Source organism: Sapajus apella, unplaced genomic scaffold (genome assembly GCF_009761245.1).
Source record: "Sapajus apella isolate SASKATOON/1434 unplaced genomic scaffold, GSC_monkey_1.0 scaffold35, whole genome shotgun sequence".
Classification (NCBI taxonomy): domain Eukaryota; kingdom Metazoa; phylum Chordata; class Mammalia; order Primates; family Cebidae; genus Sapajus; species Sapajus apella.
In genome coordinates, this window is record NW_022436975.1 from 11,869,253 (window position 1) to 12,013,431 (window position 144,179).

Consider the following 144,179-nt stretch of genomic DNA (forward strand, 5'->3'; position numbering starts at 1 on the left):
TTGTTGTTCCATTCCAGAACATAAGTCCTTGTACCTTGGAAATAACCAGTGATATGACTTAAACAATGTTCATAGTTTTATTAGTCCATTCTCACAGTGCTATAAAGAACTACCAGCATCTGGGTAATTTATAAAGAAAAGAGGCTTAATTGACTCACAGTTCCATAGGCCATACAGGAAGCATGGCTGGAGAGGTCTCAGGAAACTTACAATAATGGTGGAAGGCAAAAAGGAAGCAGGCACATCTTCATGTGGTGGGCAGGAAGAAGAGAGTGAAGGGAGAAGTACTACATACACACTTTTAAACAACCAGATATCATGAGAACTCACTCACTATCACTAGAACAGCAAGGAGAATATCTACCCCATGATCTAATCACTTCCCACCAGATCCCCCATCCCCTCTCTGCAACATTGGGAATTGCAATTTGACATGAGATTTGTGTGGGGACATGGAGCCAAACCATATCGATAGTCTGTTTCTTTTCTTTTCTTATTTTTTTTTTAAACTGAGTGAGTGTTTCAAATTTACATCCCTTTTTAAGTATATTTTCAGGGACGACTACCAGCTTGTTTTTACTATAGAATATCATGTCTGTATACTTTGTGAGAAAGGATCCAACTGTAGTATTTCTTAATAGGAATGAGTGCTGTGGATCATGAATTGGCTGATTGAGATGTTCATTTCTTAACTACAAACGTGCAATTATGATAAGGTATAATTATGGCAAAGTATAATTAATAGAAATATGCAAACCATGTCTGTGCTTCTTATAGCTGAGTGACCTGGAAGTCACTAAATGCAGGTCACACAGTAAGTATTTTTTAAATGTTCACATAAATCATTCTTGTTCACATAGCCAATCAGCCTTCTTACAGCTCTTGAACAGAATTTTTGTGTTATATGACCTAGGTCATCCTGGAAATGTGCAGGATGCCATGAATGTGGGCAGAGTCAAATGGAAGCAGGTCACTCCTAGGTCAACAACACAAGGAAGATCTTGACACCTTCAAGTTTTGTCTCTAAAAAGCACAAAGCCTGCTCAGATGCTGTCAACAGATATTGTAAAGGTTCTTCGCTATGTGGGTCAGAAGACAAGAGAAACTGTCTTTAGAGATCTGGGAGATCATTAGTCTAAAGGTAGTGATTGGCGTCATATGAGTGGTTATGATTTTGAGCGTAAATGAGTAATGAGAGAGAAAAGGGAAGGGGATGTTTAAGTAGTGAAGGAAATCACAGATTTGAAGATCAATGAATAGTCTGAGATAAAAGAAAAATAAGGCCACATAAAGTCATTATCATTTGTGGTGAACATTGTCAAATGCCAAAAAGAACATGAAGCAGATTAAATATGAACATAAATTATCTGATATTCTTCCATCAAGAAGTGGGGTTCTATGTCCCATCCCCTTAAGTCTGAGTAGGTTTTGTGACTGTTTTACCCAATAGCCTGCCAGGAAGTAAAGCTGTGTTCATTTTCAGGACTGGTTCTCGAAAGAATAGCAGCTTCAACTTCCTATCTCTTGGAACACTCAATCATGGAGAAGTCAGCCACCATACAAGAAGTCTGACTGTACTAAGATCACCCTGCTGTGAGAAAGACCAGGTTTACTATGAAGAGACAAGATGCCCAGCCATCCCAGGCTGCTCCAGCCAACCCAGCCCAGGCACCGTTTGCCCAGGCCTCACCTGCTATCTCACCACATCTGCAAAGCAGAGCTCAAAGTGAGGGGCAATCACCGGAGCCCAAGCGACCTACAGAACTGTAAGAAATCAATTTTGTGGCCGGGTGCAGTGGCTCACGCCTGTAATCCAAGCACTTTGGAGACCAAGGCGGGCAGATCGCCTGAGGTCAGGAGTTCAAGACCAATTTTTAAATTATTTTAAACAACTAAGTATTTGGATGGCTAATTATACAGTGTTTCATTTCAACGCCAACTGAGGCAACACCAACAGAGTGTACTGCAATTCATTTCAGACACTAACCATCCAGAATTGGCACAGACTCCACAAGTTAAGGACAAAGTCCTCCGCAAGACAGCTCTCACTTCAGACACCAGCTGTAAGCTTCAGGGGATCCCAGGCCACTCATACTCTGACTGGCTGCAAATTGAGAGCTCCCACAACCATTTCAGGTTTGATAACTCGCCAGAATGACTCACGGAGCTCAGAAACATGCTATATATGAAATAATAGTTTTATTGTTAAGAATACACATAGGTATCAAGACATTAAAAAACAGTAAAAAATTTAAAAAATAAAAGATTACATAGGGCAAGGTCTGGGAGGGAACACAGAGCTTCAGTGCCCTTCCCTGGAGGAGTCAGGGAGCATCACCCTCCCAGCACTTCACTGTATTCACCAACCGGGAAGCTCCTCCAAGCCTAGGTGTCCAGAGCTTTTACTGAGGTCTCATTATGAAGGCATGATTGATTAAACCCTTGGCCATATGACTGACCCCAACCTCTGGTTCTTCTCCCTGGATAGTGTCCCCAAATCCAAGAGCCATATGTTAAGTTTTCCCAGTCATTTTTAAATCCTCTTACTTGACTTGAGGTGAGAGAGAAGTGCTCTGGTCCCCCCTCCCATCCTGGGAGAGGGAGCACAGCATACTTGCAACTCTCTCCAAAACAGCGTGAATCAGCCAACACTGGGCAGACCAGTTTTGAAGAATTCCAATTGCAAGCCCTGCATGATGGTGTCTATTGCTAGTTTCTCAGCCACTTGGGCCTCTTCAGAACTTTTAAATTGCATTTTAGGTTCCATTTCACAATGCTTAACAAAATACAAAAAGGTCTCTGTTTTCATGGATTTTAGTGCCTATTAAGAGATAGAGATAGTAAATAACACAAACAAATACATAATTGGAAACATTGCTGAGTCTTATAAAGGAAAGATTCACTAGATGTGAGAGACTTTGGCGGCCTCAGTGAACCATGCCTTCAGGAATTTTGCCCTTGAGTAATCCCCTTTCACGTTGACACTAGGTTTGGCCTTACAATTAACTTTCACCACTGGGACATTCCAAACATAGTGTAAGCAGGAGTTTGATGAACTTGCACATAGGATTAGGCCTCTTGGAATGCACTTTCTTAGAATCCAGTTACCAGTCTGTGGAGGAAGCCGAAGCAGCCACATAAAGAGGTCCACATAAGAGTTAACCAAGGAGCCTGGCCAAAAACCCCCACTGGGCTCCCAGTAGGTGGCCAGCATGATATACCAGACTTGTGACCATGTAGCTATCTCAGCACCCCAACTGACACAACACCCGATGAACCAGAACCACCTGATTAACTGATATGGTTTGACACTGTGTCCCCACCCAAATCTGCCAATCTGAGATCCCCAATGTTGGGGAAGGGACCTGGTGGGGTATGATTGGATCACAAGGGCGAATTTCCCCCTTGCTGTTCTCGTAATAGTGAGTCCTCACGAGATCCAGTTGTTACACTCTCTCTATCCTGCTCCACAATGTGAAGATTGTTCCTGCTTCCCCTTCACCTCTGCCATGACTGTAAGTTTCCTGGCGCCTCCCCATCCATGCTTCCTGTACAGTTTGTGGAATTGTGAGCCAATTAAACCTCTTTTCTTGAAAAATTACCCAGTATCAGGTAGTTCTTTTAAGCAGTGTGAGACGGACTAATACATCAACCAACCAAAAGAATTATGAGAAATGATACCCTGTTAATATTTAAACCACTGGATTTTGGAGTGATTTGTAATGTAGCAATAAACAACAAAAACATAAGACTATGAGAACAAAAACAAAAGACCTACCTAATTTGGAAAATTGAAGAGGCTTTTCCAGAGGAATCAATAGTTTACATATAATCTGGAAGAAAAAAATATATGTTAACTTCCAAACAGATACCAGTGTCCATAATGGCCGTGTTTGAAGGGAAGGTGATGCAGTAAAAAAACAGAATGGATATTATTCATTTTCTTTTTGTTTGTTTGAGACGGAGTCTCGCTCTGTTACCCAGGTTGGAGTGCCATGGCACGATCTTGGCTCACTAAAACCTCCGCCCCCTGGATTCAAGTGATTCTCCTGCCTCAGCCTCTTGAGTAGCTGAGATTACAGACACCAACCACCATGCCCAGCTAATTTTTGTATTTTTAGTAGAGACAGGGTTTCACCATGTTAGTCAGGCTGGTCTTGAACTCCTGACCTCAAGCAATCCACCCACCTTGGCCTCCCAAAGTGATGGGATTACAGGTGTGGGCCACCACACTCGGCCTGAAAAACAGAATGGAGATTATTTTCTTGTGCATATTTGCCTAATTATAAAACAAGTTGAACACGATGGCTTATACCTGTAAGCACTTTAGGAAGGAGGCCAAGGCAAGAGGATCACTTGAGCCCAGGAGTTTGAGACCAGCAAGATAATGAGTCTCCATCTATATAAGAAAAAAGAATATTTTTTTTGTTAATATATATATTAAAAATATATCTATTACATATACATACATTAAAATATATTAAATATATATTAAAATATATAAGGAGAGAGAGGGAGAGAAGCGAATGTGTGCATACATTTATTTTATACAGCAACAGTATAGTTAAGAAGGAAATAAAAACCCAGAGCTAAAACTGATATGTCTATTCTTGCTTATTAATACAGACTTGCCATTAGAGCCATCTGTGACATATACACATTGTGCTGGGACCATCTGTAATGTTCCTAATCTAATGGCTTAAATGATGGCTCACACCCTCATTAGAAGATATTAGCACCTCAAAACACATTTGTTGGAAATAACAAGGTACTGAACCCTTCAGATGCTATCAAGTGGCTACACTGTAAACTAATGCACATTCTAGCAAGAACAAAGGGAACCAGACATTGAGCCCCTTCTGTGGATGAGAATATTTGACAGACTCATACATTCTCTCATTAATCTCAGTAATCTTAAGAGCAGGTATTATTTTTCCTTTTCTACTTATTAAAGAAAGTAAGGCTTTTAAAGCTTCATTAGCTTGCTTGATCACACAGCTCGAAAGTAGTAGAGCCAAGTTTTAAATCCCAGGCTCTCTGCCTCCAAAATCTGCATCTATAATAGCTGTTGTTGGTTGCCTTCCCTGCTGCAGCTTCCTTCTTTCTTCCAGACGTTTTTCAACACCCATATCCTCCCATCCAGCCAGTGAGCTACAAGGGTGGGTCTCTTGCCTACACAGTATTGTTTTTTTTTTTTTTTTTTTTGAGACACTCCTCTCTCTGTTGCCCAGGTTGGAGTGCAGTAGCATGATCTAAGCCTCCCAGGCTCAAGCAATTCTTGTGCCTCAGCCTCCCAAACAGCTCAGCTACAGGCGCATGCCACTATGCTCAGCTAACTTTGGAATTTTTTTGTAGAGACGGGGTTTAACCATGTTGCCCAGGCTGATGTCAAACTCCTGAGCTCAAGCAATCTGCCTGCCTCAGCCTCCCAAAGTGCTGGGATTACAGGTGTGAGCCACCACGTCTGGCCCTCCAGTAGTATTTTTTTCGCAGCAGGTGCAATTGGCACTTGGGGCTGACTAGTTCTTCCCTCTACAGGGCTTTCAGATGCATCTTAGGATGTTTAGCATCCCTGACCTCCACTTGCCATCATTCTAACAACTCAAAATGCCCAGCACACACTTGTACAGCAGTGCTCAGCCTAAGAAGGGCCAGTTCACACCAAATACTGCACCTCCTGTCAATGATGGGTTCAGCAAACTACTCAGCAACTGGTGAGCTGTCCCTTCAAGGGGATTTCCCTGTGATGTAGAAAGATTCATGAACAGGAAAGCAGTTTGGGCCAATGAGATGTAAGGGGAGGTCTGCTGGGCTGTTTTGCACCAGAAGCTTACATACTCTGAAGAAACAGCTTCTTGGCCCTGCAGGTTTTCACGTATGGTGATAAGACCCAGAACTCTTCTACCATGTCACTGCCACCTTTATAATGAAGCCACAACCTGGAGGCAAACAGATCTGAACAACTCTGAGAAAGGCAGCTAATACAACTGATCACGATGAATCTCCGGACTTTTCAGTTGAATGAACAAATTAAGTCACCTTTATTCTTTAAGCCAGTACAGTTAAACAATAAATCCTTAATGCTGGGCTTTCAGTTATTTGTGGAGGCAAATATCCTACCTGATATAACAACTTTTTTAAGTCATTAGGCACTACTGTCTTTACCTAGAGCACAGGACATGCCCATTTGGGCTAGTGGCTATGAAGGGGACAAAGGAATAGATTTCAATTTTGGAATTTGCCCAACTTTCTGCTCTCTTCAGTTTTTGTCTGTCTACCATGTTGCTCCCTACTCTAAGCAGAAGACATGTTCTTTTTCCAGTTGAGTGGATTCCTTTGCTTGTCCTCTCAGTCCCACCTTTGCCTATCCCCTCAGAGGTCTCTCTCCATAATGTATTCACCCTCTGTCTAGACTCTCCAGCCTTTCCCTTTCTACAACTCTTTCCCCAAAGCATGTGTACATCTCCGGACCTGCCCCTTGGTAACCAGCCCTCCCTCAGGCCATGCACTTCTTATCTGTGGCCCTTTGCTTTCACCCGAGATAGCCAAGCTCCTTAGAGGTGACCTTTTCATCTACTTCTCCACTTCCTCATGTTTGCATTCTCCTCTGCCAATTAATCATCAAACTACTGCTATCTGATTGATGCCACTAACTTCTCTAATGAAACTGCACTGGTAATATTCACTGATTAGTTCCTACATAATAAATCCAATAAGCATTTATCTTTATAATGTCTAACCTTTCTCCTAAATGTGTTAACCAATTCCTCCTTCAAAAATTCTCTATTGGGGCCAGGTGCAGTGGCTCATGACTATAATCACAGCACTTTGAGAGGCTGAGGCAGGCAGACTGCTTGGGCTCAGGGGTTTGAGACCAGCCTGGGCAACATAGTGAAAGCCCACCTCTACATAAAAATACAAAAATTAGATGGTACGGTGGCATGCGCCTGTAGTCTCAGCTACTTGGGAGGCTGAGGCAGGAGGATTACTTGAGTCCAGGGGACAGAGGTTGCAGTGAGCCAAGATCACACCACTGCACTCCAGCCTGGGCCACAGAGTGAGATTCTGTCTCAAAAAACAAACAAAAAAAATTCTCTTTTGGGGCACATATACTAAAATTGGAATGATACAGAGAAGGTTGCCATGGCCCCTATGCAAGGATGACATGTAAATTTGTGAATCATTCTATACTTTTGTAATAAATAATAAAAAGAGAAAAAAATTCTGTCTTTTTTGTGTTTGTGCTACCATCCTCTAATGCATGAGCTCTTAATCTGGGGTCCATAGACCACAGGAATATAAATAGAAAAAAATATATATTATTATTCACTGTGAAATTCAACATTTTCTGCAGTTATGACAGCTGGCAACCAACCATGGTAGTGTAGGCATGCCCATGTCTTTGTCATTAATAGAAATACAGATGTTTTTTATCATACAATACCACTGATGAGAATATCTTGTGATATTTATACTCATCCCTACTATTATAGTTATTAGACATCTTGTTAGATCTCCTTATTTAATTTGTTAATAAAGAAACATATAAAATATTCTAAAACAAATTTGTTTTTGTGCAATCACCTGATGGGCTCTTCCCGCCTATTGCACAGACAAAATCAATTCACCAAGACGGTGACACTGCAGTAGAGAAACAGTTTAATTTTCTACAAAGGAGAACTGAAGTTATCACTAAATCTGTCTCCCTAAAGTTTGGGAGGCTAGGGATTTTTATGGACAATTTGGTGGGCAGAGGGTTAGGGACTGGGTGCTGCTGAATGGTTGAGAATAAAATCATAGGCATGTGAAAACAGTCCTCATGCTCTGAGTCCTTCTCTGGGTGGGGCCACAGGACAAGCTTAGTCATGAGTCACGAGTCTGGGTGGGGTCAGTCTGAAGAACATTTCAAAAAAATCAATTTTCAAAGTTGGTCAAGGTGACTCATGCCTGTAATCCCAGCACTGTGGAAAGCCAAGGCATCTCTTGAACCCTAGAGTTTGAGACCAGCCTGGGCAAGATGGTGAGACCCTGTGCCGACAAAATAAAAAATATTAAAGTGTGGTGATGTGCACCTGTGGTCCCAGCTACTGAGGCAGGAGGATCTTTTGAGCCCGGGAGTTCAAGGCTGCAGTGAGCTGTGATCATACCACTGCACTCCAGCTTGGGTGATAGAGCTAGACCCTGTCTTTAAAAAAAAAAGTTAGGTTCTACAATAATGATAATCTTCTTCCTTCCTTCCATCCTTCCTTCCTTCTTTCTCTGTTTCTTTTCTTCCTTCTTTCTCTCTCTTTCCCTCCCTCTTCCCTCCCTCCCTCTCTCCTTCCCTCCCTCTCTCTCTCCCTTCCTTTTTTCCTTCCTTCCTTCTGTTTCCTTTCTTCCTTCTCTTTCTTTCCCTCCCTCTTTCTTCCCTCCCTCTTTCTTCCCTCCTCCCTCCCTCTCCTTCCCTCCTTCTCTCCCACCCTTCCTTCCTTCCTTCTGTTTCCTTTCTTTCTTCTCTCTTCCTTCCTTCCTTCTCTCTTTTTTCCTCCCTCCTTCCCTCCCTTCCTCCCTCCCTCCTTCCTTCTTTCCTTTTTTTCAAGAGATGAGGTCACACTATGTTGCCCAGGCTGGTCTCAAACTCCTGGGCTCAAGCAATCCTCCTGACTCAGCCTCCCAAAGTACTGGCATTACAGGTGTGAGCCACTGTGCCCTGCCAATGGTGATATAATCTATAGGAAATATTGGGACTAGTGACCTCTGGCCACATGACCCCTGAGCTGTAAGGGATTATGGAACTACACCTACATTTTAGCAGAGTTCAGGCCCTTCCCATAATCCTATTCTTATGGCTTTCCATTAGACTTACAAAGATGGTTTTTGGGTCCTGAGGAAGGAAAGGGTTCATTTTATGGAGGGACTATAATCATCCTTGCTTTTAAGTTAAACTATATACTTAAACTCTTCCCAAAGTTAGTTTGGCCTATGCCTAGGAATGACCAAGGACAGTGTGGAGGTTAGAAGCAAAATGGAGTCAACTATGTTAGATTTCTCTTACTGTCATAATCTTTGCAAAGGTGGTTTCATTTGCAACATTTGGATAAAAATTTCAATATAATTTAATTTCTCTGTAATCTTCTGTATTTTATTTTGTACCTTTAAAACCATTGTTCTGAGAAGGCACCAATGAGTTTCACCAGGCTAAAGAGTCTACAGCTGCAAGAAGCCTGTAATAAAACAAAACACTGCCTAAAGTTTCTGCTGTTCCCACTTTAATATATATATATATATTGAATTACTGCTTCTCAGTCCAGGTTTGAAGCTCATGCTACAAGGTCCACTACCCCTCTTTTTTTTTTTCAGTTTTTTTGGCTTCAAAACCACCTGTGATTGGTATTATAGTCATTGGGTTTTACGACTCACCTAAGAACTCGGAGATAAGTTTGTACTCTGAGCATTAATGTTAAATGTCAACATGTCATGATGCCAGACATCTTGTGAAGATAACATATCCCGAGTGCTTCCCATAATCTCAGCACTGCACAGTAATCCTATCACTTTGATATTCTTTTTCCCATTTTACAGATTAAGAAACTGAAACACAGATGGAATCAATGGCATGGCTAGGTCATATGGTCAGTAACTAATGAAGCTGGAGGCTTAATATACTACAAAATAAAATTATGGGAGTGACCTAAAGATCCAGCTTGGATCCCAGGGCCAGAACTCGATAGTAATTTAATTGAATTTGTTAAGGTATCTAAAGCGACTGTCATCACAAATGGGGTTGGCCAGCCTTAAACCCTCAAAAGAAGAAGGTCTCAGAGATAAAAAGCAGTATTCTCTATTAAAACATGATTCATGATTTAGATCTCAAGAACTTCAACCACAAAAATAATTTGTTTTAAACATGATTCATGGGAGTTTTTCATTCATCAAAATATTTGGTTCTTGGGCAAAGCCATTAGGCCAGGGTTATAAATGCCTGCAGAGGCCAAAAAGATTAATGGTGCTGTTCAGAGTGAGACAACAGGGTGTGGTTAGGGCTGATGAAGTAAGAGAGCGAATGAGCTGAATAAAGGCATTGGGATTGACGCTTTTCCCTAGAAAGGTCATCCCAAAAGTGAGATGGGTGACTCGTGTTCTCTTAGCTTAAGGTCACTAAACATTCCATATGCATTATCTTTACCCAGGAAAACAAAAAGCTAGTTGCACAAATTTTAAAATATCCCTGTCTCTGGGACAATGATTTCTCATTGCAATTTGACCTTCTGCTTTTAAAAATCAGACTCATAAACTAGGTTAATATAAGTCCATTCCTGAAAGATGGATTCACTCTTGATATACAGAGAAATCAGGTACCTAAGCCTGATTTACTATACATACCAGCTTGTGAGCTCTCTTGGGAGACACAATGTATCCTTGCTTTGTGAACACAAAGCCTACATCATTTTCTTGTGGAGGACAAATATGTTTTTCTTATTTGTTATATGCTGACGATTTTTAAATTTGTCTGTGGAGGTCACAACTCTTTGTTAGTCCCATAGAATCCAGCATCTATCACTACCACTTACTAATGTAATGACATAAGAAATTATTTGACCGGGCACAGTGGCTCACACCTGTAACCCAAGCACTTTGGAGGCCAAGGCGGGCGGATCACCTGAGGTCGGGAGTTCAAGACCAGCCTGACCAACATGGTGAAATCCCATCTTTAAAAAAAAAAAAAAGAAATTATTTAATCTCTTTAAACATCAGTCTGTCTATAAAATATTCAAAAATTTAAAAACCTGTATCAGGTTTGCTGTGAAAATTAGATGATTTAGTATTTTATTAAACATTTTTGATTGCATTAAATTTCTAGGAAATTTTAAGAATAACTAAGAGATTCAATAGATATACAGGTAAAGGACACAAGCATGTAATCTACAATAGAGGAACTACAAATATCTAGCAGACACTTGAAAAAACATTTGGCCCCCACAGTTATACCAGTTTATATAGTATTTCTATCTCGAGCCCAGGCCACTCCCCCAAGATTCAAATGTCCAATTGCTCATCTGACATCCCTTGGAAGTCTACTGGCATCTCAGTTCAACATGTCTGAAACAGAATCTTTGATTCACTCTCCTTTTTCCTACATACCTGGTCTACTGCTACCTCAATTAATTGCATTACTTTGTTCATCAGGCAAAATATGCAGGAATCATGCTTATATTTTTTCTCTTTCCAGTTCTTCCATACACAGTCTGTCAATGAGCTGAAACTAGTGAGGTCCTGGACTCTTGGGTGCTGCCCGGACCCACTCGAATGCCAGAACAGGAGTGACTTAAGCTCCTCAGGGAGCTAGGGTAAACAGATACCCTTTGTCTTGTTTCACATGCACACAAAAATCTTGCCCTTCTAGAAGTTCACCTCTCAAAACAATACCAGCCAAGTAGAAGAGGAAAAGAAGAGCAAGTATCTAGGGACCCCGATTTGCCTGGATACCCATCTGGGTGATTTGGGGTGGCCAACTTGAAACAGCTTTTTTTCCCCCAAGCCATTCTCTCCTGTTCTCAGCCAGCTTCCTGCAACCATGAGGTCAAAAAGTAAACCAAATATCTTTGTGCTTTGGCATTTGTGATGGGCAATGTACTCTAAAATGCAGGGTTCAGGGCAGGATCCCTTTCCTCTGAGTTTAAGAAAGGCATTGAGTGTTTTTTTTTTTTTTTTTTTGAGACAAGGTCTCGCTCTGTCACCCAGGCTAAAGTGAAGGGCAGGAACATGGCTCACTGCAGCCAGCCTCAATCTCCTGGGCTCAAGCAATCCTCCCACCTCAGCTTCCCATGTTGCTGGGACTATAAGCACATGCCATAGTGGCCTGCTAACTTTCTGTTTTTATAGAGACAAGGTCTCACTTTGTTGCCTAGGCTGATCTCAAACTCCTGGGCTTAAGCAATCCTCCCACCTCAGCTTCCCAAAGTCCTGGGATTACAGGCATGATGCACCACTGTACCTAGCTTTTATTAACTTTATCATTCATCTCTATTGCTTTTATTGCACATTCTGTTAACTCTTTTATGAACTCTTTGTTCTAATAAATAAACACATGAAGGTTTTTCATAAATAAATCAGGAGTCTACTAAAATAGTATATTCTAGCTGTGTGAGATTTTGGAAAATGTTTTCATTTATGTTTGAATGTTCTTTCCAAATCTTTGAAAATATGCATTCTGAGTTGAAAAGTTTTATAATAGGTAAAACTCACCCACATGTTTCCAATGCTGGGCACAGCAGGTGTAGTAGACAGAAATATAAGATGACTCCCAAGATTTTTGCACCCTGGCATACACATATCTTTTTCCAGTTGTTCAAACACTAAACTTAGGTGCTCTTGTGAAGGGATTTTGTAGATGTGAATAATGTCCCAAATCAGTTCACCTTAAGATAGAAAGATGATCCTGCGTGGGCCAGATGTTATCAGTTGAGTCCTTAAAGGGAATAGCACCCTTCCTGACAAAGAGATTCAAAGCATGAAGAATTAAAAATGAGGGAGATTCTCTATTGCCAGCTCTGGAAATGGAGTAGGTCATGTGTTAAGGCATGCAAGTGGCCTCTAGTTGCTAAGAGCAGCTCCCAGCTAACAGCCAACGAGGAAATAACAACTGAAAGGAGATAAATCTGGCCACACCATGTGAGTTTGGTAAGGAACTCAGAGTAGCAGATGAGGATGCAACCAAGCCAACACCTTGAGTTTAGCTTTATGAGATCCTGAGTAGAATATCCAGTGACTCTATGCCCAGGTTTACCACAACGCTAGAGGCTAAAGACAATAGCCCCTTATTGTCTCACAATGCTGTATTGCTTTTAGCCTCTAAGGTTATTTAGCAATTTAGTAATAAAAAGCTAATCCAGTAGGACATGCTAATATTAAGATACTACTCTACATCATATGATGCAGTGTGAATCAGCACAGCAGAGATTGCAGTATCTCTGGAAGCCATTTCTATACTGGACAACTCTTGGCAATAATTCAACTACACATGCAATGACCAAATTAATATATCTTACAAAACTAAATGCATCTTCAACAATACTCTTCCTTAACCAGTACCAAAAAAAAAAAAAGATCTGTGGATATTCTGTAACACCTCCCAACACAAGAGGAAGTGTAGATGGGAGTGAAGACTAAAGAGAGACAATAGAATTCACTGATTAAGATTTAAATATCTTACTTTTGCGACTTTTTATTTGCAAAAAAAAAAAGGAAAGAAAATTGATCATGTGAACACATTTGCATTAAAAGATGTTTTTGCAAATTGGGGGCCCTCAACTTAAGCTCGATTAGGTTCACAGTAAGCCTACCTCTCTCTTTACCCATAGCACTTGGCAGAGTGCCTGGCATCTGAATGACAGGTCTCAAATATTCTTTCTCATATAATTGCATTCAATAAATCCTTAAATTGTTATTTACTTAAATGACTTTAAAATTTTCTTGAGTGGGCCAGGCGCATTGGTTCATGCCTGTAATCCCAGCACTTTGGGAGGCCAAGCCAGGTGGATCATTTGAGGCCGGGAGTTCGAGACTAGCCTGGCCAACATGGTGAAAGCCTGTCTCTACTAAAAACACAAAAATTAGCCAGGCATGGTGGCACATGCCTGTAATCCCAGATACTCAGGAGGCTGAGGCAGGAGAATTGCCTGAGCCTGGGAGACGAGGTTGCGATGAGCCGAGATCGCACCCCTGCACTCCAGCCCAGGCAACAGTGCAAGACTCCACCCCCCAAAAAAAAAAAAAAAAAAAATTATTGAGTGAATTAACACTACTTGAAGGATCCCTGTAAACTGAGTCTACTTTCTATTTCTTATCTACTGGGTCACTTATAATAAAACATGTTACATGTTTACTTCCTCATTTCTGCGAGGTCAAGAGATCGAGACCATCCTGTCAACATGGTGAAACCCCGTCTCTACTAAAAATACAAAAAAAAAAATTAGCTGGGCATGGTGGCACGTGCCTGTAATCCCAGCGACTCAGGAGGCTGGGGCAGGAGAATTGCCTGAACCCGGGAGGTGGAGGTTGCGGTGAGCTGAGATCGCGCCATTGCACTCCAGCCTGGGTAACAAGAGCGAAACTCCGTCTCAAAAAAAAAAAAGAAAAAGAAAGAAAGAAAAGGTAAGCAAGTTTTTGTATTTCAATTAGTAATTCAATAACCTATCTGTTTTTTTAAAGCAAAATAGCTTATCTCAGAGTTCAAATCAGACAATCTCACCATTGGTATTTGGATTTAGTGTCTTTTGAGGTGAAGTGAAAGAAGAACCTTTCAGAAATGCATGCAGTTAATTCAAAGAGAGGAAGAAGGATCTCATTCTAAAGAGGCTTTGTCTATAATTGACTTTTCTAAAGGAAAAATCAACAAAAAGTATAGTGTATCGATGCCGAATACTCTGCTCTTTCAAACAAATGTTTTCATATTATAACTTGTATCAGCCATAGTATCAGGAAAATTAAAATATCCATTTACTAAGAGCAAAAAATGCTCTTCAGTAACTCTGGTAATAAAAACTTCGAGATAATATTCCAAAATTACATAAGCCTGCAGTTCTTCTAATACAGATACTAAACTGTAGTATCAGAAAAGATAAAATGATAGTGAAGCTTCCCTACTGGTTTGCACCGTAAACTTGCTTATCTACAGGCAGTGCTTCCACCACCACCATTTAGTGTAAATTTTGTTAACCTGAAACTTAAAATGCAAAATGATGCATAATATACAATGCTATCTGTAATGTTGATAGCTGCTATAATATTTGAATATAAGAGTTTTCACAGGCAGGAAAATATGCAGTTTCTAAAAAATGATTCAAAGTTCATGAAAAAGTGGAAATAAATGGTTTACTCTGTTGTCCACATAAATCCACAAGGACTTGGAATGGAAACAGACAGCAATTATTATCTTTAAAAATCCTTTCTTTAATACTTTGGCATTGCAGTCTAGCTTCAAAACAATTGCTTTGAATATAACTTTTTTTAAAACTGAAAAAATAGACTTTATCTTCCTTTTCTGACTACACAATTATTTTTTTCTTTTTTAAATCAGAAACTCATTGCTTGCTAATGACTATACAATTATTATTGTTGTTGTTGTTGTTGTTTAGAGACAGGGTCTCACTCTGTCACCCCAGCTACAATGCAGTGGCACAATCATAGCTCACTGTACCCTAAAACCCCTGGGCTCAAGTGATCCTTCCAAGTGGATAAGGCTGCATGCCACCATGCCTGGCTAATTTGTTTTTATTTTTTTTAGAGATGGGGTCTTACTATGTTGCTCAGGCTGGTCTGGGATTCCTGGTCTCCAGCAGTCCTCCTGTGTAGCTGGGATTACAGGTGTGAGCCACAGCACCAGCCTAAAATAATTATTTTTCAGTTCCTTATTTAAAACATTCTTAGCAGGACAGGCATAGTGGCTGACTCCTATAATCCCAGCACTTTGGGAGTCTCAGCCAGGCAGATCACTTGAGGTCAGGAGTTCAAGACCAGGCTGGCCAACATGGTGACACTCCATCTCTCCTAAAAACACAAAAAGATTAGCCAGGCGTGATGGCACTTGCCCATAATCCCAGCTACTTGGGAGGCTGAGGCAGGAGAATCACTTGAACCTGGGAGGCAGAGGTTGCAGTGAGCCAAGATCATGCTACTGCACTCCAGCCTGAGTGACAGAGCAAGACTCCATCTCAAAAAATAAAATATTTTAGCAGTATATAAAATCAAAACAACCACAAACTTCTTTGTAGGCAAATCCATTTATAATAAACTTGTATGTAGATAGATTACATGAATGTGATTTGACTCAAAATGTATCTGACTTCATATGATATTTATTAGATACTTGTTTTTATTTCTTTATCTATTCAGGTTTGTGGCAGCCAGCTACCAAGATGGCCCCCAATGACCTTTGCCTCTGGCATAAATGCCCATGTGTAGTTCCTTCCTACATTTTATCATGGCTGGTCTGTGGGACCAACAAAATACAGACATGATGATATGTAACTTCTGAGGCTAGGTCATACAAAGACTTTGAGGTTTTTGCCTTGTTCTGTGTCAGATCACCCTCAGCTGCACTGTCATGAGGATACTCACACAGTCTTACAAAGAAGTCCATGTGACAAAGAACCGAGGTCTCCTGCCAACAGCAGGATGTGAGCTATCTTGGATGAAAAATCCTCTAGCCCCAGTCAATCCTTCAAATGACTGCAGCCCTGGCTAAAAAATTAAGTGCAACATATAATACCCTAAGGCGGAATCACCCAGCTAAGCTGCTCCTAGATTTCTGATGCACAAAAATTGTGTGAGAGATCAAATGTTTATTGTTGTTTCAAGGTTGTGCAGTATTTTCTCCTAATCTGAACATTTGTAGAGGTTCCTGAGAATTGATCTCCATATTCTTTAAATTGGGAAATTTAAAAGAGCACTGGAAGTGGAGAGATTATTCTTCCCACAAACCTGAATTAACCTTACAGATTTTTTAAATGAGTCCTGAGACATAATTTTGCTTTTTGGAGAACAGACTCATTCTTTTAATAGCTTAACTTTTTTTTTTTCTTTTTTTTTGAGATGAAGTCTCACTCTGTCACCAGGGCTGGAGTGCACTAGTGCGATCTGGGCTCACTGCAACCTCCCCCTCCCAGAGACAAGCAATTCTCCTGCCTCAGTCTCCCTAGTAGCTGGGATTACAGGTGACCACCATTACACCAAGCTAAGTTTTTATATTTTTAGTAAAGACAGGGTTTCACCAGGTTGGCCGGGCTGGCCTCAAACTACTGACCTCATGATTAGTCCGCCTCAGCCTCCCAAAGTGCTGGATTACAGGCGTTAGCCACCTCACCCAGTCCAACTTTTTTTTTTTTAAATAGAAATGTTTGGAAAACTAGACTCCTATTTTCTCCAGATTACAAGTGAAATTTGATCCTGTGGTGGCGATTTTTCTCTCTCACCATTACATTATGTTGGAAATTCTGATAATGGGATTGTTAGAAGCAGAGATAAAGGCTATATAAAAGAGAGAGGAGACAGAAAAAGGGGTGAAATGTAATCTCACAATTCCCTGCACCACTTATTTCCTAAGATCTTGTCTCATGCAAAAGACATCAGAGACAGAAAGCTTTCTCTGTCCACATCTCCGATAGAGATGAAGACAAACTATCATTTCTCGTAAAAAAAAAAAAAAATGATTTTTTCTTTATCAAAATTCTGCTTTTTTTTTTTTTTTTGAGATGAAGTTTCGCTCTCGTTACCCAGGCTGGAGTGCAATGGTGCAATCTCTGCTCACGGCAACCTCCGCCTCCTGGGCTCAGGCAATTCTCCTGCCTCAGTCTCCTGAGTAGTTGGGATTACAGGCACGCGCCACCATGCCCAGCTAATCTTTTGTATTTTTAGTAGAGACGGGGTTTCACCATGTTGACCAGGATGGTCTCGATCTCTTGACCTCGTGATCCACCCGCCTCGGCCTCCCAAAGTGCTGGGGTTACAGGCTTGAGCCACCACGCCCGGCCTTCTTTATCAAAATTTAAACATCATTAGGGATAGAGGTTAAAATTAATTGAGACATCTATCTGTAGAGTAACAAGTACTGCTGTTCTGGGCACATTGCCCGTGGGGTAGCCCTGCTCCACAAGAAGCAGTAAAGCCAAACAGCAACAACAACAAAAGAATAACAAGTAGTTCTCTCTTTAGCACACCGTGAAGTATACTTTTCATGATCCCAGTCCCATTCCAATCCCAAATTATCCAAAGCAAGGAATACCTATTATTTAACATCAAACATAGGACATATTAAAGACAAATAAAGAGTAAAAAATATTAACAATACAGACTATAAAATACTACTGATGTTATTACCGAGATCTGTAGGAGTTGATCTCTTAATATACTTGGATACATTGCAATTTGGTATATTCTCTCCTAGTCTTCACATCTATCGCTAGAAATGCTATTATGTCAGTAACCAGAATTATTATCTCTTTTCGACAGATGATGAAAGTTTGAAGACGATTTTCTCAAAGTCAGCTCGTTAGTGGCAAGGAAGAGACTATAAATTCAGACCTCGTAGAATCCAAAAAGGGGCCTTTCTCCAGATCATTTTCTTGTTGAATGCACTAAGCAAATCTTTAGGACTTAGAAAAAAATAATTAATTTAAGAGCATTATTCTTATTTTTAATTCACTTTTAGGTTCTATGTTAATTATTAATTTAATATACTTACATAGTAGGTTTTTTAAAGATGAAGTCTCACTCTGTTGCCCAGGCTGGAGTGCAATGGGGGTGCAGGGGCACAATCATCACTCACTGCAGCCTCAAACTCCTGAGCTCAAGGGATCTTTCCACCTTAGCCTCCCTAGTAGTTGGGAATGTAGGTATGAGCCACTGTGTCCAGCTTATATAATAATTTTTCTTAATAGTTAACAATTTTGAAGGCCAGGCACAGTGGTTTACACCTGTAATCCCAGCACTTTGGGAGGCCAAGGTGGGATCACTTGAGCTCAGAAGTTTGAGACTAGCCTGAGCAACATAGCAAAACTCCACCTCTACAAATAGTTTTTTTCTTTTTGAGACAGAGTCTTGCCCTGTTGCCCAGGCTGGAGTGCAGTGGCATGATCTCGGCTCACTACAACCTCCATCTCCTGGGTCAAGTGATTCTCCTACTTCAGCCTCCCTAGTAGCTGGGATTACAGGTGTGCACCACCACACCCAGCTAATTTTTGTATTTTTAGTAGAGACAGGGTTCACCATGTTGGCTAGGCTGGTCTTGAACTCCTGACCTTAAGTGATCCACTGGCCTCAGCCTCCCAAAGTGCTGGGATTCCAGGTGTGGGCCACCGTGCCTGGCTCTACAAACAAATTTTTAAAAGTCAGCCAGTTGTGGTGGTACATGCCTGTGGTCCCAGCTACTCAGGAGGCTGAGGTGGGAGGAGCACTTAAGCCCAGGAGGCTGAGGTTGCAGTAAGCATGATTGGACCACTGCACTTCAGCCTGAGTGACAGAAACCTCATCTCAATAATAATTTTTTTATACAGACAGGATCTCACTATGTTGCCCAGGCTGGTCTTGGATTCCTGGATTCAAGTGATCCTCCCACCTCAGCCTCCCAAAGTGCTGGGATTACAGGTGTGAGCCAGCATGCCTGGCCATATAGTTATAATTTTAATGCACTATTTTATAAAATTAGCTTATTATTATCCCAATATTCATTGTTTCTGCTCCATGCACTTATGTCAGTCCTTTCTATTACTTTATACCAATGATCAGCCCATTGGTATAAAGAATAGCCTACCTATAAAAGAAACTTTTTTCTCCCACCTATACAGACTTTGACTGAGGATGTGAATTTGCTGTCACTAATTGTTGACTTTTCAAATAGCTTTTTGAAGGATGAGCAGAATGGAAAAGAGAAAACAGTCACTTCTGACTTCAACATGGAACCAGAAATAGGACATGAATAGAAAAGCAAAACAAACAATACTACTAAGAATGTGACCTAACTAGAACAGAAATGGCATATCAAGTAGATGATATAACAAAGAATAAGGATGAAAACAAAGAATAAGGAGGTTGTTGAAGCACCTGGAATGACTAGGTTAACGCAATACCTATAAAAGATAATGCCCTTGAAGACCCACTTAAAAGACTCTCCCTCTGCAAAACCTACCCTCATTTCCCTAAAAGAAATTAGAAGAAATTGTACTCTCTAAAACAATAGAGCACCTCTCCCATAGCCTTCATCAGGCCAAAGCTATTTATGATTTAGCACAAGAAGACTTGAATCTCCTTTAAGGCAGGGTCCTTGTTGGGCTGATTTAACTCCTACGTTTGTTTGTTTGTTTTTCTGGAGACAGAGTCTTGTTCTGTCTCCCAGGCTAGAGCGCAGTGGTACAGTCTTGGCTCACCGCAACTGCCCCTCTTCCAGCCCCCGAATTCAATTGATTCTCCTGCCTCAGCCTCTCAAGTAGCTGGACTACTTGAGGTGCGTGCCATCATGCCTGCCTAATTCTTGTATTTTTAGTAGAGACAGAGTTTCACCACGCTGGTCAGGCTGGTCTCGAACTCCTGATGATCCACCCACCTCGGCCTCCCAAATTGCTGGGATTACAGGTGTGAGCCACTGTGCCCAACCTCCTGTGGTTTTTTTTGTTGTTGTTGTTATTGCCAGGAGTTGGGTGAGATGGGGTAGAGAAAGATATTTATTTGCTTCGGAGTTCTTATTAACAGGTTGAAGGTGGAGGAGGACAGGGAGGAGAGGAAAGGAAGGGGAAAATGACCTCACTGTTTATGAAGTGTCCTCTGTGTGCTTGACATAGTGCTAGACATTTATATATGTCATCTAAGAGGGGAAACTAAGGCTTAGAGCATTTAGTAATCTATCCAAGATCACTCAGCTGATGTTGAGTGGTGAAGTCAGGATTTGAGTCTAATTATTTCTTCTTCCAAAACTCGTGCTGAGGTCAGGTGTGGTGGCTCATGCCTGTAATCCCAGCACTTTGGGAGGCCAAGGCAGGTGGATTACTTGATGCCAAAAGTTCAAAGCCAGTCTGGTCAACATGGCAAAACTCCGTGTCTACTAAAAATTCAGAAATTGGTTGGGTATGGTGGTATGTGCCTATAGCCCCAGCTACATGGGGGACTAAGGCCCAAAAATCGCTTGATCCCAGGAGGTAGAGGTTGGCAGTGAGTTGAAATTGCACCACTGCACTTTAGCCTGGGTGACAGAGCAAGACTCTTTCTTAAAAAAACAAAAAACAAACAAAAAAAACTGATACTGAGTTTTAAGTATTTGCTGGAAAACTGGTTCTGTTATAGTATTTGGAGGCGGCTGAAGGAAGGCATTTCACAGTTGTTCTTAATATTTCTGGGTCATGGAAGAATCTCTCCCATAAAAGTGTACATGTGCAAATATATACATCATTATGAGTTTTGCATACCGTTTCAGAAGGATTGGCTAAGGAACCACAGAACCAAACGCAAGAACCTCAAGATTACAGTATTCCCAACCACCTTCTCCCATTCCACTCCACCCTAAACCTCTTCCCAAAGCCTGAGAGTAATTAAAACCAAAGAAAATATAAACACGAAGTTTGGTTGGGAGAAGCAAATGCAAACTTCTTATATAGTATTGTACTCGAAAATGTCATGGAGAACTTGATTAGGAGACACTGAAGAATGTAGTGACAATCTTTAAATTTCAGTTATGACCTTCAGACCATATATGATGTAAGGTTAAGAGACAGGGTTATCACAATACATTCTAAGAGAGTGAAAATAGCTGAAAATCAAACTGAATGGAAAATCCCAGGAAGTATACTATATTTAATGGAAGAGAGGTTTATTTCTGTTATTCTGTCTGGGGAACTTTTCTTGAAAAATATGTTTGGATTTTATGGGCTAAAGAAAATGTTTTAAATGAGGTTTATGTGATTTTTTTTATACCCTGTATTTTTTCCAAGAGGATTTAAAAGAGATTATAGGTTTATAGAAAATACAACAAAATATTATGAGTCACACATAGGAAAAAAAGGTAGAGACATAAAATAGAGCCAGGAATGAAGCTGACATTAAACCATGAATTTATATAGTGATTAGGCCTTTACTTCCTCAAGGTAATTTCTTTTTTTTCTTTTTAATTTTCTGTAGGGACAGGATCTCACCATGTTATCCATGTTGGTCTTGAACTCCTAGGCTCAAGGGATCCTCCAGCCTTTGCCTCCCAAAGTGATGGAATTACCTGCGTGAGCCGCTGCACTCAGCCTCTCAAGGTAATTTCTAAATATTATGCAGCACTGAAAGTTTTATGTATTAGATATATATTTTCCATAATTTACACAATATTTTCACATACATTATTTGATCCTAAAAGGACTTTGTGAGGCAGTTATTATCCACATTTTCCATAAAAAAAAACTGAAACTCAGAAAAGAACTTGAAAAATCCTGTCCTTCATGGTGGAGAATTGCTTGAGGCCAGTAGTTCAAGACCAGCCTGGGTAAAACAGGGAGTTTCTATCTCTCCAAATAATAATAATAAATAATCTGGGCATGGTGGCACGTGCCTGTGGTCCCAGCTACTCGGGAGGCTGAGGCAGGACAATCACTGGAGCCCAGGAGGTCAAGACCGGCAGTAAGCCGTGATCAGGTCACTGTACTCCAGCCTAGATGACAGAGCAAGACCTCGTCTCAATCAATCAATCAATCAGAACAATAGGCATTTGACATCTATGGTCCTGGCATTTTCACAAGAGAAGGATTACGACCTTCTTTACAGATGGCATTACATTTGGAGGCTGGCTAAACATAAAATTAAAGGACTTCATGCTTGGAATGCCCTTTTAAGAAATACGTAACTCATTTACTTTATAGACGAGCATACTAAAGCCTTCAGATTTTTAAAAATAATTATTTCTCTTAATAATTATTTTATTTATTAAGACACAGAGTCTCAATCTACAGCCCAAACTGGAGTCTAGTGGCACCATCCTAGCTCACTGAAGCCTCTAAATCCTTGGCTCAAGGTAGCCTCCCTCTTCAGCCTCCCAAGTAGCTGGAACTGCAGGCACAAGCCATCGCAACCTGCACTCTGAAGCTTTAAGAGGCCAAATGATTCCTCACATTCATTCGATCAATTACAGGTAGAGCCAAGACCAAAAGCCAGGTTTCCTAAGTTATTTTCTTTATAACACATTGCCTCTATAGCTTTATATCCATGTATATGATTTTTGTTACATATCCAGTTCTGATTTTTGTTACATATCCAGTTCTCATCCTTTTTCCTGTCACAATTCCCCTTGTGTCTACTGGGTAAAGTTTTAAATGCAGGTTGACATAGCATACAAGGCCCTGCATAACCTGGCATAAGAGATCTCTCCAGGTACTCTCCTACTCTAATAATACAGGAATACTCCTGACTCCTAGGAGGCTAGACGTTTGTGTAACATCCTGATAGAGATGTCCTGTTTAGGCTGTGTTGCTGAAGGAAGGCCACATCCCTCTATCCTGTGAAAGTGAGTACTTGAGTTCCTCCTCTATCACCCCAGAAGATTAGGTGAAGGCACTCAAGTGGGAGGGACAAAATGATGTCTAAAACCTGGAGGCCTTGGGCAGGGACCTCCCCTTCCTTAAACTCAAGGTAAATGAGCCAAATTTTGCGATTCCAGGTAACTTTTCATGTCAAATTCTTCTGTGCCATCCCTAACCCTTTAGTAAAATCCCCTCCAAATATTTCAGAAAAACTTTGTGAGTTCATATTTGGCAAGGCCATCCAAAGCATGTAGCAACCCTCCATATCTAGCCAGCATGATGGTGTCGGTACTAATTACAACACGATAGATTCCAAAGAGGAGAGGAGAGTATCACACAACAGGAACCAGGGCCACTAAATCCCAATCACTTTTCCCCAGCAATGATTCTCCTTCTATATGGGGTTATAGGTTATGAGGATATGGGTTAGTCAATTAGATTCCTTATGCAATTTCAAATTCCCTGAGCAGATCCAGGAATTTTGCACATTCTGTTCCTTGTCCATAAACCTTGGTTCCCTTCCCCAAACTGTTGTTCTTTTGACAAAGTCTTTTTTTTTTTCTTTTGAGATGGAGTCTCGCTCTGTCGCCCAGGCTGGAGTGCAGTGGCGCAATCTCAGCTTACTGCAACCTCCACCTCCCAGGTTCAAGCAATTCTCTGCCTCGGCCTCCCGAGTAGCTAGGATTACAGGCACCCACCACCATGCCTGGCTAATTTTTTTTGTATTTTTTGTAGAGACGGGGTTTCATCATCTTGGTCAGGCTGGTCTTGAACTCCTGACCTTGTGATCCACCTGCCCCGGCCTCCCAAAGTGCTGGGATTCTTTTGATAAACTCTTACTCATCATTCATATTCCTGGCTCAGACATCATCATCTCTAGGTAACCTTTCCTGACACTTAGACTAAGTATTCTCTACCTCCTCTTCCATAACCTGTGCTCCTTTTGAACAGAGTGATGATATTTTGGGCTTGATAATTAAAAAAGAAAAGTAGAAAAACAGAACATAGAACATATAGGGCCTCTAGTTGCTATGCCTGGCAGTGCATGAAACATAGTATTCAATAACTATTATTTAAATGCATAGTCATTTTGTTTTTTTCCTTTAACAGTATTTCTTAATAGGTAACTCAAGAACACTCCAAAAAAATGTCAAATTGCACAAAAAATTTCAGGGAAAAGTACATTTTCCCCCCAATCCCATTTCCTCCTTTCTCTTAATACCAGTTACCCTTCCTTTCAGATTGATTATGCATATACGGGTATGTAAATGTTTTCCCACTATTTGTTATACATGATAAAAATTATATAGGATTCATATATTAAATGTTGCATATGTTATATTACACGTAAAAAACATGTTATATAACATGTAAAAATATGTTTTATATATATATATATGTACATGTACAGATTGTCTCCTTTTTGCATAACCAAAGTCAAGTTTTTTTTTTTTAAGAGCAACCCTCAGAACCAGGACAGGTCCAGAGGCTTTATTTATATTTATTTTTATTTTTATTTATTTTGAAACGGAGTCTCACTCTTTCACCCAGGCTGGAGTGCAGTGGTGCAATCTCGGGCCCCTACAACCTCCACCTCCCAGGTTCAAGTGATTCTCCTGCTTCAGCTTCCTGAGTAGCTGGGAATACAGGCGAGCGCCACCACGCCCGGCTAATTTTTGTATTTTTAATAGAGACGGGGTTTCGCCATGTTGGCCAGGCTGGTCTTGAACTCCTGACCTCAGGTGAGAGCAGCATAGTATTTCACTGTATGGGCATACCATAATTTACTTCGCACTCCCGGATTTAAGGTTTCCAATTTATAAATACTGCCATTTTCACCGTCAAGCCCCGATGCCAAACACAGAAATACCGCCCCCCCAACCCCCTCGCCGCGTGCTTTCCACATTTTCACACAAATTTTTAGGAGCCCAGGGCGGGGCCCTGCACCGAACGCTGCCTCTGCCTTTCCCCCACGAGCCCCGCGCCCCCACCACAGGGTGGAAGGCGACGGAACCGAGTCCTTCGCACCCCCACCTGCCCGGTTCCCCAGCGTCTCCCGGCGGCCGGGCTCCCCTGCTCAAACGTGGCGGAACGACCAGACCCCGGCCTCGCCCCGCTAGGAACAGGGCTGATTGGGCCCTGCCAGCTCTGCGCGGGGCGGGACTTCGACGGGGCGGGGCGGGACTCCGGCCCGCGAGGCGCGGCCAGCGTGCGGGGCTCCTCCCCTTTCCTCCGGCGGCGCCGGCGGCCGCAGCACTTCCGGGTCGGCGTGGAGGCGGGGCGGAGGCGCCGCGGAGGCTGTTATTGTTCGCCTGGGCTCGGTCGGGCGCTGTCTCTCATAGCTCGGCGGGTGTCAGTTTGTCCGGCTTCCTCACAGCCCCTTACTCCCGGCCGCTGACAGCAGTAGCAGCGGCGGCGGCGGCGGGCGGGGCCTGGCGTTTCGAGGCTGAGCGGCGCCGGGGTGAGGGGCGCGGAGGAGGAGCAGTAGCGGGAGGAGGAGCCGTGTGCCCTGGCACTGAGCGGCCGCGGCCATGGCGTACGCCTATCTTTTCAAGTACATCATCATCGGCGACACAGGTGAGGGCCCCGGGCGCGGCCGTGCGGGTGTCGGCGGTCTCCGCGCCGGGGCTGAGGGGCAAACGGCGTCTGGCGGTGGCGGGGACGCGGACCCCACCCGGCGCCTCCCTCCCGGCCGCGCCGCTCCATTTCCGCAGTGCTGGAGCTGGTGACGTGGGCACTGCGAGCGGCCGCGGCCTGGCCAGGCCCGCTCTGCGGCCCCCGACCCGGCCAGCCCAGCAGCTGAGGGCCGCGGCAGCCGTTTGCGACGCCCGATTCAGGAAGTGTGTGACAGAAGGGGAGGCCCAGCCCGGGGCCGCTGGGGCCCGATTCACATGACTGCACCCCACCCCCAGAACCCCTCGCCTTCGGTCTCTTGGAGGCCCCGGAAAAAAGAAAGAGGGAAACCTAGGAGAGCAGAAGGTGTTGGGGTCCGTGTCTTAGTTCCTGATCAGTCCAACCTTCCTCCACCTGCACGCATCTGTTAAGGCCTGGGCAACGCGCTTTTTGGTGTGGGACAGGCAGCTGAGAAGAAAAGGAAAGCTTTAAAATATATAACATATACATAATGTATTATATATGCTTTTTTAACACCTTCACTCTCAAGTCAGAGTAAGTCGCATCTCATGACTTGACGGCTAGAGCATCCCTTTCGGGGTTAGGAAAGCGTGAACGAGTTGTGTGGACTTTTGCCACGTGTGAACCGGGGTTATTTGATAGTAATGCACAGTCGTTCAGTGCCCTGGGTGTGTACTTATGTATCTATATGTTGGGGACGCTGATGTTTTAAATAAGTCAGGTCCAGTGTCACAACTGATAATTTTCAGGTGAGCTCATGTCCATTTGAAGCAGAAGGAAAGTCAGTTATTCTCACTTAAAATGACATCCTAGTATATTTCACAGAAAGTAAACAAACTTCGTAGATATTTTTAATACCTGTAATTTTGGTATTACTTTGAATCTAATAATAAACCTAAAGATTGTTTAGGTGTTGCAACTATTAATATACCAGAGTCTGATTTCAGTGGTTACTCTTGCACAACTTTGGACCCTTTGCACAACTTTGGTAATGTAAGCCTCTGTTTGTAGTTGAACTAATGATGTAGCAGGTCATGTAAGTAACTAAAGAAGTATGTTGGCCAGGCGCGGTGGCTCATGCCTGTGATCCCAGCACTTTCCGAGGCAGAGGCTGGTAGATCACCTGAAGTCAGGAGTTCGAGACCAGCGTGGCCAACATGGTGAAACCCTGTCTCTACCAAAAATACAAAAATTAGCCAGGCGTTGTGGTGGGCGTCTGTAATCCAACCACTTGGGAGGCTGAGGCGGGAGGATCACTTGAGCCCTGGAGGTGGAGGTTGCAGTGACCCGAGATCATGCACTGCACTGCACTCCGCTCCACTCCAGGCTGGGCAACACAGGGAGATTCCGTCTCAAAAAAAAAAAAAAAAAAAAAAAATGTTGATTACTGCCTGAAAGAAAAACTTTCTGCTAGAAACATGAATTTTCAGCAAGGGTTTTTGTTGTGTGTTTATGTATGTAAATTGGATTTATAAACTTTAAAAAAAAAATACTGTGGTGTATTTGGAAGAAGGAAGGAGAATTCTAAAGCCTTCTGGCAAAATTTGATTTAGACTGTAAAAACAAGATTGGAGAGGAATGCCACATTAACTGTAATATGAGTGGGTTTGAGAAATAGAAGCTTGTGGCTGTGGCCATTTGGCTGTCTCATTAGTGGTAAAGATTCAAATCAGACTTTGCTGGCTGCCTTTTTCCAGTTTTTTATTTGAGACTCTACTGTAGGTAAATAAAGTATTGTGCAGGCAGTAGTGGGGCTACAAATCCTAATAAGTTAGCTCTGTTCTCTTGGAATTTGCCCTTATCCAAAAGCAGTCCCCACACAGTTCAAAGAAAGGGAAGACACTCCTTTCTTGTCATTACTGTTGATACCACCTAGTTCAGGAACAGAATTCTTGACACTATTATTGTATGGAGCAATACTGCTCCCCACTTAAGTTCAGCCAGTGTGGTTTACTGTCAATGTAATCTTCCTGAAGCATGAATGTCAAAAAGCTACTCATGTTTGCTCACAATTTTTAGTTTGACCTTGAACGAACTCTATATTTTAGCTCCTATGTACATTTCTAGCCTTCTTTCCCACTATTCCCCACCTTGCTTCAACCAGTGAGACCCAGTGGCTGATTTTTGTGTTTTTTCCTGGACTCTGCTACTCTCTATTCTTAGAGGGTTTTCTGGCACAACCTCTCCCTGTGGAAAATCCATCAGTCCTTCAAAGTGTTACATGAGTTTTCCGTAATGCCTTCACAGTCAACGTATATTAAGCCTTTATCGTGTGAAGATTTTCACAATATCCTGGCTTAAAATGACTACCTCTTTTCTGGATTTATGTTTTTCACTTTGTGTCATCCTTCTGATACTGATCCCAGACTGTTTTGTTCTGTAGATACTTGTGTAGGCTCAATATTATGTAGGCATCTATTATATACTTCTTGAAGGCAGAAAAGATATTTTCTATGGCTTTGTGTTTCTTTCAGGAAGATCCTAGTAAAAGATAGACCTTGTATATTTAATGAAAAAGAGACGAGCCAACAGGCTACTATATTCCTGTTTGTATATATTAATAGCTTAACAGAGGTGTTGGTGGTGTTGGTTGTTGTTGTTTTGCCCAGTTCTGTCCCTCTTTTGCTTATTAACTTGGGCAAAATCCTTGACCATATTTCTTTAATTCAGAGTGTACCCATAGTTGTAAGAGAAACAGTGTAGCCCTAGAAAAGATGACTTTAAAATTAGTAATTTGAGAGCCACCTTGATTTTCTAAAAAGTCAATGTCAGAAACATGCATCATAGACTGAAGGAAATCACCTAATTTTTCTGTTTCTGTTTCCCTAACCTATAATCTTCTCTCATTGTGTGAGATAAAATGAGGATAAATGTGAAAGTACTTTGATTTCTCAAGGGAAAGGAACAATGCACATTTTTCCCTTTCCCAGTTCCCTCTTTAATAGAAGAGGTTTTAATACTGTTGAGCTGTTTTCTTACTGTAAGGCTAAATGCAGTTAAAATATAGCTTTACATTTTTTCCTTGTTCTTGTTTCTGAATCATTTAGTAAAATTTGTCATTTAAATGTAGATGTAAAGTGGAAAGTGGTTTTTAACAAGCAGTAAATTATTATTAAGCAGTTAATTATCAAGCATAGAGGGAGAGAAAAAATACAAACCTATAGTAATTTTTGCTCCTAAAATTCTAGCATCTGTCTACTATTATAACCTTATCACTAACCCTCCCTGCCCCTCAACTCTCAGCCAGGCACACAAAGGCAAAAATTTGGTTGTGTTCTTATTTCTGTTAATATCTGAAGCTCCCCTTCTTGTCCGTTCCCTATCAAAAAAAGTTATGTCAAAAATTTTTGTCACCTGGCCAACTCCTTTTTATCCATTCTTTTAAGATTATAACAAATTCTACCACTCCCTGTTGCATTTAATACAGGTCACCTCCTCTCTTCCCTCATTCTGTTTACCTTCTCTTCAGTCCCAGTCCCACTTACTTTTTATTTTTTATTTATTTTTATTATTATTTTTTTGAGATGGAGTTTTGTTCTTATTGCCCACACTGGCATGCAAGTGGGCATGGTCTCAGCTCACTGCAACCTCCGCCTCCCAGGTTCAAATGATTCTCCTGCCTCCCTCTCAAGGAGCTGGGATTATAGGTGCCTGCCACTACACACGGCTAATTTTTGTATTTTTAGTAGAGACAGAGTTTCAGTATGTTAGCCAGGCTGGTCACGAACTCCTGACCTCAGGTGATCCACCTACCTCAGCCTCCCAAAGTGCTAGGATTACAGGCGTGAGCCACCATGCCCCGCCTACATTTTATTTTTTATTTATTTTTCACTCTTATGTATATACCTGTCACTTACATTTTATTTTACTTTGTATTATTTGTAAAGTAAATAATTTATTATTTATTTATCTATTGAGACATGATCTCTGTCGCCCAGGTAGGAGTGCAGTGGCTCTATCATGGCTCACTCACTACAGCTTCAGACTCCTGAGCCCATGCGACCCTCCCACCTAAGTCTTCCAAGTAATTGGGAACACAGACACATGCCACCATGCCTGGCTAATGGGCTTTCACTGTGTTGCTCAGGCTGGTCCTAAACTCCTGGGCTCAAGCCGTCCTCCCACTTCAGCCTCCCAACTTACCAGATTACAAGCATGAGCTGCTGCTCTCAGCCTCACTTATATTTTAAATAATCTTTTTAGTTAGGAAAGTATTTGGCTTTGTCTTAGATGTAAGGGTACACTATTCAGTATCAGATTTATTTAATAGACAAGTGCATGGATCCTTGAAGGGAGGCGCTAGTAATGTTTGAGCTGAAATTAGAATGATGAGTAGGGACTGCCAGAGTGGGCATGGGGGAATGTCTGGTATGTAGCTGAAAGTTCATATTCCCGGCTCAGGAAAGAGTAATCTGGGGTGGAGATTTGGGAGCTAATAACATAAAATGGAGTCCTTATTATCTGAGAGTTCATTTTCTGAGCTTTCGAAATTACAAGATTATGTAGGGAAGAAAAATCATGACATGAAAATAATTATCACTTTAAAAAGTTAACTTCTCAAACTTTCTTCTAATTCTCATCTTCTTGCTTTGGCATAGGGGCTTGCTGATCATAATATAGTTTGAATTAGTTGCAAAGTAAAATTACATATGATGCCAAAATTGCAAGCATTTGTTTTTGTTTGTTTTTTGAGACAGAGTTTCGCTTGTGTTACTCAAGCTGTAGTGCAGTGGAGTGATCTTGGTTCACTGCAACCTCTACTTCCTGGGTTCAAGTGATTCTCCTGCCTCAGCCTCCCCAGTAGCTAGGATTACAGGCGCCTGCCACCACACCCAGCTATTTTTTGTATTTTTAGCAGAGATGGGGTTTTGCCATGTTGGCCTGACTGGTCTTGAACTCCTGACCTCAGGTGATCCACCTTCCTTGGCCTCCCAAAGTTCTGGGATTACAGGCGTGAGCCACTGCATGCGGCAGCATTTTTTTCTTTGATGCAAATGATTTTGGAGCATCAGTTCACTTGCAAAACCATTGACAAATGGGAATCTGACACAGTTGTCCTCCTGGAATGAAGTAGGTGGTGATTGTTCGTTGAATGAATTGACAAATGAAAGTGTGGATGTAATGGTGGGAAATACTGGTGTTCATGGAGCATATGGGGAAAGTTATCAGCATAGGAGACTAAAAAGGAATAAGCAAAAGAGCAAGAGAGACCTGGGCAGTACAGTGTCATGGAATCTGCAGAGGAGGCAGATCCGAGAGAGAGAGTGTTCACCATTGTCTAGGGCAGTAGAGGTTAGAGACTATTGGTTGAAATGGTAGGAAGACATTAATGCTTTGCCACAGTGTTTGATTCGGAAGTCAATGGGGGAGAACTGTAAGGTATACTTTCATTTATGTTTTAAAAATACCGTGAATTTTTATATATGTCTAAATATACAGAAAAAGACCCAAAGACTACACACTTAACCTGTTACTTCTGGGACGGAGAGTAACATTATATGCTTATATTGATTACATTGAAAGAGTTGGTGTTGGTAAAACGGGGCTTTTTATATTTTAGAGGCCTCCTACTTTCTTTTTTAAAAAAATAATTTAAACAGTATCACACATAGTATTGGTGCTTATACAAAAAGAGTCACTGGGACGTTAAAAGTAGAACCATGTGTGGGGTATTTTATTGAATAAATGTGAATGTGTGTTTGTATTTTAAGATGGGAGATACTTGAGTTTGGAAGGTTGAAAATACAAGAGAGGGAAGAGGGAAGGAGCAAAGTTCTAGAGGATTTGGGGAAAGAATGGGATTAGATTCTCAAGAGCTTTAAGAGTTTTAACAGAAAGAAGACCTCTTGCTGTAGGAGACTCAAATTTGAGTTTATTTTGATTTTTGTGAATCACCTGGGGTGTTTGTTAGAAAAAAAATATTCGGCAGCCCAACCCCTAGAGATTTTGATTCACTAGATTTGAGGTGGAGCTGAATGTTGCAAAACCTGTGGCCAGAAATACTAGTCATTCTATTATATAAGCAGATTTGTTAGAGTTATCTTCAGAAAACAAACTGGGAAGTTCAGAGGTGGAAAAATTCTATTAAAACCTTTTTATTATGAGATATAACATTCATATAAAAGAGTATGTGTAATATGTATACACAGTTTAATAGTTTTAAAGAATAATAATAAACACCCATAAAAAAGGACTTTACATTCTTGCCTACATTGTTTTCTCAACCAGTTTTCCACTAGCCTGAATTTTATATTACTCCTCCCCTGCTTTTCTTCATAGTTGTATCTCTTATGGATTCCTAAGCTATATTATTTAGTTTTGCTCATTTTTAGATGTGCTTAGCTGTTTTATTTATCAAATGAGAGCTGAAACATATATTTTAACATCATCTACAATTTAGATTATATACTTTTGTTATCCTTAAATTTTTGCTTTATGTATGTTATTGGTGATCTTTCAAGATTTTATGCTCTGCCTTAGACTTTATAATGAATCATAGAGGCTATTGGCCCTGTTGTTCTCATTCCTTTTTTCCTTTCTGAAACCTCTGGTGACTCTCCCTCCTCATCTTCTCAAATAATGTCACTCTCCTTGGTGTTCTGTCCATTCAGTCCCATGCCATTGCTGTCCAGCATGAAATTTTCTCTTTTATCTCCCCAACTGCTCCCCTTCCTTGATTTTAACTCCAGCTCTCCTCCTTTTGCAGTAGCCAGTCAGTTTGATGTTTTATTTGAGCAGACCCTAATTTTGCCATCTCAGCTGTTTTTTCCTTCCCTTCTGGCCCAGCTGTGCTTACTTCATTTGTTATTCTCTGCTCATCCTCAGTCTGTGAGGCTGTGTCCTTTGCTATAAAAGATACAGCCATATATTCAGACCTCTCTAGTCCCCCTCCTAGCTTTACATTTTCTACAAGAAACTGTCCCATTTGATGTAGGTAGCCTTAATTATTTGCAAGTTTATAAATACTCTAGTTTTAGCTGTTACTCTTCACTTGTAAGTAAGAGATGCCTGGCAAAAAGGTGCTAGATTCTCTCTGCTGTCATGCACAGATAGTAGCCCCTTTTTAATTTATGCAGTGTTTCTCAACTCAAACTATTAAGACTTGGTTCTTATCCATGGAATTGCTGTTTTAGTCACTCTCCAGGGAGTCCCAGACATCAGTATTTTTAAAAAGTATTGTTTGTAGTGATGATAGTACTGTAACATTCCACTGCTGGTCAGCCGTGGGCTGCTTTTGCACATTTTTTCTAAAATTGATACTTCTTTTTCTGTTGTCAAATTTTCTGCTTTGGGGGATTTTATTTAATCCCTAAGGTGTAGCCAGACTGAATTTGTATGGAATTCTTCATCACATTAGCTTTTGGCACTGTGGTCTGTATAGCCGATTCTCATGAGTAATTCTCCACACTTTTTATAGTTCCTATACCGTATCAAAAGCTTATTACTGTTAATCCTTCAACAGATATGTGAGATTATCATTTTACAGATGAAGAAACTGAGTTGTGTCATTTGGGGCAAATTATCTTAGTAGATGGTTTACATGGTTTGGCTCTGTGTCCCACTCAAATCTCATCTCAAATTGTAATCCCTGTAGTCCCCTCGTGTTGAGGGAGGGACCTGGTGGGAGGTGATTTGATCTGATGATAATGAGTGAGTTCTCATGAGATCTGATGGTTTTATAAGTGTTTGACAGTTCCTCTTTGATAGTCTGGTTTTCTCCTGCTGCCATGTAATAATGTGCCTGCTTCCCCTTCTGCCATGATGATAAGTTTTCTGAGGCCTCCCCAGCCATGAAGAACTGTGAGTCAATTAAACCTCTTTCCTTTATAAATTACCCAGTCTCAGGTAGTATCTTTATAGCAGTATGAAAAGGAACGAATATAGTGGTAGAACAAAGACCTAGGGCTGTCTGACTCCACAGGCAATTCTCTTGATTATAGGGTGATCTGGCTCCATTTTCCTTTGCTGTTTCCTTCCCCACATCTTCTGAGTTTTTACTTTTCATAGCCATAATGTAGCTTTAGGTTTCTCCCAATTTTCATTTTAAAGTTTAAAGTTCTCATTTTCAGGTATAGCTGAGAATCACTGTGATTTTGGCCAAATCTGAGGGAGAAAGGAAGAAAATGAATATTGATAGCTGCATGCTGATACAACTCCTTGAAGGAAGGATGGTGCCTGGTGCAGAGTTAAGAGTTAGTGCTTCAGTAAATGATGAATGTGTGCTAGATAAATTCTGCTGGGTGGGCTGCATGCATTGACCAGTTTATTCCTCCTTGTTTCAAAACAGGATTTAAGGGCACTTATATAAATTTTTTTAAAGTTTTTTTAAATGTAAATGAGATATTAAGGATATATATATATATATATCTCAGTATTTTATTGCTAGCATTCCAAGCTACCAGAAACTTAGCAACTGAAACAACATAAATTTATCCTACAGTTCTATAGTCCAGAAGTCTAACATGTCTCACTGGGCTAAAATCCAGGCTTCAACAGGACTGGGTTACCTTCTAGAGTGTCTTGACTCATTCAGGTTGTTGGCAGAATATAATTCCATGCAGCTGTAGGGCTGAAATCCCCATTTCCTTCCTGGCTATCACCTGAGAGCTTTTCCCAGCTTCTAGAGACCACCCACTTGCCCACATTGCTTGGCCTATGGCCCCCTTCCTCCATCTTCACAGCTAACAACAGTGGGTCACATCCTTTTTTTTTTTTTTGAGACAGAGTTTCGCTCTTGATACCCAGGCTGGAGTGCAATGGCGCAATCTCAGCTCACTGCAACCTCTGCCTCCTGGGTTCAAGCAATTCTTCTGCCTCAGCCTCCCAAGTAGCTGGGACTACAGGCACGCGCCACCATGCCCAGCTAATTTTTTGTATTTTTTTAGTAGAGACGGGGTTTCACCATGTTGACCAGGATGGTCTCTATCTCTTGACCTCGTGATCTGCCCGCCTCGGGAGTCACATCCTTCTTGTGTCTTATCTTTCTGATTCTTGTTGGGCCATCCCACATCTCTCTGTTGTAAAAGTTCTCCACTTTTAAGGACTCATATGTTTAGATTGGGCTAACCTGGATAATCCATGCTAGTCTCCCCATCTCAAGATCTAATCATAATCAAATCTGCAAAGTCCCCTTTGCCATGTAGGGTAAAATATTCACAGGTTCTGGGGATTAGGATGTTAATATCTTTTGGAGGGCATTATTCTGCCTACCGTAAAGGGCTGCATTAGTCCATTCTCACACTGCTATAAAGAACTACCTGAAGCCAGGCGTGGCGGCTCACACCTGTAATCCTAGCACTTTGGAGGCTAGGCGTGATGGCTCATGCCTGTATTCTTAACATTTTGGAGGCTGAGGCAGGTGGATTGTCTGAGCACAGGAATTTAAGACCAGCCTGGGCAACACGGTGAAACCCTGTCTCTACTAAAATACAAAAAATTAGCCGGGTATAGCGGCATGCACCTACAATCCCAGCTACTTAGGAGACTGAGACAGAATTGCTTGAACCCGACAGGCAGAGGTTGCAGTGAGCCTCGGTGGTGCCATTGCATTCCAGCCTGGGCGACAGCATGAGACTCTATCACAAAAAAAAAAAAAAAAAAAAAGTCCAGGTGCTGTGGCTCACACCTGTAATCCCAGCACTTTGGGAGGCTGAGGTGGGCAGATCACCTGAGGCCTGGCGTTCGAGACCAGCCTGACCAACGTGGAGAAACCCCGTCTTTATTAAAAAAAAAAAAAAAAAAAAAAGAGCTACCTGAGAATGGGAAATTTATGAAGAAAAGAGGTTTAATTGACTCACAGTTCCACAGGCTATACAGGAACCATGGCTGTGAGTCCTCAGGAAACTTGCAGTCATAGCAGAAGGTGAAGGGGAAAGCAAGCACATCTTACCACGTCAGAGCAGGAAAGAGAATGTGAAGGGGGAAATGCTACACACTTTTAAACAACCAGATCTCATGAGAACTCACTCACTGTCGCTGAGAACAGCAAGGGGGAAATCCGCTTCGATGATCCAGTCAACTCCCACCAGGTCCCTCCCCCAACATAGGAAATTACAATTTGATGTGAGATTTGGGTGGGGACACAGACCTAGAAATTTCAAGAGCTAAGGAACAAATGGTAGAAACAGTAAAATAAAATCAGAAAGGAAATGTATTAGTCCATTTTCACACTGCTATAAAGATACTGCACGAGACTGGATAATTTATAAACAAAAGAGGTTTAAGTGACTCACAGTTCCGGATAGCTGTGGGGAGGCCTTAGGAAAATTACAATCATGGCAGAAGGCAAAGGAGAGGGAGGTACCTTCTTCACAAGGTGGCAGGAGAGAGAGAGAGGGAGAGAGGGAGGGAGGGAGGGAGGGGAGAAAAAGAGAGCACGCGCACAATGGAGAAAGGGCCATGACTTATCAGACAACCAAATCAGCCACTCCCTCAGCACATGGTGATTACAATTCCAGATGAGACTTTCGTAGGACACAGAGCCAAACCATATCAGGACATTTATACTCAAAGTCTGTGATAATGAAGTTGTGTAAACTTCTTTGAAGTGGACAGTGTATATTTAGCACTAGCCAGTGCAAGAAGACAACCCTGCTCATTTACCCAAATTGTAGTATCCATTATTTTTTTTAAAAAGTAAGTTCATGTATGTAGTTAGTAACTGCTGACATTGGGTCTTGAAAGAAGCTTTGCTTCTGATTCCTCTTAAAAATAATACAGTTCAGCAGGTCATGAACTAAAAATAATAATAATACAGTATAATGTAGTGAGTATAAATATACAACTGGTTTTATAGGGCATTTTCTCTACAGACACAGCTCATTGAATTTATGAGGAAAACACCATTTTATAGGTAAGGAAAGAGACAGTAGTTGTCACATACAGTTTTCTCTTATACAGCTTGTAACTAACCAATAAGTTTTCCAACTCCAAAGTTCATGCTGTCTTCTCCATATTACAGTTCTTGATTCCCATAAATTTCACATCAGACCTCTTCTGTTGGCTTACTGTTTGGTCTGTTGAGTTGCTGTGGGGAATACATAACCTTCAATTCCCTTTACTTAAATAGGTAGGACCTCCATTCATGCGTAATAGTGCAGAACTATCCTGTATAAAAGTAGGATAAAGTACTTTATCTGCTATTTATCAGCCATGTGACTGGGGGCAAACCATTTGATCTTTCTGCGTCTTGGTGTCCTCATCTATAAAATTGGAATGAATAAATGATATTGTATGTGTAACAGTGACTTGAATAGGAAATGGTTATATCTTTACTTTTTATTCTGCTTCTTTGAATGTTTCTGTAATTTTCCCGTATGCATTTGAAAAATTCACCCAAACCTGACCAGTGCTGTATAGTGTCTAAGTAATGCTAATAATAGCAAAAACATAATTTTTTTTGCCCTCTGTGTGTTCTAATATGTTGATCCCCTCACCACTCTTTTCTTAGCTTGCTTGTTTTTGGCCAGCTGATACTTGAAGGAGTATGTTATCCTTGACTCTGTTTTTTTTTTCCCTAGCCTGTGTTGGTGTTTTATTTGTTTGCATCAAGTTGTTTTATGACAGGTTTCTTACGTTATCAAGATTCCTTTTATTTCAGATATCTATATTTTTGGCAGCTCTGCTTACAGTGAATGACCATCCAGGTCCACTTATGATTCATGTTAAGAGATGAGAGGTCTCACTATGTTGCCTAGGCTGGTCTCAGACTGCTGGCCTCAAGTGATTCTCCTGCCTCAGCCTGCGAAAGTGCTGGGATTACAGGTGTGAGTCATTGTGCCTGGCCCCTGGTAGTGATTTAAAAGACTCAGTAGGATTTTGTTCTAAGAAGAAACAGAAACGCACTCCAGCTAGCTTTTAAGAAAAGAAATTCATGATAAGAATTTAAAGAGGTCTTATAGGAATCCAAGTAAAATAGTTTAACAGGTCTTGGGCAGTTGGCTACTCTGAAGTTTTTGTTTTCTTATGGCTTCTCTCTTGACCCATTAAGCATGTTTCTTTTTTTTTCTTTGTCTTCTTTTTTTTAAACAATCTTTTCATTATTGATTTCTGACTTTATTACACTTAAACTAGAGACTGTAGACCATATGTACTGAATTTTCAGTGTGTGAGACTAATTTTGTAGCCAAGTACTTGGTTGATTTTTGTACATGTTCCATATGTGCTTACAAAGTATATTCTTGTGTATATAGTGAGTTCAGGTTTCCGTACATGTCTGTTAAATCAGACTTGATATTAGTGTGGATCGTATCTTCTATATAGTCTTCTGTCTGCTTCTTTTTTGACCTTTGGGTAGAGATGTTAAAGATCTCATATTATGACCATGAATTTTTCTTGTTCTTCTGTCAGATTATTTTCCCCCACCTCCCATGAATTTGGGTGCTACTTTGTAAGTTATTTATGACCCATACATCTTACTGAGGAGTTATTCATTTGTCATTAGAGTTCCCTTCACTTGTTTCTTAGTATGATTTTTTTGAATTCAGGTATTTGATATTAGTTTTGCATATTTAGTTCATATTTACTTTGCTTAGATTGTAAACATTACACTTGACTGGAATTTTTTTGCTCATTATTTTGAGGGGTTTATCTATATTAATATATTTTATTCTATTTTGTTGATATTAATTGCTTGATTATGTTCTGTTTATACTGCACTTTTCTCTGTTCTTTCACTTATGGACATTTTGGAGTTGTTTGTTTTGTTGTAAAAGATGATACTGCATAGATAATTCTTATGCCTGCCTCCTTGAGCTGGATACTAGAGTTTTGGAAATATATCTTACAGCAGATTTGTGGGTGGAAGGTATATACATCTTCGGCTTTACCAGCATATCTAGATCTCTCTCCAAAATAATCAGTTGACTTATTTTGGTTCTGTGTTACCTTTTTTTTTTTTTTTTTTGAGACAAGTTCTTCCTCTGTCACCCAGGGTGGAGTGCAATAGCACTGTCCTGGCTCACTTTAGCCTCTGCCTCTTAGGCTCAAGGGATCCTCCCATCTTAGCCTCTGGATTAGCTGAGGTCACAGGCACAGGCTACCACACCCAGCTAATTTTTTTTTTTTTTTTTTTTTAAGAGAGGGAGTCTCGCTCTGTCACCCAGGCTGGAGTGCAGTGGCATAGTGTTGGCTCACTGCAGCCTCTTGCCTTCTGGGTTCAAGCAGTTCTGCCTCAGCCTCTCAAGTAGCTGGGATTACAGGCACACGCCAACATACCTGTCTACTTTTTGTATTTTTAGTAGAGAAAGGGTTTCACCGCATTGGCCAGGCTGGTCTCAAACTCCTGACTTTATGTGATCTGCCTGCCTCAGCCTCCCAAAGTGCTGGGATTACCGATGTGAGCCACCATGGCTGGCCTTGCCTGGCTAATTTTTAAATTTTCTATAGAAATGAGTCTTGCCGTGTTTTCCAGGCTGGTCTCCAACTCCTGGGCTCAAGTGATCCTCCCATTTCAGCCTCCCAAAGGGATGGGATTACAGTAGTATGAGCCACCATGCCCAGCCCTGTATCACCTTTTTAAAAAAGGCCTATTTTTTAATGTAGCCCATTTTTATATTTTTAAAAATTTGAATCTGAGAGTCTGTATTTTAACAGGAGAATTTAATGTTTTTGTATGTATTGTAATCACTGATGAATTTGGGTTTATTTCTGCTATCAAGTACCACTCTGGTTCAGTCATACAGATAAAGATCAAGGTGTAGATCACAGGCATACCCACTTGCCATGGGCTTTTGAGTTTAGACGGGCACATGTCCTGCACAGGAAGCAATGTGGTAGATTTTCCAATCATGTATAGGTCACCTATTCCTTGTAGGCCAGTAGAGAGTTTCATGAAGAGAAGATACCTGCCATTAACTTATTAATGTACATGAACAATTAATTTAAATTCCCAAGTTTTCTATTTGTAAAACAGACCTACCAAGGTCTCACTGTGTTGCCCAGGTTGGTCCCAAATTCCTAGGCTCAAGCAATCTGCCCACCTTGGCCTCCCCAAGTGCTGGGATTACAGACATGAGCCACTGCACCCAGCCAGTTGGATTTTAGTTGGGTTTAAGAACTGTATCCATAAAGGACTGCTATGTAGTAAGCTGGAAGGAGCATGCTGCTATGTGCAGTCCTGGATTTTTAACTTCTGATATTAGCAACAACTTGGACACAGTCCAATTTGGTTGAAGGAGTTAATATATAATTTAGATTTTAACTGACAGAATCCAAAATGACCTTGGTAGGCAGAATGATTGGCTAAATTTTAGCAAAATTGATTTAAATAAAAATGAAGTTAAAACCCAATATTTGCTAGTAAAATAACCATACAAATATAAAATGGAGGTCAGCTGGTTCAATATCCACGTCTAAAAACTTAGTTTTACAATACTTGATTCATATGAGTCAAATAAGTAATAAAGCAAACAAAAGAATAAATGTGATGCTAGATCAGTAAAAATATAATGTACAGATAAGGCAGGTTCTACCCTGTCAGGCCTCAACTGCAATTTAGTTCTGAAACTCTCATTTTAAAGGGATATCTACAAACTGGAGTCTGTGCTCAGGAGACCAATAACATTGGTATGAAGGCTGTAACATTCATGACATTTTAGGAATGGTTGGGTAACTGAACCGTTTTAACCTAAAAAAAGAAGACTTAAAGGAGAATATAATAATGACTTTCAGATACTTAGGTGACTGACATATGAAAGAGGGACTCATACCAGGACCATGAGTAGAAGACCTACAATTGGACTCTTCATAAAATGGAAAGAGCTTGTTCACTGGTAAGTTAATTTGCACTGGAGTAGGAGTTTGATTGGCACATATGAAGGCTTGGAAGATGGAGTTTATTCAAAGGATAGAGATTTGCACTTGATTTTTTTTTTTTCTTCTTAAGGACATTTAAGATACTATTGTGGGCTTGGCATGGTGGCTCACACCTGTAATCCCAGCACTTTGGGAGGCCAAGGTGGGTGGATTGCTTGAGATCAGGAGTTCAAGGCCAGCCTGACCAACATAGTGAAACCCTGTCTCTACTAAAATACAAAAATTAGCTGGATGTGTTGGTGGGTGCCTGTAATTCCAGCTACTCGGGAGGCTGAGGCAGGAGAATCGCTTGAACCCAAGAGGCAGAGGTTGCAGTGAGCCAGGATCACACCACTACCCTCCAGTTTGTGCTTTTGCCCCATCTTTATATTAATTATCTGAGAAGTACTGAGCTGAGCTCCTCACACTTATTTTGCCAAGAAGGTTTAATGACTTTATAGACCAGGAGTGCTGTACAAAATGTGGCAGTAAAGGGTTTTTGTCACTGGGGGAAAGGGATGTGATAATTAAGAGTAAGGAACCTTGGGACCATATTGTGAAGAACATTGTGTGACATAGTTTAAGGAGTTGCTTAACCCTCTGGACATCTTCAAAGAGGGAGTCGTATTCCTTTCCCTATTCTCTAAGTGGGGCAAATTTCTACCCTAAACTTAGATATTTGTACAATAATAAGCCTCATTCACCATTTCACCTATTTTTTTTTTCTTGGTAGGCCTTTACCCCCATCCTTTCTGGCTTAAAGTTTCATTCTTGGAGAATTTTTTTTTTTTTTTTTTTTTTAGAGGAAGAAAGAGAGAAAGAAAAAGAAAATTTAAAAAAAAGAAAAAAAAAAAAGAATAAAGGAAAGGGAGGAAGAGGAAGAGGGAGAGAGAACAGGGGTGTTGCTTTATTGCCCGGGCTAAAATGCAGTCTAAAAATGGGTATGCCTGTAATTATGTTTAATAATAGAGACTTAAAAAAAAAATGAGGGAAGAAAATAATTAACAAGCAGCCAACCAATATTTCATTTAAACCTGTAAATATGTGTGATGTAGTACTGATAAGAGTGTATATTTTGTGTATTTAAAGTGGAGAGTTCTATGAATGTTAATTAAGTCTACTTGTTCTGGATCTGAGTTCAAGTCCTGAATTCTTGGAGAATTTGTAGGAGAAATAGAAAAATCATGTTGGATTTAAGTGTGAATATGTAAATTTTCAGCCTTAGCCATGAATAAGCCTTTCTCAAAAGTACTGCTGAATATTAGTCTTCAGAGACTTTCAAGGGCAGGGAGAAGGAAGTCAAAATTTTCTATTTCACAGTGCATTATTTTACTTGCAGGCTTTCTTGTAATTTTCTTATCAGATCAACATTTAAAGTAGTTATATTGGTCACACTGGAAGTTTTACTGGTTATTTAAATGCAGTGTCACTATGGAGGTAGTTGGATGAGGCCAGTTAATTTACTGCTTATATAGCGTTGATATAAGTTCCTCTTTACACCTTACGTATGTAAGCAAGCATGGTATAAACAGTGGCTTACATCCTTCTAGAAATTTTCTGTACCTCTATAAGCCTGTGTATGTGTACATGTGTCCCAGTTCTACCAGTAGGATTACACAATCACTGCTGTTCTACAACTTTATTTTTTTTCACTTGAGGGTAAATCCTGAGTGTCTTTCCATATCACCACATATAAATCTCTCTCGTTTTTTAAAAACCCTCATATAGCTGAACCACAATTTATCAGTTTCTGATTCTGTTAGTCTAGGTCTGTGGTAGCAAATAACAGAAGCCAACTCTGGTTAATGTAAACAGAAGATTTCATTGGAAAGATTGGACAGTTCACAGACAGGAAAGCAATAAAATCAAGTTTGAAAATGGGCAAAATGAAGGAAGGCAAGCACAGCCAAATTCCTGAGCCTGCTGGAGAAGATGCTGGATGCATACCACTGGCCTCCACTGCTCTCTCATCTCTGCTGTAGCCACCACATATTGTCCCTTGATGGTCCTTGATATTGCAGTACTTTTTCAAGATTCTAAGTTCTAGATAGGAGTATCTGATTGGCTCAGTCTAGGACACATGTCTCCCTGCCTTAGCTGCTAGGGAGCTCAGAGAAGAGTGCTGTGATGCTAGGTAGCCAGAAATAGCAAATGTCCACCTACACCTGCTTTGATGAATATCATTATAGACAGTGTTGCTCTTAGCCTTCTTGTGCATTTGTGCAAGAAGTGAAATTTCTGGGTCAACTGGTATTTACATTTTGCATTTTGGTAGGTATTGCCAAATTACCTTCCATTGAAAGTATCAATTTAGAAAGAATATTTAATTTTGACCTTGGTATATATTTCAGATACTTACAATTCAACAGGCTAACTCCAACATTGTGTATCTTAACTGATGCCTAGTGTTTGAGAATTTAGCAGTTTGATTTTGTTACTGTTAACACATTATTTCTTTGGTTATTACTGATCTGTCAATTGCATGAAATAGTTTTTCTGCTTACAACCTTTGATACAAACCATTTATATTATACAACTTAGAGATCATGTATGGTAAATTTATTACATAATTGTATTTTACATTTACATCCAGTTTGATCTATACCATCATGAAAAAGTTTTCAAATGACTTTATTGAAATATATTTCTGAAATACTGCAGTTCTCATTTGGAATTTTTAATTACGAAAGGATTAGGAAAATAGATTAAAGTATGTTAAGATACCTGATTTATCTATGTGACTTAATTGGAGCACTTTATTATTTGGGATAAAGTCAGCATAGTGGAAATAATATTCTTTTAAAAAAATTTCTGTTTGTTAAATTTCTGCAGTGTCAGAGTCATTTCCCTTATAGAATGTTCCTTTGATCCCTAGTATTGGTATCTGGAAATTGAGATGGCATTCTTTCTAGTTAGCAAAGATATTGATTACAAATAGCAGTATGTATCTGAGAAAGAACAAATTCAAGAGGTTGAGTAGCACAGTGGGGAAAGAAAATATGACTTAGAATCAAAAAACTTGATTTTGAGTTTCATTATGCCTCTTATTAAATTGCCAACAAATGATTCAATCAGATTTTTCCTTTGATCTCTGTCCTTGTAAATATTGATTAAAAGAGAATAGAAGCATTCCAGATTCTTCCCAGTTTATTTATTTTACCATCAGTATTAGCAGAAATGGGGATGAGATCTTTTGTTGTATATGAGTCGGATTAGATGCTACACAGTAATTTTTAGGTTTGTTTTTTATAAGCCACAGTATAAGGTATATTTTACATTGTAATCTAGGGTTCATGTGTATAAATGCATATATATCTCTAAAACAAAAATTTCCAAGTGTGCTTATTCTAATCCTGTAACATATTTGCTATTTTGTTCTAATTATTATTATTATTTTTTGGAAAAGGAATTTTGCTGTTGTTGCCCGGGCCTGAGTGCAGTGGTGCAAGCTCAGCTCACAGCAACCTCTGCCCCCCCCCGGGTTCAAGTGATTCTTGTGCCTCAGCCTCCCAGGTAACTGGGATTACAGGCATGTGCCATAACGCCCAGCTAATTTTGTATTTTTAATAGAGTGGGGGTTTTTCGCTATGTTGGTCAGACTGGTCTTGAACTCCTAACTTCAGATGATTCACTTGCCTTGGCCTCCCAAAGTACTGGGATTACAGGCATGAGCCACTGTGCCTGGCCATCTAATTTTTTTTTTTTTTTTTTTTTTTTTCTTTTTTTTTGAGACAGAGTTTCACTCTCTTGCCCATACTGGAGTGCAGTGACACAATCTCGGCTCACTGCAACCTCTGCCCCCCGGATTTAAGCAATTCTTCTGTCTTTGCCTTCCCAGCAGCTGGGACTACAGGTGCATGCTACAATGCCCGGCTAAGTTTTGTATTTTTAGTAGAGATAGAGTTTCACCCTATTGGTCAAGCTGGTCTCGTACTCCTGACCTCAGGTGATTCACCCACCTTGGCTTTCCAAAGTGCTGGGATTACAGGCGTGATCTACTGTGCCCGGCCCATCTAATTCTTTTTTAATGCTAGTTCCAATCTACTAAATTGGTTTTGTGACTTAACTAGTTACGGCTTACTATCTAAAAAACATCAGAGAACGTCTCTAGTTCCAACAAAACTGACATCATACAATTCTAAGAGACATTTATAACTGTTTTCTTTTTATTTTACTTATTTTGAGACAGGGTCTCACTCTGTTGCCCAGTGGGAGTACAGTGGCATGATCATGACTCACTGTAGCCTTGACCTCCCTGGCTCAAGCAGTTCTCCTGCCTCAGCCTCCTGAGTAATTGGGACTGTACACACCACCACAGCTGGCTAATTTTTTGTTTTTTCTAGAGACAGGATCTCACTGTGTTGCCCAGAGTGGTCCCAAACTCCTGGCCTCAAGCAATCCTCCTGCCTCAGCCTCCCAGTACTGGGATTACAAGTGTGAGCCACCGTGCCAGGCCATATAGCTCAGTTTTATTCTTCCTGATTTTTCTGAAACATTCCAGCCATTTTCCACTGTTAAGACAAACATGAGTTGAAAGGAAGAAAGGAATAGGAATGCCATTTTTGCCACATTCTTACTTGCTATTAGATTTAATACTGTGTAACTTATTCCCTAATAAAATCAAATACTCTATTTTATTTTTCAATTTTTAAAGATTTAAATCATATCTAGCTTTGTATTTGTAAAAATACTGCACTTAAAGACAAACTGTCTTTCTAAGAAAATTTAAATTCTACCTATATTCAAATACCCTCAACATTACCAAATTAAATTTGGCTTATCTAATGAAGGATATATTATTCATGTAAGTTGTATCATTTGGAGTTCAATTAGGAAATAGAAACTACACAGGAATTTGAACAGAGAAAGTCTAATATAAAGAATCCTTAACTGTAACATAGAATTAGAGTGATGGAGGAATTAGCCAAGAGGTAGAGAGAACTCTGAAGACCATAGTAACAACAGATAAGGTAATAGTCACTAACTCTAAGGCTATGCAGAGCATGGAAGAAAGGAACAGATCTGACATCCAGACCTCACTGCGGGGGGGCATGGCTGAGGCCTACTGAATGTCAGGCAAGTTAACTACGGAGCTGAGATGGGCTGGAAAGCTGCCCTCTTTGTGTTCGGGGAAGCCTTCCATGGTGTGTGTGTGGCCTGAAAACTCCATGAGAGGCAACCTGAAGGAGTGCTGGGAGCAGATGGCCGTAGAGGGGTGCTGAGTGCTGATGAAGCTGTCATGCCCTGTGCCCTACCAAGGTAGAAAGGTTTCAGTCTCACTTGAAGGACAGTGAAGGGTAGATTTGGAGCTAGGAGGAGTCAGTTGATAACTGGCACATGAGTATACTCACTACCTTTTCAAAGAAAAACAACACTTAAATTAGGGGCAGATAATGCAGATAGAATTCTAATTTAATGCAGTCACATTTTCATTTTCTAGCATCTTTTTCCATCTGAAAAATCCACTTTTAAATAAAAAGTTTTTTAGAAATTTTTAGTTTTTTTTCCTTGAAATGTAGACTAGAGTTGTTTGATAGAATAGTCTATCACTTTGTGATCTTTCCAGTGAGCATGAGATGCGTTAATTTATTCACTGAGCGTCTGCTTTTAAGCCAGTCCCCTGTGCAAGGTTGTTTTCAAAATACAAAAAGGCGAATATTACTGCTCCTGAGGAGGGAAGCTAGATGTATAAACTGATAATAAAAGTACCATGTGATAAGTGCTTAATCAAGTATATATGTATATTTTGGCCTTAGCAGATAAACTGAGCTTGTCTAGGTATTGGGAAAGAAAAAAGAAGTGTAGATGGGTTATCTCTTTTATTTCTTACACTAGCCAATGAATAAGATGTAGTATAATTATCATTACACAAATAACCAAACATGGCCTAGAAACGTGAAACAACTTTTTCTGTCAGTGTCAAACACAGGATTCAAAGCTAGTCCAGTAAATATTTATTATCTCTTAAATTGGTCATATACTTTTAAATGAAGAAGGCATGAGTTCATCAAATATAAAACACAGGACTAAATACAATTGTGAAAGATTTAAAAAGTAGATTTGGCTGGACATAGTGGCTCACACCTGTAATCCAAGCACTTTGGAGGCCAAGGCGAGCGGATCACCTGAGGTCGGGAGTTCAAGACCAGCCTAACCAACATGGTGAAACCCCGTCTATTTTAAAAAAAAAAAAAAAAAAAAGTAGATTTGATGTGTCCTTGCCCTTAAGGGGTTTACAGTCTAGCTGTGCTCATAGAATATGATAAAGGCTTCGATTGAGGAACTGGAAGAAAGTATGCCATTGTGTAAGAGAGGGAATGCCTTTTTCCTCCTTCTTGGAAAATCATAGAGTACTATAACATTTGAGTTGATTCTGACAAGTAGAAATGGTAAAAAATCAAAATATAAAAATAGGAGTAAACAGGAAGGTAGTTCTCACTGTACATCTGCTAAGTTTCACACCTTGTACATACTGTCCTTGACATGAACAGCCCAGTTTAACTTTAGTATGGACCCTGTGTCAGGCTATTATGAGAAATAAGGCTGGAAAGATAAATCTGTTAAACATGATGGACCTAGGGAAGTACATGTGACAGGTTAAGGTAGTTTGAACTCTATTCTGTGGACAGTGGAATGCATTGAAGTTTTTAAAAGGAAGATTACACAACTAGAATTATAATTAATTTTAAAACCAAATACAGCATATATTCATATTATAATATAGTGACATAGACATACTAGATGTTAAATGTAATCCTTCTGTCTCATCCATTCTGTTCTTTTCATTCATTTCTGGTGTGGTCATATGTAGGATCAGTTAGAAGGGTGTGGATATATAGTTAGATGGTAATTAAAATGGTCCAGAGAAGAGGTTCCTAAAGGCCTTATCTAAGGCAGTGGTAATGAAAATAAAAAGGGGGTTACAGATGAGAGCTGGAATTATCAGGAGTTAGTGAAGGATATAGTAGGATGTGAAAAGTCTTAAAAATGGAGATAATTTTCAGGTACCTTTCCATTTCTAAAAGTGTATACTCCAAATGCAGGCTCGCTTTCTTGCTTTCTTTTTCTTTTTCCCTTTTTTTTTTGAGACAGAGTCTTGCTGTGTTGCTCAGGCTGAAGTGCAGTGGCGTGATCTTGGCTCACTGCAACTTCTGCCTCCCAGGTTCAAGCGATTCCTGTGCCTCAGCCTCCTAGTTAGGTGGGATTACAGGTGCATGCCACCACGCCTAGCTCATTTTTTTGTATTTTTAGTAGAGATGGGGTTTCACCATGTTGGCCAGGCTGGTCTGGAACTTCTGACCTCAAGTGATCTGCCTGTCTCAGCCTCCCAAGGTCCTGGGATTACAGGCGTGAGCCATTGGGTCCAGCCCATTTTTTTTTGTTAAGTATAAAAGTAATGTATACACACGATAATATTAAAACAATATGGAAAAGCAGAAGATTGGATATGGTGCTGAGAGATGACATTATATAACACACAATGGGGAAAATAACTTTTCCCTATGTGAAAACTTTGGGGCAGAAGTCAGCTTTTCTAGTGTGGGCTATGCATAGTAACTTCATTCCCAAGAATACGGTATGGAAAAGAGGGGGAAAGATTCTTTGCAGTGGAGAAGCCTGACAAACTACCTCAGCCAGGTTATGAAGGTTAAGGTCAACAGTAATCAGTCACATTGATAGTATGTACCCTTGATATGATGGAATGAAAATGGTATTCTTTCTCTGTCATCTTCCTCCCAAACACTTATAATCCCAGTCTAATCATGAAAAAAAAAAAAAAAAAAAAGACATATTTCAACACAGGGCATGTTACAAAATACCTGATCAGTACTCCTCAAACTGTCAAGAGCATCAAAAAAAGGAAAGCATGAGAAACTGTTAGAGCCAAGAGGAATCTAAAGAAGGCCTGACACCTACTCATAGTTCTTGTGGAGAAGGACTCCTTGCCTTAAAATGACCAAAGGACTTAATTAGATTCTTGGGCCCCACCAAAGACATAGTTAATCTCTGGGGTGGGGCTTCAGGAATCTGCTTTTTTTTTTTTTTTTTGGAGAGAGGGTTTCACACTGTCACCCGGGCTGTAGTGCAGTGGGACAGTAATGCCTCAGCCTCCTCAGGTGATACTCCCACACCACCTTCCAAGTAGCTGAGACTACTGCCATGCACCACCAACCGGCTTATTTTTTGTAGAGGCTGGTCACAAACTCCTGGGCTGAAGCAATCAGTCCTCCTGTCTTGGGGTCCCAAAATACTGGGGTTATAGGTGTGAGCCATCACACCTGGCCAGGAATCTGCATTTTTAATGAGTACTACTTGTAATTGTTATACCATTGACTTGGTATTTAAATATTCAGCTCTCACAATGCTATCCTACTGAGGGACATTGACTCCACCCTTGAGTAAAGGAAGAAGGTAAGGTGACTTTATGGTAGCAACTCTAATAGCAGTATTAATAAGTGTAGTGATTTGTATTAATTACAGGTAATGATCTGTGTATATCCAAGATATCCACACAAGGCCTTAAAAGACAATATTTTGCACATGTGCTTTTTATTCATTAAACAAATATTTCATGAATTCTAGCAGAATGGATCATTCTAGGTGCTTTGGAGGATGAAAAGATGAATAGGAATACAGATCTTGCCCTGAAGGAACTTTGTTATAAATGTTAAAACAGGCATTTAAATAATTGTAAGATAAAAATTAGTACATAATAACTGTCATTTCAGAGGTAAAGTCTTCTGGAAGTCCATTAAGGGAAAGATCACATCCAGAAAAATATTAGAAGAGGCTGGATGGTGCCCATGGCTTTCTGTTTGTTGAGGAAAACAAATAAAAAACCTTTGTCATGTGGACAGGTGCTCTCCAAAGTCTCAGGGTAATTCTTTGTGTTGGACTTTTTCTTTTTTCTTAAGCCTCTCAAACCTTCTATCAGGTTTAGGATTCCAGTTAGTGATATTTGCTACTTGTGATAGCTGAGAGAATTTGGTGTACAGGACTTGACCAACCTTCTCTTGAGTGTGTTCGGAGATGGGAGACTTGAACGCATGTGTCAAAAGATTTCCAGGGAGAAGCAGGCAATAAAGATGCAAGAAAAAGGAGTTGCGAGATCTCCAAACCAGGAGAAAAGGATGAGATCTCATTTTTAATTGTAAAGGAATATAGTACTGTCTAGGATGTAAAGAAAGGATAAACTACATGGACATCTAGAGGAAGTGTCAAGTGAAGAAGTGATCCATGTTGGATTTTTGTCTTTGTTTGTTTGTTTGTTTAATTCAGTGATAATACCGATAAGTTATTACATAGTGCTTCCTCTGTGTTTTCAGTGCTTTATATACATTAACTGGTTTAATTCTCACAACTCTTGTTGTGAAGTACATATTGTTCTTATCCTCATTTTGATGATGCACGCAAAGACCAAGTAGTTTATCCAAGATCACCCAGGTGGTGCTTTTAACCACTACACAGTGCTGACACTTCAGTCAAAATCTCTGGAGGCGTGAGGCCTCAGTATCAGTTTTGGTTGCTTTTTGTTTTTGTTTTTGTTTTTTGGGTTTTGGATTTTTTTGGCGTAGATTGAAAACTACTAATGGATAGAAAATGATTGGAAATTGGAGCTACTTCATGTGGAATGGCAAAGGACAGCATCGGTAATGTGGAGTGTCTGTCTACATGGAGAGAAAGGGAGAGGTTGTGCACAGGCCTTGTTCTTGGTCCAGAATGAAAGTCATTGGCAGGAGATAGTTTTTCTCCCCATTTCAAATTGGGTTTTTATCAGAGATCCCAGCATAAATTTTTTTAAAAGACTAGATAGTTGCTTTTTGTTTGATTTTCCATTTCTATTGGAAAAGTAGCAACAATAACAAAAAAGGTTTTGGAATTTGTCAGCCCCTTTACTCAAAATTCTTTTTTGTTCTCATTCTATTTAATTCTGTGATTAAAAAACAAACATGGGCTGTGTCTCTGTCTTCTTTTTGCTGATTCCTCTTTGCGTGTGGCTTGTCTCCACCCTGAACGTCTTTCCTGAAATCTTTACTCACATATCCCGTTGCCTACTCACATTTGTCTCTTAGACGAGTAATAGACATGTCAACTCAAAGTAACCAAACTAGAACTGATGATCTGTCCACTCTCAGTCTGCTTTACCTACATCTCCCATCTCACTGAATGTTCTGTTTGATCAGGCAAAAACATTGGAGTCATTTTTAACATACTTCTGTTTCTCAAAAAATTCATATTCATATTGTCAACACATTCTCTTGGCTCTGCCTTAGTCACTTTGAACTATCCTGAGTACAACCACCTTGTCCAAGTCACCATTTCTTGCTTCATTGAGAAAGCTCCTTACTGGTCAATGCCTTTTTTTTTTTTTTTTTTTTTTTTTTTTTTTTTGAGACAGGGTCTCACTCCATCATCCAGGCTGGAATACAGTGGTGTGATCTTGGCTCACTGCAACCTCCACCTCCCAAGTTCAAGCGATCCTCCCACCTCAGCTCCCCAAGTAGCTGGAAATAAGGTGCTTACCACCATGCCTGGCTAAGGTTTTTGTATTTTTTTTGTAGAAACAGGGTTTCACCATGTAGTCCAGGCTGGTCTCAAAGTCCTGGGCTCAAGCAGTCCACCTGCCTTGGCCTCCCCAAGTGCTAGGGAGGGCATGAGCCACCATACCTGGCTCTTTGCTTCTACTCTCACCTGCTTCTACATATAAGTTTATTCTCATTGTAGCAGCCAGTAGGCCTTTTAGAATTTAAGTAAAGTTATATTACTCCTCTGCTGAAAACTCTCCAGTGAATCCCCTATTTTATCTCAATAAACGTATAAAGTTCTTTAGGTTCTGTGTGATTAGGCTGCTGCCATTCTTATATCCTAGTTCCTAGGGACATGGCTCTCCCTGCCTCCTGTGCTTTAGCCACATTGGCCTCATTGCAGTTTCTCCAAAATGTGCCACCTCAGAATTTTTCTTCTTAACTAATACTCTTCTCTCTGTGATCCACTGGCCTATTTCCTCACCTCCTTTAAACCTGTACTTAAATCTCACCTTCTCAGTGAGAGACTACCTGGTTTAATAACACTCCTTCCTCCTTCCCCCACCCAGGATTTCAGGTCCTACATCGTTGTCTTGCTCTGCGTTTTCTTTTTACCATACCATTTAACACCCTGCAACTGATCTCTCTGTTTCTCTCTCTCCCTCTCCTGTATCCACGTACACATTTGTGCATACATGTTGGGAAAAAAAACAAGTTTATAGTCTCTTTCTTCCCATTCCACAAGTTTGTGAGGCTTTGTCTTTGCACTGGAGATCCATGTGGCTAATGCTGAAAATGAATAGATAATAAACCACTATTGCTATATCTGTTTAAACTCCCTAAAAGCATGAAGCATGATTTTAGGGAGTTTGAAGTATAAATAGAACATAGCAATAGTGTTTTATTATTGATGGCAGTAACAAACATTTGTTGAATTCTTTTTTGAAACTTTACTATGTGCCAGACACTGTTTTAAGACTCAGAATGGATTAGCTTATTTAATGTTCTCAATTATCCTATGAGATAGGTATTTTTAACCTACTTCTTATTGATTAGGAAACTAAGGCACTAAAAAGGTAACTACAGATGGTTTCCGTCTTTTGATGGTTTGACTTAGCAATTTTTCAACTTTACAGTGGTGCAGAGTAACATTCATTTAGTAGAAACTTCAGATTTTGATCTTTTACTATTTTTATTTTATTTTAGAGACAGGGTCTTGCTTGTCACTCAGGCTCAATCACAGTTCACTGCAACCTCAAACTCCTGAGCTCAAGCAATCCTCCCTCCTTAGCCTCCTGAGTAGCTAGAACCACAGGCATGTGCCACCACACCTTGCTAATTTATTTATTTATTTATTTATTTTTTGATACGGAGTCTCACCGTGTCGCACAGGCCGGAGTACAGTGGTGCTATCTTGGCTCACTGCAGCCTCTACTTCCCAGGTTTAAGTGATTCTCATGCCTCAGCCTCCCGAGTAGCTGGGATTACAGGTGCGTGCCACTGTGCCCAGCTAATTTTTGTATTTTTAGTGGAGATGGGGTTTCGCTGTGTTGGCCAGGCTGGTCTCAGACTCTTGACCTCAGGTAATCTACCCACCTTTTGGCCTCCCGAAGTGCTGGGATTACAGGCATGAGCCACCGCACCTGGGCTGATTTAAAAAAAAATTTTTATACCAATGGGGTCTCACTATGTTGCCTAAGCTGGTAAAGAACTCCTGGCCTCAAGTGATCCTCCTGCCTCAGCCTCCCAAGTTGTGGGAAAATAAATCCTCTATGTTATCTTCATATTACTATACTTTGTGACATGATAGATTTATTGTTTTCCATTTCAGTTTAGACAGATACTCAGATGTTAACTTTAAATTTATCTGTGAAAAGAAAACATTATTAAAACTTTAAAGCTCTAAGTAATAAATCACCAGGGCCAATTAATAGTGTTAGAAAGAAACTTGATGATTGTCTGGCTCAATTATCTGATTCTCTGTACATATAGTAAAATTACGTCCAAAAAGATGAAATGATAAATGCAAAGTTACACAGTTGGTTAAAGCCCTCCCGTCTTCTAGAGGTAGTGAGGACAATTCAGCATTAGCTGTATGTGCAAATTTTCTTTCTGTTATTAATCAACAACTTAGACAAGTTTTATAGTAAGAAAGGTATGAGGACAGACAGAGGCTTGCTTTGTACCTGCTGTATGCTAGGGATATACTCCTGAATGTGATATCTGTCATAATAGAGCTCATGTACTATGTGACTTGAGGGTCACATTCTGTAATGGGAGAGCCTATAAAGCATGATACAATTAATAAAAATAATAGCTTTATTTGAGGGTTTTCTTGTTCTACACACTGTGCTTTTTAAGTGGTGATGGTTGTCTGTAAGAGTCAGTATGTGGGATGGTAAGATGGGGTTGAAAAAAGAAAAAGGGGAAAAACAGTCAGTGTCCAACTAGAGAAGCAGCACAAGTAGGATATATGTGTACATGTGATTATGCAAATAGAGATGGGGGTTGAGATTGAAATTGATTGGTTTATTTGGTTTATGTGATTGTGGGGGCTGAACAAGGAAGTCTGAAATCATCAGGACAGGCTATAACCCAGAGGTATGGCTAAAATTGCTGTCCACAGGTGGAATTATTTCTCCTCTCTGGGAAGTCCTTGTTGCACTTTTAGAAAGTCAGTCGACTGTGGATTTTTATTACATGTATGATGCCTTCACAGCAACACATAGGTTAGTGTTTGACTGAATAACTAGGGTAGGGCCTAGCCAACTGATGCATCAAAGACCGTCGTTTTGTTGTTTTCATTTTTATTGAAATATATTATGCACGCAGAAAAATGCATATGTCCTGGTTTACAGCTCAAATAATTGTTATAAACTAGACATACTCAGGTAACCAGTACTATACGGGGTCCCTTTTATATCTGTATATTTCATTTGCTGCTTATAACAATTCATTGAGATGTAGAGATTTCCTCCATTTTATTGATGAGGATTCTGAAGCTCAAAAAGGTCAAGTACCCTGTGTTACAGCTAATAAGTGATAGAGCTGGGATTCTAATCAGGGTTTTGAGGTATATATAAAGTATTATGGGAGCCCAAGGCTAAAATTGATTGATTCATTGGCATATGTGATTGTGGGGGTAAACTATTAGTTCCGCTTGAGGAGTGGTAGATTTTTGGAACAGGAATTTTCTACCAAAGCAGGTGTACAAAGCCTTGGGTTGAGTCTTAAAGCATGAATTTAAATTTGCCACTAAAATTGATTGATTCATTGGCATATGTGATTGTGGGGGCTAAACTATTAGTTCCGCTTGAGGAGTGGTAGATTTTTGGAACAGGAATTTTCTACCAAAGCAGGTATACAAAGCCTTGGGTTGAGTCTTAAAGCGTGAATTTAAATTTGCCAGGGAGTGAAAAGTTCCTTGGTAAAAGGTACCAGCAAACAATATGATACCATTTCAAGGGAGAAGAGATGGTTTGTTGTTGATAAATATAGAGTCTTTAGACTATGCTGTCATAGTATTAATCTGTTAGAGTAATAATTTTCAGCTCAGAAAGGACCTTGTGTACTATTTTGAAGAGCTTGAATTTTTATATTTTAGTTAATATGAGAGTGAGTTAATTGTGTCTGCACTTTAGCAAGTATTTCCACAGTGGTTTGTAAAATAGATTAGAAAGGCTGAAGGCAGAAAGATTTGGTTCTTAGTGAGAACTAGAACCAGAGCACTAATGATTCAGAGGAAGGTAGAGCATGGAATTTATGAAGACTTTCAGAGAGAATTGATGAGAGTGACGAACCATTAGAGCTGGATGATGAAACAAGAGGAGTAATTAAGGATGATTCCAAGTTTCTTTGAAGTGTGAACCATTGCGAAACAATTCCGGAGATTAGAAAATACTGAAGGAGAGCTGAGTTTTGGTCTGTTGTATTATGGGTAGGGTGAATCACAGGTTGATTGGAAGGATGATGAACAAGAGAATGAAAAAGAATGGATTTGGCTCTGGAAGTTTGAGTTTCAGAGCTGAAGGTATTGAAGTGTGAATGTTTAGTTGGCAGTTGGAAATAATTGGACTGAAGTTAAGGTGGTGGCTAGAGATGGATTTGATAATCACTGGCTAATTTATAGAAGTAGGTTGAGGCCACGGGACTGGATTAGTCCTCTCAAGTGAAAAGTAATGAAAGTTAGAGTGGAGAGTGGTAGGGAAGACCCTCCAGTATTTTCAGGGTTACATGGAAGAAGAGGAATTGGTTGTCATAGAATTAACACATCAAGGAGATAATAATTGTAGTCTGACAAAGCCAGAAGAGATTATTTTTAAGGAAGTTGTAGGCTGATATATAGATATAGTTTATGGGCACAAATGTATTTATCTTCAATAAATTATGCTGGGAAAACTGGACAGCCATACACAGAAATAAATTAGACCCCTGTCTCTCACCATATACAAAAATCAACTCAAAGTGGCTGAAAGATTTTAGTCTTTCAAAACTAGACCCAAAACTATAAAACCACTAGAAGAAAATATTGGGAAAATGCTTCAGGACATTGGTGTAGGCAAAGATATTATGAATAATACTTCAAAAATGCAAAAAGCAAACAAAAAGGCAACAAAAGCAAAAATAGACAATAGAATATCAAACTAAAATCCTTCACAGCAAAGGAAACAATGGAGTGAAGATACAACTTTTAGAATGGGATAAAATATTTGCAAACTATCTTACCAGGGATTCATATCCAGAATATATAAGGAACTCAACAGTAAAAACAAAAATAATGTGATTTAAAAATGATCAAAGGATCTGAACAGACGTTTCTCAAAACAAGATGCACAAATGACCATCAAGTATATGAAAATATGTTCAGCATCACTAATCACCAGGGAAATGCAAACCAAAACCACAGTAAGATGACATCTCGTCTTAGTTAGAATGGCTGTTACCAGAAAGACAAAAAAATAACATGCTGGTGAGGATTCAGAGGAAAGAGAATTCTTATAAACTGTTGGTGGGAATTTAAATTATAGTCACCAGGAGAAACAGTATCAAGGTTCCTCCAAGAACTAAAAACAAAACTATCACATGATCCAGCAATCCCACTACTGGGTATTTATCTAAAGGAAAATAAATCATTATATCAAAGTAGTGTTAATATCTGCACTCCCATGTTTGTTGCAGAACCATTCATAATAGCCAAGATATAGCATCAACCTAAGTGTCCACCAGTAGATGAATGGATAATGAAAATGAAAATGTGGTAAATATACACAATGGATACTGCTTCAGCCATAAAACACGATGAAATCCTGTCATTTGTGGCAACATGGATGAGACTGAAGGACATTATGTAAAGTGAAATAAGTCAGGTACAGAAAAGTAAATACTGCATGTTCTCATATCCACAATAAGTAATAGCTTAAAAAGTTGAGCTCATAAAGGTAGAGAGTAGAATTGTGGGTATTTAGGCTGGGAAAGGTAGGGGAAAGGTGAGGATAGGGAGTGGTTGGGTAACAGGTACAAAATTATAGCAGGAATAAGTTATCCTGTTCTATAGTACTATAGGGTGGCTATAATTAATAACTTACTGTATATTTTCAATTAGCTATAAGAGAGGATTTTTGAATGTTACCAACAGACATAAAATGATAAATGTTTGAGGTGAACAGATATGCTAATTACCCTGATTTGATCATTACACCTTGTATACATGTATGGAAATATCACTGTCCCATAAATAAGCACAATTGTATGTCAATTAAAAATTTAAAAATTTTTAAGAACATGGAAACTAGGTGTAGTGACATATGCCTATAGTCCCAGCTACTTGAGAGGCCAAGGTGGTAGGATCTCTTGAGCTCAAGAGTTTGTGGCCAACCTGGGCAACATAATGAGACCCTATCTCTTTCAAAAAGAAGAAGAATATGGAATCCTGAAAGTATTTAACCAGCACTTAGAATGAGATTAGTATAACTAGAGTGATACATATTCTCCTGTGAGGTGGGAAAGGGTTTTCTGGTTCTTCTATTATTTAAATGATTACCAAACTCTTAGATGATTCTTGAAGTCCCACAAGAAAACTTATGATTTCTAACTATATATATTTTTTTCTATACCATGTGGAAAAATTGGGGATGTTAAATAACTGAAGATGTGTATCTCAATTACCTATTTTCAACTTTTGCACCTTTTAAAAGATAATTTTTCTTTCATGCTAGGTTTTGGACATAGAGTAAATTCCTTTGGTATGCTTGGTAACCAATTCTTTTAACTTAGAAAAACTGTACTTTTGTCTTCTGTCCTACACCTCTGAAAATCTATTCAAAATAGTTAAAAATTAGATAAAATGAGTTTGACTTTGGGCCTTTTGTAATATAACAAAGAAGAAAATTATAAGATCACCTGTTTTGAAATTCTAGTTTCTTTTCACTGTCACTTCTTCAGAAAAATTGTCTCCATCCTCGCAGGCATGGTGGCTCACACCTGTAATCCCAGTACTTTGGTAGGCTGAGGGGGATAGTTCACCTGAGGTCAAGAGTTTGAGACCAGCCTGGCTAACATAGCGAAACCCCGTCTCTACTAAAAATACAAAAATTAACCAGGTCTGCTGGTGTGCGCCTGTAATCTCAGCTACTTGGGAGGCTGAGGCAGGAGAATTGCTTGAACCTGGGAGGCGGAGGTTGCAATGAGCCGAAATCATGCCATTGCACTTCAGCCTGGGTGACAGAGCAAAACTCTTTCTCAAAACAAAAACAGAGATTTTCTTCATCCCTTTTGTCTAAATTAAGTCTCATTTGTTTGTTTTTTGAGACAGAGTCTCACTCTGTTAGGCTGGCTGGAGGGCAGTGGTGTAATCATAGTATCCTTGAACTCCTGGACTCAGACTATCCTCCCACCTCCGCTTCTCAAGTAGACTGGAACTGCAGATGCGTACCACCACACCCATCTTTTTGAGTGTTGTTTTGGTCTTTTTGTTTTAAAAGACAGTGCCTCTCTATTGTTGCCCATGGTGATCTTGAACTCCTGGGCTCAAGGCCTATCTTGGCCTCCCAAAGTGCTGGGATTACAAGCATGAGCCACAACACTAAGTTTGTTACCCTTTCTCATAGCACTTTATTTTCTTTCAAATGAGTCATAATTATTTCAGATTATTCATATATAGTATATTATTTCAGTATTCATTTTGTTTAATTTCTCCGCTTGTACTAGACTGTGAGCCCCATACACAGGAACCATGTTGGTTTTCAGCACTACTGTATTTTCATGTCCTAGTGCAGTGAGTACTTAGCATTCAGTAAAGACTGAGTGAATGATTGAATGAATGAATGGTGACTGTCTTTAGTATTTTGTAGAAGTGCAGGATACTATCAATTAAGCAGCCGTTGTCTAGTGTGAGGATGAGGAAATGTTTCTTAGAGGGCTTGAAATTGAAAATGAGTAAGAAGTGGGTATGGTGTTCAGTATCAGGTTTTCCTTAGAGGGCAAGTAGGATGAATATAGAAAATTTTCCTTTGAATTTGGAAATGTGGAAATTATTCATGACCTTAATGGGGTCAGTTTTAGTAGAGTGAAGGAATGCAATTCAGATTCCATTTGCTTATGAAATGAATTAGCAAGAAAACAGAGTAAGGAGTTTTTCCCAGAAACGTAGATCTTAGACACGAGATCTACAGTTAGACAAAAAGCAAAAGTGCACAAAAATAGTACACTTTAACACAAAGTGTTAAAAATAGTACTGTAGTAGAGGCTACCAGGAGGACCTTGTTAGTTGTCTTCTACAAGTTTAGCTGCCCCCTTTATCTTTCGCATGGAAATATTAAATGAGTAAGAAAGGGTGAAAAGGTACTTTAGATTGGTTTACAACTTCCACCTAAATCATCAGTCCTCTTATTTTGCAAGAAATTAGAGTACTGAGAAAATCATGGTAGATTATTCACAGTGTGCCAGAAACCCTGCCTGCCTCCTTTCCATGTGCTTTTTGTAAAGTATCTTAATTTCTGTGAATTTTGTCACTTACTTGTATTTTTTTAACTTTCAGGTGTTGGTAAATCATGCTTATTGCTACAGTTTACAGACAAGAGGTTTCAGCCAGTGCATGACCTTACTATTGGTAAGTTTTATAAAAAGGTTGAGAAGCATTAAAAGTTTTGGATAGTTTAAGTGGAAAATGCTAGAAAGTCCATTCTGTTAGTGATGATGCTAAAATCAGTGAAACTGGATTTATTGTTATGTAGTTTAGTCTGTCACTTTTTTGGGGGGAGAGGAGGGGAGTCGGAGTCTTGCTCTGTCACACAGACTAGAGTGCAGTGGCACAATCTCTCACTGCAACCTCCGCCTCTCAGGTTCAAGTGATTATCCTGCCTCAGCTTCCCAAGTAGCTGGGATTACAGGGACCCGCCACCACATGCCCAGCAATTTTTGTATTTTTAGTAGAGGTGGGGTTTCACCATGTTGGCCAGGCTGGTCTCAAACTCCTGACCTTGCGATCCGCTTCCCAAAGTGCTGGGATTACAGGCGTGAGCCACCGTGCCTGGCCGTCTCTGTCACTTTATAAAACATAATGTGTAGTAAAAATAAATATTACCCAACTTTGTAAAATGGGTAGCATGCTGAAAGACCTTAGTTTTTACTATTTCAGTTGTAATTAACAATGAAACAATCAAGAGACAGTATCCCATCCCTGCAAGAGCAGAAACTTTGAATCAGCTTTGGAAGTTGAATCAAGTCTCTGCTACTAACTTGCTGTGCAAGCCACTTCCCCATTTCATGTCTCAGTTTCTCTTTCTGTTTAGTGAGAATAGTAGTAGTACCAATCACATGAAGTTATTGTGAGCAGTAAGTGAGTTAATAAATGTAAAGCGTTAAAGTGCCTGGCAATGTGGAAAGTGCTCTAGACTTTCATAATTATTAACTGAGAAAAAGTACCACTGGGAATTTTATATTTTCTTCAGTTGTAAAGAGTAAATGAAATAGTTACTGGTAAGAAATAGTCAAGAAATATTATCTGCTGTTATTTAAAATGGTGATACTGTGACATGTTAAAAGCCCCATAAACTGCATACCTCTGTAACCCTAAGGTGAGCAAGCAGTCCAAACCCACGCCATCTTGGCCCCTGCAACTTGTAGTAAGTAACTTAAGGTCTGTAATTTCCACCCTCCCCAGGCAATGTGTAAACTAACGCTTATCTTGACTTCTGTGAACCACTTAAATAACAATCGGAATGTCCAAAGTCCCCTGGCCCTCGGAAATACCTGAAGCCCTTCACCCTCACCCCCTGCCCAGGAGGTGGTTTACAGAATGTCCGGAGTCCACTGGCCCTTGGAATGTCCAAAGCCCCTCACCCCACCCCTACCCAGGAGGTGGTTTACGAGGTCTTTACACCCTCCTTTCGGGGCCACCAGTTGGAGAGACGTGAGTCCTCCGCGGCCGCCGGCAATAAAGACCCTGCAATTTGGTATACTTTTGTCCTGGTGTTGATTTTCTATGCTCGCTCTGGTACAACAATATGTCCATTTTATTAATATGCAGAGGAAAAAATTAAGATGACTGAAAAGCTAAAAACTTTAGGTAATCTTACTATTTAGGGTTCTTGTTTAAAAATTATATTTATATTCTGAAAGCTGAAGAATCTAGCCAGATTATTCTTCTGTGGCTATAGCTGATAAACAACTAGAAATTAGTCCAATATAAAGAAAAAAAGATAATTGGAAATCTAGTCATTCTTTACAACAAATTGTTTAATGAATCTTTTTAGACACTAACTGCTTATTTTCTGTTGACATTATTAACTTACCATTTGTAGCATGTTGATCCTTATGCCCTGTGTGTTTTTAAAATACCAAATCAAAGATAGAGCTCATGAATCAAATTATTAATAGTTTTCAACCAAGCTATAGGTATAATACTTTGTGGATATATTGAAATCTTTTGTTAGCAACTACTGTCATTAAGACTATCCATTTTCTGTTCTAATTTTGATAGTTTTAAGGTATACAATAATTATGGGTAAAACAGGTAATATCGTTTAATGCTGGTCCTGATAACTTTAACATTTTCTTTTGTTTTTTGAGATAGGGTCTCATTTTGTAGACTAGGATAGAGTGCAGTGCTACAATCCCTGCTCACTGTAGCCACAAAATCTGTCCCACGTGATCTTCCCACCTCAGCCTCCCAGGTAGCTGGGTCTACAGGCGTGCGCTACCACACCTGGCTAATTTTTTGTATTTTTGGTAGAGACAGGGTTTTGCCATGTTGCCCAGGCTGGTCTCAAACTCCTGGGCTCAGGCAATCTACCGGCCTTGGCCTCCCAAAGTGCTGGGATTACAGGTGTTAGCCACTGTGCGCGCCTGTTTAACTTTAATGAGCTCTCTTCCCTGCCCCTCCATCGGATTTGCTCTTTGCTTAATAGGTTTGAAATTAGTCAACTTTTTAGGCATGACTCAGTTCTAAGACAACTAGCAAAACAGTTGTTTTCAGTATAGAATACTAAACAACAGTGTTCTTCCTTTTCCTTGAGTCTTGCGTGTAAATAAGTTAGTATGGCACACCAAGTGGAGAGGATGGACCTGAGCCTGCTGTCGGAAGCTGGCATAGGCCAAGCTTGTCCAACCCACGGCCTGCATGCAGCCCAGGACAGTTTAGAATGAGGCCCAACACAAATTTGTAAATTTTCTTAAAACATTATGAGATTTTGTTTTCTTTCTTTTTTAAAAAAAAATCTCATCAACTGTCAGTGTTAGTGTATTTTATGTGTTGCCCAAGACAGTTCCACTTCTTCCAATGTTGCCCAGAGAAGCCAAAAGATCAGACACCTCTGCTATAGGCTATACTTGTGGGGAGAGATGAAGGAGTAGACCTGAGAGTTGTTTGGAAAACTGTAACTCATGTAAACTACCAGCTGGCTTCACACTAGGTTTGCTAATGGTGGGCACCGGCAAATAAGGAGGCTGAAAGAGAAGAAAAGCCAAGGATCTTTTTCTCTTCGGGTTTACTGTGTGTTCTCCATTCCTCTGGCTCCAGCCCTTGCCTGGCAGGCCCAAGTGGTCTGGTTCCTGAGCTCTGATAACCTGTTTCTCTCTTGTCTTTCCAGCCTAGGGGTGGTAGCAGCTTCCTGCTATTTGTAATCTCTGGGTTTATTCCCCATCTCCTTTGGGTTTTGGGGGGCTCTTTCTTTACTGTAACCAAGTCCCTACATTTAATTCCCTATGTGCTGTGTACTTAAGTGTGGCTTCTCTTTTTCTGATTACACTGACTGGCATACCATTTTTTTTCTTTCTAACTTTTACAGTTGGTTGTAAATGACAAAAATCTACCGAGATGAGTTTAAATAAAAGGACAATTTATTATTTTAATATTCAGGTGTGTCTCAGAACCTGAGGGCAGGGAGCCAGCTGGGTCAGCCTGGAACCAGAGCTTAGAGCTCTTAAGGAGGGCACACAGGAAGTTCTGTTTCTCAGTCTCCCATTCTTCGCTCATTGTCTCCCATTCTCTTCTAATGCCTGTTTCATTTTTCTCTCTGCCTGTTGACCATTGTTTTTTATTTCCATATCTCCATGATGGGAAATGGCCATTGTCAATAGTTCCAAAGTTCATTACCATTCAGGAGAGCAGAGATTCTCTTTAACTCAATTCAGAGTTTCCTACGCAGGAGAGTTTATGGGCTCAGCTTGGTTCAGGCCCACTTATCTCTTGTTCTGTCCACACTGTTCATGGGCCCCAAATCACTTTTGTACAACATGGTTTCCAAATTGGTAGTTGTAGGGAGCACTCTGGGTGAGTACTCTATGTAGCCATCACCAGAATTTCCTCACACCTAGGTATTTTAGCCAGTCATCATGTCCTTATCTTCTGTCTCCTGTAATGATGCATTCTCTACTGTTTATAAACCACTGACTCCTGAGCTCATAATTCTTCTCAGCCTGCCTCTCTTGCTTTCTCTTCTACTTTTCCCTAACACTTATGGACTCTACATGCCATCAGGTCTTTGCTGTGTGCTGCTCCCGGAACACTTAGTACCTTTTCACATCCTCAGTCTTTCTTTTCTCAGAGGATGTTATTGCTTGATACCTCTGCTTATTACAGTTCTTTTCTGAACAACTATCCATATCCCAAACTTATAGCCCCCATTTAAAAGAAGTGAGATTTGATACCCACACTTGTGGAGAAATGTTGTTAACAAGAAAGGAACAACAATAAAAAATGCTGAAAAACAGCCAGGTGTGGTGGCTCATGCCTGTAATCCCAACACTTTGGGAGGCCGACGCAGGCAGATCACGAGGTCAAGAGATCAAGACCATTCTGGCCAACACGGTGAAACCCTGTCTCTACTAAAAATACAAAAATTAGCTGGGCATGGTGGCGCGCACCTGTAGTCCCAGCTACTCGGGAGGCTGAGGCTGGAGAATCACCTGAACCCGGGAGTTAGAGGTTGCAGTAAGCCGAGATCGCACCACTGCACTCCAGGCTTGGTGACAGCATGAGACTCCGTCTCAAAAACAAAACAAAACTGAAAAACAGACAATGTGGAGTATCTGTATAGGCACAGAGTTTCAACATAATGCTCAGCACCAGTATGGATTCCTAGTAGCTCATGCATTAGAACTTCATTCCTCATAATCAGGATCAGTCCTAAAAAGACAAAGTAAATTTTATGGAGGATAAATGTAGGAAGCCCTGCCTTTTTACCTGCTGTGTGTTAAGGGAAACTATATAAATAGTTTTTATTTATATAGTTTCCCATTTATATAGTTTCCAGTGTACATTTATAAATAGATTGTTTTTTGTTGGGGTCATAGTCCAACCATGGCTTATGGTTGGACTATGTATGTCCAACAGCCTGTTATTGTAGAATAAAGATGGTAGCTATCATAAACTATTTTTTTAATTGAAATTTTATTTTAGATCTAGAAAATGAATGTAAATGTACTCTGTACATTAACTATGCAGAGTCAATATTTAAGATTGTTCAGGATATTTGAGTTAATGAAACTTTAAAAAAAAATACATTTATCTGAAGCAAACAGTGATTACCTGCTTCTGACAGGTGGCCCTTTCTCACAGGGGCTGTCATCGTTAAGTCATGTGGGTAGTTTAGACATTCTAGTGCATAATAGGGAATAATAATTATACCTGACATATTAAATACTGAGTGCCAGCTACTATTCTATTTTATATGTATTCATCCTTTTAATCTTAAAAGAAAATCTCATGAGATAGGTATTATGAATACCATTTTACAGATGAGAAAAGATAGGTATTATGAATACCATTTTACAGATGAGAAAACTAAGACAAAGAAGGGGCTTAACTTGCCCAGGATCACAGAACCTAGTAAATGTCGATTATGAATGCTCAGTAAGGGCCGGGCGCGGTGGCTCAAGCCTGTAATCCCAGCACTGTGGGAGGCCGAGGCGGGTGGATCACGAGGTCAAGAGAGCGGGACCACCCTGGTCAACATGGTGAAACCCCGTCTCTACTAAAAATACAAAAAATTAGCTGGGCATGGTGGCGCATGCCTGTAATCCCAGCGACTCAGGAGGCTGAGGCGGGAGAATTGCCTGAACCCGGAAGGCAGAGGTTGCGGTGAGCCGAGATCGCGCCATTACACTCCAGTCTGGGTAACAAGAGCGAAACTCCGTCTCAAAAAAAAAAAAAGAATGCTTAGTAAATGACACAAGGATGATAATGATCTAGAGACAATTGGAATGTGTACCTATTCAGAGTATTTGATTCTGGAAGGCTGGAAGTGAATAACATCTCTGAAAAAATAAGCATCACTCTCTGAAAATGGCAGGTAAATGACATCTTGACTTTGACTCCACAGAAATTTATCTGGCAGCCAAATTGGCTGTTAATTGAAAATGGGTCTGGGAAGAGAGCCTCAAAGGCAGGGAGTAACAATTTATCACATATAAAAAAGAGAAGGAAACCTTTCTAAATGGGCTTAAGCATGTATACATCTAAGGAAAAGGATTTTAAAATGTTAATATTCCAGAAGAGAAATCAAGTTTTTGGTTTCTGTGTTTGTTTCTGAAGCTTCCAAGAGACTAGGACTCAGTATTTTCATCCATATAGAATTAAAGGGTAAAACCTACATTGGACCCATATGTGAGAAGGTAATTGGGAAAGAGTTATATTTCTGAAGCTGAAATTAAAGTGTGTTTGTTTTTGTTTCATTGGATAGGAAAACAAAAATCATAGTTTTTCAGTAATCAACAACACTTGTCAATTTTTCCTTTTAAGAAGTGTATTTCTTTTCCTACCACCATTTTTTAATCTCATGCCTAAATATAGTACAATAGGCTTTTAACTGGTCTCTATGCTTCTTGTTTTTTTCTTTTTTTAAATTATTCATCCTGACCTGGTTGATAAGTTAAAATGTCTATTCTGTTATGACACTTCCCTGGTTTAGAAACATTCTTGATTTTCACTTAACAGATTTATTTCAAATTGGATGTATTTTTAGAGACAAAATTTTTGTTTAAAGATTTTAAGCTTCACGATCTCTATCTGCTTACTTCATTTATTGTTTTGTTTTTTGAGACAAGGTCTCACGCCACCCGATCATGGCTCACTGCAGCCTCAAGTTCCCGGGCTCAAGTGATCCTTCCCCTCTTCAGCCTCTCAAGCATCTGGGTCCACAGGCACATGCCACTATGCCTGGCTGATTTTTTAATTTTTCATAGAGATTGGATCTCCCTATGTTGCCCAGGCTAGCCTCAAACTCCTGGGCTCAAGCAATCCTCCTATCTCAGCCTCTCAAAGTGTGGGATTATAGACAACACTGCACCACTGGGCCCAGCTGATCTGCTTAATTTGAATAAAGAGATGAACATACTAAAACCCAATTCTAGCTAAATTAAAGCAAAGGGAATATTCTGTATCTGTAGTTGTATATGGAACCTACAGGAGGTTGGAGACTTGGAATTGGGCAGGAACAAAGCATCTTGGAGGCCAGAAAGCAGAAACTGTTAAGGGTCACCTTGCAGCAGGGGCAGTGTGCTAGCTTCACATCTGCTCAGATGGAGTGGTCACAGGTCAATTTCTGTATCTTTAGCCCTCTGCTCAAGATATCAGTTCCAGAGAGGCAGCATCTGCTTACTGTTGCTAGTCTTGCCTTCCTTACTTGCCCACCATTGGTGTCAGGAGCATTCATGGATCTGTTTCTAGTTAGGAGTTGTTTTTTGTTAATTTTGACATTATGAGCAAAGTAGATAGTTTAGGATTGTGCTTAAAAGCCAGCCCATCCTTGACAATGGAAGGAAAAATAATTTTTTTTCTCTCTCGTTTCTAGGTAGAAACAATAGATTCATGAGAAGGCCTCTAGTCTGTCAGATACCTTGTTGACATGTAGAATTTTGTGCTTCAGTACACTCCTTTTCAGTACTGAGTATTTCAAAGAACATCTGTACCATACTTAGCAACTGGTTTCTTCCCTCAACTAATTTCATTTTTCATGTCATTAATGGATTTTCTGTGTATCCCCACCCTATGGCACAGAACAGATATGAATATATATACATATAGCTATGTTATAAATCTGTATGCATATGTAGATGAATATATATGTAAACACTGTAATGGTTTTATGTGGCATAATGTTACAATTTTTCATTTTTCAGTCTGATACATCATGACTCCTGGTTCTCTTTTCTCTAGCTTTCCTGTATTTCTAAGCCTGAGAAACGTGAACATCATCTTAGTTTCTTGGTATTCATTAGGCCTGTGGGACGGAATAAGTAGCATAAAACCCCATCAGGTTTTATATCATAGGACAAATTACCTTTGTTTTTCACCCTCCTAATCACAGTTGGGGAGTTATGGGAGATGCTAAACTGGAATTCTAACATCGGGCAGTGTGCTCTTCCCTGGAAAACTAGAAGTTGTTTTTCTGCCAGGATGACATTTGGTTTTTGGTGACCATATGTGTCTTTCCTTCACCCTGACTCTGGTCTAAATACTGATTGAACACACTCTAGGCAGTAATTATTTGTTATAAGAGATACACTACTTTCAGAGTTGTCTTTAGAGCTGTTTGCTCTTCTAAAATTATTCCCTATTTTTCTACTACTGTTTTGATGATTGAATGAGTACTTTCCAAAGATGACAAGTGCAAATTAAAAGCCAAAGTAGTAAACTTGTAAGTGTAAAGTCTGTATTCCCTTTGCAATCCTATTTCCCCTTGCAATCCTATTTCCCCTTGCAATCCTATTTCCCCTTGCAATCCTATTTCTTGTAAATTGCCTAAAATCATAGTAAGTTGAAAAATGTGTGCAGAAAGTTCATTTCAGCATTCACTATTTAGTGAAAATGTGAGAACAACCTAAATCTGTAGGAATAAAATAACAATTTAGTAAATTATCTATACACAAAAGGATATTATGCAAACATCAAAAATAATGGTGTATTTTTATGTTTATTGATTTACAAGGATGTTTGTGATACGGAATAATGTCTGTGATATATTATTAAATCAAAAGCAACTGTGGCCTGGTACGGCGGCTCTCACCTGTAATCCCAGCACTTTGGGAGGCCAAGGCAGGTGGATCACCTGAGGTCAGGAGTTCAAGACCAGCCTGGTCAATATCTCTACTAAAAATAGAGAAATAGTGAAACCCTATCTCTACTAAAAATACAAAAATTAGCTGGATGTGGTGGTGGGCACCTGTAATCCCAGCTACTGGGGAGACTGAGACAGGAGAATCGCTTGAACCTGGAGGCGAAAGTTGCAGTGAGCCAAGATCACACCATTGCACTCCAGCCTGGATGGCAGAACGAGACTCTTGTCTTTAAAAAAAAAAAAAAAAAAAGGCAAATTGCAGAGCAGCATTTATATGTTCCCATGCAGAATTGTATACTTATTTCTACATGTGTATTTATTCATGGAGCACTTTCTGGGAAGTATATTAAAACATTGGATATAGCTAATGGCAGATTTGGAGATTTCTTTCCTTGCTAATTATTCATGCTGGCACAATACTATGATATTGAAATATACCTATCCCTTTTAGTGATTTTTATACCATATGAATGTAATTTTTAAGAAATTTTAATATTTAACATTTGTGATTAATAATTATGACTCTTGGATCTCTTATTTAGTTTTTATGTTACTGAGCCTGCGAAACATGAAGACCACAGTTGGTTTCTTCTTATTGACTCTGCCAGACTTTAGAATCTTAGTATTTTAATTATGTTCTTAGGTATGACTTATTAGCACCTCTTCCTTAGCTTATATATTTTCTGAGAGTAGGCACTGCATTTGTTAAAGTCAATCTGTATATCACCTAGCATATCATGTCTTGAAAGTAAACATTCTGTTTTTAATTCTTGAATGTGAGCTATGTTCTCACTAATTTTGTAACAAATCATTTTCTACTCTGTTTAGGTGTAGAGTTCGGTGCTCGAATGATAACTATTGATGGAAAACAGATAAAACTTCAGATATGGGATACGGTAAGTATAGGAAGAATGCACTCTATGATCTCAGTAAAGTTGCTTTATAAAGGTACATTGTACGTTTGTTTTGTTTTAATGTTATTATATGCCTGTTATGGTTTGTTAGACACTAACCTGCAGCCATGATATGAAATGCGCTGGAGAAGATTGGTTTTTCTTATGCACTGTTTTCAATAGATGGGCCCCGGGTGTTGGTGTTAGTGAGCATATCTGAGTGGATGCTTACGTTATGTGGTATTAAATGAAATGCTCTAGAAACTGTGTTTTTAAGAAAAACAATCAGCATGTCTCAAGAACACATAAAAAGTAAAATAAGAATATCAATATTATATAATAACTTATTCTGAAAGCTTATTATTGTACAAGTTTTAGTCCTAACCACTTGAAGTCGTGTTGCTCTTAATCCAGTATCCTAATTCTGTCATTTACCCTTATTTATTGAGTACCAATTACATGCCATACAATACTGTTTTTAATGGTGGTTTCTCATCTGAACCACGGTATACAGAAAATGATTTGAGTGACTATTTTCTCTATTCTCCCATCCTAGATGCATAAAAGTGAAGTTACTATATACATTGGGTGCTTTAAGGTAGCAATTTTCAAACCATTTTGTTTCAGAACTGCTTTATACTTTTAAAAATTAATGAAAACCCCCAAAGAGCTTTAGCTTATGTGGCTTGAAGGTATTAATATCTACCATCTTAGAAATGCAAATGAGAAACTTATCAAATATTCAATCATTAATTCATTTTAAATTAATAAATTTATTGTTAGGGTAACCAATACAATTGTAATGGAGTTAAACTGTATTTTTCAAAAAAAAAAAAAAAAAAAAAACTATATTTTTCTGGTAAGACTAGTGATATCTGTCTGCCTAATAGAAGACGCTGGATTCTCGTATCTGGTTCTTCACTGAGTTTTACGTATGTTGTTTTGTTGAACTATATGAAGAAAATCCAGCCTCACACAAATAGGCAGTTGGGAAATGGAACACCATATGGACCCTTAAAGAGTCTGAGGAATCCCCAAGGTCCTGGGATCACACTTTGAGAACCACTGCTTCAGGACATTAGGAGATAATTCTTCACAGAACCCCAATTGAGAAAACCTGGAAGGGTCTTCTGTGTTTCAAAGATCATTTTCTCTAAACTAGTAAAGGAGATATAAAATACATGGGATAACCTTAAATCATCATACACCCATGGCCTATTTTTCTCAAATCACTCAGTTTGTTTCTCACTTGTCATGTATAGTAGCCATTGAAAGAAGAAACCTTAGAGAACATCCAGTCTGTGAAGACCCCCTAGACTAAGCAAGTTGCTGAAGGCTCTTGCGGGACCTGGGTTTCCTGATACTTCCTGTGTGTCACAGTTGTCCCTTAAATAATAACCCTACATTTCTATCTGGTCCTGTCCTTGAATTGTCCACTTGACTCTGGGTTCTTGTACTTTTTTGCCTCCTCTTCCTCAGTGAAGATTAATACTTTCACTATTCCTTAGCGGGTTTCCCACGGGAGCCTCAAGCATCTCAAAACTTTTGATTTGCATTCTCTCAGGCAACATCTCAAAACTGCACGGAAAAGATCAAAATAAAATACACAAAGTCCCTTTTTTCCTAGAGGTTTAAAATTAATAATCTCCAACCAAAAGGAAATATTTTCTGCTTCTATATTAAAAGAGTTTCTCTCTTCTTGTTTTTGAGACAGGGTCGCACTCTGTAACTCAGGCTGTAGTACAGTGGCAACAATCAGCTCATTGCAGCCTCAAACTCCTGGGCTCAAGCAATCCTCTCACCTCAGTCTCCTGAATAGCTGGTACTATAGGCGTTCACCACCACACCCAGCTGTTTCTTTTTTTCAGAACTGATTTACATAAACTATGTTACTTGTTTTAGCTTATAACCTTGTGTAACATACACCTTTCCATTGTGTAGTGTGAACCAGACTACTTGTTGTTCCTCAGTAAACATATTTCATTCTTTATACTGTTGTATAAGTACTTGCATTGCTTGAAGTGCCTTTTTGTTTGCTTTTCCATTGAAAGCAGCTAAGATGTCAGCTCTTTTGTGAAGACTTTTTTGATCCCCATGGGAATAACTTACTCTTCCTGTAATATTTTGTGCATATCCCTGTTGTTACTCTGATCCTATTGTCATAGCTTTTTGTTCTCATATCTCCCGTTCTCAGAGTAAGCGTTAGGAGAGGAGGAACCACCTATATCTTATGCAGCTTTGTATCCTGTATTCTTAGCTTGGTGACTGATACATACAGTGTTTGGTAAATTTTACTTAATGAGTGAATAGAGAATCTCATTCTGTCTAAGCAGCTTATAGGGTCACTGGCTCTGTTCAGGAGACATCATCTACTGAAGTACATGGTTTTGGAAAGGAAAGATTAATACAGTAATGATAATTATGTGATATTTTAGGCATAAACCACTTCATTGTCTTGAGGTTATTTTAGTTTATTCACTTGTTCTTCTATTCTTAAAGTAGTCCCTTTGTTTTTTGAAACTTGAGTAAGCCATTCATTTCCTAGTTGTCTCTTTTGTAGATTAATTCATCATGCATTCTTTTGATAGAAGCCTGGTTTTTTGTTTTTGTTTTTTTAGCTTGAGTTGATTTCTTTACACAACAATAAACTTTCAAAATAAATCTATAATAATTTCTTATGCTGGACAGTATGAGAAAGGAATAGAAAAAAAAACCCTTTTTTGTGTTCCTCTAGGAGAGCATAGGGCTCATTTGAGACTGTGGTCCCTTTAAAGACATCATAATGCCCAAGAATTCAAGCACTTCTACAAGGAGAGCTCCAGGAACCAATGGTCTGTTCCAGATTTAAAGGACTGTTTTAAAAAGTGTAACTTATTTCTTTTGGAGGTTGTTTCTTGAGTCTTGGTCTTATAGTTTTCCTTTTTGTTATTTTTTGTTTTGGTTTGGTTTGGTTTGGTTTTGAAACAGTGTCTTTCTTACTCTGTCGCCCAGGCTTGAGTGTAGTGGCACAATCGTGGCTTACTGCAGCCTCAAATGCCTGGCCTCAAGCGATCCGCCCACCCCAGCCTCTTGAGTGGCGGGGACTACACGTGCAGGGCACCATGTGCAGCTAATTTTTTTAATTTTTTGTAGAGATGGCGTCTCCCTGTGTTTCTGGTCAGGCTTTTCTCTTATTTTCATTGACTTTCTTTTTACTTCATACCCAACCTCCAAAACTTTATAATAAATGTAATCTGATACACATTAAGGCTGGTCTCACACTTAGCTTATATCTGAGTGAAACAGGATTTTCCGTACCATTAATGTTTTACAGTGTGTCTATACATTTGGATAGCCAGTTACATTTTTTATAGCAAGGGTTTTGTCTATTCGTGACCCAGAATGTTTACAAAACCATCCTAGAGTCCTTCAGGGGAAAATTAGTAAAATATTATTTGTTTCATCAGCCTTATAGAAATGAAATTTTCCCTTCAAGGGAAAACTTGTCTCAGTATCTTAGCACATTTGTCATTTTTATCTTCAAAAATTTAAAATGAGTTTTCCTTGCAAAATTTTTACATCCAACACCCTTGATTTCTTTTGCAAATAGTGAGGATAGCTGCCAGCAGATACTCCTTGGAGGCCTTAAGGCCATCAATCAGTATCACAGCTGGAAGCAATGATAAGAGTCTATCAGGGCCTCCCGTTAAGGACTGACACTTGGCCCTGTACTGAGGTACTTTTTTTTTCATTTATTAAAAGCCAAACCTGTAAATATTATTATTCTGGCAGGGGAAGTAAAAGAAGAAACATACGCTGCCCCTGGTTTCTGTTTATTGGCAGAAGAAGGGCAGAAGTGTGTTCTCACTGTTAGACCTTGGCCTGCCATTACCGCCTTGCTCTGCTCGTGCTTTTTCTCTTTTTCTCTGGCCTTCTGTCACTCTTCCAGCATATCCAAATATGTTTGATTTCCCAGCCACTCCAAAAAAGTTTGTAATATGGATATTCTAGTTAAGTTCATGTATCTACTCAGCTTCCCTAGAAATATTCTATTTTTAGATGTCTTTTATCAAGTGAAAGTTAGTGAAATTTTGACAAAATTATGTGAAAACTAACATGCTAAGTTTCTTCTCAGCAAATCGCAGGCATATTTTTTTCTCCTTGGAAAACGTGTTACTTTATACTCTTGATTTACTGTTTCTGAAAATTGAATGTTATTTTGTTTCAATGCATCAGTAAGGATGTATGACCAGATGTGGTGAGCCAGGGAAAGGGCCTGGAACCCTGAGGCCTGGAAACAATCCTGCCTTCACTTCTGTCTTTCCTCTCTGCTCCCATTACTGTCACTTCTTCCTTCTTCCCCCCTCTATCCCCCTAGCCAGGAGTTGAGAGGCTTAGAGCTGCAGCTGTTCTGCCTCCTTAGGCAGCTGTTCATCTACATTTTCTTGAACAGCTACAGGGACAGGAAACTGTCTTAAACATTTCATTCTACTTTAGTGATTACCTCCTACCTGTGGTCTCAAGTTTTTTTTGCATTGCAGCACTAAAAGTATCTGACGTCAGTGATCAGCCTTTTGGACAGTCAGACAGCGTAAAAATCACGTTGATTCTTACTGATCTTCCTGTCACCCAAAATAGAAGTTTTGTACATGCATGTAGATTTCAAAATCTTTCCCCTCAGTGATAGCAATTCCTTGATAAGTGTCTAAATTTTTAAGTTGAGTCTGCCAAGTAAAGTACCTGAGATTTAATGCTTGGGCAAGGCACAGTTTGTTTGACTATTGTTTAGAAATCCTTCTTTCCTTCTTTTGGTTCTCATCTGTGTTCTACATAGCTGGAGCTGTTACATAAATAAGTCGCAATGCAAGTAAGAGAAGTATTACTGTAAGATTGATTCTCACAAATCTTAATTTTCTCACTTTATTGACTCTTTGGAATCAATCCAGGTAACATATTTGAGTGCCTACTATAAATATACTTTAGTGGCCAGGCACGGTGGCTCACACCTATAATCCCAGCACAGTAGGAGGACGAGGCAGGTGGATCACCTGAAGTCAGAAGTTCAAGACCAGCCTGGCCATCATGGCAAAACCCCATCTCTGTTAAAAGCACAAAAATTAGCTGGGTGTGGTGGCAGGCGCCTGTAATCCCAGCTACTCAGGAGGCTGAGGCAGGAGAATGGCTTGAACCTGGGAGGTTGCAATGAGCCGAGATCGCACCATTGCACTCCAGCATGGGTGACAAGAGTGAGATTCAGTCTCCAAAAAAAAAAAAAAAAATGTGTGTGTGTGTGTATATATAGTATTCTTAGTTAAGCTATCTTTCAAGGATAACTAAAGAAGAAAAAAGATAAGTGTTTGAGTAGTATGTTCATTTTATCTAATTAATAGTGTTAGAACCAAATGACCACATGAAAGTGCCTTTGGATTTGTGAGGAGAAAAGGATAACTGTGGGCTGTGGTAGAGGAGCTTTCCCAGCTTTGTGAAAGAATTAGGGCTTGAGCTGGTCCTCAAAGGAAACGGAAATTGGATAGGTGGAGAGAGAAGAAAGTAGTTTTTCAGGCAAGCAGTTAAACTGGCATAAAAGCAGGAATTTTCAGACTATAGACAAGATATTAGTAGAAAAAAATGGATTTGTATGAACCAGACTTTGATTGAATATGAAAAAATTCTTGTGAGACAAGTAGAAGTCGGATTCCTAAGAGCTTAGGACTTTAATTGAGGATATTTAGAGATTTTTGAACTATAGCTTTATATGTATAAAGTTATGTTTTATGGGGTAGAAGAGGAAGAAGAGTTAAGATTACTACTAGTTGCCAGCATGGTTACTACAAAAGTTGCTATTCACCAAAAAACTCAGACGCATAGGAAAGCCAATTTGGGGGATTCTTTATCTGGCAGTTAGTAATAAGTTTTAAAATTATGGTGCAAAGGACCAATTTTGATTTAGTAATCCTTACATGAAAGATGAAGACTCATTTTGCACAAATGTTCCATGACTCTGATTTAATATTAAACATCACTAAAAATGAGCATGTTCTTTATCTCTTAGGCAGACTTGTTCTGCTCTACTTTTTTGCATCTCTGAGTGTCTTAGGAAATTTTTTTTTTTTTTTTTTTTTTTTAGATGGAGTCCAACCTGTCACCCAGGCTGGAGTGCAGTGGCAAGATCTCAGCTCACTGCAACCTCTGCCTCCCGGGTTCAAGTGATTCTTCTGCCTCAGCCTCCAGAATAGCTGGGATTACAGGAGCATACCACCATGCCTGGCTAATTTTTGTATTTTTAGTAGAGACGGGGTTTTGCCATGTTGGCCAGGCTGGTATCGAACTCCTGACCTGTCCTGAGGTGATCCGCCTGCCTCGGCCTTCCAAAGTGCTGGGATTACAGGCGTGAGCCATCATGCCCGGCCAATCTTGTGGATTTTTAAATAAATCTAAGAGTTATATTGTGAGCCAAGAGAACTTAACTGTCCACTCTGGCCACCCCACCCCAAGTTTGTTTTGTGGTGCAATTCACTTAGGCAGTCATTTCTTTTAAATACAAAGAGTTCCGTATCCCATTTGGTTTCAAGCTTTCACAATCTCTGTTAACCAAGAGTTTATAGTGAAGAGGATCAAATGCATTTATAATACCTTAGTTAACATTTTTGTTTCACTTGAAACAATATAGGTCAATCCGAGTTTGGATAGGTATATATTAAAGTACTTTTTTAAAATCAGATTACTTTGCTTTTATATGTCAAGGTAGTTAACTTTTGGGCTAACTTTATGCAGTTAGTTTTTATGTAACAGTTTATTTATAGTTAGTTAGAGAAGCCATAACTATAAAGAAAAAAACTTCTCTGGGCAAGATTTATTTCAGTGCTACCAACACCATTACCAAAGTGAATAGGCCAGAGTTTGTGATAGTTTTCATATTAAATAGTCTCAAGAATTCGTAAACTATTATGAATACTCATCTATTTATTATTAAATAATTATGGATTTTAAGATGCGTAGCTACAGTCATAGTCTTCAGTGGAAATTATGTTTTTTTATTTGCTTGAGCTTTTGTTTAATTTTGTAGTGGGCAGAAGTCTAGATTCAAATATATTGTGTAAGTTATTTGCATTTTGGAGCATGTGTTTTGTTCTTTACAAAACAGTTCAGAAGGAATGAGAATGGTTATAGAAATTTGTTTTTCTCTTTTTTTCTAAATTTATTGTGTCTTTTACTCTTTTACTATATCTTATCTAGGCTCTAACCTGGAAGTTTTAGATCTTAATAATAGTGGTTTTCTAGCAATGTGTTTTTAATTCATCCCACAGAATGTTCCTGGAGAGATTGTTTTAAAGAACTTTTACCTTTCCTTGATGATGAGCCATGGGTGATATTAGAGCCGTAAACTTGATTTTATTTTGAACTAATAAAATATGTATCTTTTTTGTATTACAGTAGTTACTCCTTCTCCATGGGGAATACCTGCTAACACCCCCAGAAGATGCCTGAAATTGCAGATAATGCCGGACTCTATATATACTATTTTTTTTAAATCCAATAACAGAGGTGGCTGCAGTTTAAGCATCCCTAATTTGAAAATCCCAAATTTTTTGAGCTTCTGTGTGATGCTGAGAGGAGATGTACATCGGTGCATTTTGGATTTTAGTTTTCAGATTAGGAATGCTCAACTGATAAGTAAAATGCAAATATTCTAAAATCTGAAACATTTCTGGTTCAAAGCATTTCAGATAAGGAGTGCTCAACCTGTACTAAATGACTACCAGGCAAGTAGGATAGTGTATACAGTGAAAATAGGCTGGACAAAGGGATGATTCATATACCCAGCAGGACGGAGCAGCAGGACAGTGGGAGACTTTTTTCACACTACTCAGAGTATACAATTTAAAACTTAGGAATTATTATTTCTGGACTTTTCCATTTAATATTTTCAGATTGCAGTTGACCACCAGTAACTGAAATCTCAGAAAGTAAAACTGCAAATAAGGGGGGACTACTGTAGCTAACACAGAATCCTTTCTTGGTACATAGGATTTACAATGAAATTAATCCCTAAAAATCTAGTCCTTACTTTTTCTGTGCTAAGCAGTTAAAGAAGATACTCCCTGCCGGTGTGCCTTTAGAACAGTGAATTTGGCCGGGAAGTGGCTCACACCTGTTACCCCAGCACTTTTAGGAGGCTTAAGCAGGTTGATTACTTAAAGTCCAGTAGTTCAAATGGTGAAACCTGGTCTAAATAAATAAGGTATTTTCTAGTTTTTTGTTGTTCTTTTCTTTTTTTTTTTTTTTTTTTTTTTTAAAAGAGACAGGACCTCATCTGTTACCCAGGCTGGAATGCAGTGGTGTGATCATAGCTCACTGTAGCCTTAAACTCCTTGGCTCAAGTGATCCTCCTACTTCAACCTCCCAAGTAGCTGGGACTGCATGTGTGAGCCACCACACTCAGCTAATTTTTTAAAAATGTCTGTAGAAACAGAGTCTCGCCATGTTGGCTAGGCTGGTTTTGAACTCCTGGCCTCAAGCAGTACTCCCACCTCAGTCTCCCAAAAGTGGCATGAGCCACTATACCTGGCTTTCTTGTAGTTTAACCTAAGCCATGTAAAATGATTTAGCTATTTTTACATAGCCTTTTTATGTGATGGCTTTCTCACTGTCTAATTTAGCATGACATTATTCTAACTGCTAAAATGCCAACCCAAGAGAGGGTCTAATTGTTAGTTTCCACATAGGAGAAGTTATTTGCATTGAATCTTAGCACATTTGGATTTACAGATGTCCAATCAGATGGGGCGGAGTACTGATGGAGTTATGCATATAACTAAGACATTAGGATTTCTTCTTTCACTTGTTTTTGGTTTTTTGTTTTTGTTTTTGGAAACAAGGTCTTGCTCTGTTAGCAAGGCTGGAGTACAGTGGTGCAATTACATCTCACTGCAATCTCTGCCACCTGGGCTCAGATGATCCCCCCCACCTCAGCCTTCCAAGTAGCTGGGATGAACTTCCAAGTAGGTGGGGTGCACCGCCACAGTGGGCTAATTTTTGTATTTTTAGTAGAGACAGGGTTTTGCCATGTTGTCCAGGCAGGTCTTAACCCATTTATGTGGGAACTTGCAAAATTTTTTTGTGAAAAATCAGACCTTGGCCATGACCTTGAGCAGTAAGATATAAATAACTCCCACAAGCTTAGCGTTCAATGGAACACTAGGCATAAATAGGTTAAACTGGCAGGCTCAAGCAGTCCACCAACCTTGGCCTCCCATAGTGCTGGGATTACATGCGTGAGCCACCATGCCCAACCTATTCTTCCACTTTTGCACTCAACAGGCCTTCTCTGAATGCCTGCTATGTGCCAGACCCCGTGTCTAGCACACACTTAGTCACATGCCAGGGATAAGGGGGTGTGGTAGGGAGGGATTATAAAGGAAGGGCCAGCAAGAGCAAGGTATTATAGAGTGTTGAGTGTTAAACAGGGCAGAACATGAGCTGTCCATGTGCATTCTGAGGGTGAGAAGGGCTAAATATTTACAAGATCAGAACTCAGAACGTGTAAACATCAATATTTTTCAAGTTAGTGGATTTGGAATATAAAAATCATTAAAATTGGCTTTATGTTTACTTAATAAAAATGCTTACGTTTTTGCAAAAGTAGAAAAAGAAGGGATTAAAAATGAAAAATAGCTTATAAGAACTGTCTCAGTTTTAAACTCAGACAAGTCACATTCCTCACCAGCAATTCTTAAAAAAACCAAAGTTAGTACCATGAGTAAAAGAAAAATTACCTAGCTTTGCATAATCTCTTTTTTCTGTTTCACAAGCGAATATAAAGATAACATTTGCATCCTGTTGCATTTTGACAAGCATTATATATCAAATACAGAGAAAATTAAGTGTGGAGAAAAAAATTATATAAATTAAATTTAGAACCATTTTGTTTTTCGTAATAAAATGATTGCTCAAAGAATTCCATTTGATGACTGTTGAAAGCTCACTGCAGTTTATGATATAACTGATAAAATCTGCATCCTTGGCCTTCCAACAACCTTTACACCAGCAGATGGTGGGCGTAAAGATGTCATTCATCATTTATTTACAATGGGCTTTATTTATTCTAGTGTCAACAGCTGCCCCAGGGAGTGGGTTATTGAATTCAAATGTGGGGCTCTGGGTTATTTGCTTCCTTTCAAATTTGTCTTCAGAGCTTAGTTGCTAGGAGTCCATTCTGTCCTTTAATAATGATTCGTGTATTGTGAAGCCATTCAGTAAATTGGGTTGTCAGGGATTGCCAAAAAGGGTTTAGAGGTCTTGCGGAGTGGGGAGGTTGCCAGAGTGGCTGCATGTGCATCTGGTTGTCTTACGCAATAGTGGTATTTTATAACTTAAGACTGGTGAAGTTTTCTTCTTTCCCTTTATGCACTCCTTTCCTACCTGCCCGTATTCTGTATATGAATAATATGAAAATGTAGAGGACATTGTATTAAAGGAAACTCTCAACTTTTTCTTTCTTCACAGGCAGGGCAAGAATCCTTTCGTTCCATCACAAGATCATACTACAGAGGTGCAGCAGGAGCTTTACTAGTTTACGATATTACAAGGTGAGAACTTGAAAACTTTGCAATTCAGTAGTTGATATAGAGAATTTTTCTAAATAAATTTGGTTTTCAGTAATAAAAGAATAGCTTAGCCTTTCTGCCCTGGCTACTCACCTTTAAAACTGTGCGTTGAGTCAAATTTCAATTTACTACAGAAACCTGCAACTGAATTGTTTTTCTTATCTGAATAAGCAGCCTTAAATTGATGAATTTTATCAATATCATTTTTCATTGGAATTTTCTAAAGTGTGGTTACATTTACTGTCTAAACTGAAGTGTAATCAGTGAGCTCTAAACCCAGATATGGTGCTTAAAACTACTTTTCGTTACGTAAGTGGATATGGCTAAAAATGGTTCTCTTTAATAATATGTATATTGTTTGTTGTATAATACTAAGGGAAATGCTTTGAACATAGTAATTAAATTATTATTTATGTTTAGGAGAGATACATTCAACCACTTGACAACCTGGTTAGAAGATGCCCGCCAGCATTCCAATTCCAACATGGTCATTATGCTTATTGGAAATAAAAGGTAAAAAGGATAATTTAGAGCTTATATTGCATTAATGATGAAGACTGTGCTGTTTATGTGGCTACTTTCCTTAACCTTTGTTCAAATATAAGTTACTAGCCTCTTAAATTATGACATATGACAATTTACAAGGGACCCTATTGCATTATACATCGTAAGAATCGTTTATTAATGATTACATTAATTACTACATTAATTAAGCCATCTACATTCAATCTTACTGGGTAATATTTTTCTCAAATTATAATTCCCAACACTGACTTTACCTGTGACAAAAGGATTCTTTTGATTTTTAAAATACTGATAATAAACTTTGTTGGAAATTATTACTGTTGTTATTTGAAATAGTTTTTGTGTAAAGAAATACTTTAAAAAGTAATCTGATGGAGTTTTATCAGATTACTGATGTAAAGTAAAACCCACTGATTTATTTGGAGAGATGGATTCAACATCCTTGTACTCTCAATTTAAAATGCTAGTATATGGGAAAACATTTGCTTGGCCAGTTTCCATAAACTTGCAAGAATATGGGAACGTTTTGACTAATTTTGGTAGAAACTTAAGTGATAAGAAAATATTATTATTTTCAAAATGTTAGGCACCATTCTTTTTGCTTTGTTTTGTTTTTTGAGACAAGGTCTCACTCTGTTACCCAAGCTAGAGTACAGTGGTGTGATCGTAGCTCACTGCTGCCTTGGCCTCCCAGGATCAAGAAATCGTCCTGCCTTAGCCTCCCAAGAGGCTGAGGCTACAGGCAGGCACCACCAAGCCCAGTTAATTTTTTTATTTCTTGCAAAGAAGGAGTCTCACTTTGTTACCCAGGCTGGTCTCAGGCTCCTAACCTCAAATGATTCTCCCACCTGGGCCTCCTAAAATACTGGAATTACAGGGATAAGCCACCACACCCAGCCCATTCATTCTTTAGGGTTATATTAATAAAATACTGTTAAGAGATGATGTTTTTAGAGAGGTAAAATCACAACTTATATGAGCACATCTCAAAACTTTTATCTCATTAATTAACAAGATAAGGAAACTGGTAAGATATTTTAACCAGTTCAAAAGGGAACTCAAAGTACCACACATTCATAGTCAAATAAGGCATACTGAAATGAATTTACAAGATGGATGTAAAACTGAACAATATTCGAAGGGTAGTAATTGTATTCCACAGGACACAGTCTGCATTTTTATGGACAGGAATTATTTGTGCTTATATCTATTTCCCACAAGTTAGCTTCTCTCTTTTTCTGCAATCCTTGAACATGTGTGAGATGCAGTTAAAAATAGTACTATTAAGAAAAATTTTAAATGAACAGTCTAGGGTCAGGTGCAGTGGCTCGCACCTGTGATCCCAACACTTTGGGAGGCCCAGGTAGGAGGATTCCTTGATCCCAAGAGTTCAAGATCAGCCTGGGCAACACAGGGAGACCCCATCTTTACCAAAAATTTAAAAATTTAGCTAGACATGATGGTGCATTCCTGTGGTTCCAGCTCTCAGGAGGCTAATGAGGGAGAATCACGTGAGTCCAGTTGAAGCTGCAGTGAACTATGCTCATGCCACTGTACTCCAGCCTGGGCGACAGAGCAAGACCTCGTCTCAAAAAATAACAAAGAAAGTAGCCTAATTTTTTACCTTAAGAAACTAGAATAAGAGCAAATCAAACTCAAGGAAAGCCTCCCCCACCCCTGCAAAAAAAAAAAAAAAAGATGATAAAGAAAAAAGACAGTGAAACCAGAAGGTAGTTCTTGAGAAGATAAAATAAAAGATACTGATCAGGGAAAAAGACAAACATTAGCAATATCAGGAAAGAAAGGTTGACATCACCATAGATTAAAAAAAAGAGAGAGAGAATATTGTAAACAGACTAAGTAAATAAAGAGATATAACTTTGTTCATGGATTGTAAAACTAAGTATTTTTAAGACATCTTATCAAATTTATCAAAAACTTTGTTGAAGGACAGGTACAGCAGCTCACACCTGTAATCCCAGCACTTTGGGAGGCTAAGGCAGGAGGATCACATGAGGCAAGGAGTTCAAGACCAGACTGGGAATATAGCAAGACCCTCTGTCTACAAAAAATAAAATAATTTTTAAAAGCTAGCCAGGCATGGTGGCACAAGCCTTTAGCCCTACTTACTCAGGAAGCAGAGGTGAGAGGATCACTTGAGTCCAGGAGCTCAAGGTTGTGGTGAGCTATGGTTGTGCCAGCTGTATTCCTGCCTGGACAAAAGAGTTACAGACACCTGTGTTTCCTAGCCGTTTGACTCCAGATGTTTACCCAACATAAATATGTTTTCATGTGTCTACAGAATTATGTACAAATATTCATACAAGCTTTATTTGTGGTAGTCTCAAACTGGAAACAACCCACATGTCTATTAACAGGGGAATAGAAAAATAAATTTTGATACAGCCTTACAACAGACTACAACTCAGCTATAAAGAGGAATGAACTATTGATACATGCAACAAAATGGATGATTCTCAAAATAATTACAGAGTGAAGAAACTTAGATCAAAAATACCATGTGATTACATTTATATAAAATCCTGATAAATGCAGACTAATCTGTAGTGGCAGAACGCGGATCATCAGCTGTCTAGGGTACAGGGGCAAGAAGGGATGGATTACAATGGGAGTATGAGGAAAGTTTTGGGAGACTGATGGCTTTACAGGCATATATATCTCAAAACTCAACAAATTTTGCATTTAAGTACAACTTTTATGTCTGTTACATCTCAAAAAAGCTATAAAAAAGCTCTAATGTAAAACATCATTATACTATATAGATTTTAGAGTGTTTAATAGAAATTGAGATTTGCTATTAAGAGAAAATGTTTAATTAAGTGATATTTACATTATAAAAAGCTAAACATTGCTTACTTCTTTGTGTAGAGAAGAAACTTACTACACTTTGTGTAGTATTCTCTGAAGATGATATTCTCCGAAGGCCTTTCTTGTGTATTCTTTTCCACATTTAAGTCATCTCACTAAGCCTTTTTAAGGTTAAGGCTGTTGGAGAGAAGCTTTAGTCTTTCTACAATGGAAATAGTTAGTCTGCCTTTCAAGGTATGAAATGATAGGAGGAGAATACTTGGAGAATGAAGAGAATTTTTGTCCTTTTACCGATCTTTTCCTTGTGCCTGGAAACATGAGTGACAGCTTACTGGTGGCTTAAATTTGGTTGCTGACCACTAGGAGCTGATAGTTCAAATGTGAAAAGAAATATAGTATATAACCAGGAGATGTTTCTGATTGTAGGTGGGTGACCTTTAAAATTAGGAGTCTAATGAACAAGCAAGAACAGAGAGAAATAAATGAGATGATTATTTTTAGATGAAGTGAATTGTGGGTAGACATCATAATAGGGAATAAGCAATTTTTGAATTAGAGGTATTAAGGAGTAGTGAGCCAGTGAAGGGCAGTCACTTAGAGCAACAGATGACACAGATTTTTCTTACTGTGGCATTTTATTAATAAATTGGTTATATAAGAAATAGGAAGTAGAGGTTTAAAAGATGAAAGTCTTTTAATAGTATAAGGATTGTATTACAAACCCTAAAGAAAAAGGGGGGCATGAGTTGAAAGATATTTAAGTAACGTAAGAACTTAAGTGGGATTCAAAGGGAGTGAACAAAGACAACAATGTGATGTAATGCCTGGAAAACTGGTGTTTTTAAAACTTTGCATTAAGTGTAACTAAGTATATAAAGTACTATAGCTTTTGAGGTTTTTTGCTTGACCTAAATATGTAAACATATTTATTTATATGTGTGTGTGTGTGTGTGTGTGTGTGTGTGTGTTTTGTTTTGTTTTGTTTTTCCCCTTCTTCAGATGGAGTCTCGCTCTGTCTCTCAGGCTGGAGTGCAATGGCACAATCTCGGCTCACTGCAACCTCTGCCTCCTGGGTTCAAGCGATTCTCCTCCCTAAGCCTCATGAGTAGCTGGGATTTCAGGCACATGCCATCATGCCTGGCTAATTTTTATATTTTTAGTAGAGACTGGGTGTCACCATGTTGGTCAGGATGGTCTTAAACTCCTGACCTCGTGATATTCCCACCTTGGCCTCCCAAACTTCTGGGATTATAGGCGTGAGCCACTGCGCCCGGCCAAGAAATGTATTTTACATCATGACCTAGTATATAAATTGTGCATATACCTACACATATAACAAAATTTTAATAAATTTTACCTATATACATAAGTTCCATTATACAGTATATGTAACTTATGTATATAGGTGATACACTGATACTTTATGTTGTTTTTATTTTTGGTTTGTTGGGTTTGTTTGTTTTTTTTTTTTTTTTTTTGAGACAGCTGGAGTGCAATGACACAATCTTGGGTCAAGCAATTCTCCTGCTTCAGCTTCCTAAGGAGCCGGGATTACAGACACCTGCCATCATGCCCAGCTAATTTTTGTGTTTTTATAGATACAGGGTTTCACCATACTGACCAGGCTGGTCTTCAACTCCTGACTTCAGCCTCCCAAAATGCTGAGATTTACAGGTGTGAGCCACTGCACCCGGCCTATTTCTTTTTTTAAAAAATTCTGATTATTTCCTACTGATGTGATTTTTACAATTCACGGAGTCATGGCACAGTTTGAAAAATACTACCCAGGCTGAACTCAGTGGCTCACACCTGCAATCCCAGCAATTAGGAAGGCTAAAGTGGGAGGATCACTTGAGTCCAGGAGTTCAAGACCAGTTTGGGCAACATAGTGAGACTGTCTCTTAAAAAAAAAAAAAAGAAAGAAAAAGAAAACTACCCTGGAAAAGCCTTGACACATGTATACACAAAAAACTGTATAAAATTTTTATTGTATCATTGTTTATAATAATGAAAAATTATAAGTAACTTTGTCTCATGGAAAATTTAAATTGTATTGTGTTCATTCAGTAGACTATAATACAGCAGTAAAAAAATAAACTAGAGCTACATGTATTGTATGGATAAACTTGAAAAACATAATGTTGACTAAAGTTAACAAGTTTTAAAACAGTAGCTAATCTGAATTTTTGAAAATATGGAAAAGAAATACTATTTATGGTTATAAACACGAGTATAAATGCAAAAACATGCATGAGAATGAAAACACCAAAATCAGGTAGTAGTTACCTTTAGGGTAAGAGGGAGGAGAATGGGATCAGAGACACACACACACAGGTGGTGATTCTGCTATTGCTGATTTTATTTCTTAAAAGAAACCCGAAATCTGGCAAATAATATGTCAAGGCTAGCTGGAAGTTTGTAGATATTATATTATCCTACATCTTTTTCCATGTATAAATATGTAGTAGTAAATAATATCTAAATAAAAAGTAGTAAATATAGTTGTAAAATTTTTAAACTTTTACAATAAAACACACTTTGAAAGAGACTGCTACTCTCCTCCCCGCCACCGACCTCACTAATACCCTTCTTTCATTGCAAATTTCTAGCTTACACTTTCTCCCTCTCTTTCTCCTTTTATCTCTCTCTCTCCTCCCTCCCTCCCTCCCTCTCTCTTTCTCTGTCTATATCAGTTTTGCTTTAAGAAGAAATTGGAAATTAAACAAACTGAGATCAGTGACCTAATGTCTCTTTAGTACTTTGGATTTTACTAAACAATTTCCTGTAGTTTCTGAGAGCTATTTTAATCACATTCATAGAAACTCAGTCAGTCTGGCCAATCAAGGAAGATAGTATAGTCCTGCTCTTTCAAATTATATTGAGCAAAATGGCGCTCTTCTGTGGGAATCCACTGTACTCAAAATATAGCTATTGGACTAGAGGCTCCCTTAAGTTACGGCTAGTTCTAACGTTCTAGAACTCTAACACAGACTTCTTCTGTTGGATTGTTAGTTCTTTCAAACTAGACAGTGTGTTCTAAGTACTAATCCTCATAATACCCAGAATAGTACAGTTAGTATGTTAAATATTAATTAAAAGAATGGTCATCACAACTTTGAATTCCATGCTGTACTTTATACAAATGCCCCTATTTGGACCATGTTGATTAATAATGTGACCCTTTCTTTCCCATATTTAGTGATTTAGAATCTAGAAGAGAAGTAAAAAAAGAAGAAGGTGAAGCTTTTGCACGAGAACATGGACTTATCTTCATGGAAACGTCTGCTAAAACTGCTTCCAATGTAGAAGAGGTAAATAAAAGGCCCTTTAAAATGTACATCTTTTTACTTAATAGAAATGTTTTATGTATCTTCATTTTATTTATTATTTATTTTAAGATTTTAGTCTGATGGTCTCTTTGAATATCATAAAGTAGGAACATTTCTTCCCTTTAAAATGGCTTATAACATTCATTTTCTGTCAGAATCTTATATTGAGCCTTCCCTTAAAGCCTGAATGCTTTCTTACATCTTTGTACATATTTTTCTTCCCTCTCTTTTTCTAAACAATTTTCTATAGTTTCTTAGAGTTATATTTTAATCACATTCATAGAAAGTCAGTCAGCCTGGCCAATGGAGGAGGATAGTATAGTCCTGCTCTTTCAAATTATGTTGAGCAAAATGACTTTCTGTGAGAATCCGCTATACTCAAAGATATAAATATATTGGGCTTTTTTGTGTTGCATGGGATGGAAACAAAGAATACTAGTGAAATTTGGAAATGTTTCAAGACACCAAAATATTTGTAGCTGTTTGTATCCACTTCTGCTTATTCTTTAAATTGTATTTGTTTTTTTAACTGTCAGTATATTACCACATTACCACTTCTGCTTAAAATACTATGTTATTGATGTATAATGTTTTACAAAGCATGAGAGTTCTGTTTCATCTATTGAAGAAATTTGTATTATCTCAATTATTTCCATTGGTCAACCTGAACTATTGGAACTTTTCTGAACACAGTGTATTCTTCTATGTTCTATGTGTTTGGAGGTGGTATGTATATGCATACTATAAATAGATGATGGCATAGTTGATCCTTTCTATGTATTACTGTACTCTTATTTTATAAAAAGAGGTAATGAAGCTAAGAAAAGTAGTAGTTTACCCAGAGTAATGCTTAGTTCCCAATTTCTGGATAAGAACAGCTTATAAAAGCAACTACAGAAAGTAGTTGTAAAAAACAAGTGATTGAAGAATCACTGCTGTAAGGATAACAGAGGTCAGGGGCCTGGGCAACAGCTAGCATGTGCCTTCAACATAGTAAGCACTCAGTAAATGTTAAGAATGATACTTGAGGCTGGACGCAGTGGCTCATGCCTGTAACCCCAGCACTTTGGGAATCCAAGGCGGGCAGATCACTTGAAGTCTGTAGTTCAAGACCAGCCTGACCAACATGGTGAAACCCCATCTCTATTAAAAATACAAAAATTAGCTGGGCGTGGTGGCAGGCACCAGTAATCCCAGCTACTCAGGAGGCTGAGGCAGGAGAATCGCTTGAACCCGGGAGGCAAATGTTGCAGTGAGCCAAGATCTTTCCACTGCACTTCAGCTTGGGCGACAGAGTGAGACTCTTGTCTCAGAAAAAAAAAAAAAATGGAATAATACTTTGGAGTTCTTCTGATTAACTCTTGAACCTAGAAATTGACCACAGTAATTCTACAGCATTGGTATTTTTACTGAAGAATTCTTTCTTAGGTAAAATATTACAGTCATGTATAATATTTTACAATACAGTAGACAAGAAGAAGTCTCTAAATTTTTACTCCTACTTCAAGAACCCAAAGCAAAATCACAAAAAGAAAAACCCAAAATAAATAGAAGGGAGGAAATATTAAAGAGCAAAGATCAATTAAGTTGAAAACAAAAACCAGTGAAACAGAGTTGGATTTTTTTAAAAACATCAGTAAAATTGACAGACCTCTAGCCAAACTGACAGAAAAGGTACAGGTTACCAATGTCAGTAACAAAACGGAAGCTATCACTACAGATTCTCCAGACATAAAAGAGGTATTTAGGGAATGCCATCAACAGCTCTACCCACATAAATATGACAACTTAGATGAAATAGACCAGTTTATCCAAAAACATAAACTGCCACAACCCAGCTAGTATGAAAAAGTTAATTTGAGCCTGGCCAACATGGTGAAACCTTGTCTCTACTAAAAATATAAAAATTATCTGGGCATATGGCAGGAGCCTGTAATCCCCGCTACTCAGTAAGCTGAGGCAGGAGAATCACTTGAACCCAGGAGGTGGAGATTGCTGTGAGCCAAGATCTCACCATTGCATTCCAGCCTGGGCAACAGAGTGAGATTCCATCTCACACACACACAAAAATAATAATAATACAGAGGAATCTATAATTGCCTTAAAACAAAAAGTTAAAACACAGCTGTACATACAACTTAAACTAATTAAATTCAGTCCTTTAACACCATGATGACAATTTTAAAAATGAAAATTCATCAGAAGAGGCCTCCCAACCACCATAAAATACTAATATTAGAATATAGAAAATGGCTATAGAAGCTTAATGGTATTTTTATGAATTCTTAAAGAATACAGATTTTCTTTTTCAAATTGTTAAATTTTTGCTCATAGGACTTTTTCACAAGAGCTCTTCATGATGTCACATTTCTGCAGAGAGCAAATTTTTATACAGATAGTTCCCTCTATATATGTTTAGCATATACCTAACAAATAATAATTAATGTTGAGATTTTTATTATGCATAAACTTTCTTTTTTTTTTTTTTTTTTTTTTTTTTTTGAGATGGAGTATTGCTTTCACCCAGGCTGGAGTGTGTTGGCGAAATCTCGGCTTGCTTCAACCTCCGCCTCCCAAGTTCAACCAATTTCCCCTGCCTCAGCTTCCTGAATAGCCGGAACTACAGGCATGTGCCACCATGTCTGGCTAATTTTTTGAATTTTTAGTAGAAACAGGGTTTCAGTGTGTTGCCCAGGATGGTTTCGAACTTCTAAGCTCAAGTGATCCGCCCACCTTGGCCTCCCGAAGTGCTTGGGGTTACAGGCATGAGCCACCGTGCCCAGGGTATTATGCATAGACTTTCTTAATTACATTTCTCAGAAGTAGCTAAAGATGAAATTGTACTAATATTCTTTTTTTTTTTTTTGGAAAAGGCAGTTAAGCTATATAGAATGAGAAAGTCCAGGTTAGAAGATAAACAAAACAAACTGCATTCATTCACGATGTCTGCATGTCAGATTTTTAAATGAAAGGCTTTTTTAGGACAATACACTTTTTTTATTCATTAGCTTATTTTTCTGTATCATTTATATAAAAGCATTTTGGTAGGCTCACAATGAAGTTGATGGAGTTGATGTTAAGCCTAAATGTTTTATTTTGTTTTTTTAAGATGGGGTCTTGGGATCTGACACCCATGCAGGGGTACAGTGGTTCAAACATGGCTCTCTGTAGCCTCAACCTCTTGGGCTCAAGTGATCCTCCTGCTTCAGCCTCCCAAGTAACTGGGAAGACAGGTGTGTGCCACTATGCCCAGCTAATTTTTTTGTTTTTTATAGAGACAAAGTCTTGTCATGTTGCCCAGGCTGGCCTCAGGCTCCAGAATTCAAGATATCCTCCCACCTCAGCCTCCCAAAGTGCTGGGATTACAGGCTCAAGCCACTGTGCCTGGACAGGCTGCTGTTCAAATTAATCGGTATTATCACTTTAAAAAGTAAACCCTTATACACATCATCTAGTTTTAGAAGTTATCACCATGTAGACATTTTGAGTCTTATATCCCATTCGTTGAGCAAATGCCAGAAACATTTTTACCTATAAATACTTCAGTATAAGTAATTTTAAAAAATATAACTACCTGCCAGGTGTGGTGGCTCATGCCTATAATCCCAGCACTTGGGGGGTGGAGGCAGGTGAATCACGAGGTCAAGAGATCAAGACCATCCTGGCCAACATGGTAAAACCACGTCTCTACTAAAAATACAAAAATTATCTGGGCGTGATGGCAGGCGCCTGTAGTCCCAGCCACTCAGGAGGCCGAGGCAGGAGAATTGCTTGCCGGAGGCAGAGGTTGCAGTGAGCCGAGATCGCACCACTGCACTCCAGCCTGGTAATTGAGCGAAACTCCGTCTCAAAAAAACAAACAAAAAAAAACATATATATATATATATATATATATATATATATATATCTCACACACACAATACCATTATCATATATAACTTAGCAGTAATTCCTTAATAATATCTAATATCAAGTCTTAATGTCATCCCTTTTATTTCATTCAACAAGTAATGTTGGAAAACGAGTATTTAGTTTTTTTATTTGGGATCAGAGAAGACTAACAAAAGGATTTCTTCCACCTAAACCAGCACTTATTTGGTATCTGCCTTTTGATAGGCATTCACCATCAGTTCCTATGGCAGGAGAGCCAAGACCAAACTATGAAGCTGAAAAATTACAATATACTGTGTTAGAGATTTAAGCAAGAATTATCCTGCAGAATTAGATCCAGGGAGGTAAATGTTAGGCATGCATGGCCCATCGATTCTTGATCACCTTGTCCCTTGGATTTGGAACAAACAGCAATTACAGTCATTATGGGGAAGTTTGTTCTAAGTGTTGTGCCTTACGTTTTTGCTTTTCAAGGGCTCAGATTTGCCTAACTGTGCCATCCTGTTGTTCCTTAGAAGAATAAGCAAAGCTGTATAAGAGAGGCGGTTTAGCACAGTGGATAGAAACTGTCTGAGCTCAGACAGGAATCTATCCTCAGCTTGCTCTCTGGAGGACTCTTTTCTATGAGAGCTGATTGTGTGATGGGTTAAGAATAAGGCAGGTATTCTAATGACAGATACCAGTTGTCTAGTGACAGTGGTGGTTGGTGTTGGAACAATTCAGAGAAGGTCATCCTCTTTTTTATAAATCTGTTGAAAATTATTCACATCCCAGCTGATCCTTGGCACTCATGTGTAGAGAAATTTTAATGCACAGAGAACTCTCTTAAAAGGTTTTTTAAAATATAAACTATTTAAAGATAATTACGTTAGAGATAGAATGACTTATACAAATGCCAGTATTCTGATGAGTGTGCCATCTGACTGTGGGTTCTTTTTAAAAATTTGAGACTATTATTATTTGTTAAGGTTAAATACTAATGGCACATTGATGATGTTTAGAACTAGACCTGTTTTCTTTTGATGTTGTGCTGTACTCTGTGTATACATTTTAACCAAGACCCAGTTCCTGTAATACAAGTGGACACTATGAAGTTTAACTGTTATAGTTCTCTGTAAAGGATTGAATAATTTACAGCATAAAATAACAACAGCTTTGTTCCCACACTAGCTGTGTTGTTGCTGGAAATAGATTTACTATTAATCTATAGATTTCCTATTTACTATTAATCAGCTTTATGATTTCATTTCAGAAGGATCTGTTGAGGGGAAAAAGGGGTAACATGGTGTTAGAGATAAGTGAATGCAAAAGATAGCTCTTCAGAACACAGAATTATCTGGTCCAAAATGTCAGCAGTATTGAGATTGAGAAACACTGAATTATTTTAATAAAACACAGTTCAACTCAAGGAAATGAAGCACCCATTCATAATACATGAACCTTCTTTATTCACTTAGCAATAGGAGGGATTGTGCTATGATTTTAATATTAAAAATGAGTCCAAATGCTGTGACTTATGCCTGCAATCCTGGTATTTGGGAGGCTGAGGCAGGAAGATCACTTGATGCCAACAGTTTGAGTCCAGCCTGGCCAACATAGCAAGACCCTACCTCTATTTTAAAAGACAGAAAGAGAGGGAGAGGGAGGAGGAGGAGAAGAAGAAAGAAAAGAGAAAAGGAAAGAAAGGAAAAGAAGAAAATAGATGACAGATTGATCGATTGATAGATAGCTAGCTAGATAGATAGAGTTTGGATCTGTGTCCCTGGCCAGATCTCATGTCGAATTCTAATCCCTAATGTTTATAGTGGGGCCTGGTGGGAGATGATTAGATCACAGGGGCAGTTTCTTTTGAATGATTTAACACCATACCGCTTGGTGTAGTTCTCATGATACTAAGTTCTTGTGGTATCTGATTGTTTAAAAGTGTGTACCACCTCCCCCATCTTTTTCTTCCTCCTGCTCTATCCATGTGAAGTCCCTTGCTCCCCCTTTGCCTTCTGCCATGATTGTAAGTTTCCTGAGGCCTCTCCAGAAGCTGAGCAGATAACTAGCATCATGTTTCCTGTACATCCTGCGGAACCGTCGGCCATTTAAATGCCTTTTCTTTATAAATTACCCAGTCTCAGATACTTCTTTATAGCAATGGGAGAAAGGACTAATACAGAAAATTAGTACTGAAGAGTGGGGCTTTGCTATAAAGATACCTCAAAATGTGGAAACGACTGTGGAACTGGGTAATGGGCAGAGGTTGGAAGAGTGTAGAGGGCTCAGAAGACGAAGAAAAATTTGGAACTTCCTAGAGACTGCTTGAATTGTGACCAAAATGCTGATAGTGATGTGGACAATGAAGTCCAGGCTGAGGAGGTCTCAGATGGAAATGAGAAACTTATTGGGAACTGGAACAAAGGTCTCTTTTGTTATGCTTTAGCAAAGAACCTGGCCGCATTGTACCCCTGCCTTAGGGACCTGTGGAACTTTGAACTTGAGAATGACGATTTAAGGTATCTGGTGGAAAAATTCTCTAAGTGACAAAGCAGTCAAGATGTAACCTGGCTGCTTCTAATAGCCTGTCTCATGTGAGCAAAGAAATGACCTGAAACTGGAACTTACATTTTTTTTTTTTTTTTTTTTGAGAGAAAGAAAGGAAGGAAGAAGGGAAGGAAGGAAAGAAGGAGAAAGAAAGGAAAGGAGAAAGGAGAGGAAAGGAAAAAAGAAAAAGAGAAAGAAAGAAAAAGAGAAAGAGGGAGAGAGAATGGAGTCTTGCTCTGTTGCCCAGGCTGGAATGCAATGATGTAATCATAGCCCAGTGCAGCCTCAAACTCCTCACCCCAAGCCACCCCTCCACCTCAGGCTACCCTACCAAGTATTTGAGACTACAGGCATGCACCTTTGCCAGGCTAATCTAAAATAAAAATTTCATTTTCCTTTTTTTTTTTTTTTGAAAACTGTTTTCCAAAGTGACTATCTTGTTTTGTGTTTCCACCAGAAACATCTGAGTTTTGCTCCAGCTGTCCCACATATTCACCAGCATGTTGTATTACCAGTTGTTTTATTTTAGCAACTCTAAAAGGTATATAGTAGTGTCTTAATTTGATTTTATTTTGCACTTTCCTAATGAGCTATGATGCTGAGTATCTTTTCTTTTTTTTGTAATTATTTTAATTTAATATAAATTAAATTAAACATTTAATTTCTCAGTTGCACTAATCACATATCAGAGGCTCAAAGGCCACATGCAGTTAGTGGCTATCTTATTGGATGGCACAGATTATCAAACATTTCCTTTATTGCAGAAACTTCTGCTAGACAATAGGATGCCTTAGCTAAAGTCATGAGTTCTTTCACATCAGAATTCATGGCTAATCTTCAGTAGGAATAGAGCAATTTTATAAGACTATAACATTTAGTCCTAAAGCATTCAAAGTCCAATTTTCTCATTCCATGTTACAGTTACAAATTTCTCTAGTTTTGATTTAAAAATTACCTGACCATATTTGCTATCTCCCCAACTAAGTTGGAAGTCTTTTAAGAATGGGGCCACTTTTTATCCAATTTGCCAGTCTGTGTCTTTTGATTGGGTCATTTAGTCCATTTTCATTTAGGGTTAATATTAATATGTATGAGTTTGATACTGCCATTTAAAGCTAGCCAGCTGTTTCGCCCATTAGTTGATGCAGATTCTTCATTATGTTGATGCTGTTTACCTTTTGGTATGTTTTTAGAGTGGGTGGTACTGGTTGTTCCTTTCTATGTGTAGTGCTTCTTTCAGGAGCTCTTGTAAAGCAGACCTGGTGGTGATGAAATCTCTGAGTACTTGCTTGTTCACAAAGGATTTTATTTTTCCTTCACTTATGAAGCTTAGTTTGGCTGGATATGAAATTCTGGGTTGAAAGCTCTTTTCTTTAAGGATGTTGAATATTGGCCCCCACTCTCTTCTGGCTTGTAGGGTTTCTGCTGAGAGATCTGCTGTGAGTCTGTTGGGCTACCCTTTGTGGGTAACCTGACCTTTCTCTCTGGCTGCCCTTAGCATTTTCTGCTTCATTTCAACCCTGGTGAATCTGATGATTATGTGCCTTGGGGTTACTCTTCTTGAGGAATGTCTTTGTGGTGTTCTCTGTATTTCCTGGACTTGAATATTGGCCTGCGTTGCTAGGTTGGGGAAGTTTTCCTGGATAATATCATGAAGAATATTTTCCAGCTTGGATTCATTCTCTTTGTCACATTCAGGTACGCATATCAAACGTAGATTAGGCCTTTTCGCATAGTCCCATATTTCGTGGAGACTTTGTTCATTCCTTTTTACCCTTTTTTCTCTAATCTCACCTTCTCATTTTATTTAATTGAGTTGCTCTTCGACCTCTGATATCCTTTCTTCCGCTTGGTCAATTCGACTGTTAAAATTTGTGCATGCTTCGCAAAGTTCTCGTCTTTTTCAGCTCCATCAATTCATTTATATTCCTCTCTAAGTTGTCTATTCTCGTTAGCATTTCGTCAAATCTTTTTTCAAGGTTCTTAGTTTCTTTGCATTGGGTTAGAACATGTTCTTTTAACTTACAGAAGTTTCTTATTAGCCACCTTCTGAAGCCTGATTCTGTCAATTCTTCACACTCATTCTCCATCAGGCCTTGGTCCCTTGCTGATGAGGAATTGTGATCCCTCGTGGGAGAGGCATTCTGGTTTTGGGTGTTTTCGGTCTTTTTGCGCTGGTTTCTTCCCATCTTTGTGGATTTATCCACCTGTCGTCTTTGTAGTTGCTGACTTTCAGGTTGGGTCTCTGAGTGGACATCCAGTTTGTTGATAATGAAGTTATTTCTGTTTCTTAGCTTTCCTTCTAACAATCTGGCCCCTCTGCTGTAGGACTGCTGAGGTCCACTCCAGGCCCTGCTTGCCTGGGGATCACCTGCAGGTGCAGAACAGTAAGGGCTGCTACCAGTTTCTTTGTCTGCTATCTTTGTCCCAGAAGAATACCCACCAAATGTCAGTCTGAGCCCTCCTTTATGAGGTGACTCTTTCGGTATACAGGGGTCAGGGAGCTCTTTGAGGAGACAGTCTGTCCTTTATAGGAGCTCAAGTGCTGAGCTGTGGGCTCCGTTGTTCATTCAGAGCTGCTGTGTGATTTCCCGTGCGGTGACCCACTACGCTGGCTGAAACAGTGGTGCCAAGATTCGCGGCGCCGTGCTTTTTTGCCCGGGAATCTTCTGGCCTGGCTCGCTGTCTCAGTCCCCTTTTTAATCAGATGAATGGGTGACTCTGCCTTCCCAGAGCTCCATTCACCAGCCAAAAGGGTGCCCAGTCCCATGTATTTTGTATTGAGAACCACCACGCAGGGGCACCAGCAAGAAAGCCACACCCACCAAAAGAGTCACGCTGGCGACCAGTGGGGCACCTTCGTCTGGGAATCTCCTGGTCTGTGGGCAATAAAAATCCGTCTGGAAATGAGGCGTCCACTCACTCTCTGCGCTTTCACTGGGAGCTGCAATCCTGAGATGCTCCTAATCGGCCATCTTGGATCTCTCTCACCAAAAATCAGAACTTACATTTAAAGGGGAAGCAGAGCATAAAAGTGATAAATTTGTAGCCTGGCCATGTGGTAGAAAAGAAAAGCCCATTTCAAGGGAGGAATTCAGACAGGCTGCAGAAATTTGCTTAAGTAAAAAGGAAGCAAATGCTAATAGCCATGACAATGGAGAGAAGACCTGGAAGGCGTTTCAGAGACTTAACAGGTACGCCTCCCATCACAGGTCCAGAGGCCTAGGAAGGAAGAATGGATTTGTAAGCTAGGGCCAGGGTCAAGGCTCCACCACCTGGTGCAGTTTCATGACACTGTTCCCTGCATTCCAGCCACTTTAGCTGTAGCCATCACTCAAAGGGGCCCAGGTACAGCTCGGGCAACTGTTTTAGAGGGTGTTAGCCACAAGCCTTAGTAGCTTCCATGTGGTGATAAGCCTGCAGGTGCACAGTGTGCAAGAGTTGAGGCTTGGGAACCTCCACCTAGATTTCAGAAAATGTATGGAAAAGCATAGATGTTCAGGCAGAAGCCTACTGCAGGTGCAGAGCCCTCACAGAGAACCTCTACTAGGGCAAGGCAAAGGGGAAATGTAAGATTGGTGCTCCACATAGAATCCTCACTGGGGCACTGCCTAGTGGAGCTGTGAGAAGATGGCCACCGTCCTCCAGACCCCAGAATGGTAGATACACCAACAGTTTGCAACCATCACTTGGAAAAGGCACAGGCACTCAGTGCCAGCCAGTGAGAGCAGCGGTGGGGTCTGAACCCTGCAAAGCCACAGTGGTGGAGCTGCCCAAGGCCTTGGGAATACACCTCTCACATCACTGTGCTCTGGACTTGAGACATAGAGTCAAAAGATTATTTTGGAGCTTTAAGTTTTGATGACTGCCCTGCTGGGTTTTGAACTTGGGTGGCACCTGTAGCCCCTTTCTTTTGGCTGATTTTTTTGGGGGGGTGGAATGAGAGTATTTACCCAATGCCTGTACCCCCACTGCATCTTGGAAGTAACTTTTTTTTTTATTTTACAGGCTCATAGGCAAAAGGGACTAATACATATATATAAAATGCTTCATTTCAGGCTGGGTGCAGCAGTTCACACTTGTAATCCCAGCACTTTGGGGGACCAAGGTGGGCAGATCATCTGAGATCAGGAGTTCAAGACAGGCTTGACCAATATGGTGAAACCCCATCTCTACTAAAAATACAAAAATTAGCTGGGCATGGTGGCTTCCACCTGTGTCCCAGCTACTCAGAAGGCTGAGACAGGAGAACTGCTTGAACCAGGGAGGCAGAGATTGCCTTGAGCCAAGGTTGCACCATTGCACTCCAGCCTGGGCAACAGAGTGAGACTCCATTTCAGGGAAAAAAAAAATGCTTCATTTCAGTGATGCCCTGAGCAAATAGGCAATACATATATATAAAATGCTTCATTTCAGAGATGCCCTGAGCAGGGAGTGAGTAAAAACTAGGAAGAACTGTTAGGAAGTGACACCACTTTTATTTTTAGAGCTGCCACTAAGCTGTGAATCCTACAGTGAATACTCTTAAATGTTTTAGCATCTATCCAGATGATATTGGTTCCCAGTTTCTTTAACTACATCTCTGATATTCCAACTGTTTTGATCTTACCTGATTTATACTGCCTATCTTGAACTAGGATCCTAAATTTAAAATGGGACCCAAGCCAACACTTTGAAGTTTATTTCCAAAGATCATAAAAATAAAATAATACCCTAGTCTTCCTAAATTAAGTATCACTTAGAGGGAAGAATTTCTCAAGACAGGATATAGAGAGAGAGACTATCATATACTACATTCATAACACTAATATATATCCACATACATATTTATTGTATACACAAGTCATACTTGGAAAATCTGGATTAAATAAAAGTCGGCAACTTTTTTTAACAGTTGCCCAAGCTATATCTGGGTGCTTTTGAGCCCAAGCTGGAGGAGTGGCTGGGATACACAAGCAGTGTCCTTGAGGCTACGCAGGGTGGTGGGACCCTGGCCTGACCTATAAAACCATTCTTCCCTCCTAGGCTTCCGGGCTTGTGATTTGAGGGGCTCCTGTAAAGTCTCTGAAATGCCTAAAATTGGAATTGGCAAGGGCTGCATAAGCTGTCTTAACATACCATGGACTGATGTCTGTGTTATGTTGCTCACTCTCTTATTTCATGGTCACATATATGTTGTGGTGGGGGCATGGAGACTACTTTTTTCTTAGGCTAAACTGAGAATGCCTCATAAGATTTTTTTTTTCAGGTCAGTTGTCTTTTTTTTTAAGATTTTTTTGTAGAGACAGGGCCTCTGTAAGTCACCCAGTCTTGTCTCAAACTGTTGGGCTTAAGCAGTTCTCCCGCCTTGGCCTCCCTATGTGCTGGGATTATAGCATGAACCACCATGCCCAGCCTAAGTCAGTTGTCTTTTTGACCAAAGCTTCACAAATATTAGTGTATATACAAATCACCTAAGAATCCTGTTAAAATGCAGATTCTGATTCAGTAGATCTGTGGTATGTCCTCGGAGCTTGCATTTGTAACCAGCACTCAACTAATGTAGGTACTGCCGATCCAGGGGTCACACTCTGAGGAGCTGGGGAGCTTGTGGAGGAATCTGGTTTGTTCTGTCACAGGAGAATCGGACAGAGTGCTGTCTCCTCCCGTCTCCTCAGAGACATTATTGCTTCAAATCATCTCATTATCTTCACCCTTTCTTTCTCTATTGATTCTTGGCCTCGAGCATGTAATTAAGTTTCAACCATCTTATAAAATAAAATTCTTTCACTCCATTTCTCCTGGATCTTTTTCCTCCTGGTTTCTGTTAAGAGCTGTCTCCATCACACCTCTCTTCATAGTCTGACTTCTTCCACCATGGCCAAGGTCATCCTGGTCTTCCTAAAAGTCACACCTAACAGATACTTTTCTGCGTTTTGTTTTGGTTTTGGTTTTGGTTTTGGTTTTGGTTTTGATTTTGGTTTTGATTTTGATTTTTACTTTTAGAAAAAGTTCATTATAAAAAAGTAATTGCATGAAAGAAAGCTTGGAAAATAGAGAACAAGTAAAAGAATAATAATAAACATATCAGGCTAGAAGAAAAGGCTAGAAGAAAATACACCAAAATGTTAACAGCAATCATGACTGTATGGGCACTCAAAAAGCATGAATTATACTTTTTTTTTTTCCTCCTGCTTTTCTGTTCTTGGCTTAAACAGTCCTTTGGGAATATTTGATACTTTTGACTACTCTTCAATAAACTTCTTTCTTAGGGCCATGACACCATTTTCTCTTTCTCTCTCTCTCTCTTCCCCCCCACTCCCTCTTCCCCCCCTTTCCCTCTTCCCCCACCTTCCTCCTTCTCCTTCTGCCCCCACCCTCACTGGCCTTCGTCAGATTTTTTTTTACCAGTTTTTTCCTACTTTGAGATATCATCTAAATCTGTTACTTCAGTTACCCTTTTAGACTGTAGGTTCAGCTCCACTCTGACCGCTGCCACCTGGACAATTCTCCCCAAGTGTTCTTCACACTCTTCCAATTTAACACATCCAAACTGAACTGATAGCCCTTCTCTATTCTAGTCTGCAAATCTTCTATATTCCATAGTGTTATTTCTCTTACCCCATCACATTGATTTATTCAGTTAATACATCACTTTTCACCTGTTATTGTTTCTAACTATTAAATATCTTTCCAAATTGTCTTCTCTGTCATAATTGTATCCTAATTGGACTTCTTGTCTTCATTTTTCAGTCCTTTACACCATGATCTCTGGGATCATTCTAAAAATGAAGATTGAATGTCCCTCTCCAATTTTATGAAAACCATGCAGTGGTTCCCCACAGCTTCAGCATCAAACTCCTTAGCTTAGCATACAGGATGCTTTGATTCCCAACCCCCCACACCATGTGCTCCATAGTAAACTAAGAGTCAATCAGCTTTGCAGTGTTCTCTCCCTTTCTTCACAAAAAAGTATTCTCTGCACTTGAAATGACCATTTCCTTAAAGGATCAAGTCGGAAGGAAGGGCATTTCAAGTGCAGAGAAGGATACGGTCAAGTCCAGTCCCTCCTCTGGAGTGCATTTCATGACACCAGCATGTCTTCCCTCCACCACCAGCCACCACACACAGTGTCTGTATTGACAGACTTTTTCACCTACTCATTCCTGTGTCATCCTGGGCATGAATTCACCTTAGCATGACATCATTGCACTTGTCATGTCAACCCCACCATAAGGATAGAGTTCTTTGAAGACACTGTTTTCATTTCTGCAACCCCCACAGTAAATAAAAAAAAGTTTGGATGAGTAAGTATGTATTTGCTCCAACCATGCTCTTCTTCCTTCAGTCTTTCATTCTCATTATGCTTTGTTCCCACGTGTTACATGTAGGTGGAATTCTGTCCTAAACCTTATCTTTGCCCAAGCATTTTAAAACACAAGATTTTAGAAAATCCAGATAAGACTGGACATGGTAGCTCACACCTGTAGTTCCAGCACTTTGGGAGGCCGAAGTGGGCAGCTCAGTTGAGGCCAGGAGTTTGTGACCAGCCTGGACAGCATGGCAAAACTCCATCTCTATAAAAAATACAAAAATTTAGTCACAGTGGGACATACCTGCTGTACTCCCAGTTATGAAGTAGGAGGATCACTTGAGCCCAGGAAGGCAAGCCTTCAGCGAGCTGAGATCATGCCACTGCGCTCCAGCCGGGGCAACAGAGGAAGACCCTGTGTCTTAAAAAAAAAAAAGTCCAGATGAGCACGTTGGCCTCTCAACAGGTGCGTCTTCCTTCAGTAGCTGTCTGGAATCTTTGTGATTTCAAAAGTTCTTTTTAGATGGAGAGACATTCATGTCATAATGGCAGTCTAGGCAAAGCCCCCTTCCCAAAAGTTTTATGCTTATGCTGCTGAAGTACTTCGGTTGCCGAAATTCTAGATACAACCAAGACGATAGCTGAAAATACAGCCAGCTAACCCTAAGACAGATTGCAGTAACCTACCAAGCCACCTAAACTGACAGGATAGGTGAAGTTCTATATCCAGAGAGAACACATGACTTACTAAGACATTAGTAACTAGGAAGACTACCAATTTCAAGGCCCCTTGCTAATACTTGCATTCTGTCTTGGTACTTAGTCCGTAGACCTCATTTGCATTGAGGGACCACCTTGTTGGGCTTTGTTGTAAGTGATGGAACGAGTATTTTTATACAGCTATAATGAGGTTGTAAACTGAAAACTTTGTTGTCCCCTTAAGCCTACTCTGAGTGTTAAGGCCATGAATGCATATCACAGGACTTCAGTGGAAATCTGACCTGGCCTTCCTTAGCAGTGTTCCAGTATCCCTCGAGGATAGCTTAGTTCAATAAATATTTACTACTCTCCTCCACATTTTGGAAGACTGGGCTGACCAGCCTCAGCTTCTTCACCTCTACTTTGGCCGTCACCCTAGGGAACTTCATAGATAATCCAAACTCTGACTTTGAAAGTCGCATCCATTTTTGTACTTCTAAACCAGGGTGTTAACCATTACCTAAGAAAATTATGCTAATAAATGCATGTCATACACTTACACACTTACATTTATCTGTAGCTTATATTCCCATATAGGTGCACAATTATATAGATTGCCAAGTACCAAGACTTCCCGAGCATACAACACTAGAATTCCATGTGTCTAAAATAAATTTTTCATTTCTTTTTTGAAAACTGATTTTCTTCCTTTATAATTTATTTCAATTCATAATATACCCTTTCATCTCATCACTTAAACCCAAAGTAGAGTCATCCATAAACATATCACCATTTTACTCTGTCACTTACCAAGTCCTGTTAATTTCTTCACAGCGGATACTAGGTTTGGGCTTTGCCATTCTTTTTGGTTGCCACCATCTGAATTGTCAGCCCTCATTTCTTTCTTGGATTATTGCTCTGGACTCCTCACTGGTCTCCCTGCGGACAGCCTCTTGTGATTTATTCTCTATCTCTCCTCTGATTTTGTCCCTCACCTGCTTCCTACCTTTTCAGTGTTCCTCTGCCTGTAAGGCCACATCTCTAGCTTCATCTCACATTCCTGTCTATCCCCAGCTTCCAACAGAAATGAGCTTAAGATCTGCTCCTCTTGCCAGAATGCCCTTCTTCCCCTCAATTTTCCTAACATATGAGTGGGAGCTTACCTGTCTTTCAGGCCTACACTTGGAAGTAGACATGCCACCTTACTCATCTAAGCAGCTGAGGCTTTTCCTTCTGTCTTCCCATTTTGGATTCATATCTTTCCTATACACCACATCCTTGAGTTTTAAGGTATTCATATTTACCTGAGTGTCCTTAGTGCCTGGTACAAATCAAGCACTCAGTAAATGCTTATTAAATGGAAGAACTAAATTGCTAAGGAATTAAACATTTTTATGTTATCTCTGACAAAAAGTAGGAATAGGGATTTTTTTTAATTGAAAATACTTTAATAATTTACTTTAGAATATAAATAAGCACTCTGAGAGTAACTTGGAGTGAAACTTTATGAGCTAAGTTTAAATTCATCACTTGAATTACAAAATGTTATTCATTGTTTCAGTATACTCAGTACTGAAGAGCAAAATGCTGCAATGATTTTGATTTTTAAAACTATTAAGTTGACATAGAAAACCAATTATTAACAATCTGTATTGCTGAGCTTTTGCTATGTTATGCTGCAGCAACAAACTCTAAAATATTTTTTTTTAAGTTCTGGGATACACGTGCTAAACATACAGGTTTGTATACACAGGTATACAGGTACCATGGTGGTTTGCTGCACCTGTCAACCCATCATCTAGGTTTTAAGCCCCACATGCATTAGGTATTTGTCCTAATGCTCTCCCTCTCTTTTCCCTCATCCCCGGACAGGCCCCAGTGTGTGATGTTCCCCTCCCTGTGTCCATATGTTCTTATACATTTCCTACTTATGAGTGAGAACATGTGGTTTTTGGTTTCCTAGGAACAGGAAATTCTTAAATGCCATATTCCCCAAACTTTCTTGATTGAATATTTCTAGTTTCTTCCCCCCTTTATTCTGTTGCTAAACTTAAGATTTGTTTAGGCTGCCTACTTTCCTTTAATTAGCATTGATATTGCTGATACTAATTTTTGTAAAGGTAGGAAAGAGACAAAAGATGTAAATAATACAAATTTTATATACTTCCAAAAATAATCCTAGAAATTCAATATGATTTCTAGCTAAAAGGGTTTTAAAGGATGTAGGAAGTATGTGCTTTTTATGTATTTTAACTGCAACATAAAACAAATGAAAATTCCTTTGACTTGTATTAAAGATAACTGATCCTAATAAAGGAACGATAATCGTAGTGAGAATAATATCAGATTCTGATCCTGCTTCTGTTATAATTGTGTGTGGCCTTGGGCAAGTCATTTCTCCTTTTGCAGCTCAGTCATATCTACAAAATGAGAAAATTGTAGACTGTGGATTTAGCAATGGCTCTTTTTCTTCTAGTGAAACACATAGAGGCACTGCATGAGAAAAGTAACAGCACAGCAGCACTACTTTGGAACTGGTGATGCTACAGACTGAGGCAGGGAAGAGGCAGAGAGAGATTCTTCTTGCACAGGGCTGTCCCTACCTCCTATCTCATTTCAAAAGGTGGCCCCTGCGGAATTGCCTTGAAATACTATTTAAAAGCCACTTTATTGGATGATGTATGAGCTTTTCTTCACTGACCCTAAATGAAATAGAATCACAGAATTTGAAGAAGTCATAGAATTTGAAAGAGTTTCTTATCAAATTCTAGTCTGCTGTTCCTTTCACAGGATTCTCCTGTCTTTGCCCAATATCTAAGTTTTATCAAATATATTTTATTTTGGGGGGCTCACTGCATACATTATATGTTGTCAATTCACTTTTTTTAAGGTTTAGCTCTATTTAATCAAGATACTTGAATTGACCATAGAGCATTGATCACCATTTCTCTCCTTAACTCTTGGTGTCTGCAGGGCACAAACTCATTGAGTACCGTACTCCCTTCTGTTGTTCCCCATGTGTCTTTGCAACCAAACGTTCATGCCAACAGCTGACACCATATTGAGTGCTTAATACATGTCAAGCATGGTTTTCAATGCTTTCCAGTAATCCTCCCAACAATCCTATGAAGTTGGCTACATTTATCTTTCCTTTATTAGGGTTACTTACCTTTAATACATGTCAAAGGAATTTTAATTTGTTTTGTTTATGTTGCAATTAAAATTGAACATAAAAAAGCACATACTTCCCACATTATCATCCTCATTTTACAGAGAGGCTAAGCACTGTTTCCAGAGCAACACAGCTGGTAAGAAGTGGCACTGGGGTTTGAACCTGGAGAGCCTGGTTCTAGAACCTCAGTAGTTCTGCTAATTTTTTAAGGTCTAACTTCATCTCACAAATACAGATTTTCTTGAAAGCAAAAGAAAGTTAACATTAATTTTCTTGTTTACGTACTTACAGTTTCTTTCAAGAAATAATGAAAACCTTTATAAATCAGTGTAGTGACTGCCTCATAAGTACTTAGTATATATTGATTATTAACAACTTAGGCAAATGGGTACTTGCAATGTTCATAGCATTGACTTTTAGCAGTTGAGAAGAAAATTAAACAACATTTTAGTTACCTCATATTTCACAGTTCTAAGAGAAAACTTAAAGTCCCTTTTTATAAGATAACCCTGCTCTGTAGCATCTGCTCAAGATATTTAAACCGTCCAAAATGCTGATATTACCTAATTTTTATCTTGCCACCAGGTGGCAGCATGTTACATAAGGAAGTAATTTAAATATTCTATTGAAGATCATTTATTTTCAATATTTTGCTTTAAAAACTGTCCAACCGTAATAAAAATAAAATAGTATCCCGTGTTCCCCTCTGCTTCTATTTTCCACAGTTGGTTTTAAAGGCCCTGTTGGCACGATATCCGTGATGTAGTGAGACCTGACTCAATCCTGCGCTGCATTCACCTGTCGCTTAGTGCAGAAAGTTTTTTTCTTTCATCTTTGTGGAGATTTGACCCCTTGGGCTTAGTTTCTGCCAACTAAATGGTTTTATTCCTACCTAAATGGTTCCTGTTGTTCAGCATCAATAATCCTCCTCATCTTTGTATCTTCCATGATACCTACAGAAGTTCTGAATATGTTGCAGCAGTTTTTTTAATAATAAAGACAGGGTCTTACTACATTGCCCAAGCTGATCTTGACCTCCTGGCCTCAAGCAGTCTTCCTGCCTAGGCCTTCCAGAGTGCTGGGATTACAGGTGTGAACCTGGCCAGTGACAACAGTTTAATAGGTGCCCTTGGGTAAATGTCAGTGATGTGTAAGATACATATTAGCATGTGTATTCACTGAGTGTTTATTTGAATTACAACACATTTATAGTCTTTTTGTGGTTATGTTTGTTTCAAGTCTGCTGCTGAAGTCCCTGAAATTTTGCCTTAAGTTTAGGTATTGTCACAATCATTCAGATTAATTGCTGCCAAACATTGAAAGATTAGTATTTGAGGTGGAAAGCAAGAGAATGAATGGCTAATGAAGAAAAGGAAGGTAAAGGACCGAACGTGGCAGTTAAAGCATGGGGAAAAGGAAGGGCTAGTGGTAAAATGAGAGAGGCAGGCTTCTGATATTGGAACAGAGCATGCGCCACATGGGGAAGCAGGAGGACCACCAAATTCAGTTGGCTGCAGAGAAATCTGTTTACACTTCATAATGGTAGATCTGCCTAGACATTGTTTCATGGTGCAAACAATGAAGTCATTGAAACAGATGAAATCATTTGACATCAGTTTGTCAGCAAATATTTTTTTCTATTCTGAAACCTGTTAGTTTTGCCTACTGCTTGCCCCTTAATGAAGTCTTAAAAGAATTGCCCCCAAAGAGATGGTGTACATAAGCAAAAAGAAACCAGCATTTCCTGTAAGCCCACTGTACCCTGTACATATTTCCTTGCTAAGGGTAATTGAGTTTAACAAAGGTGGTTTAAGTATCTATGCTGTTTTAGGTATTGTGCTAGAGATTCAAAACTACAGTATGTTTAATATCTATAGATAAGGCATTTTTAAGGGAATAGCTTAACCGTTTAAATGAATTCTGTGAAGAACATTAGTACTGCCTTGAGATACTTACCAAGCAATACTTAAAATGTGTTTTTGTATATTATATATATATAGAATTCAATGGCCTAAAGATAGATTAGAAACATCTATACCTTAAAAGAGTTTATATATGGGATTGATATTTAATGAACAGTAAAATGATCAATTCTTTAAAATCCTAGCCAGTGTATTGTATACATACATATTTGTTATCTTTTTGGAAATGTTTTGCAACTTAAATAGGGGAGATTTTATCTGTGACACCCAAGGCTCTTAGACATTTTATTTGACCTCTTATAAGCCTTAGTATTTGGTTAGTGTTCATTATGTTTAGGAACTTAGCAACTTCGAAGTTCATAGCCACATATTGTGTGTGTGTGTGCGCGGGTGTGTGGGGGGGTGTGCATGCGCGCGCTCATGTGCGCAAAGCCTAGTCTTACTGCAAATAGCCACGTACTTTTAAAACAGGTATATTAATGTCTACATTTATCATGCTGGGTTTCAAATGCAAAGGACTCATTAAAATTGGTCATTAATCACTTTGTAATAGATATTAAATATTAATATTTGTCATGAAGTATGTAAAACAACCCGTATGCATAGTATCCTCTACAATATGCTCAGAGGGTAAAAAATTTTTTATTTTATTGTCTATAATGTATAATCAGAGATTGAACGACCAAGTAATACAGCAATGTCAAAAGACTATTAGTTATATTTCAGTTGTAACGAAGTTAATTGCATGCCTTTCGGATAAAAAATACTGTACATCGTCAGTTCATCTGCTACAACTATGCTTAAAAGTGCTTAGTAAAAGTATTCAGTACTATTTAGGTAATAAAATTAGTAGTGACTTATGAAATTTTATATAGCATCACTTCCTGAAGCCCGTTTTTAAAGTGATTTATTAACCAGATGGGCAAAAAGGCAATTTTTAATAAATTGGCACGTTTAATAACTTTTGTAGTATAAAAGCGCTTGTTTTATATGATGTTATAACTCACTTATGGGGCCTTGTAGTTCAATCTAACATTCTAGTGAAATGTGGACATGTGGATGCTCCTGGAAGCACTTCCAGCCCTATGAATTTACGTATCTGTTGACTTCAGTATTTAGTTAGTTTGGTTTCTAAAGCCATCACGGTAATTGACATGTTATTGGAAATAAAGTTAGGTTTTTCCTTATTTATAGGAATAACCTTAATTTTGAAGAATGTGAATCAATTCATACTTGGCTGAAAGCCAGTTCCCTCTTCACTTTAGCTCCAGCATATACATGGAAAGCGCACTCGGCGTCCTAAGTGCCTTGTGAATCTGCAGTGATTAATTCTTCTCATTATTTTGCTGCAAATTCTCATGACCCTCTGTGATGATTCGATCAGCCACTTAGAGTTTATGCATATTCATATCTCTGTGCTCCTGCCGCAGACATTCAAATCTCCTTCACTGACTGGTGTGTGCTTGGTGCAGTAATTGAGCTGCAGTAGATTGATTACTCAGGGGAGCTGTAAGGCCTTTAAAGGTGAAAACATATCAGTCCTGTTAATTAGGAAACAAAAGCTCTGATGGCAAGTTCAGCAGTCAAATATTTCCAGTGTAGAAAGATGAAAGGTATCATTTGTTCCTCTCCATGAATCCTGTTTACTTTTTAAACTTTGAATTAGGTCTGTAACAGTGGTAATGGAGTATAGCTTTCTTTTATGAATTTTTATAGAGTACTAATTGAGGAGGACTTTATTTATTATATTGATTGGTACTGTTATCTGTGATCTGTCAAATCTGATAGCTTAGAACCTATTCAGAGTTTGTATGCCTTCTACAGCATTGGTAATATTTATAAAATCTCTAAATATTTTACATAGAGAATCCTTGTGTATAAATTTTGGTATGTATAGGCTTATTTTGGTCTGCAGTATTCTAATGCTAGTTTTTTATTTTGACAATTTAATGGTATACTATGTGGGAAAAGAGTGAAACTGTAACATGGCAAAGAAGTTGAGCTGCCTTTTATCTCTTTATCATAAACACCCTTTTTTTTCTCTTTTAAACTATATACTAAATAATACATTATTGGCCGGGATCACACCTGTAATCCCAGCACTTTGGGAGGCTGAGGCTAGCGGATCACGAGGTCCCAGAGATCAAGACCATCCTGGCCGAAATGTTGAAACCTCATGTCTACTAAAAATACAGACTGGGCATGATGGCACGCGCCTGTAATCCTAGCTACTCAAGAGGCCGAGGCAGGAGGATTGCCTGAATGCAGGAGACAGAGGTTGCAGTAAGCTAAGATCGCACCACTGCACTCCAGGATGGTGACAGAGTGAGATTCCTTCTCAAAAAACAAAAAAAAAAAACCACAATAATACATTATCATGACCAAAAAAAAGGCCCTGTGTGGAACTGTATCCTCCAAAAGTAAGCTAGTTTTTACGTGGAGGATTATGCAGTTTACTTAATAAAAATGTGTTTTTCTCATATGTGCTATTCTCATGTTCCAGTATTCTTTTTTTCTCTCATGGTCATGATGTTTTGAGATATAATTCACATACCATAAAATTGATCCTTATAAATAAAGTATACAGTTCATTAGCTGGGCAAGGTGGCACACACCTGTAGTCCCAGCTACTCGGAGGCTGAAGTGAGACGATCACTTGAACCAGGAGTGGAGGTTGCAGTGAGCCGAGATCACACCACTGCACAGAGTGAGACCCTGTCTCAAAAATCAGTCAATCAATCAATCAAATCAGTGGTTTTTAGTCTATTCACAAAGTTGTGCAACCATCACTACTATCTAATTCCAGAACATTTTAGTCATCCCAAAAAGAAACCTCATACCCATTAGCATTCTCTCCCCATTTTCCTTTCCATCTAGCTTCTAGCAACCAGTATTCTACTTTCTGTCTCCATGGATTTGCCTATTCTGGACATTTCATATAAGTGGAGTTGTGCTATTGTGGCCTTTGTGTCTGCCTTCTTTGATTTAGCACAGTGTTTTCAAGGTTCATCCACATTGTAGCATGAATCAATACTTCATTCCTTTTTATGGCCAAATAATATTTTACTAATTGAATATCCCAAATTTTGTTTTTCATTGATTGATGAATATTTCTGTTGTTGGCACTTTTTGGCACTCGTGAATATGCTGTTTTTAATGGTAGTGAGCATGTGCATACATCCTTGCTTTGTTCTTAATCTTAGGGGGAAGGCTTTCAGCCTTCATCTTTGACTGTGATGTTAGGTGTAGTTTTTCTTAGATGCCATTCTTTAGATCAGTTGAGGAGTTCCCCTCTATTTCTAATTCATCGTGTTTTTTTTATCATGAAATGTTGGGTTTTGTCAAATGTTTTTTCTGTGTCTGTTGATCATGTGGGCTTGTTCTTTATTAATATAGTGTATTACATCAATTCTTTATCAATATATTATGATCTTTATTCTTTATTAATATAATATATTACATCTATTGACTTTCATATGTTGAACATTATGATATTCTATATGTAATGTTATTTTACTGCTTTGGTTTTATATAATATGAACCAATTTCTCTATATTTCAGGCATTTATTAATACAGCAAAAGAAATTTATGAAAAAATTCAAGAAGGAGTCTTTGACATTAATAATGAGGTATATACATATAAATATTGTCAATATGAATTTAGAATTCACTTTTAATTACTATTTGGATTTATTGTTTTATATTTTTTTAATTCCTAAAATCAATCATGATAATCAGTTAACACCGTTAGTTTACAGTCATCCAACTGAAAAATTGGTGTATGTGGTATAGTAGTTAAATATTTATGTTCTAGTAGAGCATCACTTTATGAAAATGGATTAAAGTAAGTGGCCCTATCCATTTACTGCAAACAATGCAAAATAATATAAATCCCCCAAAGAGAAAAGAAAATCCACTTTTATCCACATGTCCATATGGTGTCATCTGCTTTGGGAACAATTTTCTAGTATATAAATGCATGTACTGTGTAATAATGCAAGATGCTTTCTCTGTTGTCTGGTAGGAAAGAGGGAAATACTAAATTTGGAAATTACTCCCAATATATTGCATAGCATGTTTTCAGGAGACTAAATTAATATAAATATAATTGGCATTTGGCATTGGGTTTTTTGCAACGTTATTTTGATCCTGTTTTGGTCAACATGATTAGAATAAAATGTAAGGCTTTGAAGCATCTAATTCAGAGTGTTCACCAAATAACATCATTTGACCCACATCCCCACTCTGCATTTATCTATATTTATTTCAAAATGTTTATGTGGATATAGCATGCTTACTTTTACATAAATGTTTTCGCCATTCTGTAGTAAGACATCTGGCTTCTGAAAGAAAAGCCCTGGTTTATCCCTAGTTGCAGTTAGAAAAGTATTGTGTTAGGAAACCATAATATGTCTCTCTCATCCTGTGCATAAATGAGGCTCTCTGTTACTTCAGTAGTCTCTGCTAAAACAAACAGCAGTTTGCCTAAGGTTTCCAAAAAGTACATAATTCTCTCATTGTTTAATTTGGAGTAATGTAGTTTCTAAATCCTATCTTCTATGCTTATATGGCAGTACTTCTCCAGTTAGTTTAAAGGTGACACCATTCAGAGAATAATGCCATATAAATTGAACAGTAATTGGGCCTCTATCTAAAAGGGCACATTCATTGTTTCTGTCTGGTTTCATATAGTAGCTGACTGCTTTACTGTGCCTTATGCAGCTTTGATTGTAATGTGCTGTCAGGAGCCAACAGGCCGTGCTATTTATTTGGCCTAATGCCAAGTCTGACTCCTTGATTCCTCAAGAAGTTGCTACCAGCCCAGAGGGGGCAAAACCAATGAGCCATAGGGCATGCTTTTTATTAAAGAGGAGTCAAAAGAGCGAAAAGAAACCACATCAGCTGCTGTCAATACTGAGCTAGTGCCAGAAACCCCAAGGCTACTACTGTTGCAGAACAACTGCCAAGCACTATAAATCTGAGATTTACTGTGACGTAAAGTTTCCTTAAGAGCTTAATTTCTGAAGCTACTGTATTACTTTTCTCAAAGTGTTGTATTTTTAGGTAAAATCCACTTGAGGGAGTGAGGGTTAAGACATAAGTGTGAGTTTGATGAATGAAAGAACTACTCTGTGTGTGGGTTCTTGGCAAGCTGCCATGTCTTTGGGGATCATAGAAATTATTGATGACACAGAACACTCATATGCCCTTAGCCTGTACAGCTGATTCAACATGGAACAGAAACACTGTCTAGAGAAAAGGTTTTACGTTGTATTAAAGCAGCATGGGCTTTGGATATTTTTATCCTTTAAAGATTTCTTGCAATAATTATTTTAAACGATTTCTGCATTATGAGAATTTCCTGAAAAACAGCATTATCCAATTTCTGTTTACCCAGTACCTGGTATGATGAAGAATTATTTTCAGAACATTACTTAAGAGATACTGTTTTAATTGTTGCTAAAACCTACTTACTGTATTTTTCTCAATGTTTGATACAATTGCATCATTAAGAATTAAATGAGTTATTTTAAGAACCTAATTAAACTATATTGTCTGGTTGTATCTGGTCATATTTATTGTTCTGTTCTCTTTTATTTCAGGCAAATGGCATTAAAATTGGCCCTCAGCATGCTGCTACTAATGCAACACATGCAGGCAATCAGGGAGGACAGCAGGCCGGGGGCGGCTGCTGTTGAGTCTGTTTTTACTGTCTAGCTGCCCAATGGGGCCTACTCACTTATTCTTTCACCCTCTCTCCTCCTGCTCAGCTGAGACATGAAACTATTTGAAATGGCTTTATGTCACAGAAGACTTTAACCCTTCAAATTCTTGTATAACTTTGAATAAATGGTTAATGTTCACTTAAAAGACAGATTTTGGAGATTGTATTCATATCTATTTGCATTTGATTTCTAGGTCAATTGATGTGATTATTTTTGTTAAATGTTGTCTTGTGCCCTTAACTACGAACTGGATTGTATTAAACACTACAAAGTCATCTTGAGTATTTTAAATTGGTTTGTGTAGTTAGGTTTCCCAACACCTGTGGTTACCTAATGTTTAATAATACAGAACTGTCCTCAAAAACTTTGTCAATTTTCAAGGCTATAAGGAAACAGACGGACTCTTTTAATTCTGTATTTATCATTTACTTTCTGTGTATATAGTTTAATAACCTGCTTGGGTGTAATTTGCCAAGCTTGAATTCTTTAATGCATTTGCATAAATTCTATACTGTTTAGAGCTTAAAGCTACAGAAGCATTGTTAGGAATTGCTTGGACACTGAATTTTAAACTTTTTGACATTGTTAACAAGCATGTTCATCTTTTCTTGTCACTAGTCCAAGAAAAATATGCTTAATGTATATTACTAAAGGCTTTGTATATGTTAACCTGTTTTAATGCCAAAAGTTTGCTTTGTCCACAATTTCCTTAAGACCTCTTCAGAAAAGGATTTGTTTGCCTTAATGAATACTGTTGGGGGGAAAAACACACAGTGTAATGAGTGAAAAGGGCAGAAGCAAGAAATTCCTACATCTTAGCGACTCCAAGAAGAATGAGTATCCACGTTTAGATGGCACATTATGAGGACTTTAATCTTTCCTTAAACACAATAATGTTTTCTTTTTTCTTTTATTCACATGATTTCTGAGTATATTTTTCATGCAGGACAGTTTTTCAACCTTGATGTACAGTGACTGTGTAAAATTTTTCTTTCAGTGACAAACTCTATAATCTTGAAAATATGGTAAGCATCTTGTCTGTTTTGAAGGGGATATGACAATAAATCTATCAGATGGAAAATCCTGTTGCAAAGTAGAAAAGCTTTAGTAATTTACTCAGTGTGGTGGTTTTATCCTTTTTTTCTTTTCCTCCCTTGGTCTATAATGAAATTGTTATAGCAGTGCAAAATAAAATCCTATGTATAAAAGTGTTCTTTTTTTTTATTATGACCACCTCTTTTTAAATGTATTTTTAATCCACTTACAGCTTTAACATGTGTTTAAGCATGTGTTTTAAAAGGATCAGAATGTTTAACACTTCCTTTTTTAAAATTTTGCTAAAATGCAACAAATCTCACTGTATTGAAATTCTTTTTATTGGTGGTGTAAACAGTGTAAGCAAGTGTTTTCTACTCCTCAGCTACCACAAAAGCACTTACACCTGAAGGAAAGCATAAAGAAGTTCTAACTCTGAAACTACTTTGACTTTGCTCACTGCCTTCAACTTTCTACAGGTCTTCCCTGAAGATTCAGCAATACTCTGTCAAAAGTTTGACAGTACTCTTGTGGGAAATTACGAAATGCTATTATAGTTTTGTTTCAACTGTCTTCTTGAGGGCAGAGAGAAAGGTGAGAGAAAATCTCTTTTCATGAGTGTTTGTAATACAGCCTTTTCTTCTTTCAAGTGGCCATATCAAATTCACTGATCTTACTAATCACTCTCTTTACCAATGAGTAGAAAAAGTTAAGCTGGCTAGGACAGGCTCTGCTCTATACCAAGAAGAGAATGATTCTTTGGAAATTGTTATTTTTAAGCTTCTGTTAACTTTTCCAGAAGTTTAATGTGTTTTGTTTCCATGCTCTCTACCCTCTTTTATAAATCAAGTATAAGATAAATTAATAGCAAAAAACAGCAACAAACCACCACATGCATTTTATTATCCTAAGAAGATACGGAGTCCTCAAATATAACTCCTTCCACCATCACCCTAATGTGCCTCAGTCTGGGGCAGCGGGTGGACTTCTTAATAGTTCATTTCCACATTCTCTACAAATCACATCTACCATTAAGGAATATGGTATGAATCCTTCCTGTTAATTGACAAAGCAGTGTTATTGTCTGTGATTTCCACTCTTTGCTCATTTTATTATCTCTGTCAAATAATGTAATACTGGTACCTGCAGTTGAATTTGTAATACTGTAATTGAATATTTAGTTGATCTTTGATCAGTTTTTATAGCATCTATCGACATAGAAAATCAGTCACTGAAAAACACAACTTTTAATGCCTCACTCAACATGTAACATTTCAAAGTTGTGATCTACATAAAGACATATTACCATTTGTCTTCTAAATTTAAGACAACTGAATGAAAAGCCAATCTTTTGAAAGAGTGGCATATAATTAAATATACAACTAAAACAGGAACAGAACTGGATCTGCATACAGTTTGTTTTTAATGATATTTTAAAATAGCCTCCTAACAGGGAAATAGTCCCTATTTATCTGCTAATGGTCAAAAAGGGTAGGGATATAAATGGTACCAGAATGTATCCAAACACTCAGAAAAACTGATTTATGTCTGGCTTTGGAACACCTTAAGCATTGATTCTGTTGTAGATAGTAAAGCCCCATCTCAGTTTATGTAGTCCTGATGTTGGCAGCATGGGGTTTGACTATATGAGCTAAAAGATACACAAAGAGATAAAGCTGTTTCATAATAAACAGGAATTGACTATACAAATAGGTAAACCAGCGTATCTACATGTGTTTTTTAGAGTTTAGGTATACTTTATGTTTACGTTAAAATAAAGCCTAACACCATAGTAGATGTCTCATACTCCATTGGGATGTACTAGGTAATACTGCTTTCTTGGTTGAAGTCATGATAGAGAATTTCATTTTTTTAATTTCATTTTTGGAGACAGAGCCTTGCTCTATTGCTCTATCCCCCAGACTGAAGTGCAGTGGTGCGATCTTGGCTCACTGCAACCTCTGCCTCCCAGGTTCAAGCAGTTTCATGCCTCAGCCTCCTGAGTAGCTGGGATTACAGGCGCCTGCCACCATGCTCAGCTAATTTTTGCATTTTTAGTAGAGACAGGGTTTCGCCGTGTTGGCCGTGTTGGCTAGGCTGGTCTTGAACTCCTGACCTCAGGTGATCTGCCCACCTCAGCCCCCCAGAGTGCTGGAATTAACAAAAACTAAGTTCCAGTCTATATGTTAGTATTAATTAGGTTTACAAAAGTGTGAACCCAATTTTTTTTTTTTTTTTTTTTTTTGAGACGGAATCTTGCCCTATTGCCCAGGCTGGAATGCAATGGTGCAATCTCGGCTCACTGCAACCTTCATCCCGCATGTTCAAGCGATTCTCCTGCCTCAACCTCCTGAGTAGCTGGAATTACAGACGCACACCAAGGCCAATTCTTAAAACATTGAAGGACAAAGCACCAAACTCCTGATAGAAAAATGGAGGAACATGAGCAATTTACAAGAAAACATATAAAATGTTCCTCAAATGCATTTTTTAATTCAAACATAATGTGAGTGAGTGATGGACACATGAATTTGCTTCACTCTACTAACCTTTTTACTATTTATGTGCATCCCATAACACGTTGTGTACCTTAAATAGATATAATAAAATTTATTTTTAAAAAATCAAACATAAAGGCAAATTAAAGCTGTGATGCCATTTCTCACCTCTGAAACTGGAAAAAAATGTAAAATACAGTACCACCACCTACTATTAGTGAGGTACCTTTGTGTTGCTGGTAGAAGTGCAAACTGGAACTACCTTTCTGGAGGGAAACTTGGCAATACCTAATAAAATTACATATATGCTTGCTGTTGGCCCAGCAATCCCACTTCTAGGAATCAATAATTCAATAAAGCAAAAGCTCCATATGCACAAGGTTACTTTCTGCAGCATTTGTTGTAATTAGAAATTAACAGAAATGGGCCAGGCACAGTGGCTCACACCTGTAACCCCAGCACTTTGGGAGGCCGAGGCACGTGGTTCATGAGGTCAAGAGATCAAGACCATCCTGGCCAACATGGTGAAACCCTGTCTCTACTAAAAATACAAAAAAATTAGCTGGGCATGGTAGCATGCACCTGTAGTCCCACCTACTCTGGAGACTGAGGCAGGAGAATTGCTTGAACCCAGGAGGCGGAGGTTGCAGTGAGCCGAGGTCATGCCACTGCACTCCAGCCTGGAGCCTGGTGACGGAATGAGACTCTGTCAAAAAAAAAAAGAAGTTATCAGAAATGACTTATATGTCTGTATATAATGATTAAATAAACTGTACATCCACGCAATGGAGTCCTACACAACTATAAAAAAGGATGAGGAAGATCTTTATGAACTGATTTCATGATTTCCAGGATATATTATTAAGTGAGAAAAGAAAAATGCAAACAGTGTCCACAATTTACTTCATATAATAAAGAAGGCAGTATAAGAAAATGCACACGTATCTGCTCATTTGTGCAGAAGAAACACAGGAAGAATACACCAGAAACTAGTTACAGTTGGGTGGGTACAGGGTGGAAAGTAAGAGGACTGGAAATAGGGTGGTTGGAACGAGAGGAGAATATTACTTCTTTCAGTATACATTTTTGTATAGCTCTGACTCAACTATGGTTATGTTTCACGTAACCCAAACATAATTAAAATCAACCATGAAGTGCGGGAACTCAGTGAAGTACAAACTGTTAATGAATTTGTTACAAATGATAACACCACACTGAAGGGAGTAGGGAAGAAAACCAACATATATAACTTTGGAAAATAGTATTATCACTGTATACTGTACGACAAGACAAAATGAGCTATCACAAAGGCTATCGTTAGTAAAGGGATGGGTTAGCAATGCAAAGCTGCCTTTCACATATACTGAGACTGAGCAAATAAGTAAATACATTGTGTACAATGAGAGCAAAGTTCCTCATCAAAAAAGGTATCGCAAATGAGAAAGGCTAGAGTGAACCTTGTGGTAGTAGGTTGGAATTGAGATTATGAACTCATGGATTGTATATGTACAGATACACTGTGAGTAAACATGTTCTTCAGCTTTGTCTGCTGAGAGGGCCCAGCAGCAATGAGCGTACCAACTGCTCAATACCGGTTTCTAAATAGCAATCTCTAATAAAGGGAGCTAGGGCTCATTAGAAAAATTATTTTCTGGGTTGGGGCAGGGAAATTAGAAAATGAGCCTGGAATATCTTGTGTTGCCAGAGAAAAGTAAGGAATTGTTCATAAAAGGAAGGGGCAGAGAGGAGTCAGACAAAAGGACACTAATAAACACGCTAGAAATGGATGGTAAACCAGGGAGTGAGATAAATATCCATGAGTTTACATTAATATGAATGATTAAGTAAATGGGAAAGGCGCAGCTCTTCCTTATATGCATACCAGTCAGTAAAGAAAGATAAAAGGGATGATGGAAACAGAAAATCTACAACACAGCCACTGTTAAAGGCAGGAATCAATGAATACTAAAATTCATGGGCAAAAGCATGAGAAAGGTTATGTGTACAAGCTGAGTATCTCCTCACAAGCTATTTTTGCGAAAGGAGAAATACTAACAACAGTGGAGAGACCGGGCAGACACCATCATCAAGTCCTCAGGAAGATGTGAGGATGCCACCTAACTTCTCAATGGGGTGCACTGAGAAGAACACGATTCCATGGCATTGTGAAAAATGTGTCACCTCAATCCAGTCATGAGGAAACCTCAAACTCAAATTGAGCAACATTCTACAAAGTAGCCAACACTCTTCACAACCAGAGGTCATGAAAGTTAAAGAAAGAATGAGGAACTGTCAGAGACTAGAGGAGATAAGGAGCCATGGCAACTAAATGCAGTGCACAATGCTGGACCCAGGAAAGGGCATTAGTGGGAAAACCGGTGAAATAGGAATATGGCCTGCCGATTAGTTAGCAGCATTTTAATCAGTGTTAATTTCCTGGTACTGATCATTGTTCCTATGGTTATGTAAGGAATCCCACTTTGGAAGGCCGAGGTGGGTAGATCATGAGGTCAAGAGATCGAGACCATCGTGGCCAACATGGTGAAACCCTTCTCTACTGAAAATACAAAAATTACTTGGGCATGGTGGCACGTGCCTGCAGTCCCAGCAAATCGGGAGGATGAGGCAGGAGAATCGCTTGAACCCAGGAGGCAGAGGTTGCAAATGAGCCGAGAACATGCCACTGCATTCCACCTGGGCGACAGAGTGAGACTCCATCTCGAAGAGAAAAAAAAGCTAATATTAGATAGAGGCGGGTGACAAGTGTATGGAAACAGCCTTTAAGACTTTTCTGTAAATCTAAAATTATTTTAAAGAGTAAGTTAAGAAATCATGAGGCCTGCAAAATTCAATGTAGTCCCAATAAGATTGTAGTGGCCTTATTTTTCCTTCTATTCATGCTGATTTCTTGCCTCACACAATTGTCCCTGTCTTCAAATATTGCCCTCATAATTAGCTAAAAGAATACACTCTCAAAGCAAATATTCTTTCTCAAATTCTTTGTCAAAAGTACCAGAACCAAAATACATGCCCTTATTGAGCTTGTAAGCCAATGTTTATTCTCATGGATAAAACATATGAAGTCTCTGAGGAATTGCATTATTGCCCTATTTTAAGAGTACAGTGCAGATTGAAAATTTTTTAAAACTAGATGGTTGTGTCTGTACTGAACATGTAAGATAATTTACTTGTCATTATTCCCTAAACAATACAGTATAACAGCTGTGTATATAGCATGTGCATTATGTTAGATATAAGTAATCTGGAAGTGATTTAAAATATACAGGAGAATGTGCATAGGTTGTATATAACTATCACTTTATATCAGAGACGTGATACCCATGGAGTTTGGTATCCTCAGGCGTCCTGTAACCAATCTCCAGCACATACCAAGGAGCAGCCATCTAGGTCCATAGCAGATGCAATTAATTAAAACGAAGTCACACTGGAGTAGGGTGGGCCACTAAGCCAACATAACTGTGTCCTTATAAGAAGATGGCCCTGTGAAGACAGACACACAGGGAAAACGTCATGTGAGGCCAACACAGAGACTGGAGTTACACAGCTGCAAGTCAAGGAACACTGAAGATTGCCGGCTGCCTGCCAAAAGTTAGGATGAGGCAAGGAAGGACTTCCCCAGGTTTCACAGGGAGCACGGCCCTGCAGATAGCTTGACTTCTGGCCTCCAAAATGGTGAAAGAATAAATTTCTGTTGCTTTAAGTCATAGAAGCTATGGCAGCCATAGAAATGAATACACCCCTTATGCCCTGTGAACAAAGACATTGGTTCTGCTGGGCTGTCTGTGTACCTGCAGTGAAAGGGCACGTCACAGCCGGGGGCTATGGGAGGCGAAAGCTGCTGCACTGCCTGGCATGTGTAGAGCTCAACTTGGCAGAAGCCAACTTAATCTCTAGAAATATTATTTTTACATCCTCCAGCTTCACGATAATTTAATCTGTATACCAAGGGGCTATTCAGAATATCCAATATCAGTACATAAGAGAGTCCATAAAAATCATATGTACCACACATAGGACTTCATTGATATAATATTAAAGACACCTTTTTTAATGTGACTTATGCCCAGAATTCAGTCTAAAATTGAAGCAGGTGTCAAAGGTACACAAGTGTCGTCTTACAATGATTATGATGGTGACAATGACAATGGAGAAATAACACAGATTCCAGAAATGATTCCCTTTCTGTTGTAGAAATGAGTGATTCAGAACGAATTCTAGAATGGGTGTGTGCTTTGGTGAGATCCCGAAGTCATTTGTGATCATTTGAATATTGCTAACAAGGTAGGGAGCGTCGATGACAAGAGTGAAGATGACTTGCTGGAGGGTGAGGTAATCACTCGGGAGAAGGCCGCTGCAGTCTTACATTTGACAATTAATTTTGCATTAAAATGGCCACATTACAGTCCCCAGGAGATGCTGCTGCCGCACAGAATTCGCATTTACAGAACGTGGTAAATGACCACCGCATCAGCCCCGTGCTGCCTCTTCGCCTCTGTGTGTGTGTGTGTGTGTGTGTGTGTGTGTGTGTGCGTGTGTGTGTGTGTGTGCTGTCTTAGGAGCTGCCCAGGTGTGAGTTATCCATGCTTCAGGTCATATCTTTCCCTCAAGCAGGTGATTTCTCTTAAAGCATTGATACTCAACATCCTCTTTGCAGTTAGTAGTATAAAAGCATTTATTAACGACTGTAATCATAGATGGTTCTGTTAGAGACTGTAGCCGAAAAATTACTTATCCCTAGGATCTAGCCTATAAAAATGTATTATCTAAAATGATCATGAGTTTATTTCATGGGACCAGCCAATACAAGATGGGTGAGGTATTTGTACAGATAATATGCATTTGAAGGTTGAAGAGCAGGGATTATTATACAGTGTAGTATTGCTTGGCTAGAACAGCCATAACAAAGTACAACAGACCACGGGGCTTAAGCAGCAGAAATTTATTGTCTCACAGTTCTGGGGACTGAGAGTCCAAGATCAAGGTGTTGGCGGATCAGTTCCCTCTAAGGCCTCTCTCCTTGGCTTGTAGATGGTCATTTTTTTCTATCTCGTTATAGCATCTTACCTTTGTGTGGGTCTCTATGTCCAGATGTCCCCTTCTTATAATGACACCAGTCATACTAGGGCCCACCCTGATGACCTCCTTCTAACTTGACTGCACTGTAGAGACCTCGTCTCCAAATACTGTCACATTTTCTGGTACTGGAGTTTAGAAATTCAACATATGAATTGGGCAGAGCACAATTCCGCTTATAAAAAATGTAATTGTAGATGGTCCATTTTAGAGAGTCAAAAAAGGAAGCCCTCAGCTCCTTCCTCAGCCCAGGAAGGCTTTATGATGAAGGTAGGATTCAGGAAACATTATGTATGACACAAACAGGCAAGGTGTAAAGACTGTGAAGAATGCTTCCTTCATGTTTATTTTCATCTGTGTCTGCTGAATCTAGAGAAAAGCTCAGCACGTAGAATATCAATCCCCTTCCTAACTGTGGGTGTCTTACCACCTGATCAACACTCGCTAGGCATGTGAGCTCTTTGCCCCTGGAGCCTCTGTGATGTCACAAGGCCGGCAGGCATGTCTCCACTGTGTCGCCTGGTCCAAGGGCCACATGTCATCCTGCGAGGCAGAATGTCACATGGTGACATTCCTCAAAACATGGCAAGTGCAGTAGTGCCAGCATTCCTAATTATTCTTGCCTTCCCGCTCCTTTCTTGGTCTCTCACTTTCATCCAGGCTAGAGTGCAGTGGCACCATCTCAGCTCACTGCAGCCTCGACCTCCTGTGCTCAATCAATCCTCCTGCCTCAGCCTTCTGAGTAGCTGGCACTACAGGCACAGCCCACCACGTGCAACTAGTTTTTGTATTTTTTGTAGGGATGAGTTTTCGCCATGTTGCCCAGGCTGGTCTCGAACCCCTCAGCTCAAGTGATCGCTTACCTTGGTCTCCCAAAGTGCTGGGATTACAGGCGTGAGCTACCATGAGTAGTCCTTTATCAGTCTTGAATGCTTTTTTTTCCTTCTTTCTTTTTAAACTGACATGAAAGTCACATAATGTAAAATCAGCCATTTTAAAATGGACAATTCCGTGGCATTTAGTACATGCACAATGTGTGTAACCACCATCTCTATCTGGTTTTAAAATTTTTTCATCACCCCAAAGGGGCCCCCATTCCAGAATTTACCCCACAGTACCCCTCCACCCAGCCCCAGGCAACCATCATCTGCATTCTGTCTCTATGGAGCTACCTGTTCCGGATATTCCATATAAATAGAATCTTATGATAGGTGACACTTTGTGCCTGCCTCCTTTCATTTTGCATAACATTTCCAAGCTTCATCCACACTGTAGCTGTGTGGGTACTTCATTCCTTTTTACAACTGAATTTTACACTACAAGTTGCTTATGCATTTTTTCACCAGTGGGCATTTGGGCAGTTTCCCCCTTTTGGCTGCTCTGACCAGTGCTGCCGTAGACATCATGTATGTGTCTATCTGATGATCAAATAGCACTTGTCTGATTTTTCTGAATTGAAATAAAAACAATCCTTTAATTTTTTATTTTAAAATTAACATTATGCAAGCATATAGTTTTTTTAGAAACTGGATAGTATTACAAGGCTTGTAATAAGAAAGCACCCCCCCTCATTTTGGACCCACCTCACACTTCCCTCCCCAGGGCTCTCAGCCCTGTTTCTTACCTACTCCTTCCTCCGCGTTGGGCATCCCTTGTCTGAAGCCAATGGCCCCAAACTCGACCTCCATCTCCCGTGTGAGGAGGGCGGGTGGCTGAATCCCTGGCTATGTGGCGTTTGGAGGGAACCCAGAGGCAGCCCCACACCTCGGCTCACTTCCTCTGGTGACTGCAACCTGTTCACCGACATTTTGCTCCGCTAAGTCAAATATTTGTTGGCATTTCTTGTACACTGCTATCTCTTCTCCTATTCTCTTTGCCCTGTGTGTTTGTACATTTTATTCCCTTGATGGCATTTATTGAGGTCTTGTGGAGGTGATAAATGCATGTGTTCAATACACCTTGTTTAACTAGAAATCCAGTACATTCCTTTTTAACAATAACTTCATCTTCCTTTTAAGTTGTTAAAATGCAACATGTTTGCTGGCAAGAAACAACAACAACAACAACAAAGCTTAAGAAAGGAGAACATTTAAAAACTACTCACCACATCTAGATTCTCCACAAACCCAACGCTGAGATGATTTGGGTGCCAATACTTTTGCTGGGAGGTGATCCCAGGAAGCAAGGTGAAGGAAAGCAGAAATGAGATGGGGAAGGGAAAAAGCTCACGAAGGTGTTGCCACTGCTATAAACGTTACTGCTATCAGTCCCTGGTGCTCATTTTCCTGGAGACCCTCTGAGACAGTGGGAAGGACACAGCTAGCAAAGGGCACCTTCTGTCATCGGTGGGGTGTTCTCCTGGGACATCAGCTCCTCAGCACTCTGCTCTGCCCTATACACTGGCCAGAGATGCCCTTGGGCAGACAGACTAGGAAACTCTTGGGAACTCGAGATGGTGACACGAGGATGGGCCAGGGTACAAACAGCATCTGCTCAAAAGACTGAGCCGGGTGAGGTGGCTCACGCCTGTAATCCCAGTACTTTGGGAGGCCAAGGCAGGTAGATCACGAGGTCAGGAGTTCAAGACCAGCCTGGCCAATATGGTGAAATTCTGTCTCTACTAAAAATACAAAATTAGCCAGGCATGGTGGCACACACCTGTAATCCCAGCTACTTGGGAGGCTGGGATTACAGTAGAGAATTGCTTGAGCCCAGGAGGAGGAAGTTGCCATGAGCCAAGATCATGCCACTGCACTCCAGCCTGGGCAACGAGCAAGACTCTGTCAAAAAAAAAAAAAAAAAAAAAACCACCCAGAGAAAACAGCATCTTGCTGGATTTCTTTCTGGTTTCCTTCCATGATTATGTATACATGCCTTAAGTGACAGTGAGGACACTGCCTTCTTCCCCACTTACTTTGCATAAAACCTTCCAACATTGTTACATAGTTGTAACGATTAGGAGTGTTCAGATATGGGCTCTACCACTTACTAGCAAGAAATTGCATCCCCTCACTGGGTTCCTCAGCTGTAACATGAAAGGAATTATCTCCCTGCCACATACAGATGTGTGGGGATGGTGAAACGCACTGTAGCATGTCAAGTTCTTAGAAATCTGCTTGGCACATGCTAATCACTGGACAAATGTTAGCTCACTGTCATGCTGCACAATTTTGATGGCTGTGCAGTATTTTTTTAGCAGCTAATATTTATTGAGCGCTTATTATGTACTAAGCATTTTACATTAACTAACTTAATCCTCCCAAAAAGTCTGTGAGCTGATCTATCATCCCATTTTACAGACTGAGAAACTGAGACCAGAGAAGTTATTAAGCAATTTGCACAAGAGCACAAGGCCAGTAAATCAGGAAACTAGTATTTGGCATCAGACAGTCTTTGCCAGCCTACAGCTATGAATAAAATACAGTTGCCACAGAATTTTCTTGGAGGATGTCCTCTTAACCCACATAGGAATGTGGAGAGGAGTAGAAACAACACGAACATGCTGTGATTATTGTTGATCAACAATGTGTATTACATTAACAGAGAGAACAAGAACAGATAGTTCATCTGTTAAAACTACATTCCAGGCACTTTACACTCAGGCAAGGCATACTTCTGTTTTCTTAACAAAATTCATGGCCCCCAAATTCATCTTAGAAAACACCTTTGGTCAGTGTTAGAGAGTGAAATCCTCAGGTCCGGCTTTCGGCTGTGGAGGAGGTTCCAGAGAAGGGGTGGAACCTTTGGGCTGCACGGTATTTCATTGTGAGGGTATCCTATAATTTATTTAATCATACCTTCCTATTGATTATTTAGATTTATAAATAATTTAGGCAAAACCATTAACGCGCAGTTATTATCTTCAGAGATCAATCTTTGGGGACATCAACAACTCTTTCACTTGAGCCCAGGTGTTCCAGACTGCAGTGAGCTGTGATCGTGCCACCGTACTCCAGTCTGGGTGACAGAGTGAGACACTGTCTCTAAAAATAAAAAATAAAATAAAATACGAAGATTTCTTTAGAACACATTCTTAGAAATGGAATTACTGGTTCATAATGCATAGAGTTTGTTAAAGATTTTACATCTGTATAATTTCCCTCCAGAAATATGCCCTCCAATTTATACTCCAATCAGACTTCGAGAATGTTCTGTTTCCTGCACTCTATTACCAATAGTGGATTTTTTTTTTATTTGAAAAATATATTTTTGGCAACTTGATGAGCTCATATTTTGTTTTAATATCATTTATTAAGCAGTTAATCCTTTCTTCAGTACATTTAAATGCTTTCATTTCAGGCAACTTTCATATGCATATTTGAATCTGTTTCTCAAATTTTTATTGTGCCATGGATTCTATATTCTAGGCTGCTGCCACCATTTGAGACCCTCATACTTCTCTTGGGATTTTAGAAAATTGAGGTAAATGTATGGTTTAATTTGGGGGAAATTGATATTGTTATAATAGTAAGTGTTCTCATCCAGAAGCAAGAAGATATGCCCTTCCATGCAACAAGGACTTTTTTTTTTGAGACGGAGTCCCACTCTGTCACCAGGCTAGAGTGCAGTGGCACAATCTCAGCTCACTGCAACCACCACCTCCCAGGTTCAAGTGATTCTCCTGCTTCAGCCTCCTGAGCAGCTAGAATTACAGGCACGTGCCACCACGCCCAGCTAATTTTTGTATTTTTAGTAGAGACACGGTTTCACCATGTTGGCCAGGATGGTCTTGATCTCTTTTCCTCGTGATCTGCCCGCCTCAGCCTCCCAAAGTGCTGGGATTACAGGTGTGGGCCACCACGCCTGGCCAGAACTTTTTTTTTTTTTTGAGCAGGAGTCTCACTCTGTTGCCCAGGCTGGAGTGCAGTGGCGCAATCTTGGCTCACTGCAACCTCTGCCTCCTGAGTTCAAGCAATTCTCCTGCCTCCCTAGTAACTGGGATTACAGGCGCCCACCATCACGCCTGGCCAATTTTTTTGTATTTTTAGTAGTAACAGGGTTTCACCATGTTGGCCAGGCTGGTCTCAAACTCCTGACCTCAGATGATCCACCTGCCTCAATCTCCCAAAGTGCTGGAATCACAGGCATAAGCCACCACATTCGGCTGCAAAAAAGACTTTTTAAAAACATTTAGAGATAATGACATGTATTCCAGAAACACTTCTGTTTTAAGGATCTCTGTTTTCCAAATCTAAAATTCATTTTGTTCTACATTTTCAAATTTAGTTCATTTTAGGAAGGAAATTTCTGCCTGTTTTTATTTTTTGTTTGATCAAATCTAAGATGTTCTATAATTTCTACTAACTCTCATTTTCATCAGTTCTTATTTATTTTTATGTTCAACTTCTTGTTTTCTATACATCTTGTAGTTTATTATTTTAAAAAATAGTCTTTCTTGGCCAGGCACGTTGGCTCATGCATGTAATCTCAGCACTTTGGGAGGCCAAGGCGGGTGGATCACTTGAGTCCAGGAGTTCAAGACCAGCCTGGCCAACGTGGCAAAACCTCGTCTCTAGTAAAAATGCAAAAATTCACTGGGCATGGTAGTGTGCACCTGTAATTCAAGCTACCTGGGAGGCTGAGGCAGAAGAATCGCTTGAAGCCAGGAGGCAGAGGTTGCAGTGAGCCAAGATGGCACCACTGCACTCCAGCTTTAGTAAAAGAGTGAAAAAAAGTAAAAACAAATAAAAATAAAATAAAACAAAAATAAAATAGTCTTTCTCTTATTTTAGCTATAAAATGTCATCCAGGAAGAAACAGCAAATATTCACTCCATAAGCATTTGATTCAATTCAATATGAATGAAAATTCTCAAATGCTGAGTATTTGCCAGGTAAATATAGCAAATCATATAAATGTGCTATTTGATAATATAATATTCTTTTATACTTATCATCCAAATCATTGAGAAATAGTAACTGTCGGGATCATTGCTTGTGGCTCAATATTTTCCACATTGAAACCCTGCCCGGTAAGCTGGCTCTTATTGACTTATTTTAAACTTCTTCTCAAGATAAATTGTCCTTGGTTAGCTCTGTGGCCTGTTCTTTCTGCTCCCGGGATTTGGTGAGAATATGTTCTTTCTGTAGGCCACCTACATACCACACTTCACAAAGAAGGCTTTCAGCCCTCTTTCTCCTCCCTGCCTTGGTGCTTCTGACCTTCTCAGTGCCCCTGGACCGGACTTCCTGCTCCTCTCCTCTCCAGGCTTCTTGCCAGGTCCCCGGGATGTGCGCTCTAGCACCACGTGAAACTGCAGGAAACTAGAAACAGCATGAACTTACCAATAAGGGAATTTTAAAGTAAAATTTCAATTGATTCTGCAACTAACTAGCATATGATCTTGAGGGAGTTAGTCAATCTTTTCATGCCTCAGTTTTCTTAATCAAATGAAGATACTGATAATACCTATTCTATGGGATGGTTATGATGATTAAATGCACTAATACTTATAAAGCAGTAGAAGAATACTTCATCCACCAAGCAATATATATGTGTTGGTTAAAAAGAAAGAAAAAAAGGGGAGAAAAATCTAATGATGTTCAGATTAGTTCTGGCTATTGTAACAAAAATACATCTTTTCTTTTTTTTTTTTTTTTTTTTTTTTTTTGGAATGGGGTTTTCTTCTTGTTACCCAGGCTGGGGTGCAATGGCGCGATCTCGGCTCACTGCAACCTCCGCCTCCTGGGTTCAGGCAATTCTCCTGCCTCAGCCACCTGAGTAGCTGGGATTACAGGCACGCGCCACCATGCCCAGCTAATTTTTTGTATTTTCAGTAGAGACGGGGTTTCATCATGTTGACCAGGATAGTCTTGATCTCTTGACCTCGTGATCCACCCGCCTCGGCCTCCCAAAGTGCTGGGATTACAGGCGTGAGCCACCGTGCCCGGCACAAAAATAATCTTAAACAACAAACATTTATTTCTCACAATTCTGCAGGGCAGGAACTCCAAAATCAAGGTATTGATGTATCTGGTGTTGAGAGACAGCTTCCTTTTCATTGTTTCTTCAGATGGCCAAGAACTCCATCTCTAGCTTTTTTGTTTTCTTAAAAGGATGTTAATCCCATCATAAGGGTCCCACCCCCATGACTTCATCCAACCCAAATTTCTCAAAAACCCCGCCTTCTAATACCATCTCACTTTGAAGTAGGGTTTCAACATATGAATTTCAGGGTGAGGCACAAACTTTCAGTCCATACCACATGGAATACTAAAGAATGGTTTAGAAATCAGGGTTCTCTAAGGCTGGGCGCAGTGGCTCATGCCTGTAATCCCAGCACTTTGGGAGGCCAAGGTGGGCAGATCATCTGAGGTCAGGAATTCGAGGCCAGCCTGGCTAACATGGTGAAACCCTGTCTCTACTAAAAATACGAAAAATTAGCTTGGTGTGGTGGTGGGCACCTGTAATCCCAGCTGTTTGGGAGGCAGAGGCAGGAGACTTGCTTGAACCCTGGGGGAGGAGGTTGCGGTGAGCTGAAATTGAGCCACTGCACTCCAGCCTGGGCGACAGAGCAAGACTCTGCCTCAAAAAATAAAATAAAATAAAATAATAAAATCTTGGCTCTCTTTCCCTAAGCAGCCTGAGGTAATCTGTGAAAATGGTTCACTATTCACTTGATCCGGAGAACCCCACAAAGTCATGCAAATCAAGAGGTTCCAATCTTCGTGTTCACTTTAAGAACACACGTGAGGCCGGGCGCGGTGGCTCAAGCCTGTAATCCCAGCACTTTGGGAGGCCGAGGCGGGTGGATCACGAGGTCAAGAGATCGAGACCATCCTGGTCAACATGGTGAAACCCCGTCTCTACTAAAAATACAAAAAATTAGCTGGGCATGGTGGTGTGTGCCTGTAATCCCAGCTACTCAGGAGGCTGAGGCAGGAGAATTGCCTGAACCCAGGAGGCGGAGGTTGCGGTGAGCCGAGATCGCGCCATTGCACTCCAGCCTGGGTAACATGAGTGAAACTCCGTCTCAAAAAAAAAAAAAAAAAAAAGAACACACGTGAAACTGCCCAGGTCATCAAGGGTATGCATATATGAAAAGCCACGAAGTATCTGAAAGATGTCACTTTACAGAAACAGTGTGTACCATTCCGACGTTACAATGGTGGAGTTGGCAGGTGTGCCCAGGCCAAGCAGCGAGGCTGGACACAAGGTCGGTGGCCCAAAAAGAGTGCTGAATTTTCGCTGCACATGCTTAAAAATGCAGAGAGTAATGCTGAACTTAAGGGTTTAGATGTAGATTCTCTAGTCATTGAGCACATCCAAGTGAACAAAGTATCCAAGATGCGCCTACAGAGCTCACGGTCGAATTAACCCATACGTGAGTTCTCCCTGCCACGTTGAGATGATCCTTACTGAAAAGGAACCGATTGTTCCTAAACCAGAAGAGGAGGTTGCCCAGAAGAAGAAGATATCCCAGAAGACACTGAAGAAACAAAAACTTATGGCATGGAAGTAAATTCAGCCTTAAAATAAATGCAACTAAAAGGAAAAAAATAAAATAAAATCTTGGTCAGGTGCTTATGCCTGTAATCCCAGCACTTTGGGAGGCAAAGGCAGGCAGATCACCTCAGTTCAGGAGTTTGAGGACAGTCTGGCCAATATGGTGAAACCTCGTCTCTACTAAAACTACAAAAAAAAAAAAAAAAAAAGATTAGCGGGACATGGTGGCAGGTGCCTGTAGTTTCAGCTACTCAAGAGACTGAGGCAGGAGAATTGCTTGAAACTGGGAGGTGGAGGTTGCAGTGAGCCAAAATCGCACCACTGCACTCCAGCCTGGGCAACAGAGCAAGACTCCATCTCAAAAATAAATAAATAAAAAAAAATAAATCAGGGTTCTCTATATATGACATATTGTTAAGTAAAACATTACTTAAAAAAATTTACATGTAAGTCTATTAAGTTCAAAATGCATGATGTGGAATAATACATTTTTATGATCATAGTTACACACATACACATGTGTATACACATGTATGTATGTATCCTATATGCAGAAAAAACTTTATAGGGTAGTACATCCCAAATTTTGACTAGGGTAACTGATTTCTGGAGACAGAATTTTTCTGTTTTAATTCTATACCCTTCTATACTGTTTGAATCTTTTTATTATTATTTCTTATCTGTTAAGAGACAGTGTCTCCCTCTGTCACCCAGGCTAGAGTGCACTGGCATGGTCATAGCTCACTGTAACCTCAACTCCTGGCTCAAGGAATCTTCACACCTTCACCTCCTGAGTAGCTGGGACTATGGGCATATACCACCACACTCAGCTAATTTTTTATTTTTACTTGTTATAGAGATGGGGTCTCACAATGTTGCCCAGGCTGGTCTCCAACTCCTGATGTCAAGTGATCCTTCCACCTTAGCCTCCCAGAGTGCTGGGATCACAGGCATGAGCCACTGCACCTAGGCTTGTTTGAATTTTTATAAGGATATCACATTAATATATTACTTGCATTATATAAATTATTGTATATTATTTGTGAAAATTATTTTAAAAGAAAAATAGGTAAAAAGCATGAACAGAGACAATTTCAAAAAAAGAAATTCAAATGGTTCCAAGCATGTGAAAAGATGTTTAAAATCAGTAAAATATAACTTGAAATAATGATATACCTATTTTTGCCTTTGCAGGGGGCAAAAAATACCAGCCAGTATGTAGAGACTTATGTTGCTGGAATTTATAGCGAAACATTTAAATTTATGAGTGTGTGTGTGTGTATGTGTATGAAATGAGCCAGTGATCCCAATTATATACTTCTGCCTCATCTTACAGAAATTTTGGCACACATGCATAAAGATGTGTGTATAGAATGTTTCCTTAAGCATGATTTGTAATAACAAAATTACTTATATTTCTATCATAGGGTAGTGGATTGTGGAATACTATGTAATCATTAAAAAGGTTGTTAATTTTTTTTTTTTTTTTGAGATGGAGTTTTGCTCATGTTGCCCAGGCTGGAGTGCAATGGCCTGATCTCAGCTCACTGCAACCTCCGACTCCCAGGTTCAGTCTCCTGCCTCAGTCTCCTGAATAGCTGGGATTGCAGACATGCACCACCACACCCGGCTAATTTTTTGTACTTTTAGTAGAGACTGTGTTTCCCCATGTTGGTCAGGCTGGTCTCAAACTCCCGACCTCAGGTGATCCGCCAGCTTCGACCTCCCAAAGTGCTGGGATTACAGGCCTGAGCCATCACACCCGGCAAAACACTGTTAATGTTTTATGTACTCAGCTGGAAAGTTCATATAGACAGTTCCCAACTTACCATGGCTTGACTTAATGATTTTTTTTTTTTACTGTACAATGCTGTCAAAAGCAATATGCATTTAGTAGAAACCATACTTCAAGTACCCAGGCAATTATTCTGTTTTTTACTTTCAGTATACAATTCAATAAATTACATGAGCTATTCAACACTTTATTATAAAATAGGTTATGCTTGATAATTTTGCTCAATTGTAGGCTGATATAAGTGTTCTGAGCACATTTAAGGTAGAGTAGCCTAAGCTATGATGCTTGGTAGGCTAGGTGTATTAAGTGAATTTCAAACTTATGATATTTTCAACTTATAATGAGGTTCATTTTTTTTAACTTTCTTTTATTTTTTGAGGTCCCAATAATTATTGGGTAGCTCATGATGAGTTTATCAGGACACAATTTCATCACAAATGAAAAAGCACCTGTATTATATTTAAAGAAAGAAAATTTGCAGAACAATATTTGTGGCAGGATTCCATTGTTGTAAAAACAATAATAAAAATGAAACTGCTGGTAAACTGAGGAAAAAATAAAAATTAAAAAAACACTCAACTTCAGTGTAAATATGCTTTCAAAGCACAGAAAAGTGATGTCCTCAAATTTACACATTGTATTGAGTGGTGACCAGGGCAAGAGGGGTGGGGGTGAGGAAGAAGGATAAATTATAATATTTTTGTTTGTTTTTTAAGACAAAGTTGGTTTCTGTCATCCAGGCTGGAGGGCAATGGAGCAGTCTCGCTCACTGCAACCTCCACCTCTGGGCTAAAGCGATTCTCCCACCTCAGTCTCCGGAGTAGCTGGGACTGCAGGTGCATGCCACCATGTCTGGCTAATTTTTGTATGTTTTGTAGAGATGAGGTTTTACCATGTTGCCCAGGCTGGTCTCAAACTCCTGACCTCAAGTGATCTGCCTGTCTCAGCCTCCCAAAGTGCTGGGATTGTAGGTGTGAGCTACCCTGCCCGGCCAAAGTAATAATGTAAATGATAATGTTTAATGTCAGGTCTGCATTGCTTGTATTTGTTTCCATGTGCTTCTATTGCATTTAAATTTTAAAGTTGTGTGTGTGTGTTTTTAAAATAGTCAACGTTTTCATTTGCAAACCCACATGCAACTGTATTTTCATAAATGATAGATTGTAAAAATGTAGATGGCAGGCCAGGCACAGTTGGCTCACACCTGTAATCCCAGCACTTTGGGAGGCTGAGGTGGGTGGATCACTTGAGGTCAGGAGTTCAAAACCAGCCTGGCCAACATGGTGAAACCCCGTCTCTACTAAAAATACAAAAACTAGCCAGGTGTGGTCGCATGCACCTGTAATCCCAGGTACCAGGAGGCTAAGGCAGGAGAATTGCTTGGACCTGGGAGGCAGAGGTTGCAGAGAGCTGAGATCGTGACACTGCACTCCAGCCTTGGTAACAGAGTGAAACTGTCTCAAAAAAGAAAATAACAGTAGGTGCTAGGGACATATGGGCAACCTCTGTACTTTTAGCTCAATTTTGCTTTGAAGCTAAAATTTCTCTGTGAAATAAAGTCTATTTTTTAAAAACCAAATGCCCCAAATATTGTTTTGGACATTAAAATGTTTAGCTTTCTGTCACAGATTCCAAAACTGGCAAACTCATATCAATAAATAAATTGCATGCAACATATTGTTTCAAAATAAAATGTTATGCTACATTTTTTTTTCTGCATTAAACACTTTACATAAAAGGAAAGAGTTTGTTTGAAAAAACAAGAGTAAAGGTTAAACATATTCTTATCAAATGTTCCTGCAATAATGTTCCTTGGTATTTACCCATATGAGTTGAAAACGTAGGCTCACACAAAAGCCTACAGATGAATGTCTCTAGCAGCTTTATTCATAATTGCCAAAACTTAGAAGAAACCAAAATGTCCTTCGATAAGTAAATGGATAAAAAACGGTGGTACATTCCTACGATCCAATGTTACTCAGCAATAAAAAGAAATGAGCTATTGGGCACAAAATGAAGTGAAGGGGATCTTAAACACGTATTGCTAGGTGAAAACACTAATCTGAAAAGGCTCTCCACTGTACAATTCCAATTATATGACATCTTGGAAAAGGCAAAACTATAAAGACATTTTAAAAAAAGCAATAATTGCTTGAGGTTTTGGGGAGATGAGAGGACATGAATAGGTGGGACACAGGATTTTGGGGGCAGTGAAACTACTCTGTATGATACTGCAGTGATGGATACATGTCATTTTGCATTTATCAAAACCCATAGAAGGGGCCGGACATGGTGGCTCACACCTGTAATCCCAGCACTTTGGGAGACTGAGGTGGGTGGATCGCTTGAGCGGTGGTACAATCTCCACTAACTGCAACCTCTGCCTCCCAGGTTCAAGTAATTCTCCTGCCTCAGCCTACGGAGCACCTGGGACTCCAGACATCCACCACCATGCCTAACTAATTTTTATATTTTTAGTAAAGATGGGGTGTTGCTATGTTGCCCAAGCTGTTCTTGAACTCCTGAGCTCAAGAGATCTGCCCATCTCAGCCTCCCAAAGTGCTGGGATTATAGGTGTGAGCTTAAAACTACTGATTCAGTTAGTAATAATAATAGGCATTCACCAATTGTAATAAATTATCATATGAATGCAAGATGTTAATAAAAGGGGAAATGAGGGTGGGAGAGGAAGTACGTGAAAACCTTTCTAGAAACCCAAAACCTCAACAGCAAAAAAGTAGTCAGGGCTAGGTGCAGTGGCTCATGCCTGTAATCCCAACATTTTGGGAGCCAAGGCGGGTGGATCACTTGAGGACAGGAGTTTGAAATCAGCCTAGCCAACATGGTGAAACCCTGTCACTACTAAAAATATGAAAATTATCCTGTAAGCCCAGCTACTCAGGAGGCTGAGGCAAGAAAACTGCTTGAACCCAGGAAGCGGAGGTTGCCGTGAGCCGAGCTGGTGGCACTGCACTCCAGCATGGGAAACATCTCAAAAAAGAAAACAAAAAGTAATCTATTCATTTAAAAAATAATTTTAAAAATACTCTATTTGTTTGTTTAAATGTATAAAGTTTGTGGTTCATGCTTCCCAACAGATCTCCTGATGGGAGAGCCATGGGCAGAGCTGTAACTCAGTACGACTCAATTGTCGCTTCGAATCAAAGGCAAGGTCAGATGCTCGAAAGATGAACAGAGAAGCATGCAAATGGCAGGAAGATTCAGCTGCTTTCTTTGCATAAACAGAAACCCCCTCAACAAAAAAATAAAACTTACTATCCTTTCAGTACTTTAGCATTCCCACCTTGCCTTGTATTCATATTCAGGCCAAGAGCAAACCCTACTGTCAGAGTCTGTTTCCTGACTGCCGTTCAGACTCACACAAGATGACCTTTGACTAGTTGTCCTGCTGGCCCTGTCTGACCAGTCTTGGACAAGGCAGGTAGTCGATTTCTTTTATTATTATTATTGTTATTATTATTACTTGAGGTGGAGTCTCAGTCTGTCTCCAGGCTGGAGTGTAGTGGTGAGATCTCGGCTCACTGCAACCTCCACCTCCCGGGTTCAGGCGATTCTCCTGCCTCAGCCTCCCAATTACGCTGGGACTACAGGGGCATGCCACCATGCCCAGCTAAGTTTTATATTTTTAGCAGACACGGGGTTTCACCATATTGGCCAGGGTGACCTTGATCTCTTGATGTCGTGATCCACCCACCTTGGCCTCCCAAAGTGCTGGGATTACAGGCATGAACCACTGCACCCAGCCCAGGTAGTCTATTTCTAAATGTGGGATCATTTTTGTATTTAAGTGCCTGAAATAAATGCAGCTCACTCTTGGCCCACGTAGGTGTCCTCTTCCTTCGATTCTGTTGGGGTTCCCCATTTGCTCACATGGGCCTTTATGAGGTGTCCCAGTTTCTGACCCAACTTCCACAAGATCATCAACTCTAAGAAGGCAGGCTATGGGATTTTCGCTGCTTTGTTCTCTGGTGTATTTCCTGCACCTGAAGCCACATCTCACTGATAGGGGTATTTAAAAAATGATTGGTAAATGAGTGAATAAAGAAAGGAAAAATACACAAGCGGAGTTTTCCCAACTGTTCTTTTTCCAGAAAAAACTCTTATTCTCTAAGATTATCTTTTTCCAAGTTGTTTCTATTAAAATGGCTTTTTTTTTCCAGTATAATAATAGAGGTTGCCTCTGTGCAAGGGACATTTACTTTCCGCCATCATCCTTTGTACCTTAGGGAAGTGAAACTATTCTGTATGATGCTGTAGTGGTGGATACGTGTCATTTTGCAGGTATCAAAATCCATAAAATGTACACAAAGAATGATCACTTATGCAAATTCCTAACTTTAGTTGGTAATATTGTATCCATAGACATTCACCAATTATAACAAATTATCACACTAATGCAAGATATTAATAATAGATGGGTAAGGAGGTACAGGAAAACCTTTCTATAAACCTAAAACTGCTGAAAAAAATAGATTGTTAATTTAAAATATAAAAAGTACTCTATCAATTTGTTTAATAGACTTTTGTTTTTGTTTTTTTGAGGCAGAGTTGCTGTCTGTCACACAGGCTGGAGTGCAGTGGCTCAATTTCATCTCACTGTAACCCCCGCCTCCCGGATTCAAGTGATTCTCCTGCCTCAGACTCCTGAGTAGCTGGGACTACAGGTGCCCGCCACCATGTCCCACTAATTTTGTGTTTTTAGTAGAGATGAGGTTTTGCCTTCTTGGCCAGGCTGGGCTTGAGCCCCTAACCTCAAGTGATCCACCCACCTTGGCCTCCCAAAGTGCTATGATAACAGGCATGAGCCACCACACCCAGCCTGTTTAATAGACTTTTGAATACTAACCTATTTAAAAACAAATGAATACAAATTAAAAATAAAATAACAATAAAATAATATTTTTTATGATGGCACTTTTTTAAAAGAAAAGTCCATAATTGGCACAATAAAAATTTTAAATGTGCAATTCTATATAAATCTCCTAAATTTATTTAATTTGCTTAAAAAAGAACTATGGCAAAATTCTCAAATCCCAAAACACTGAATATAGTGACTTGCATATATTTGGCACCCAAATATTTGATAACCGAATGAACCATCTCTATTTCACAAGGCTTGGGGTTAGTGTATGGACTTCACAACAATAAAGGGCCCTCGTGACACTGTTGAGGGCCCTTGTCACCTGTCACTGTACTCTCACGGCAGATTCCTAATTGCTTTTTCCCTGGGACTGGGCTCCTCCAGCTGGGACCCACTATTCTCACACTTCCCCAGTTGTTCATCTACATGCATACTTGGGGTGCACTCTGGGCAGGGCATGGGTGTGAGCTGTGGAGCATTGGGGAGACCTCCCCCATATCCTGAAGCCATGGGGTGGGTTGCGAGTGAGGCTGTTTCCCTGCATCAGAGTCACTTGGGGCTCGTTACAAACACAGGCTCCAGGAAGCAGAGTCCAAATGGGAGTCCCCCGAAACCTGGTTGTAAAGTCACTCTGAGAGACCTTCCCAAGCTGCTGTGTCCTTTTCTGTTCTGTGCCCTGTTCCCCAGAGCTGCAAGCCAAAGAACGCCAATTGCAGGAACCCCAGGCTGGGCCAGGAAGGTTTCTACCCAGCGGCTCAGAAGGAGCATGGCCCTGCCTGTGGCTGGACTTCCCACTCTTGTCCAGAGCTGTGAGAGAATACAGTTCTGTTGCTTCGAGCCAGCCAGTCCATGGTACTTTCACAGCAGCCCTAAGAAACAAATACAGATTTTAAATGTAACGTTTACACACTGAATGACAATCTCCCACCACAGTTTGTTTTTTTGGTCTTACTTTGGTGATGATATAATTTGAATTTGAACCACAGAGGGTTGTTCGTTTTTGTTTTGAGACGGAGTCTCAGTCTGTCACCCAGGCTGGAGTGCTGTGGCTCAATCTCAGCTCACTGCAACCTCCACCTCCTGAGTTCAAGTGATTCTCGAGTCTCAGCCTCCCGAGTAGCTGGGATTACAGGCATGTGCCACCATGCCTGGCTTTTTATTTTTATTTTATTTTTCACTTTTAGTAGAGATGGAGTTTCGCCATGTTGCTCGGGCTAGTCTCAAACTCCTGGCCTCAAACCCTCTGCCTGCCTCAGCCTTCCAAAGTGCTGGGATTACAGGCATGAGCCACTGTGCCCAGCCAGAACCACAGTATTGATGGAGTTCTGAGAGGTGCATACTCCTTTTCATTCCACTGCAAATCCACTTCCTGGAAACCTGCAAAATGGCATACACAATACACAAGGGGGTTCCCACTGTGAGAGCTATGGGGGCTTCTGGTTGGTCTCAGTTTGGCATGTGCTTTCAGCCCGGCTTCTCTTGTGGTGGGGTGCATGTGAGTCCCCTGAAGATGTCTTTAGCCTCTGGATCAGATGATCCAGGTACAGCCATGAAATGCTGCCGGCCTTCAAACCACGCTTGTGACAAGGCTTTTTGTTTACAACCCATCCAGGTCCGGGGAAAACAGCGGGCTCATTTAGAAGAGTGCAAGGGATGGATTTAGGGAAAGGATGAAAGTTTCCCAAATATGTTGTGAATCCTACTGGCTCTGGGATGAATGCTCTAACAGTAAACAGAGGACCACATTTCACCAGAATTATTTGCTTTTATTGCCAAGGTCTTAGGTCTTTTGGACTCCTGATGAAGAAATGGCTAAAATGCCTTGCATGAAATCAGAGAGATTTTGTTATCAGCTCCCCAGCTACCTGCTTGGCAGCTGACTCTTATCTCTCTCTGGGATTTTAAAGCTTTTCCTAAGCGCAGATGCCCTGAACACTTAAAAATGCTTTAATAATAATAATGTTAAATTAAATAACAGTTGTAAAGGAAGTCCAATTATTTTCACTTGTCAAACATCTAATTATTAAAGCAGAGAAATTTATCGTTGGGACACATTAATCACTGTATTGGGGTGATGGTGGGGTGGGGTGAAATATAAGCAGGTATTGCTTTTTTATGTTAATATTTGACAATGTGAGGAATGGATTTCAGCAGATTCAGAGCAGCATTAACGATACATCAGATGCATCAGGTCTCATTCGTCCTAGGCTACAGCATTACATGTAACCATAACCATTCACTTACATCACTACAGAGAAGTGCTAGACATTGAGTTGGCCACACTGTGCAGGGAGTGCCTTCAACATGGTCCTGGGATGGCCTCTGGGTGTGCAACTCCCCCGCTGTGTGAGTCATCCATAGCATTTCTTTACTGGGCTTTATTACTGCAAAGAAAACCTTTTTATTTCTTTCACGTGATTTGACACTAAGAATTATTAAAAAGAACTTAACAAAACCAAAGCTATGACAAAAAAAAATGTTGTGTATGTATCATTTTTATTCTTGGGACTGGTTTTATTATTTTTGGAACTATTACAAGACTTCTGTTAAACATGTTGAATGTTAAGGGGAAACAGACTCTCAGCAAATGTGGAAAACCAATTACAGAAACATGCCTGCTAGAACTAGAGAAACACAGAGAGGGACCAAGGAGAAGTTTGTCCTCCCCCTTCTCCGACTGCCCCAAACACACAGATGGCAGAACTGCCGTTAAGAAAAATAGGACGATTACATTGTGGTCTTTATTCTTCTGTTTACAAGCAAAAAAAAAAAAAAAAAAAAAAAGCCACTTGTGAGTCAAACCTATTTATAATGTAGTAGAGTTCAACACAGAATTATCAAATCTGATACAGGAAAAAGTCATATAATTAAGAGCACGATTATTTACTGCACACACATACAAAGCTTCGACACTAATAAAGAAATCAGATTACATTACACTTAAATTTCAAATATTAATTTATGGAACTTTCAGGAGCATATCTGCTGTAAACAGTATTGTAAAAGCATGCTATCATGTACACATTGATTAAAGTATATAATTTTATCTACATAAATACTGACAAGATTGAAATTTTTTAAATTCAATTTTGAAACTTCAGAAAGCTGATTTAGGGAAAAGAATCAACAGAGGAAAGAAACTTATTTTGAATTATTATTCAGCTTTTACTTTCCCATGTTCTACCATAAGTGAGGCTTTGTGCTAAGCACCAAAAATATCCAGATGAGTAAGACACCGTCTTTGACCTCAAGGAACTTCCAATTTTGGAAAGGCAAGGCAGCAGTTAAAATTCAATATGGTAGCCAGGCTTTTGCAGTCCCAGCTATTCAGGAGACTGAAGTGGGAGGATCACTTGAGCCCAGGAGTTTAAGGCTACTGTGAGATATGACTGTGCCACTGCACTCCAGCATGGGTGACAAAGCAAGACCCCATCTATGAAAAAATAAAAATTATTTTCTCTCTAAAAACCTGAATAGTAATAAATAAGAAAAATAAATACATAAAAATTAAAGACATATACAAATAATTTAAAAATACAATGTGGTAACTGAAATAATAGTGACAGCCCACGTGGAAGGGGCTCTAGGAAGTCTTGGCAGAAAGAACAGCATATGCCAGGTTGAGAGCAGTGGGTGGGTCAGAGCGGCAGTCTGATGCATCAGAAGCAAGGATGCAGAAAGCAAAGACCGCAGTGTAGGCTGGAGGTGAAGGAGGGGCTGGACCATGACGGGTGTCTGAATCAGGCACCATCTCAGGAGGACATCAAAGGTATATTCCTTAGGGGTTTTGCAAAGACTTTTAAGAAGTGTGGGCAGAGTTAAGGGAATCAACACGGCGAGGTGCCCAGGGCCCAGCAGCAGTAGGAAGCCAGGCCCTCCCCTAGCCCCAGAGGAGAAGATGGCATGGCCAGAGTCGGGTCATGCGCTAGAGGCCAGGAAGAGTGGCCACTTGTTGAGCCCTAAGAAATACTAGAACAAAGATCCAGAAAATTAGGTGCTTGTTATCAGATTTAAAATATTTTTAAATATTTGTAATATATTTTAATATTTAGGTTTGAGAAACATCACATGGTAAAAGCTTAATTATGGAACTCACGAAAAAAAAAAGACACACCCGTTATCTAATAAGAATCCAGGTGGTTCCATTTAGTAAGGCCTGAAGAGGTGTCTCCACTGCCACTGGGGCACCTCGGGTGTTAAGACACTGGGCACAACAGCCATGCCTGTCACCCCTGATGGCAGAGTGACTCAATGGGTCGGGCTTGCCAGCTGCTGCTCTCCCTCCACACTGTTCCCTAGATGTCACTTCACTGTACAGGAGCAAGAGAACCAATTGTTGGACAAAGATAAAGAGAGCTAACTGCTAAGTGCTAAGTGGGAGGGTGTGTGCATACAATCCTTTTCTCCCTCTCAGCCTGAACACCAAATCCTCATACTGATCCTTAATCACCAAAGTTAAACAGACTTAGCCAACTCAATTTTCAGTGATAATGAGCATCATAAATCACATGGATTAATAAGTCACAAATGATCCCCTTCAGAACAATTTTATTTCTAACTTTTTAACCCTCCTTATATAGGTGCTGCAAACAAGCAACAACTGGGATTGATCTGACTACCCTCATTCTCTCCTGTCTTTGGCAGAGCTACAGATGAGTGCTTGAATGGCCAGAAACTACAAAACCAGTGCCTAAAGTGACAGACCACAGGAACTGTAAGGGGTAGCCACCCATTAGCCTTGATTGTCAATAGGGATGGGCCAGCTCTCAGCCAAAGGTACAGACTGAAGAAGAGAGGCAAAAGAAAGTCTTAAAAACACAGTCCTCAATCTCAGCCGTGCTAATGAACCTACAACATTCCTGTCCTGCGCTCTTGGTTCCTCCTCCCTTCTCCATCTTCTGAATATTTGGGTGACTTATAGGCATTCAGCCAACAATTGAGTGACTTGAGTATGCCAACACCTCTTTTGGGACTGACACATTAGATGCCACAAATACAGCCAGTAGGTATAGAGTTCTGTGAAGCAGTAAGTCTGAAGGAAGAAAAAGAGGGGAAAAGAAAGGGAACAGAAAGACAGGAAGTAGAAAGATTTACCCATGCACTGCTATCCATGCCAAAGATCTGTTTAAAAGAACACAGAAGTCTGGGCATGGTGACTCATGCCTGTAATCCCAACACGTTGGGAGGCCAAGACAGGAGGATCATTTGAGCCCAGAAGTTCAAGACTAGCCTGGGCAACATGGCAAGTCCTCATCCCTAAAAAAGTAAATAAATTAGCTGGGTGTAGTGGTGTGTGCCAGTAGTCCCAGCTACTCAGGAGGCTGATGCAGAAGGATCAACTGAGCCTGGGAAGTCCAGGCTGCAGTGAGCTGTGATCGCGACACTGCACTCCAGTCTGGGGTGACACAGCAAGACCCTGTCTCAATCAATCCATCAATCAATAAGAAAGGAAAGAAGAAAATTTGAAGGGATAATTCTGTTAAAAATTGTATGCAGTGGCTCACGCCTGTAATCCCAGCACTTTGGGAGGCCGAGGTGGATGGATCACGAGGTCAGGGGTTCAAGCCTGGCCAACATGTTGAAACCCCATCTCTACTAAAAATACAAAAATTAGGTAGGCATGGTGGCAGTCACCTGTAATCCCAGCTACTCGAGAAGCTGAGGCAGAAGAATTGCTTGAACCCAGGAGGCGAAGGTTGTAGTGAGCTGAGATTGTGCCACTGTACTCCAGTCTGGGTAACAGAGCAAGATTCTAAGAAAAAAAAATTATATGGGTGCTTGGCTTAACAGATGGCCATCTTATATTCACATAGTCACCTGAAATATAAATGAATGAAAGGGTTAATGCAAAAATGTTTAAATAAGTAAACTGTCCAGGGTCTGATCAAAATGAATTAATAATCTCTGAGTTGAAAAATAAATGTTCACATCTATAGCTATATCTTTGTGTAGTGAGTGATTGAAAATATATAGCCACAGGGCTTTGGGCAATCAGTTAGGCTGGAATCCCAGTTCTATGCCCACCAACCATCAGGCTGTGGGCAAGTTACTTAACCTCTAGAGTATCAGTTTACAAATCTTTTTTTTTTTTTTTTTTTTTGAGCTGGAGTCTCACTCTGTAACCCAGGCTGGGGTGCAGTGGTGCGATCTTGGCTCACGCACCCTCCACCTCCCGCGTTCAAGTGATTCTCCTGCCTCAGACTCCCGAGTAGCTGAGATTACAGGTGAGCGACACCACATATAGCTAATTTTTTGTATTTTTAGTAGAGACGGAGTTTCACCATGTTGGCCAGGATGGTCTTGATCTCCTGACCTCGTGATCTGCCTGCCTAGGCCTCCCAAAGTGCTGGGATTACAGGCATGAGCTACCTCACCTGGCCCCTCCAAATCTTTAAAATGGGATAACTGTACCTGCCTCCTAAAATCTTTGTGAAGATTAAATAAAATATTTAGAACGGTGTTTGGCATATACCAAGTGTTCTATAAATATTATCACTATATATATTAATTTAAAGTTACATATTGAATACCAAAGCAAAAATCCTAAGGAAAACATGCTGGAAAAGTCTCAAATGTATTTTTTGAGGCACTTAATACCTTATATAGTCTGTATCATATTGCCTAAAGTTTGTGTTTATTATAAACAGCTTTTTATTTCACTTGGCTTCATCTTTAAATTTTAATCTCTCAATAACTTTTAAGTAAAACCAGTTTAATTATAAAAATTAACAATTTAAGTACTAGGAGTTTAAATAAAACTAAATCTGCTTCATTCACACAACTATTTATGGTTCACTTCTAGGAACAGCTATTAGAAATCATGCTGATGATTTCTGCTTTTTTATCCCTATATTATGACAGACAAGGGCAAGGCATCTAGAACAACTGTCATTTGAGGAAGCTGCAACAATGTTTTACAATTTTCCTTATAGCTCTTCTCTTTTCCATACCAAAAAATAAAATAAAATAAAAAGACATATTGCATCGGTATAAATTTAAGGAAAGTCTGTAAATTTACTTAACATTGAATCTGGTTTAGTGGAAATCATTCTAATAAAGGAGGTCATGTCTTTTGCAATGAATCATGTCATTAAATTTATCTTCTTTTCTGAATTCTTTCGTTCCTTCGTTCGTCATTTCCAAGTCTTTAATTGTTGTTGATTACTTAAATAATTGTTTTTCCTTAAGTTTTGAAAAGATATGAAACTGATGCTCTATCACTACACGTCTGCTTTTAACTTTACAAATTTTTTCTACTCAGTTTTTTTAAAGCAAATACCAAGTTTATTTTATTCATTCAAAATTCTCATTTATCATGCGTATCTCTTATTTTACTTGTGTCTTCACATATTCCTCTGCTGTTCTAACATTGGTTTTTTAATTTTTTTAGACACAGGGGTTTAGCTATGTTGCCCAGGCTGGACTCAAACTCCAGGGCTCAAATGAACCTCCCAAGTAGGTGGGATTACAGCACTGCACCCAGCCTAATCTTCATTTACTCCAAAATTACACTCTACAAGATTACCACCTCACTTAAATAACACCCACGTATTTTCAAAGATAATCTGGGAAGAACTATCATCTTCTCAAGGGCTCTTTCAAAGGTCTCATCTACTCTGAGGCCTTGAGATATGATTCAATCTATAGGACACATCAACATTTCAACTATAGTCAGAATCAGAGTATTTTAACAATGGAAGCAAACTTAGCTAACCAGTCTAGCGTGTTTACACACATGGAAACTAAGACCATACATATAGTTACTTTTGCTTTCAGATGACTTATCATAGATCCTAATTAAAGGAATCCTGAAGATAAAGCCAAGTCATTTTTATAACACTTGACCCTTTTCAAATACCTTAATATTTTTCATTTTAAAGGAAACCTTTATGTCAAATCCAATTATTTTATCTCCTTGTTGGAGCTGATCTTGTGTTTTAAAACAGCACCTTTATGCCAGTCTCAGAATCTCAAAAGTTACATTTTCCCCCTACGATGATGTTCCCACCACCGAAAGGCCCCCAGGCGGGTGGGGCCGGGGAGGTGCAGGATCCTCGCTCCGCACCCATTTTGATCCAGGGAAGGGCGGTGGAGTAGGGACGGGGACGGCCGCGACCAGACAATGTCCTGCATTCACCGCGGCCTCGGCCAATCACAGGCCGGCGCCTCCCGGCCCCGCGCGGCGCCACCGGGCAAGGCTCCAGCCGGAGGAAAGCCTGGCTCCCGGCGGCCATCTGCGGCCATTCCAGTCGGAATGCGCGGTGCTTCCACCGTTCCCTGCCCGGGGAGAGGGAGTCTGGGCGACGGGCGCCGCGGCAGCCACCGGGGCAGGGTCGCGCACCGAGGGCAGAACGCGCCGCCCTCTCCGCTCGAATGCGGCGCTGTCCCTTTAAGACGATCCTCCTCCCGGGGCCGAGCAGCGCTTCGGCGGCACTGCCGCAGGGGGCAGCGACATCCGGGCTACCGGGCGGGCTACGGCTGCGGCCCGTCGGACAGCTCAGTCCCCGCGGGACGCCCGGCTTGCTGCCGCCGGGCAAGAGGAAGCCTCTGGGCCAAAAGATCCTCCGAAGCCCAGGGTCGCGCCGCGGCAGCCGCGGCATCTGCCGCCACCCGCCCCCGTCTCGCGAACTCGGGGGCAGAGATGCCGGGGCCAGCACGCGGGTCACGAACGCTCAGCCTCCGGGGCCGCGCAGCGCGCGCCCGCCCGCCCGCCTCAGGCCCGCCCCACCTCCTGCGCGTGCCCAGGGGGCGGGGCGCATCTGATCAGCCAATCAGCACTAGCCGTCCCGGGACCGCCCCCGAAATCCTCATCGGGGGCGGCAAGGCTCGGAGAACTTCGTGGGGGGCGCGGCGGCTGGCAGCGGGTGTGGAAAAGCGGAGTGGCAGAGGGGCTAGGAAGGACGGCGCGGAGGCGCTAGCCCGGACTCCAAAGCTGTGCGGAAGTGAAAGGGGCGGTAGCGGCTGGGAGGGGCGCGGGCCGCGCGTGAGAACGGGCGCGGGAGGGCCGGGGGCGGGGAGGCGCCGGGAGCAGGTGGTGCTGCCGGAGGCGGGCGGGAGGGGTTGGCACGTCCTGGAGACGGGAAAAGCGGGAATGGATGTGCTGAGCTAATAAGCGTACAGCCAGCGCTGTCAAGGTTTATTTATGCAGGACAGAGAACTTGGAGAAGTTATGCACTGACTGGTGGACACACAGTACTAAGATTTTCCTCCTTTCGGTTTAAAAGTGCTTACATATTTCTGATGCTTAGTGATATTTATTAAAATTGAAAGTTGGTCACTTGATATTTTATTATGGGATTGGGAGAAAGAGGAACAAAAGGAATTTATAAAGCAAAACCCATTTCTATGATATACTCTACTAAAAATTTGAGAACGAATGTGTTTCAACAATCGGATACCTTGAATTAAGTTGCGGGAGGTTAGAGTGGGGCTTGTATTGGCTGGGAGATTCACTGCCAGGTGGTCATACACAAACCCCTACCCCAAGCTCTCATTTTTCTACCTGCA

At 39.7% G+C, this 144,179-nt stretch overlaps 1 protein-coding gene, 1 long non-coding RNA gene, 1 other non-coding gene and 1 pseudogene across 3 annotated transcripts; 3 read left to right on the plus strand and 1 right to left on the minus strand.

Moving 5' to 3' along the window:
• The first annotated feature begins 7,091 nt into the window (after nucleotides 1-7,091).
• On the plus strand, nucleotides 7,092-7,195 carry LOC116563657. The gene has a single exon (XR_004274502.1). It is a non-coding gene; the product is annotated as a U6 spliceosomal RNA (small nuclear RNA).
• Nucleotides 7,196-25,193: 17,998 nt separating this feature from the next.
• On the plus strand, nucleotides 25,194-112,134 carry RAB2A (RAB2A, member RAS oncogene family). Its single transcript, XM_032296166.1, has 8 exons — nucleotides 25,194-25,598; nucleotides 59,010-59,081; nucleotides 68,359-68,426; nucleotides 78,909-78,991; nucleotides 79,430-79,522; nucleotides 85,563-85,674; nucleotides 108,758-108,826; nucleotides 110,801-112,134. The coding sequence occupies exons 1-8, from the start codon at nucleotides 25,553-25,555 to the stop codon at nucleotides 110,894-110,896; spliced, it is 639 nt and encodes a 212-aa protein (XP_032152057.1). The 5' UTR covers nucleotides 25,194-25,552; the 3' UTR covers nucleotides 110,897-112,134.
• On the minus strand, nucleotides 74,291-90,969 carry LOC116563517. Its single transcript, XR_004274433.1, has 3 exons — nucleotides 90,959-90,969; nucleotides 79,780-79,782; nucleotides 74,291-74,376 (listed from the first exon to the last, which is right to left on the minus strand). It is a non-coding gene; the product is annotated as an uncharacterized LOC116563517 (long non-coding RNA).
• Nucleotides 112,135-127,093: 14,959 nt separating the features above from the next.
• Nucleotides 127,094-128,042, plus strand: LOC116563518 (annotated as a pseudogene).
• Nucleotides 128,043-144,179: the final 16,137 nt, after the last annotated feature.

What these genes read in the sequence shown, in the direction of transcription:
- RAB2A (XM_032296166.1), top strand. Translation starts at nt 25,553, where the DNA reads ATGGCGTACGCCTATCTTTTCAAGTACATCATCATCGGCGACACAG. An exon ending in AGTGCATGACCTTACTATTG is followed by an intron (nt 59,082 to 68,358) that starts GTAAGTTTTATA and finishes TACTCTGTTTAG; the next exon opens with GTGTAGAGTTCGGTGCTCGA. An exon ending in CTAGTTTACGATATTACAAG is followed by an intron (nt 78,992 to 79,429) that starts GTGAGAACTTGA and finishes ATTTATGTTTAG; the next exon opens with GAGAGATACATTCAACCACT.